This window comes from Natator depressus, chromosome 22 (assembly GCF_965152275.1).
Source record: "Natator depressus isolate rNatDep1 chromosome 22, rNatDep2.hap1, whole genome shotgun sequence".
NCBI lineage: Eukaryota > Metazoa > Chordata > Testudines > Cheloniidae > Natator > Natator depressus.
Window position 1 is genome coordinate 2,265,655 of NC_134255.1, and position 142,755 is coordinate 2,408,409.

The 142,755-nt window shown below is 50.4% G+C and overlaps 3 protein-coding genes and 1 long non-coding RNA gene across 4 annotated transcripts in view; all 4 read left to right on the plus strand.

The window, feature by feature from the left end:
• LOC141976050 (uncharacterized) overlaps positions 1–1,393 on the plus strand; it is a 3,984-nt gene extending 2,591 nt beyond the window's left edge. Inside the window, exon 3 of the long non-coding RNA XR_012636052.1 lies at positions 710–1,393. This is a non-coding gene — a long non-coding RNA (uncharacterized LOC141976050). The remainder of the gene's footprint in view (positions 1–709) is intronic.
• A 19,416-nt stretch (positions 1,394–20,809) lies between these two features.
• Positions 20,810–108,090, plus strand: HEPACAM (hepatic and glial cell adhesion molecule). Its single transcript, XM_074936829.1, has 7 exons — positions 20,810–21,297; positions 57,876–58,217; positions 77,326–77,607; positions 100,967–101,060; positions 102,917–102,990; positions 105,035–105,105; positions 107,142–108,090. Exons 1-7 carry the CDS (start codon positions 21,213–21,215, stop codon positions 107,436–107,438), a joined length of 1,245 nt encoding a protein of 414 aa, XP_074792930.1. The 5' UTR covers positions 20,810–21,212; the 3' UTR covers positions 107,439–108,090.
• LOC141976049 (uncharacterized) lies at positions 58,238–63,436 on the plus strand. The gene is made up of 2 exons (XM_074936830.1): positions 58,238–62,291; positions 62,880–63,436. Exons 1-2 carry the CDS (start codon positions 61,709–61,711, stop codon positions 63,419–63,421), a joined length of 1,125 nt encoding a protein of 374 aa, XP_074792931.1. The 5' UTR covers positions 58,238–61,708; the 3' UTR covers positions 63,422–63,436.
• A 33,194-nt stretch (positions 108,091–141,284) lies between the features above and the next one.
• ROBO4 (roundabout guidance receptor 4) overlaps positions 141,285–142,755 on the plus strand; it is a 91,109-nt gene continuing 89,638 nt past the window's right edge. The window contains exon 1 of the mRNA XM_074936505.1: positions 141,285–141,556. Coding sequence (XP_074792606.1) covers positions 141,379–141,556 — 178 coding nt within the window. The 5' untranslated portion in view covers positions 141,285–141,378. The remainder of the gene's footprint in view (positions 141,557–142,755) is intronic.

Genomic DNA, 142,755 nt, shown 5'->3' on the forward strand with positions numbered 1-142,755 from the left:
TCCTCAAACCAAGACACAGGCCCTCTAATGGGAGGGCAGGGTACCACTGAAGGTTTGTACCCCACTTTAGCTCCTGTTACGAAGATTGGTAAATTGGGCAAGCCAGACAAGGTGGTCTGGACCGAGCAGTGCCAGGGGGCGCTCTGTGCACTGCAGGAGGCTCTAGCCCAGTGGCTGGGGCTGGTAAACCCAGACTTGGACAAACCCTTTAGGGTGTTCACCGACATGCCTCAAACGCAGGGCTGGGCACAGTGCTGATGCAGGCCAATCCGGAGGGGAAGAGACATCCCATTGTGTACCTGAACAAGAAGCTGCTCCTCTGGGAGCAGAACTATGTAGCCATAGAGAAAGGAATGTCTGACCCTGGGATGGGCTGTTAAAAAGCTGCAGCCGTGTCTATTGGGCGGAGCTTTATGGTGTACACTGACCACTCGCCCCTGATGTGGCTGCACCGGATGAAAGCGGCCAATGCCAAACTCCTAGGGTGGAGTCTGATCCGCAAGGATTATCATATGGGGTGGTCCATGTTAAGGGGAGCGTGAATGTTATAGATGATGCTGTGTCCCGGAGAGTGTCACCAGCTGGAGTGACCTTGCTCAGTTCAGACTCGAAGGGGGGAGAGATGTGATGAAGTTGGGGACTTTTGTAGTGTTTTACATGAACAGCATGTGCGCGCCTCAGTTTCCCTGTGTGCTGCATGTTTAACAAGGTGGTGAGAGATGGTTTGTTGCAGAGGACCAGGTATGACCTCACCTAGCAGCCAGGAGCCCCGGACACCGGCCTGGAGATGGGGAACCCTAACAACTGGTGACTAAGAGGCCCACTCCAGCTTGGCAGCCAGCTGGTTCTGGCCAGTGGGAGGACAAAGGGCTGAGGAGAGAGGACCGCACTGACCTGACCAACCAGTTCCAGCCAGAGGGGAACAAAGGATGGAAGAGAGAGGGCCCCAGTGACCTGTTTACCTGGGACGGAAGACAAAGCACAGGGGAGGAGCTGTTGGGGGAGATGATATTGGATGATCAGCTAGGAGTGGGCTGCTGCACTGGACAGAGAGAGAGCAGCCAGAGCCCACCCGGATGCGGGACAGACCTAGATGTACTGTGCTGAGGGATGCTAGGCCTGAAGGCCTTGAGAGTTTCCTGTGCTGGGTTCAGATGCTCAATAAACCCTTCTGTTTTACGCTGGTGGAGAGTCACTCCGGTCTAGAGATCAAGGCTGCATTATTTCCTCTGGGCATGGAGGCCCCGGGGGTCCAGAGCGAGTGGACTCTCTGAGGGGGCCCACAGTGAGAGACAGGCATGATGAGGGCTCAAAGAGGTGCATTTCCAGGAGGCAGAGGGGCCTATGGTTTAACCCCCGAGAGAGAGTGGACCCCCGAGAAGAGCTGTCACACTGAAGGGGGTTCTTCCCAGGGACCATATGGAGCCCGGGGAGAGCACGAGTCCTGTGAGTCCGTGACACCTTTATCAACCAAACTTGTAATCATATAAAAAAAAAAGATATCAAGTTAGTTTGAGCGGATTGATTTTCTATAAATCCATGCTATTGTCATAAATTATATTACTCTCCTTTAATTCTTTATTGATTGAGTTGGATATCTACCATTCCATTATTTTGCCTGAGATCAATGCCAGTCTGACAGGCCTACAATTATCCAGGGTGTCCTATTTACCCTTTCAAACTACTGACACGGCATTAGCTTTCTTCCAGTCCTCTGGAACTTCCCCAGTGTACTAAGACTTATGGAAAATCAGCATTAATGGGTGAGCAAGCTCCTCTGCCAGCTCTTTTAAAACTCCTAGATGCAAGTTATCTGGATCTGCTGATTTAAAAGTAGCTGCTGTTAACATCCTCCTTAGTCGTTGGAATAGACCGTATTTCTCCCCATCGTTTAACATGAATACATTACCTGGCATTTTCCAAAAAGGAAAACAGAAATATTTATTGAACACTTTTGGAGAGGACAGCTTGGAAAGGGAACAGTGAAGGGAAGGTGACAAGAGTGTGTGTGGGGGGGAGGGCTGCAGGGTGTCTCTCTCTCTTTGGATCCCTAAGAGCTGTTAGCCCAAAACAGTTTAACTATAGTCTACACAGATCAGAAGAGGGCTGTCTGCAGATCCCACCCCCTCCCGCATCTATCGTCGGGTGATTTATTAAGACAGAGGCAGAATAAGATGTAACACACAAATACTTATTATGAAAAGGAGTACTTGTGGCACCTTAGAGACTAACAAATCCAAGGTGCCACAAGTACTCCTTTTCTTTTTGCGAATACAGACTAACATGGCTGCTACTCTGAAATACTTATTCTGTCACTAGTCAGTAAACTTTACAAGGACCCCTTCAGACAATAAACAACATAAGCAAGACACACTCCATTGTTAAGAGTTACCAGAGCGTGAAGCTCAGAGCCCTTAAATCCCCTTAACCTATTGATGTAAAAGAGAGGAAAACCAAAATGGGTATTACTCTACCATACCCTGAAGACAGGGACACAGTGACAAAGACTCAGGATACTGACAGGGATAGTGGTGAAAATCAGGGGCGCTGGACAGCAAACAGAAACTCTGGAACTGGGTTTGCTTCTCCATCTGGACAAGTCCTCTGGGCAGGTCTTCTCCCTCAGATAGGTCTTCAGTGCTTGCCCACGCAGTCTCTGCTTGACCTCGTAGTCCAGTGCAAGTATGCGCTCACTAATGGTGTGTAGCAGCTGAGTGCACGTAGATTAATAGAGACCAAGATCCCAAAGTCCTGTGAGACCTGGTCCCTCTGGGGCTCCTGGCAGCTCGCTGAACTGTGTGGGACGCCCTGAGCGACAGGCATGTCGCTCACTCAATAACCTGCGGTCGCTAAGCAGATAGATTATGGCTGTCACATGACTCCAACTGCCCTGACCTTTTTCCACCTTAATTTGAAAAAGGCTGAAAGGGCATGAAATCATCTGAGGAGAAGGGTATCCAAGATGGAGGCTTAGCTGTCCTTTTATGTAATATCCACCTTGGATTTGTAAAACAGGTCAGAAACAGATTTTACTCAACAAGATCCTTTGTGGCTCAGTCACTAGCCACTGGGCTGGAGGCAGGATTCTCCAGAGGAGGTTCTCGGGCCTGGATGATTGAGGAGGCCAGACTGGATGGGCGTAATGGTCCCTTCTGGCCTCAGGATTCTGCATTTATGTTTTGTTTTACGGATCCAGAATGCTCTGGTACTCAGGGGGCGAATCCCCCCTGGCAGAAAGGGGCTGCTCAGAGCCATGGCAAACGCTGCCCATCTCCAGCCGAGACCTGCCTCTGCAGAGCTCACCAGAGGAGGTAGAGCTAGGGGCGCTCACGCTGCTTTCCCAGGGTCCCAACGTTTCATTTCATTCGTCCATGGGTTCGGAAGTGCTTTATCCCATCCCTCCCCTGTGTAGATGCCTCTCAGGATTTCTGGTTCCTCAAGGTCCTGGGCAGCTGGGACAAAGGGCTCCTCTTCTCGCTCTAGGCAGGAGATGATGTCAGGCTGTGAACGGGAATCCATGCTCATGGGAAAGTCCACAGGTAGGGTCCCAGCCTGGCAGATGTCTCAGCATTCATTGTTCCATTATTTTAACCCCAACCACCCTCCCCATGCTCACAAGGACGTGGGATCCGCACAGCTGGGAAAATACCATGGAAGCCTTCTGGGGAGGCAAAGTGTCTGTGAGGGGAGTTGATGTGTCCCTGTTAAGACACCAGCACCTGTTACATGCCAATGGACCCTTTATCTCCCACTCAGAGGGCTAAATCCAATCGCTGCACTGCCACTACTGTCCCCCACCCACCCTGGGATAAATTACGACTGGGTGGGCACAAGTTAGAGGGGAGGACGTGTGACCACCCCACGTGTCTCCCCTGCCGAGTGACACCCCCCGCCCAGCGCGGGCCACCACGTTACCTGCAGGGAGGGGTCCGGGGGGTTCTGTCCTTCTCTCCCTGTTCCTCCCCCTCTCCCCCAAGCAAGTTCGACCCGCTCTCCCTGGCAGCCGGGCAGGGAGCGGGACAGAGCCGCTCTGCCTGAGAGAGCCTGGCTGGGAGGCAGCCTGGGCTCGGCTGCCGGAGGGAGGGACTGGGGCTCCAACTCGCTGGGCCCCTATCCCTGCAGCGGGGCCCGGTGGGGGGGCGGCCCGCTACCGTCCCTGTTGCCAGGGACAGGGGTGAGCGAGCTAGAGTCCCCTCTCCCCTCCCCATCATGTTTCTGGCTCGCTCAGCCCCTGTCCCCGGGCCCCACTCCGCCCCCAGCGGCCAAGCCCAGGCAGGGAGAGGGCCACAGATGCGGCTCTGTCCTGCTCCCTGCCCAGCTGCCAGGGAGAGCCCCTCTCTCTCCCTGCCCCCGGCAGGCCAATCTGGAGGAGCATTTGACTCCCCATTCTCCCCCCGCACCAAATGGCTTCTGTGTGGGTCCTAGAGAAACAGCAGCTGAAAAAGCCCTGGCAGCACATGCCTCCCTGAACTGGGAAGAGCCTGATGGATCCAGAAGCAGTGCAGAGGTCTAGGTCCTCTTCGGAGGGGAGGTCCCAGCTGACAGGTGGTGCTTGGAGTGGAACTGTTGACAGTGCCATTGCAGGAGGACAAACCACCATCTCCCTCCTTGCCCAATAGACTGATTTGGGAAGAGCTCCCTGAGGCAATCGTCCCTGGGCCTTCCTCACCCCCGATCACCTTGGGCTGGCAATTCTGCAGCATGGAGCGGTGAAGGGTAAGGAAGAGGTCCCTAACCGTTTATGACAGGACATGTCCAGCTGCTTGTTACTGTATTATTTGCCGAAGCAGCTCCTTATGGAGGCGGCACTTAGTCCCCAGCCTCCTTCGGCGCGGCAGGACCCGGCACCGAGCTCTTCGGTGCACAGCGCCCCGGCGGCGGCAGGGGAGGCAGTCCCTGACCGAGATCCGTGGCACCACCGCTCCCCGGCACCGCCGTCGGTGACACGGGCTTGGCACCACTCCCGCTCCCCGGGACTGAAGTGGCACCAAAAGCCGGAGAAGAGGGGCAGAGACCCAATTCCCTGGAGCCAGCCACTGGGGTGCATCCTGGAGGGGAGCGCCCAGGAGCAAAGGTCATAGCTGCGGCACCATCAGTTCCAGGCCTGCGGGGGGAACCGTTGAGTCCGGTGCCGCCAGACTCCCTAACCCGCAGCGTGGTGGAAGTCCAGCAACTTTCTACCCCAGACACATTTGCGGTGGCGAGGGACCTCATCACCATGACAGCATCGGGGTCTCCTCCACTCCATGCCAAGCCCCCAGTGCCCCTGCGGATGGCACCGTCTCAGGGCAAGCCGGCGTTGATCCATCCATCAGCACCATTGGCACCATCGGCACCAGTGGTCAAGCCTTGGCACCGTTCCCGTTCCTGGCACCGTTCCCGGCACTACTCGAAGTCCAGGCACCGCTCTCCATTGCGCCGCCGGTTGTACTCATGGTGCTGGTTGCAATCGCGGCACCGCTCCGGTTCGCGCTGGCACTCCCAATCATGGTGCTGCTCTGCCTGCCGGTCGCCGTTGCAGAGCAGATCCTGGACCCAGCACCAATCCCAGCACTTTTGATCATCTTGGCACAGCTCCAGGCCACGGTACAGCTCCAGGTCCCAGCACCACGCCCCAGCTTTGCAGCACCGCTCCCCTTCTCCTCGTGGCTGCTCACCGGCACAGATTCATTTAGTGCTGCCCTGACCCTCACAATCCAGTTCTCGTTCCTCGGGTTCAGAAACAGGATCGAGGTTTTCGGACCGGGATCCCCGCTAGTTGGACTGTGGCCACTCTCTGATGCGGGGGCATGGCCATGGCAGGCGCCCAGGCAGGGACCCACCCAGTGGTCATTCTGGACCCCGTGGGCATACCACCAGGCCCAAGGTGCACAGTCTGGTGCTTCCCGGTTGGCCACCTCTGAACCATGGATGCCGGAAGCCTTCTACATTCTACACGGTCTTCCACAAGGATAAGGTACAGCTCAGGCTGCACCCAGCCTTTCTCCCCACGGTGGTGTCGGCTTTTCACACCAGCTAGGATGTTTTCCTGCCCGTTTTTTACCCTAAAAATCACGCTGGTCCTCGGGAGCAGCAGCTGCGTTCCCCCGATGTCCGCAGATCCCTAGCTTTCTACATTGAGTACACTAAGCCATTCAGGAAATCAACCCAGCTCTTCGTTGCGGTGTTGGACCAGATGAAGGGCCTCCCAGTCTCCTCTCAAAGGACTTCCTCCTGGATCATGGCCTGCATCTGCTCTTGCTATGAGCTGGCCAGCGTGCCGACCCCAGCTCTCACCGCGCACTCCACTAGGGCCCAGGCCTCAACAGCGGCGTTCCTGGGCCAGCAGGACAGCAACTTGGTCCTCAGTGCATACCTTCACTTCTCACTACGCCATCGTCCGGCACACCAGAGATGACGCAGCTTTCGGTAGAGCGGTGCTACAATCTGCACTCCTTCACTCCGACCCCACCGCCTAGGGAAGGCTTGGGAGTCACCTAATTGGAATCGATATGAGCAAGCTCTCGAAGAAGAAAAGACGGTTACTCACCTTTGTATCTGTTGTTCTTCGAGATGTGTTGCTGATATCCATTCCAAACCCGCCCTCTTCCCCTCCGTCGGAGTAGCCGGCAAGAAGGAACTGAGGGGCGCCGGGTCGGCAGGGGTGTATCTTGAGCCCCATGCAGGTGCCACTCCAGGGGCTCCACAGCCGACCTGACGGATGCTGCTAGGGGAAAAAATTTCTGACAGCCGTGCACGCAGCGCGCGCACACCTAATTGGGATGGATACGAGCAACACATCTCGAAGAACAACAGTTACAAAGGTGAGTAACCATTGTTTTCTTCCGGTGGGAAGTAAAGGCTTGAGGCCCAAACCCTGGAGGCGGGGAGCTCTGAGAGACGGACTGCTAGAGGGGCTGGAGGTGCAGCAAGCTCTGAAGCGGGATCAGATTCCTGGCAATAGTGCGTGTAGAGCAGTTCTCAGCCTGTTTACCATTGTGGGCTGCATCCAGTACTGTTAGTGTGGCCCTGAGGATGTCACGTGGGCCTCAGCTCTGTGCTGATCAAGGGCGGCTCTACCAATTTTGCCGCCCCAAGCAGTCGCCGCCGAATTGCCACCTCCACAACAGCAGCGGAGCTGCCGCCCGAAAGCCGCCGCGGTGGGAAGAACGGCGGAGCTGCCGCCGAATGGCCGCCGCGGGACACAGCCGGCCGCCCCGTTCTGACTGCCGCCCCAAGCACCTGCTTGGAAAGCGGGTGCCTGGAGCCGGCCCTGGTGCTGACTGGTCCACAAGCAGCCCACGGGCCGCAGGTTGAGAACCACTGAGTAGCCTTAGCATAGTTTCCTGTTACTGCCAATGTGTAAAATTAAAAAGAGTGTGTGAGAGCAAGAGCTGGCGCCCTATAGCCTGTGGCGGTCACACCAGACTGGTGTACATTTGTTAGCATTGCACGGTTCGCTTTCTCCAGGGGGAGGTGTAATGACAAGCAGAACACAAAGCTGCATCCTCTCAGAGGCAAGCGAAAGCTCCCCTAGGGGTGACACTGTTAATTTACTTGTGGATTCATATGCTGGCTATGAAAAGAGGACCCAATCTGGCAGCCTCACCAACACAACCAGGCCCTCCCCTCTGCACTAGGGTCAGTCAGGTGCATTGAGAGTTCACTGGACAGGATGCTCCAGTCCGAGTCCCACTGCATCCCCTCTTGGACGAAGTCTCCACAATGGCATCTGAGCCCTGAAGTTGCTTCCAACCCAGCATCTCTTTTATGGAGGATACACTGTAGTCCTGTGCAATAAGGGCACCAGCAAGAGAACATACTGCAACAGTCCTGGGAATTACTAACTGCCCAGAAATCAAGGAGGGTGCGAAAAAAGAAATGAAATGTTACATTCTTTGGTCGCTAGATGGTGCTGCTGCTGTGTGACACGGAGCTTCAGAAAGGTCCCAGTGTGGCTCCCTGGGAAGGGCACCATTTGTTTATGGTGTTTGCACTGACATTTTAATTGCAGGACTGGGAAGGCTTGTCTGTAAGAAAGCTCAGTGCTTTTCTGTTTTCTGTTTTGATTCATTCCTGTCCAGTGCCAGATCTTCAAAACGCCATGTATCTCTTTCTCACACACACACACACACAGCCTCATGGCAATAGTCTGCATTGTAAAACCTCCCTATAAATGTCTGATCATGATGGGGGGCTGCTAAGGAGCTGTGAGAGTCTTAATGCTCCAGATCTGAAAAGGCTTGAGGTGTGTATTTACTGATAAAGAGGAGACCTGCCTGCCTTTTGAGCCAAATTGCCCCCAGCTCACGTTCACATTTAACATGATTTTTATTATTATTTATACCAACTGAATACTCTGCATTGAGGCAGAAGGAAAAGATGCAAACATTAGGCATCAATCAGGCATATCTGAAATATTAGCCATATGTCCAAGAAAGAATTCCCGAATAGATCGGCCTTGCCAGCAATAACAAACCCTCTCTTGCTGGCTCTGACAGATGTAGTATGGCTCAGCAGCATGTTTTCAGGCTCAGATAATTCCTCTCACAGAACTAGCTCAGTGGGGTGGAGGGATAGGTTTGAGCATTGGCCCGTTGTGAGTTCAATCCTTGAGGGGGCCATTTAGGGATCTGGGGCAAAAATTGGGGATTGGTCCTGCTTTGAGCAGGGGGTTGGACTAGATGACCTCCTGAGGGTCCCTTCCAACCCTGATATTCTATGTTGCTGCTGGAAAATACAGCAATGAATTGTAATCATAAGTCGTACACTAAGTGATGATGATGACATGGGCCAGATTTCACTGGGGTTACAATGATGTAAACAAGAACAGAATTGGCCCAATGTCTCCTAATCAGCTCATAGCGCAGTGGTTGGAGCATTGGCCTGCTAAACCCAGGGTTGTGAGTTCAATCCTTGAGGGGGCCATTTAGGGATGTGGGGCAAAAATTGGATATTTGGTCCTGCTTTGAGCAGGGGGTTGGACTAGACCTCCTGAGTCCCTTCCAACCCTGAGATTCTATGATTCTATTCCAAGATCATGACCCAAGAACTCCTCAATGCCAACTGACAAGAGGTTTAAAAGGATGTCCTGATTCTGGTCTGTACAGCGTGACTCAGCAAAGAATGTTGTCTGAGGGGTTAACTGAAAGCCAGCATCACTCAGGCCATTGTTACTATTGTGCAAGGGATGTAGAGATACTGTGCAGGGCGCTGCGTGCACACTGGGAATGTGTCCTTGGAGTCTGTACCACAGCAGAAGTGAAGAAACAGGTTTCCTGTCACACAAAAGGTGTTTATTCACCTGTCTCTCTGCTGAGATGTAAATTAAGTGTCTCATTCACAGTGAGTCTCTCATCACCCATCTGAGGTGAATGCAGAGGAAGGATTGTAAGAATTCCAGCAAGGTGTTAACAGGTAGAGACAGGGGCAGAGCTGCCGCCGAATTGCCACCGCGGGACACGGACTGCTGCCCCATTCTGAATGCCGCCCCAAGCACCTGCTTGGAAAGCTGGTGCCTGGAGCCAGCCCTGGGTAGAGAGAGAGAGTGCAGGAAGAGAAGCTTATCTTGAGATGCATGTTAAAGGTTTGCTAGACTATATTTGGGGAACAAAGGAAACACCCTGCACCTAGGAAGTAAACAGGCAGTGTGTTTACATTAATGAAAACAGGATCACAACCAGCCTTGGCTGAAGACACTGCAAAAGGCTTTGCACAAGATAAACTTCATTAGACAGGCGGCTAACCTAATAGTTAAGCTTAGGGTATGTCTTCACTACCAACATTAAAGCGCTTGGCAGCTGTGTAGTCGCAGCACCAGCACTGGGAGAGAACTCTCCCAGCGCTGTAAAAAAACCCACCCCTCGAGGGGAGTAACTACCAGCGCTGTCTACACTGCCACTTTACAGCACTGAAACTTGCATCGCTCGGGGGGTGTTTTTTCACACCCCTGAGCGAGAAAGTTTCAGCACTGTAAAGTAGACAAGGTCGTAGTCTCTAAAAAGCGTGTTATGTAACCCTTATGTTTCCATGATCCTTACTCACTATCTCTTGAATTGTGACTCTTTGATAATAAACATATTGTTGTTTTCACTATAACTATATCTCAGTGCTGTGGCATTAAGCAAGGTGCTGATCCTGAGTTGAATCAGGCAAGCTGGTCGGGGTAGAATTTCAGATTTTGGTGGAGGGTGGCAACTTTAACCATGAAAACACCTTAGGTACCTGAAAACTCTATTTGGAACACTTCAGCAGTGTCCTTTTGATATGTGAGAACATCCACTGGTTTTTGCAAGTTTTCCATATTAAAAGGAAAACAAGACAGAAAATATGGTTGAAGACTTGACTGAATAGCTGTATGTCCAACTAGTCCTATTTATCCATGTATTCAGCCATATTGTTTGTTTTAAAATACATACCAGATAATCAGGAAACAAACCCAGTGATAAAGTATACAGATTTAAGCCCACTCGTCCAAACTGATGGGTGCAGGCAAGCCTCTGCACATGTGTGGCGCACCCCATCCACCTGTATTACCTTGTAACATTAGGGCCTCATAACCGTACTTGAATTAGCATCTGTTGTACCACTGGCACTGAGAAGAGTATGGCTGAGATGTTGGAACACTTGACTGGGAATTCTTGGTTCCATTTCTGGCTCCATAACTAATTCACTAAGTGAACCTGGGAGAATAATTTCGCCTTTCTATACTTTGATGTCCCCATCTGCTAAATGGGAATAAACAGTAAATCCCTATCTTGCAGATGAATAAAGACTAAATTAGAACAGTGAGACTTCATTAATTATTGTGCTTTGAGATCTTCTTATGATGCTATGGAAGGGCCTCATATCTAGAACTGGCTGGACATTTTTCAACGAAACACTATTGTCAGAACATGCTGATGGTTGAAGCCAAAGCTTTTCACAGGAATTTGCCAATTTCAACAAATGTTCATCAACAAGGGTTTCACAGGTCCAGGATGGAATTTCTGGGCAAGGAGAGAGACCCAGCCCATCAATAGCCAATCGGCTGGTGGCTAGAGTACTGATTCAGCCCAGAGCCTGAGCCGGAGTCTCCCACAAGTGCTCTAACCACTGGACTATGAGCTATTCGGGGTGCATACATGAAGCTTTACTTAAGCAGAGCAAGTTCACTGACTAATGTGCTAGCCCCAAAGCCCCCCTCACAGGGGGTTGTTGGCAGGGCTTAGGTCACACCAGGTGTAAGAAGAAACCAAGAAAACCAAACCCAGTCAGCATTTGAGCACAGCCCCTGCCATTCAAGCATGCAGCAAACCTCAGTGTCCTGTAGATGACAGACGCAGGATGGGAACACTCCAGACCTGGTTATTTCTGGAGCAGAGAAGGCACAGAGCTCTTCCAAGAAAGGCTTGTCTCTAGGAGCAGGATACCTGTGTAAGCAGTCAGGATGAGCTCCACCCTGACATCTGGTGGTGAGGTGTGGCAAGTTGTGGAAAAGAACTTTAGGGGCTGATCTCATTTGCATAGGCACACCCACCCCCCCTAGCATGAGCCCATAGCTGCCCAAATGGTCACTCTGGCTGCTGTGGGATCCCCAGTGTCTCTATTATTGGGGCAGGAAGAATAAATTGTTATTACCCTGATTATGGGAATCAAGGACAGTGGAACTGCACTTGGCCTTTTGTTATGATGGAGGGACTCGCCATCAACTAAGTAGCACTCGCTAGGCAAGGGACATGGGTTCCAAAAGTCTGTGAATGGAGAGAGGTTGTGGATAGGTATTAATACTTGGTGGTATGGGCTTCCTGGTGAGGGCCTTACATGCTAATTGCACTTCTTCCTCTCTCCACTGTGGAATATCAGAGCTAATTTTGATTCTATTAGGAGTCTAGTTACAGGCTGCTGAGCTCAATTCCCTTTGGGCTAATGGTGCACCAGCACTGAGGCTCCCCTACTATGAGCTACAATCATAAAAGAGCTAAACTTACTAAGAGCTGAAATCGCTGAGTGTTGTGTTAAGTAGTGGGGGAGCCTGAAGATATATGGTGGAGCAGTTTGCGGGACGGCGAGCAGAGCGGCTGGTGGAGCAGAGCAGAGCAGTTTGTCGGATGCCTAGAGCAGCTCATGGGGCGGCTGGCAGAGCGGCGCCCCATGGAGAGGTGGGGCCATCAGCTTTGGACCATGTAAGGTGCCCCTTAAACCCCCCCCCCCCATCTCTACCCAGGTTGGGAGGTAAAACTCTGCAGATAAACTTTTGAACTCTGGGGCTGCCCTGACCAGGGACTGAGACTTTTGGGTCGTTGGAAATCTGGGACTTCGGGTGATTTGGGGTTGCTGGACTCAAGAACCAAAGGGAAAGGACATGCCCCGATTTGCTTGGGGTGGGTTTTTTGCTCATGGGTTGTGTTATGAATCCTGTTGGTGGTGTTTCCCCAACATAATGCCACATTGTTTCTCTCTGTTATTAAAAGGCTTTTTGCTACACTCAGACTCTGTGCTTGCGAGAGGGGAAGTATTGCCTCTTGGAGGCACCCAGCGGGGGTGGTATATGTTTGTCCCAGGTCACTGGGTGGGGGCTCGAGCCGGTTTGGCATTGTGTTATTGGAATGGATCCCCTAGATACTGAACCCGGCCCTTGTTGCTGCCGACTCTGACGGGCAGAAGGGTTACACCTGCACTGGTGACTCACAGGAGAGCCCCACCCCCCTTCATCAGCCTCCTACCCACTGTCCTGGGCACAAGCGATGGAATCAGACCGACCCCCTTCTGCACGGGGGGAGGAAAGGGGCAGTTATTCGGAACTCCCCTCCCCAGGCAGCTACCCCAGGAAGTGGGACTGAGGCCACTAGCCTCCCTGAGCTGCCAGCATGGCGGGGGTGGGTGGGGGCCATCTGCTGGGAGGCAGCGCAGGACCAGCAGGTCACTCACCCAGCGAGCAGGGGCCGCGGGCAGAGAAGCAGCAGTAGCCGGCAGCCAGTTGCAGAGGCAGCAGCGGAGGTGTTGCGTGGTACCACCCCCCCCCCCCCGTGGTGAGAGGTGAACCCCGTGAACGCCCCTCTGTACGCTGACCAAGGACAGCCAATTGTGAGGGGGTGCAGCAGGGGGAGCAGGACTGATGCGTTAAAGGGACATTTGCTCATCGGACTTTCCCACTGCCAGGTGGGAAACTGAGGCAAGGGACACTGTGGGGTCTACTTTGCTTATGGTAACATGCTTTTGCATGTGGTTGTCGTGTTTTCCCAAACGAATGCTGGGTTCCCTCTCCCTTCTAAGAGAAGTTTTCTATTGCTATACACAGACTCTGTTTGTGAAAGGGGAAGTGTTGCCTCTGAGAGGCGCTCAGGGGTGGTGGTAAACTTTCCCAGGTTACTGGGTGGGGGCTCAAGCCAGTTCTGTGTTATATTGTTAAGAGGAACTTCTGCATATTGAACCTGGCCCTTGTTGCTGCCAACTCTACCCGCCAGAAGCGTTATACTTATAACCAACCCATAGCTTTCCCCTGTCGTATTATTACAAAAGCATGACGGGGTCAGAGGCAACACAGTGCACGGCCTGAGTAGCCATCTTTCTCCAGTAGCTGGGGCGTGAAGAGTGATGGTGCCTTAAAACAAGGGGCTTATTCTGGAGGCTAATGAGCATGCACAGGAGTAACTGAGGGCTTGTTTGGCCTGCAGAGTCTCGGTTCCTGGTGATAACGTGCCAGAAGGGAACAGCTCTGCTTGGCTGTCAGACTCAGGCCAACTGTTATAACAGCAAATGGATCCCATTCCAGGGAATGCACAATCCAGGGCTTGGTTTGACCCGTTCTCTAGCAACAAGAGCCCGGCCAGTCGACTCAGGCTGGGTCATAGCTCTGAATATGCACCAGGGCAGTAGACAGGAAGTCTGGGAAGTGGTGGAGAGGCTGGGGGAATTTGGAGGGGTTTGGTGGCAGGGGTGGAGACTGTGTGCAGCAAGAACGGGAATCCCAAACGATTCCAAGCTAGTTCTTCCCTGCATTCCCTGCCTTTCTGCTCGGAGCCCTGGAGCACCTCTCACAGGCCACTGGGGAAGGCCAAGCCAGGCCAAGCTGAAACTCAAGGCATTGATTCTCCAGTGCCGTTCCTGATCTTGGCTCTCAGCTCTATGGAGGATGAGGAGTCTGGTGGCAGTGACCAATTGTACTTGGTCCCTAATGGGTTTTGCTACTTAATCACCATCTACTTTCCCTAGGCCGTGGCTGGAACCAGTATTGTTATGCTGCCCACATGGTTTTCAACAACTTTTAATTTAGTTGAGTCAACATGACAGCTCTGTAAGCAGCGTGCGGCCAGGCCTTGTCTCTATTGTACTGTTTTCAAACAGATGTTTAGAAATAGCCAAACATCTGGCTTTGGTTTCAGTTCCAAATCAGCAGTGTTTGAGCCATACCTGTGCCCTTGGCCAAGTGTCCCACTGCCAGGGTGAGCAGTGGGACACTTGGTGCCCCCCCCCCCCCTCCGGTGCGATTATTATTCACTGGAACACATACATTATGAAATCATGTATCAGATATTCTCATCAAATGGGACCAAATCCATGCAATTCCCATGAAACTTCTCTCTATTTGAATATGTAATATCGTGCTGGGAGATTAACCTAAAAGCAGATTAATAGACAACTCACCTAATCTGGGATGAAATGAGTGCAAATAATACCCCTTCTCTGTGTTTGTGTAACTGGAATTTTTCATATGATCCTGCTTGTGTTTTCAATACCTTACTGCTTGGAATTCATGTGCCATGACCCTAGGCCAAGGCCAGGAACTGAACCTTTTCACTCCCAGACACTGACTAAGGATTACAATGTGTAGGGAGAGCAAGAGGCCTTGGGGCCATGTCATAAAGTGCAGCACTGTAGCATCTAAAGTGGAGCTTCCTGGAGAGGGAAGGGATGGGCAGGCGTAAAGACTCTGCACACGGGCTATCCCCTTCAGTTATGGGCCCTTCCATATATGAATGGTGCAAACTCAGGGGAACTCAAAGGTGGGAAACAAAAATGATTAACAATCCCAAGAGACTGACTGATGAGGAGGGATTAAACATCTACGGCAGCTCTGCTAATGCCTTTATATCCTGACCCCTGCTACTCCATCCAGCCCTCTCCACCCACTCCCTTTCTCTGACTGGAGCCTGGAGCTGGTTTATGGAACTTTGGGGGTAAGGGTCTATTTTGGCTGGAAAGTCTTTTATGGCAGCATTTAAAATATTATTTGATATAATTAATCTAGGAATGGCAATATCGAGGATGTTACAGGGCTGCCCGGGGCCCCAATCTCTGGACCCTCAGAGCCCAGGACCACGTGGGGAGCTGTTCCATGGACCCCCAGAGCCATGTAGGCTGCTGGTTTCTCGATCCTCAGAGCTCAGGGTTGTGTGGGGTGATTCCAGAGGGCCACAGAGTCTAGGGCTGTATGGGGTGCTTCTCAGCCCACCTGAGCCTAGGGCTGCGCAAGATGCTCCCCTGGCCCTCAGAATCTGATTTTGTGATATGCTGCGGAGTAGAGACGGGGAGTTGATAACAGGTGAGAAAACAAGACGTTGAGCTTCTCCTGAGGATCCAGGGCATTGCAACCCTGAGGAATAAAGTGTGTGATCTGGGGTTTCCATGCGAAAACACAAAGCCCAGCATCTCTCACTCACCCTCCCCACCCATTGTGACTCATTGCATACACACACACATTCACATGCCCAATGTCATTCATTTTACACACACACACACACATTCTCACATGCCAGACCGGGCAGCTGCACACACATCACAATTCTCTTTGGAAGCTACAAACAAGAGCCTGTGATTGTAGCTTAGTCATCACTATGCAGCATAGAAACCATCCCCCCGCCAGCCCCCCGCCCCCCCAGCGCTGCGTGCAGTGCTACAGTAGAACCTCAGAGTTACAAACAGCTCGAGAATGGAGGGCGTTCGTAAGGCTAAAATATTCATTACTCTGAACAAAACGGTCTGGTTGTTCTTTCCAGAGTTTACAACTGAACATTGACTTAATACAGCTTTGAGACTTTACTGTGCAGAAGAAAAAAAGCTGATTTTTAACCATCTTCATCTACATGAAACAACCACAGCAGCCATTCCCTTACCATGTCAGATCTTGTTTTTAAACTTTCCCTTTCTTTTTTTTAGCAGTTTACGTTACCATACTGTACGGTATTAGCTTTTGTTTGTCTCTGCTGCCCGGTTGCGCGCTTCCGGCTCCAAACGAGGGGTGGGGTTGACTGGTCAGTGCGCAACCCTGGGGTCTGTAACTCTGAGGTTCTCCTGCATGCCTCACTGTGCGTGGTTCCCAGCCATGGGGTCTGTAGCAGGGCCCATGGTTTTTCATGGGCAGTTGACAGTCCCTCCTGCACAGCCCTCTCTGTCGGCCTCATATTCACTCAGTAAACACTAGGGCTCCGTGAGCCCTTTGAAGTCAGGAGCAGTGTGTCTACATGGGAATCAAAGACCTGCAGCATGGCCATGGCTGGCCCGGGTCTGCTGACTCGGGTGCAGGGGGCTCGGCCTGCGGGGCTACAACAGCCTGAGCCTGCAGTCTACTGCCCCACAGCCCGAGGCCTGTGAGCCTGAATCAGCTGACCCAGGCCCGCCATGGGTATTTAATTGCGGTGTAGATGTCCCCTAAGAGACCCTAACGGGGCAACCTAACTGGGTCAACCCTGCAGTGACTCTGCCTCTACCCTTGTTCTCTGTCTGCTCCCTCTAGCAGCCCCTTTGGTCTCCTTAGGATTGCCCCTACCATTACTCCCTCTGGGTCTTCTTTCTCTGGAGCGTCTCATGAAGTAAAGCCTGTCATTACAGGTTCTTATCTCTGTAATGTATTTAATTTTGATGTATTTATTAAGTGTTAATTAATGCACTGTGGGAGTCCCCTTCAGCCCTCTGTATAAACTGATCCTCTTCTTTCCATATGTTTTGCCCATAGGGTTTTCTGCAGCCCTAGGGCAGCCAGCAATAACCCCTGTGCCTTTGCAATGGGGTGAGAGAAGGGGACCATGGGTTCCCTATTTATGTGATTTGAAAGAAGTGTTATCATTACTCAGGGTACCAAATGTGTTTAAATGATATAAGTGCCTTGTAAAATCCCAAAGCAAGCTCATTTTCATTTCTCATATAATCTCATATACAGTAGACACACATTTTTCATTAATTATATGAGTTGAATTTATTATTATTATTCTTATTCTTGTTATTATTTATTAGCTAGGTTACTGGGGGTTTTTCAGTGTGGCAAAATGTGTGCTATTTTATGGGTTGAATGATATAATACCCCGCCACCCCCAATGTCCGTCACTAAGTCTGGGAATTTTGTCAAGTGTTCGTCACACAACATGGTGGTGCCTACCCCTGCCTTGTACTTCAGGGGGTCATGGGGTCCAGGGCGCCCAGGGGAGTTAGCGGGGTGCCTGGCACTGGCAGCAGTGAGTGACCTGGCCCCAGCCCACTCCGCTCTGCTTCGCCGGCATTGCTCGGGGGCGGGGGCTTCAGGGAAGAGGTGGAGTGCGGGTGGGGTGGGAAGAGGCGGGGTGGAGCAGGGTTGCTCGCTGCCATCGGTGCCAGGCACCCCGCTAACCTCCCAGGCCACCCTGGACCCCATGTCCTATGGATGGGTTGGATCCACTTGGTCACCACCAAAAATTATACAAACCTGCCGCCCATGAACTCAGGGTAACCCCAAGGAGTCTTTGTCTGGTTTGGGTGTGTCCTTTTCTCTACTTTCTGCACCAAGCTATGGTACCTATTGACTCTCAGGCCAGGGCAGCAGTGAGAAGTACCAGGACTCTGGCCAGGCCTAGGTCTGGATTTATCTGCTCTCAGATGATGCTGTCTCCAAAGGGGAAACTTTACCCAAACAAATGGGACTGCCCCTCCAATCCAGCTGTTCCAACCTGACCCCAGATGGACCAGAAACCCTGCTTATTAGAGGAAAAAGCCAAGACTTCAGTTTGAAGCTGCCAGCAATCATTACTTACCTACCACCAGCACGGGAAGGAGTTCTGTTCCCTCCCTTGTCTCCTCTTCTGTCTGTGCTTGGAGACAAAACCCATTGTTTAAGTAGCCGAGAACGTTCAGGTTGTAATTTCCCATCGTTCAAGAAGAGGGTTCAGAAACCATGCTGGTATTGTAACTTGCAGTTTTTCTGCGCCCGTTAGTTGATGAAGCAGAGGGGGCCCCAGCTTGTGTGGTTATTCAGAATTTAAGAGTGAAACTGTTAAAAAGACCCCCTAGGACAGCAACCGTTGTGCATGCAACACCTAATGAGTCCATCCCTGGGCCAGCTCCTTGTCTGAGAGAACAGGCTTCAGCAGTCTGCTGAGCCGAAGGTACAAGAAGGCATTGCTCCTTACCAGCGCAGATGCAGTGCAGGGGCCAGCATAACCCCGCGGCTTCACTGTTTCTGCACAGTCTGTACCTCCGTCCTTCCGGTGTTTCTGGGTTGTATGCTCTGCTAGTGTCTGTCCTTCCTAACACCACTTCTGTCTTTCCTGCACTGACTGTGTGCCAACTGCGTTTCAGCCAGCTGCAGATCCTCCAGGCACTGGGACGTCTTGAGGACTGAGGTTATAAAGATGGTGGCCATGCCTCATTAGTAGAAGAGATCTACAGATGAGTGTCATCCACGTACCAGCAGCACACAGGTACACAGCTCCTTACAGTCTTCCCAGTTCTTTATTTATAGTGCTGTGGTAGCCAAGGGCACAGTCATGTTCGGGGTGTGTTATGCTGGGTGCTATATAGACACACGTACATGCTGCCTCTGCCACAAAAAAACATACTCTGTAAAAAGACAAACACAGGTGAGGTGAGGTGTGATGGAATGGGTGCAGTAATCAAAGGGATGATTGACACACACCGAGTTAGCTCCAGGCCCCTCACATTAACCACTGTGCATTGTAAATAACCTCCGTCTCTGACCCACCAATTGTCTATTGCTAATTCGAGCGTCTGGAGTGTCGGATCAATATGTGGATCCTTAGGTGCTTACCCAGGGCCCCCCCAAATCTGCAGGGATGGAATTCAGTGTTACTACGGATTGCAGGCTTCAGCAGGCAAGACCACATTCATGCCACCTCCCGGCAGAACAATCTGCAGTGTTAGCCAGGGTCTGAGTGAATTCTCTCCTGCCATCTATTGACGAACTGGTGGAAAAGGCGTCCATCGACACTCCGACTCTACCTAGGTGCTCAGCAGCCAGAACTGCGTCGCCAGAATGACCAGTTTTGGCTGTTTTAGGTTAAAATTCACTTTAGTCTTGACCACAGGGATAATGAAATATAATTATCCTTATTGTGTGCCTAAAAGTAAGGAGAGGGATAGCTCAGTGGTTTGAGCATTGGCCTGCTAAACCCAGGGTTGTGAGTTCAATCTTTGAGGGGGCCACTTAGGGATCTGGGCCAAAAATTGGGGATTGGTCCTGCTTTGAGCAGGGGGTGGGACTAGATGACCTCCTGAGGTCCCTTCCAACCCTGAGATTCTATGAAAAGGCAACTTAACGTGTCCGACAGGACTCACGTGCTAAGCAGGGGGTAATGTAAAGTCCAAAGGACATTTGAGGGGGTGGACAAGTGTTTCTACTTGGCGATATATGGCCTCTGTTTAAAGAGTCCTATTTAACCCTCCACCTCCAGTGCTTAAAGAGAGAGCTGATCAGAGTCCACTTAGGGCCCCTGGTTCTGCTCAGGGGTCACTGGAGCTGAAATCACTGATCAGCAGGTCGGGGGACTGAGCCTTCCATCGGATTTGGGGAGAGCCCTGTAGCGAAAGATCGCACCAAGATCTCTGCTGAGATCACTGAGAACTGGGCTCGGTGGGGGAATCTCGGAACATGTCACTGCAGCTGGAGGTGGAGGCCGTGGTGAGTGGCAAACAGCAGCAGAGACGTTAGCGGTGTGGGTGAGCAGAGACAGCAACAGATGGCACGGATGGGAGGGGAACCCGTGTGAAAGCACCCCTGAAATCTGGGGCTTTGTGGGTGCAAAAGAGGGGAAAGGAAGTGGCATGTTAAAAGGACGTTTGTCCATTGGACTTTCACACTGAAAGGGGAAAGCTGAGGCAAAGGACACTGCCCCCGTATTATGAGGCAGGCCTTTACTTACAGTTGCACACTTTTGAATCATGGTGTTTTCCCAAATTAATGCGGAGTTGCCACTCCCTTTTAATAACTGTTTTCTCTTGTTATCCCCAGACTCGGTGTTTACGAGTGAAGAAGCATTGCCCCTTAGAGGCACCCTGTGTGAGTGTTTAGTTTTCCCAGATTTTGGGGGTGGGGACAGAGAAGGCTTAAGCTGGTTTGGTTTTGTAACATTAAGAGGAACCTCTAGATAGTGAACCCAGCCCTTCTTACTCCTGGCACCACCTGGCAGAAGGGTACAGTATGGAACATCCACTCATGGCAATGTTGTAGGGCTGGATAAGCCAAGTGGACATGGTCTTGGAGGGAATCCCAACAAATGTCCTCTGCCTAAACTGCTCTAAGAATGGGCAGCAGATAGCATCCTGCATCAGGGAAGGAGACCCTTCCTCCATGGGGAAGGGAAAGTATCGGTTAAGATGTCAGGGAGCAGCGTTCCTCCAGGGGGCAGCAGTCCCCCCCTCCTCATGCCGCTTCCTATAAAGAATGTCCTGTTTAATGAACCTCAAGAGATTTGACCATCTGAGACGCCAGAGCAGAGTTATTTGTGATCCAATGAGCCAGGGAAGCTTGGCAAACTCCACTGCACAGTGACCACAAAGAACGCAACCCCTTTAAAACAATGCTAAGTGTCTGGCTTGAGCCTGAGAGGCTGGGAAATGCAAATGCCCTGCATAACTGCCCTGCTGGTGCGTTTCAGGGAGAATTGCACGTGCAGGGCAGGGTGCGCTGCACTCTCGGAGAGCGAGCGAAAGGCAGTGTCAGCTGGGATTCAGAAGCTCCTTGTTTTCAGAGGTTTAAGTCAGGCCTTTGCTGTTACTTTGTGTTTGAAGATTTGGGGATATTGTTCATTATTTCTCAGTCCTGGCAGCTAATCCCCTGACGCTGAGGATGTAGGGTTCATGAAACCAGAAAATGTCAGGTCTGACCAAAAGAAAAGACAAACTCAACAACACACAGAGCTCTGTCTATTCAAAGAGGAGTTGGCAGGGCTGAGCGGTGGCAGGACAACTCCAAGCGGTACTGAGGGACGTGCCCGGAGTGGACAAATCATGCCAATTGTCTGCGAGAAGGACCTAAAGCTAAACCCAAAATGAAGAGAGAAAGGGAAGCCTTGTCCAGAGTCCCTAGTGCTCCAGGTTTTGTGCACTTAGTGTGCCTTCTTCTAATCCACCCAGGTAGGAAAACAAATCTCTTAAGAATCTGGGAAGTGGGAGAGGGTGTGCAGATGTTGTTGTGTGGTGGGAAGAGGGGGGTGAGGTGAGGCTTTGGAGCTGAATGCTGGTGTTCATGAGCCTGCTTAGCCCCTACATGAGCAGGGGATGTTTATTCAAGCAACCGCCCTGAATACCTTTTCTTTCCCCTCACACAGCAGCTCTCTGGCTTCGGGAAAGGATTGTTCCAGCTGCATTTCAATGTAATGAGAGAGAATTAACGAGTGTTTTCTTATAGAACACATTGTTGATCTGTGCCTCTGAAATCAGACACACTGTGAATCGGGCCTGGGGAGGGTTTGTTCTGTTTGAATGAGTTGTAGAAGCAGGACAGTTTCATGTTGTGAGTTAATCTAACACCCTCTTCTGGAAAGACAATTGAAGGAGGTTGAGACCCATAATTCAGCTGTGTTGCTAAGCCAAGGTCTGGAGGTGCTGGAAAGTTCAAACAAAATGTTACGTAGTTACTGCCACGCATGCTGGCCATAAGTTTTGACTCAAGCCCTAGTCAAAGTGTAAAAGAGACCGTATCACATTTGGAAAGTAACTGGCTCCTGATATTACTGTAGAAATACCGTAAAAGTAGTTTATTTTAAAACCTTGCTTCTGCACAAACTCATCTATGTTCATACTGACTTCCCAGCTCCCAAGAGATGTGGAATTGAATGGGAGCTGCTTGTGAGCCTGGATACAGTCTGATCTAGCCAGCTGCTATAGGGAAGAACTGTCTCCCATGTCACGATTTCTTGTGGCAGCCCACACGTGCATAGTTCAGACACTCTCTGGAATGGGCTTTCCTGATAGAGACTCGGGCTGCTTTTTGGTTTCTGCTTTAATTTACCTTTGAAAAGTCCCCCTTGGTGCCATGCTGTGCTTGTGCTAATCCACTCCTGCCAGCTACAGACTCTGCCCAGGAGCTGGTTAGTTGTCAGTGTCCCACTCAGCTGTTCTGGTTTGCAGTGAACACACTGGGAACAGGTTTCAGAGTAGCAGCCGTGTTAGTCTGTATTCGCAAAAAGAAAAGGAGGACTCGTGGCACCTTAGAGACTAACACATTTATTTGAGCATAAGCTTTCGTGAGCTACAGCTCACTTCATCGGATGCTGTAGCTCACGAAAGCTTATGCTCAAATAAATGTGTTAGTCTCTAAGGTGCCACAAGTCCTCCTGTTCTTTTTACATTGGGAACAGTTTGTCCCAGTCCTTTTCAGCAGCTCTGAGCTGAATGAAAATGTTTCTCTCTAGAACAGTCTGTGCTATTTTTTGTGGCTTGTATGTTCAAATAGCTCTAAATCCAGCACTCCACAATGATGCGGACTGATCAGGAGCTACAGCTGAGAGACCTCCCAGAAGGAGACATGCACGTTCTCTCCCACAGGGAATGTGAGGTAAACACTAGGACTGTTAGACCAGCTCTTTCCATGGAGGAGCCAGACTCTCAGCCTGTCCCAACCCCGCAGAGCTGGCGTACATCTGACAGAGTGTAGGCAGAAAGGGCACAGAAAGGTGTCCAGTGTGCTGCAGCAGCTACAGGTCATATCGTATTGCTGGCAGCTCTTTGGCTAAACCACTGCCACTGGATTATCATCTTTATCCAGCAGGTGTGTTTCCAGTGAGGTCCCTCAGGGATCCGCTACTGGCCCCGCACTAGTTAACGTTTTTATCAGTGACGTGGAAGAAAACATAAAATCATCACTGACAAAGTGTGCAGTTGACACACAAAGTGCGGAGTGATAAATAATGAAGGGGAGAGGTCAGGGATACAGAGCCATCTGGATTGCTTGGTAAACTGCATGCAAGCAAACGATATGTGTTTTAATAAGTGTAAATGTATATATCTAGGAACAAAGAATGTAGGCCAGACTTGCAGGCTGGGGGACTCTCTCCTGGGAAGCAGTGGCTCTGACAAAGATTACCAGCAATCCGGATGGCTCGGTATCAGTGACCTGTCCTCGTCATTGTTTAACACTTCCCAATTTTTATGTCATCTGCAAACTTTATCAAGGATGATTTTATGTTTTCTTCCAAGTAATTGGTAAAAATGTTAAATTGAGTAGGGCCAAGAACCAAGCCCTGTGGGACCCCCCTGGAAACGCACCAGCTCGATGATGATTCCCCATTTACAGTTACATTTTCAGACCTATTAGTGAGCCAGATTTTAATCAATTTAATGTGTGCCACATTAATATTATATTGGTCTAGTTTTTTATTCAAAATGTCATGCGGGTACCAAGTCAAATGCCTTACAGAAGTAGAAGTGTATTATTTTAACACTATTACCTTTATCAGCCAAATTTGTAATCCTATCAAAAAAGATATCAAGTTAGTTTGACAGGATGTCTTTTCCATAAACCCATGTAGATTGGCATGAGTTACATTACCCTCTTGTAGTTCTTTATTAGTTGAGTCCCATATCAGCCACTCCATTATCTTGTCAGGGACTGATATCAGACTGACAGTCCTATAATTATCTAGTATCAGGGGGTAGCCATGTTAGTCTGTATCCACAAAAACAACAAGGAGTCCGGTGGCAACTTAAAGACTAACAGATTTATTTGGGCATAAGGTTTCATGGGTAAAAAACCCACTTCTTCAGATGCATGGAGTGAAAATTACAGATACAGGCATAGATATACTGGCACATGAAGAGAAGGGAGTTACCTCACAAGTGGAGAACCAGTGTTGACAGGGCCAATACAATCAGGGTGGATGTAGTTCACTCCCAATAATTGATGCGGAGGTGTCAATTCCAGGAGAGGTAAAGTTGCTTTTGTAGTGAGCCAGCCACTCCCAGTCCCTATTCAAGCCCAAATTAATGGTATTAAATTTGCAAATGAATTTTAGTTCTGCAGTTTCTCTTTAAAGTCTGTTTCTTTGAAGTTTTTTTGTTCAAGTATGGCTACTTTTAAATCTGTTATAGAATGTCCAGGAAGATTGAAATGTTCTCCTACTGGCTTTTGTATGTTACCATTCCCGATATCTGATTTGTGTCCATTTATTCTTTTACATAGAGACTGTCCGGTTTGGCCAATGTACATGGCAGAGGGGCATTGCTGGCACATGATGGCATATATCACATTAGTAGATGTGCAGGTGAATGAGCTCCTGATGGTGTGGCTGATGTCGTTGGGTCCTCTGATGGTGTCGCTAGAGTAGATATGGGGACAGAGTAGGCAATGAGATTTGTTACAGGGATTGGTTCCTGGATTAGTGTTTCTGTGGTGTGGTGTGTAGTTGCTGGTGAGTATTTGCTTCAGGTTGGGGGACTGTCTGTAAGCGAGGACTGGCCTCCCTCCCAAGGTCTGTGAGAGTGAGGAATTGTTTTCCAAGATAGGTTGTAGATCATTGATGATGTGCTGGAGAGGTTTTAGCTGGGGGCTGTATGCGATGGCCAGTGGTGTTCTGCTATTTTTCTCGTTGGGCCTGTCCTGTAGTAGGTGACTTCTGGGTACCCGTCTCCCTCTGTCAGTCTTTCTCCTCACTTCCCCAGGTGGGTATTGTAGTTTTAAGAATGCTTGATAAAGATCGTGTAGGTGTTTGTCTCTGTCTGAGGGACTGGAGCAAATTCAGTTATATCTTAGGGCTTGGCTGTAGACAATGGATCGTGTGATGATGATCACACCATCAGGGACTCATTCACCTGCACATCCACTAATGTGATAAATTTTCTAGGTCATCCATTTGCCCTTTTTAAATAGCGGTACAACATCAGCATTATTCCAATCTTCTGGAACTTCCCCCGGTGTTCCAAGACGTACTGAAAATCAACATTAATGGTCCAGCCAACTCCTCAGCCAGCTCTTTTAAAACTCTTAGATGCAAAGTTATCTAGACCTGCAGATTTTAAAATGTCTAACTTTTGTAGCTGCTATTTAATATGTCCCTGAGATACAAGTGGAATGGAAAGCTTATCATCATCATATAATATGACTACATCATCTGATTTCCCCAACTATAGAACAGAAATGTTTATTGAACACTTCTTCCTTTGCTCCGTGATTATTGATAATTCTACCAGTTCCATCTAGTAATGGACCGGTACCATTGTTAGGATTATTTTAAATACTAATATACATAATAAACTCATTATTATCCTTGTCTCTGCTGGCCATAGATTTCTCCTTGTGTCCCTTTGCTTCCCTTATCAATTTTGTATACTTTGGTGTTTCTGATTTTGTTAATTACTATCAACTTTCTCAAAAAGAAAAGAAGTACTCGTGGCACCTTAGAGACTAACCAATTTATTTGAGCATAAGCTTTCGTGAGCTACAGCTCACTCCATCGGATGCATACTGTGGAAAGTACAGAAGATCTTTTTATACACACAAACCATGAAAAAATGGGTGTTTATCACTGCAAAAGGTTTTCTCTCCCGCCACCCCACTCTCCTCAGCCGTGCAGAACACAATGCCATCCACAGCCTCAGAAACAACTCTGACATCATAATCAAAAAGGCTGACAAAGGAGGTGCTGTTGTCATCATGAATAGGTCGGAATATGAACAAGAGGCTGCTCGGCAGCTCTCCGACACCACTTTCTACAAGCCATTACCCTCTGATCCCACTGAGAGTTACCAAAAGAAACTACACCATCTGCTCAAGAAACTTCCTGAAAAAGCACAAGATCAAATCCGCACAGACACACCCCTGGAACCTCGACCTGGGATATTCTATCTACTGCCCAAGATCCATAAACCTGGAAATCCTGGGCGCCCCATCATCTCAGGCATTGGCACCCTGACAGCAGGATTGTCTGGCTATGTAGACTCCCTCCTCAGGCCCTACGCTACCAGCACTCCCAGCTACCTTTGAGACACCACTGACTTCCTGAGGAAACTACAATCCATCGGTGATCTTCCTGATAACACCATCCTGGCCACTATGGATGTAGAAGCCCTCTACACCAACATTCCACACAAAGATGGACTACAAGCCGTCAAGAACACTATCCCCGATAATGTCATGGCTAACCTGGTGGCTGAACTTTGTGATTTTGTCCTTACCCATAACTATTTTACATTTGGGGACAATGTATACCTTCAAATCAGCGGCACTGCTATGGGTACCCGCATGGCCCCACAGTATGCCAATATTTTTATGGCTGACTTAGAACAATGCTTCCTCAGCTCTCATCCCCTAACGCCCCTACTCTACTTGCGCTATATTGATGACATCTTCATCATCTGGACCCATGGAAAAGAAGCCCTTGAGGAATTCCACCATGATTTCAACAATTTCCATCCCACCATCAACCTCAGCCTGGTCCAGTCCACACAAGAGATCCACTTCCAGGACACTACGGTGCTAATAAGCGATGGTCACATAAGCACCTCCCTATACCGGAAACCTACTGACCGCTATTCCTACCTACATGCCTCCAGCTTTCACCCTGACCACACCACACGATCTATTGTCTACAGCCAAGCTCTACGATACAACCGCATTTGCTCCAACCCCTCAGACAGAGACAAACACCTACAAGATCTCTATCAAGCATTCTTACAACTACAATACCCACCTGCGGAAGTGAAGAAACAGATTGATAGAGCCAGAAGAGTTCCCAGAAGTCACCTACTACAGGACAGGCCTAACAAAGAAAATAACAGAACGCCACTAGCCGTCACCTTCAGCCCCCAACTAAAACCCCGCCAACGCATTATTAAGGATCTACAACCTACCCTGAAGGATGACCCAACACTCTCACAAATCTTGGGAGACAGGCCAGTCCTTGCCTACAGACAGCCCCCCAACCTGAAGCAAATACTCACCAGCAGCCACATACCACACAACAGAACCACTAACCCAGGAACCTATCCTTGCAACAAAGCCCGTTGCCAACTGTGCCCACATATCTATTCAGGGGACACCATCACAGGGCCTAATCACATCAGCCACGCTATCAGAGGCTCGTTCACCTGCATATCTCCCAATGTGATATATGCCATCATGTGCCAGCAATGCCCCTCTGCCATGTACATTGGTCAAACTGGACAGTCTCTACGTAAAAGAATAAATGGACACAAATCAGATGTCAAGAATTATAACATTCATAAACCAGTCGGAGAACACTTCAATCTCTCTGGTCACGCGATTACAGACATGAAAGTTGCGATATTACAACAGAAAAACTTCAAAACCAGACTCCAGTGAGAAACTGTTGAATTGGAATTCATTTGCAAATTGGATACTATTAACTTAGGTTACCTTGCATAATGACTTAGCCACTCCCAGTCTCTATTCAAGCCTATTTCCCCTTGTTTTTTCCTACCCCCTCCCGCCCCCCCCCCAGACGTTCTTGTTAAACCCTGGATTTGTGCTGGAAATGGCCCACCTTGATTATCATACACATTGTAAGGAGAGTGATCACTTTAGATAAGCTATTACCAGCAGGAAAATGGGGTGGGGGGACAGAAAACCTTTTGCAGTGGTAAACGCCCATTTTTTCATGGTTTGTGTGTATAAAAAGATCTTCTGTACTTTCCACAGTATGCATCCGATGAAGTGAGCTGTAGCTCACGAAAGCTTATGCTCAAATAAATTGGTTAGTCTCTAAGGTGCCACAAGTCCTCCTTTTCTTTTTGCGAATATAGACTAACACAGCTGTTACTCTGAAACCTATCAACTTTCTCTATTTTTCATTTGTTATATATTACATTATTAATTATTATTATTTTTATAGCTGCCTTCAATTCCCCTCTAAACCAGGTCATCTTTTTTAACCACCGTGACCTTCTTCCTCAGTTGTGGGATTGTGGCTTTTTGGGCTTCTGGGAAGGTGTTTTTAGACAATTTCTAATTGTCATTTATATTGTTCTGTTTACATTCTTCCTCCCAGCTGATCTGGCTCTTACTTGTTTTCAACATTCTAAAGCACCAAGTATATATACTACTCGTCTGGTCTGTATTGTTTGTACATTATAAATGTGATCAAGTCACGCTCACTTATACCGAAGATACGTTTAATTTTTAGTTCTGTGATAAGCTCCTCTTTATCTGTGAGGATTAGGTCTAATAAAGAATCCCCCCAGGAAATTGTCATCTATAATAATTAGAAAATCCAAGGATGTTTTAGCACTGGCTGCATGAGACCTCCCACCATAAGTCATTCAAATTGAAGTCCCTCATGATCACACAGCTTTTTTCCTTACACATTGGAAACAGGTATGTTAAGAAGCAGCCATCCTGTCTGCTGACATGATTTGGTGGTCTGTAGCAGACACCCACTTATGCTCCATCTGTTAGGACAAGATAATTTTCTTCCGAGTTATCAGTGACTCAGACACAGGTAATACTGTTTTTGACATAGAGTCCCACTTCCCCTCCCGTTTTGTCCCCTTGGCCCTTCCTCAGTAGATTATAACCATTGATTTTAACATTAAATTGTGCACATCATCCCACCTTGTTTCATTAAAACAAATAGATTGAATTATGCGTATCAATGAGCAATTCCAAATCCTCTTGTTTGTTACCCAGACTCCTAGCATTGGTGTCCGGGCAATTCAGTAATTTCTTCTCTTTGTGTCCTTTGGTTCCTTGATTAATTTTGTTCTGAGCATCTAGATTTTGTGCTTGTATCTTCTCCCATCCTTTTTACCGTCCCCCTTTGTTATTACTTTCGTGAGGCAGCCCCTGTCCTCCCAGCGTCCCCACCCTATGCCTTGCACCGCTCCGATCCTACCTCTCTCAGCTCTTGCTTTCTGCTAGTCCCATTCACAGTGACTGAGAGCAGGACAGAGCACCACATGCAGGGTAAGGTACTGCCTACCAACCGGCTGCTTTCACCTACTCAGTATACATGCCACCTCTGCCCACCTCACACAGATGTGTCCTCCTCCATCCAGTCTGACTGTCACCAAGGCAACCCTCGGTTCTTTATGCATAGACATGAATGGGTGTTGCTGTCAGTGATGGGGTGCCAATCAGCGTGAATTACCATAGATCCCAGCAGTAAGACATATGTGTCTTCCCCTTCAGTAGGGCCATTCAGGGAGGGGAAGGGGGCAGTGAACACATGCTTTTGTGACGGTCAGGTGTCTGCACCCTGTAAGGGCTCACGGAATATTTACTTTGGACTCTTAAAAATAAACACATTTTGAGAAGGAACCGATCTGCAAAATGTGGCTTTGAGCCGCAATTGATTATTTAAAAATACCATTTTTGATGTGGAACACTTTGTTCCTTCCACATTAATATGCAATGAAATCGGACATAAACATGTGCTTGGACTAGCGTAGCTCAGCCCATTCCTCCCTTTTAGCTGCTGCTGCTGCTTCTTTCATACAGCTGGTGTAGGGCAGCGACTATAAATTCACTGAAGTTGATCAAGCCAAATGGCTACATCAGGAGTAGCAGAATTTACTGCAGGGATGCCACCTTCATATTTATACATTGGGCAGTAGGTGGTGAGCTGTTTGATGGTCTGTTGTGGGGAACCACACGCGCACACCGGGGAGTCCTTGATTTTCCATTTGTGCATTAGATATCTGCATCTACCATGGTTGGTTTGGCTTCGGCTCAGTTGACCAAGATGACCGTGGAAGGTCAAACCCAGGAACCCTCAGCAGGGAGAACCCAGCTGTATGGACAACTTCCTGTCCCTGGGCTTGGGTTAAATAAGAGCTGGGAACCAGGCAGGGCCCCTAGGGTTCCACCAATCAGATCCCTGCACTGGAGTCCTCTGCCAGGGTTCGGGTCCTAGTCTGGCAAGCAATCAGCAGGTCAGTGGGTGTGAGGCTGGAGCTGAGTAACACCTGAGAGCCCTGTGGCCCAGCGTTCCAGGCCCGTGTTCCCTGACATGCAGCCAATAGCCCCATGGTTACATTTGTCACTAAAAGGGGAGCAGCTGGTCTGTCTCAGGACAGGCCCTGCAGTAACAGGCCGTTCACTGGCCCCTCCTTGTAGTGTAATTATGAATGGCTGGAGGCAGACATCTCCCCCAGCTTTCGGGTGACGGAGGGAGTGAGGGCACATCCCCCCAGTCTGGAGCCTGGCGGAGGGGAGACGAAGGAGGCCAGTTCCAGGCTAGGAGTGTTGCTGAGCCGGGCACTCCCTTCTCTTGCTGTGGGCCACTAGCCGCTGGTGAGTACAGAGCGGAGCTGGTGGGGCCGGGCCATAGGGAACTGCCCTGCTGCCTTCTCTCAACTCAGCCCGGGGCATGAGAATCCAGCTGAGCCAGTGGGCAGGCGTGATGGGGCTGCTGAACATGGGGGTGTCACGCGAGGTGCACAATGCTTGGCAGCCCTGTGACCAAAGCCCCGCTCAAAATGAATGGCTCCTCCCAGTCACTGCTCAGACAGAGTCAGTCTGCAGCCAACGTCTTCCAGCGTGCCCCTGTTGCTGGGAATGCCTGGCCTTGGGGCAGTCCATCTCCAGAGCTCCCCATAAACTTTCCAGTCTCTCACAGCTTCCCCCACTTCCTGCAGAGGGGAACCATTCTCAGCTTGGCCCCACATCCTTCCCCATGGCACAGTTTCTTTGTAATCTCTGCCTTGGCCAGGGCTGGATTAAGGTAATCCAGGTCACTAGGCACAACACAACACGGGCCCCCCTCTGGCTCTGGTCCCATGTTTTGAGTGGTGGTGGCAGGGTATCCACCTGTCCCCCAAAGCAGCAAGGGCAGTGGAATAGGGCCCTCTTCTGCCCCTGGAGAGGCAGCAGGGCTCACTCACCCGTAAGGAGCAGCAGGGATCCCATCTTCTGCCCAGACAGGAAGAGCGGGCAACAGCGAGGGCCCACAACACTTACCCCAGCAGCTGAATTGTGTCTGCTTGGCTGGGTTCGGGGCAGAGCCTGACACACAGGTGTCCCCTGCTGGTATGGGGGTGTTCCCCCCCCTTCCACGCAAGCCTTGGGTCTTGAAGATAGAATCCCATTGAGATGCACCCTAGTGCTTCAGGCTCTTTGCAGACTCAGGTCCCCTCCCCACCAAATGCAGGGTGCACATGTTCTACCCCAGATAGTGTTGCTGATGTAGGAAACTACCTAGGAGACTCTACCTGCAACTTGTTGCCGCCATGAGTGCTGGAAGTGCAGGTGTGGTGCTGCAGGGCTGAGTCCAGCCCTAGGCCAGTGTTTCTCAGCCTTTCCAGGCTGGTCGCCCTTATTAGTCAAAAATGTTCAGGACACCCCCCCCCGCCCATTTACTGTAAGAGTAAAAAACATATCCGCACTAGCAGTGCTAAACCACGGTAATGGATGGTGGGCTTCAAAAGGCTGACTCAGAACACTTCATCTTCTTGGGTCAGGCTGTGCCGGGAATGGGGGAGCCACATTCTCTTTGCTTCCGACTGTAATAACATTTTCAGCACTGCCTGACTACCCGTCACCCAGCTGAGAAGCACTGGCCTACAGCACACTAACCTTCATTGCAATTACACCTGCCGTTCCTTGCACCCGGTCTCTTTGTTTTTCTTTTAAAATTAGTGTCAGTTTAACTTCATCATGTTTCCCCTTGTTCTGGTGGAACGTGGTGAGCTGAGGCACAGATCAGTCCTCATTTTTTCACATTCTTTCCTCATACTATACCTGACTGAGCCACTTTCACATGAGAGCTCACTTGACATTTGAAAACCTGCTGCAGAAACGAGCCATGGTGCTTCTACGACACCCATTTTCCAGGGCATTATGCAGAGCTTGCTTCAAGGGAAGTCTCGAGTTTTATTCCCATCTCTGCTGCAGATTTGCCTTAACAATGGTCAATACCACTGGAAAAATGGAACAGTGACAATTCCTGTGACACACTGTCATCTAGTGGCTTAGACATTGGCCTAGGAGACAAGAGACTTGGATTCTAACCTAGGTTCTTGGTAACACTGACTTGGTCTATGATGTGGAGCATATCTAAGTGTCTGTTTGCTCGGCAGTGAACTGGGGATCATGCTATTGACTAGAGGTGGAAAAAACAGGTTTGTCCCATGAAAAATTTTCATTCACATTTTTTTTTATTTTTCACAGGAAAAGTTCTAAACAAAAATGGTTTTTTTGTTTATTTTCATTTGAATAGAAGGTTTTGTTCCAATCTGTCATTTGAAAACCCAAAAATATAAGGGTTTGATTTTTTTTTACGTTTCCTTTCCCACTCTTCCGTTTTGCAGTGAGTGCAACAAATGTCTGTTTTGTTGTGTTTTCTTTCCCCCTCACTTTTTTATTTTCCTTTTTCACTCTGTAACATTTCAAAACTTCTCCAACTTTGGGAGTTACAGGGTGTCAGAGTCACACCTTCATTTTTCCTTTTGCTGCTCTGTGACCTGTTTTCAATTAAACCCCCTTTTTGGGGGGAAAATAGTTGAACATTTTTGCCCAGCTCTATCACTGGCCTACAAATAATGCTTGTCGAGAGCTATGTTGGCACCGAACAAAGGGCGATCACTGGGGTGCGTGAGGCTAAATATGTTAGAGTGTTGGGCAGCCAGATGTGGCGGTGATGGAGCCACGGGAGTACCAGAGATGGAGAGAGCGACTGCCAGACATTAGAGTGGGGGTGGCAGGCAGGGGACATTGAGGCTGGGAGAGAGAGAGAAATGTCCTAGAGAAAATAAACATTTAAGCAGAAAAAAATCCGTGGCAGGGGAAAAGAGGCTGGGAGGAAGTGTGAAGGATACAGATTGCACTCCAACAGGGAGAGTGGAGGGAGGAACAAGAGCCCCGATGTCCCCTAGCAAGTGGCTATTTCCTGCATGGCAGCTTCTGCACTCACCGTTTGCATCCATGATGCAATGGCCATTCAGCTGCTTGTAGAATAGAATCTTCCTCCTCCTCCTCCTTCTTCTCTCTGCAGATGGCCATGGTGGCCAGTCTCCCCTCTCTGCTGTACGTCGACTTCACTCACTGTCCTCCCTCCCAGCTGACCTTCTCCGCTTCCCCATGCTCCAGCCTTCTTTCCTCTCTCTTTCCTCAGACGGCTTTCCAACCTCTAGCCTGCCTCCCCGTTCCCCTCTCCACTCGATCCTCTGCCCTCCTCTTCTTTCTCGGCCCTTAGCATGCTCCTTCCTCCTCCCTTTTTTCCGTCACAGCCTTGGCTTGGTTCTTACCCACTGCACTTCCAGCCCACGCACTCCTGGGGTTTGCCCCTTTTCTTCCCAAAGCTCTGGCTCTGGCCTCCCCGCAGGCTCAGGACCTCTGCTTGCCCAGGCCTTTATCCACCCTCCCTCCTTCCCCCGCAGTTCCTGGTCACTTCCCTCCCTCACCCCCCACCATCTGCCCATGGCCTTTCGTTCCCACAGCCCAGCTTGTGCCCTTGCTCAGCAGCACCAGTTGCTGACTTGCTGGTGTTTGCTGTTGACCATGGTTACGTTACGCAGTTACCTACCCCGGTGCTATGCAGCAAAGGCACGAGATAATGTAACATCCCAAAGCTGACTTGAAAAATACTATTTCTTTTATCATTTTTACAGTGCAAATATTTGTAATAAAAATAATATACACTTTGATTTCAATTACAACACAGAATACAATATACATGAAAATGTAGAAATACATCCAAAGTGTTTAATAAATGTCAATTGGTATTCTATTGTTTAACAGTGCGATTAAAACTGTGATTAATTGTGATTAATTTTTTGAGTTAATTGTTTGAGTTAACTGTGATTAATCGACAGCCCTAGAAATAATATATTTCAATTCATCTAATACAAGTACTGTAGTGCAATCTCATTATCATGAAAGTTGAACTTACAAATGTAGAATTATGTACAAAAAATAACCACTCAAAAATAAAACAATGTAAAACTTTAGAGCCTACAAGTCTACTCAGTCCTATTTCATGTTCAGCCAATCGCTGAGACAAACAAGTTTGTTTACATTTATGGGAGATAATGCTGCCCGCTTCTTGTTTACAATGTCACCTGAAAGTGAGAACAGGCATTCTCATGGCACGGTTGTAGCCGGCATCTCAAGATATTTATGTGCCAGATTCGCTAAAGAGTCATATATCTCTTCATGCTTCAACCACCATTCCAGAGGACATGCATTCATGCAGATGATGGGTTCTGCTCGATAACGATCCAAAGTTGTGTGGTCCAGCACATCTTCATTTTGATCATCTGAGTCTGATGCCACCAGCAGAAAGTTGATTTTTATTTATTTATTTATTTTTTTGGTGGTGGTTTGGGTTCTTTAGTTTCCACATCGCAGCGTTGCTCTTTTAAGACTTTTGAAAGCAAGCTCCGCACCTTGTCCCTCTCAGATTTTGGAAGGCACTTCAGCTTCTTAAACCTTGGGTCGAGCGCTGAAGCTATCTTTAGAAATCTCACATTGGTGCCGTCTTCGTGTTTTGTCAAATCTGCAGTGAAAGTGTTCTTAAAATGAACAACGTGTGCAGGGTCATCATCCGAGACGGTAGAACATGAAATATACGGCAGAATGAGGGTAAAACAGAGCAGGAGACCTACAATTCTCCCCCAAGGAATTCAGTCACAAATTTAATTAACGCATGATTTTTTTAATGAGAGTGGAAGCATGTCCTCCAGAATGGTGGCCGAAGCATGAAGGGGCATACGAATGTTTAGCATGTCTGGCACGTAAATATCTTGCAATGCCAGCTACAAAAGTGCCAGGTGAATGCCTGTTCTCACTTTCAGGTGACACTGTAAATAAGAAGAGGGCAGCATTATCTCCTATAAATGTAAAGAAACTTGTTTGTCTTAGTGATTGGCTGAATGAGAAGTAGAACTGAGTGGACTTGTAGGCTCTATAGTTTTATATTGTTTTGTTTTTAAGTGCAGTTATGTAACAAAAAAAATCTACATTTGTAAGTTGCACTTTCACAATAAAGAGATCTTACTATAGTACTTGGGTGAGGTGAAATGAAAAATACGGTTTCTTTTGTTTATAATTTTCACAGTGCAAATATTTGGAATAAAAATATAAAGTGAGCACTGTACACTTGTAGTCAGTGTTGTAATTGAAATTAATATATTTGAAAATGTAGAAAACATCCAAAAATATTTAATACATTTCAATTGGTATTCTGTTGTTGTTTAACAGTGCGATTAAAACTGTGATTAATTGTGATTAATTTTTTTGAGTTAATCATGTGAGTTAACTGCGATTAATTGACAGCCCTACAAACTACGCCTATGACTGAAACCACTACTCCCCAAACAGCATGGGAGCGCCCCATGCTGTCCCTCGTCCTTCCTAGCCTCCAGACACCTGTATGTAACCAACACAAGGGTTAATTATAATTCTGTGTTATGCAGTGTAATAATGGGGCCTCACAGAGCAACTCTGGGGAAATGCTGCCTGCAGAGCAAGCCCCTGCCATGTGGCAAGCTTTCCAGCTGCTGTCTCCGGGCTGGAGCATGGCAGCACGTCCCTTTTCAGGCCAGGCCTAGCCCCACTCTGCCCCTTCTCTGAGTCTCAATCACTGTGGAAGGCAATCTCTGCAGATTACCGGGCTACTTGAATCTGTGCGGGTTGAGAGACTCTTTATTCAGCTAAGACTGCTGTACAATAGAAAGGATTAGGTGCCTCAAATACATTTCCTTAGTGGCTGCTGAAATGCGGAGCAAAGTTGGGTACCGATTGGCTGAGAGAGGCCTTTCGCAATGGCCCCACTGGCTTTGCTCAGGCCGAAGCCCGGCCTGCCCTGTTGCCTTTGTGCAGCTGCTGATTAGTATGGTCACTGTGTCTGTACTGCTGCCTTCCTTGGGAACTGCCTCACTGCAGCCTTTAACCTCGAGCTGGGGGGAGAGAGGCCCAACACACAAAGACTTTGCCCTCTGCTTCTGGCAACCCCATTCTTCCCCACAACTGGAACTGGCTCCTGGAAGTGTAGCCCCCTGTTCCTGACATTTAGCACCAAGGCCAGCCGTTTATCCCCGTCAAGGTTCCTTCCCCACTCTGAACTCTAGGGTGCAGATGTGGGGACCTGCATGAAAGACCCCCTAAGCTTAGGTTAAAACTTACCAACGTAGGTTAAAACTTCCCCAAGGTACAAACAATTTAACTTTTGTACCAGGACTTTATTGCTTCCACCACCAAGCATCTAACAAATATAACAGGGAAAGAGCCCACTTGGAAATGTCTTTCCCCCCACAATCCCCCCAAGCCCTACACCCCCCTTTCCTGGGGAAGGCTTGATAAAAATTCTCACCAATTTGAATAGGTGAACACAGACCCAAACTCTTGGATCTTAAGAACAATGAAAAAGCAATCAGGTTCTTAAAAGAAGAATTTTAATTAAAGAAAAAGTAAAAGAATCACTTCTGTAAAATCAGGATGGTAAATACCTTACAGGGTAATCAGATTCAAACATAGAGAATCCCTCTAGGCAAAACCTTAAGTTACAAAAAGACACAAAAACAGGAATATCCATTCCATTCAGCACAACTTATTTTATCAGCCATTTAAACAAAACAGAATCTAACGCATATCTAACTAGATTGCTTACTAACCCTTTACAGGAGTTCTGACCTGCATTCCTGCTCTGGTCCTGGCAAAAGCAACACACAGACAGAGAGGACCCTTTGTTTCCCTCCCTCCAGATTTGAAAATATCTTGTCTCCTCATTGGTCATTTTGGTCAGGTGCCAGCGAGGTTATCTTAGCTTCGTAACCCTTTACAAGTGAAAGGGTTTTTCCTCTGGCCAGGAGGGATTTAAAGGTGTTTACCCTTCCCTTTATATTTATGACAATCCCCCCCCTTCCGATGTGATTTACAATGTGGATGTTTCGTAAGAGGGCAAGCGGCTGACAGGTCAGCTACCTTCCTGCTTATAAATGGAGTGACCCAGCCCTGTGGGCACTCGCCCTGCGTGAACTGCCCTGAACAAGGGCAGATGGTTTCCTCCTGCCCCCCACCCCCTTCTCTAGAGAAGAGAGGCGGGTGCTGAATAGGTTTGGCAGCTGGGGGCAGGGGAAGAGGAAAGCCCACTCCTCTGTGCCAGTGACTCCCTCTCCCCCCCGTCACGGCTCCATTTCTGTACAGGTTTGTGCTGAAACCCCAGAGCGCCCCGGGGTGTCTCCTGAGATCCCTCCCTCCAGCCCCGGCACTGGGGCCTGAGTTCCTAGAGAAGCTATAGGGTGGGGATGCACAGAGGCTGCCCCACTCCACCCTCCCCCATAGCTACCCATCCCTAACAGGACGCTTCACCTGTATTGACCACCTTGCCCTATTCTTATTTGTGGACGAGGGGGCTGGATCCTGGGGCAGGTGGTGGCCAAAGCAAAGTGGTGTGTGTGGCTTGTGGAGTTCCATGACTCCGCATGTTCACTGAGTTACTCCCCACCATCCAGAAGCAGGAGAAAGCAGCTCTTGGCAAGTGACTAAAGCCCACGGGTTACTTGGTAGGAAAAGCCTGGCACATGCTCCTAGAATCTCCCCATGCCCAGGGCCTTTGGTTAACATCTGCCTCTCCCGCTTCATCTCACACGGAGCCAGAGATCCTGCTGACGTCAGGACTGGCCCAAGGCTTGGCGAATAGGGGAAGGTCACTGCATCGCCGAGTCAGGCTTGGACGTTAGCTAGACGTTGTCAGAGCTGCAAATGGCGCAAACACAGAGGAAGCCAAGGGACCGGATTTACAAAGGTGCCTATGTGGGTTAGGTGCCTCACTGTCATTGACTTTCAATAGGAGTTAGGCACCAGACCTGTTAGGTGCTTTAGTCTATTCCACTAGGCACCTCTCTGTAGGTTTAACTGAAAATCTGGCCCACGTTCCCTGCCCCAGGGAGCATAGATCGTTAGCTGAGCAGATCCAGCACAAGTGATAAAGGACCAGGCAGAGCAGCCAGAGTAGAGAGGGCCAGCCAGGGGATCAGAGGTGCCTGGCTAAGCATACAGCGAGTTTAAGGGGAGATTTGAAAAGGAATGGGAGGGGGCTCGGGACACTGGATTTGCCAAGTGACAGTCAGCAGAGTGGACAGTCTAGTTAGGGAGTGGGTGCTCCTACTTCTTATCCCTTAGAATCATCGAATATCAGGGTTGGAAGGGACCTCAGGAGATCGTCTAGTCCAAACCCCTGCTCAAAGCAGGACCAATCCCCAATTTTTGCCCCAGATCCCTAAGTGGCCCCCTCAAGGATTGATCTCACAACCCTGGGTTTAGCAGGCCAATGCTCAAACCACTGAGCTATCAAACCACTGAGCTATCCCTCCCTTCCTTCTATCTAGGGTGACCATATGTCCCGTTTTGGCTGGGACAATCCCTTTTTTAAGCCCTGTCCCAGCCAGCCGGACTTTTCTGACACAAGTGGGCATTTGTCCTATTTGCTCTTGCCGACTTGATCAGTTGGCCAGAGCAAACGGGACAAATGTCCACTTTTGTTTAAAAAAAGCAAAAAAAAAAAAAGCAAAGTGGGGTACAGAGGAATGTGCGGGGGTGGGAGGGGAGGAGAGCTGTGATGCCAGCTCCACGCGGGTGGTGACAGTGGGGGTGGGGGAGGCAGGGCTCTGGAAGGGGGCAGGCAGGGCTCGGGCGAGCAGCAACACCAGCCCCAGCCTTTGGGAAATATGGTGACCCTATGTAGTGACCCTATGTAGTGTGTGCATCTGTGCTCGCCCAAGCCCTGCCTTCCCCCCATGCGGGGAGGAGGGTTTGGGCAAGTGGCTCAGGCCAGCCCCATGTGGCGGGGCTCAGGCAAGCCCCTCGCTATGTCCCATTTTCCCTTTGGGAAATATGGTCACCCTACTTCTGCCCCACACATCCTTCTCCCCAGGAAAGGGGATGTCTGAATCAGGAACTTGTTTTTCATCAGCCTTTGTCTTTAGATCACTTGTTAGCCGAAATAGCGTTTTCTGCTGGTTGCATGGAGCTGGAAGGAGGAGACGCTCTGCATACTAATGGGTCTCATGACTTTCGGATTTGTTTAAGCCTTTTCTTATGCTCCTGCACACAGCTCCTAATCTAACACTGAATTGTCGCCCAGATGAGTCATTTTCCCTCTGCTGCATTTCAATGCAGGTTTTGTTTGCCATTGGATTACGGCATCCAGGCTGCAGGCCGATGTCCTATCGGAGGCGGCCCATCAGATATGGAATATTTCCTCCCTCTCCACATCATGGCTGAAGAAATGTGCCCTGGGCTGTCCGTTAGCCAGGCAGTGTTTACTCAGCTCTCTCTTCCAGACTCCAAAGCTTGGAGTGCAAATAGCAGCCCTACCTCTGCATGGTCTAGCAGGGGGCAGGCGAGCAGAGCGGCAGCCCCTCTATCGCAGGGCTGTAGATCAAACAACGAACCCCACTGCCATGCACACACCGAGGACTGACAGCAGGAGTAACTTGGCCTTTTGTCTCTCTAGGATAGGAGACATTCCTATCAGACAGTTCAGAGCAATAGCCCACCCTCTGAGCAAAAAGGCCTTCAAAAAAGGAGACACTGTCTCTTCCTGCTGCATCTTCCTTTGCCTAGGATTTCTGCTCAGGCCCCAAGCCTTCTGGAGTGCCCCTGGTCCTCCTCGTCACACAAGTCTGCAGCATAGTCTGAATTCAGGTCCTGAGAAGAGGTTGTGTAATGCAGCCATAGCCAAGGAAGTGACCTCTAGTCACAGATCAGGCTCGGTGCTGGTGGCAGCAGAGTACATGTCCTCCACACCCTGTCGCTGTGTTGGCCTGAATGCTCACCTACAGGGTCACTGCTGGGGATGGCAGCTGGGCACAGCCCGAGGCATTTGTTATGGCCCAGGCAGCCTTTGGCCGTTTTGCTGCTGTTCTCTCCTCAGCTGCTAGCTGTTCTTTCTCAGTTTCAGTGGTTTTTTTCTTCTCCTGGGTCCAAAGTTCCACCGTCAATATCTGGTGCTCACATTCTTTCTGGGCTTCCATGAGCTTCAGCCAGAACAGTTCCATTGCAGTGGTCTTTGTGACATCTGAGGTATGGGGGTGCTCAGACCCTGCTCCTTGGTCAAAGTCTATGAGCAGAGCTCCCCGTTCCTGATCTGAGCTTGCTTTTTATGGGATATTCTTCTACTTCTGCATAATTTTCCAAGGTCTGTTGTGTCAAGACCCTCCTGTGACTGTCATTCGCTCATTGTGACTAACCTTTAACCCATAAAAACTCTCAGTATCAAATTTAAACTTCTCACAGCATTAGGTTATGAACTTTAAGCCCAATTGACCTGTGGCATGTGAATCCTGTCATGATTATGCCAATTGTCACATGGTCTGGAGTGGCTCACAACCGCAAGTGTCAGCCTCAGGGCAGATTGCCAAAAATGGAGCAGACAGCCCCAAACTGGTGGTGTGGTTTATAATTGATTACTAGCTTGGTGAAATCTAATGTCCTGTCCCTTTAAATGTTTGAGCACTACCCCCTCCCTAGTGCAAAACCTCACTTTCATATTAGCTTCAGCTTTGCAGCTAGAACGATAAAGCCACGGCAGCAGAGAGCTATGTGTCCATCAACTCCCTCTGCCTCTGTTTCTCTGCTCCTTCTCTGCTGACTCCAGAAATATAACACTGGTCCAGTGCAAGAGCAATGATCCTGCCTAGGTCCTGACATTAATCCTGGGCAAACGAATGGGACATATGATATGGAACTTGATTAATAAAGAATTAAAAGAGAGGAGTATAATTAATGCCAACATGAGTTTGTGGAAAAGAGATCCTGTCAAACTAACCTGATATCTTTTTTTGATGAGATTACAAGCTTGGTTGATAAAGTGGCACTATATATGCAAGAAAGCATAGAGTCAAATAGTGTAAAACATCTTAAATGAATCAAACACTACCATAGAATCTCTATGGATAGAAATTCCATGGTTGAATAATAAGAATAAAGCAGTAGGAATATACTGCTGACCACCTGGCCGGGATAGTGATTGTGAAATGCTCAGGGAGATGAGAGAGGCTACAAAGGCAGAAAACACAACAATAATGATGGATTTCAAATATCCTTATGTTGACTAGGCAAATCAGGATAGGATACAGAGATAAAAATTTTTAGACACCATAAATGACTGCTTGGGGCAGCTAGTCCTGGGACCCACAGGGGAGAGGCAATTCTTCATTTAGTCCTAAGTGGGGCACAGGATCAAGATGTGAATAGAGCAGTAGCACTTGGTAATAGCGACCATAATGTAATTAAATTTAACATCCTTGTAGGAGGGCAAATACCAAAGAAACCCACCACAGTAGCATTTAACTTCAAAAATGAGAACTACACAAAAATGAGGAGTCTATTTAAATAGAAATTAAAAGGAACAGTCATGAGCGTGAACTGCCTGCTAACTGCATGGAGACAATTTTAAAACACCATAATATAGGCTCAAATTAAATGTAAATCCCAAATAAAAAAACAGTAAGAGATGCAAAAAATGCCACCCTGGATAAACAACAGAGTAAAAGAGACAAAAGGCTAGAGACAAGAAGGCATCCTTTAAAAATTGGAAGTCAAATCCTAGTGATGAAAATAGAAAGGCGCATAAACTCTGGCAAGTCAAGTGTAAATGTATTATAAAGTAGGTCAGGAAAGAAATTGAAGAGCAACCAGCAAAAGACACAAAAACGAACAATAAAAAAAAAAAGTTAAGCACATCAGGAGAAGGAAGCCTGAAAAGGAAGCCTGGATGATAGAGGTGCTAACAGAGCACTCAAGGAAGACAAGGCCATTGTGGCAAAACAACATGAATTCTGCACATTAGTCTGCACTGCAGAGGATGCGAGGGAGATTCCCACACCTGAGACATTCCTTTTAGGTGTCAAATCTGAGGAGCTGTCCCAGATTGAGGTGTCAATAGAGGAGGTTTTGGAACAACTTGATAAATTAAATATGAATAACTCATCAGGACCAGATGGCATTTACCCAAGAGTTCTGCAGGAACTCAAATATGAAATTGCAGAACTACAAATAGTGGTATGTAATAGGGTTGCCAATTTTGATTGGACATATTCCTGGATATTTCATCACATGACATAATCTTTAATTCCTGGAGACTCCAGAACAATACTGGAGGCTTGGCAACCTTCTATGCAACCTATCGTTTAATCAGCTTCTGTACCAGATGACTGGAGGGTAGCTAATGTGACACCTATTTTAAAAAAAGGCTCCAGAGGTGATCCTGGCAATTACAGGCCTGTAAGCCTGACTACAGGACCAGGCAATTGGTTGAAACTACAGTAAAGAACAAAGTGATCAGACATGTAGATAAACACGATATTTTGGGGAAGAGTCAACACAGCTTTTGTAAAGGGAAATCACACCTCACCAATCTATTAGAATTCTTTGAGGGGGTCAAAAAGCATGTGGACAAGGGGGATCCAGTGGATATAGTGTCCTTGGAGTTTCAGAAAGCCTTTGACAAGGTTCTTCAGCAAAGGTTCTTAAGCAAAGTAAGGAGTAATGGGATAAAAGGGAAGATCTTTTCATGCATCAGTAACTGGTTAAAGGATAGCAAACAAAGGGTAGGAATAAATGGTCAGCTTTCACAAAGGAGAGAAGTGAATAGTGGAGTCCCCCAAGGATATGTACTGGGACGAGTGCTGTTCAACATGTTCATGAATGATGTGGAAAAGGGGGTGAACAGTGAGGTGGCAAAATCTGCAGATGATACAAAACTACTCAGGATAGTTAAGTACAAAACAGACTGGGAAGAGTTACAAAGAGATCTCACAAAACTGGGTGACTGGGCAACGAAATGGCAGATGAAATTCAGTGTTGATAAATGCAAAGTGATCCACATTGGAAAACATAATCTCAACTGTACATACAAAATGATGGGGCCTAAATTAGCTGTTACTCAAGAAAGAGATCTTGGGGTCATTGTGGAGAGTTCTCTGAAAACATCTGCTCAGTGTGCAGTGGCGGTCAAAAAAGTGAACAGGATGTTAGGAACCGTTAGGAAAGGGATAGAGAATAAAACAGAAAATATCATAATGCTGCTATATAAGTCCATGGTAAGTCCATACCTTGAATATTGCATGCAGTCCTGATTGTCACATATCAAAAAAGCAATATTAGAATTGGAAAAAGTGCAGAGAAGGGCAATGAAAATATTAAGGGGATGGAGCAGCTTCCATACTAGGAGAGAGTAATAAGATTGGGACTGTTCAGCCTAGAAAAGAGACGACTGAGAGGAGATATGACAGTGGTCTATAACAACATGACTGGTGTGGAGACAGTTAATAGGAAAGTGTAATTTACCCCCTCACATAACACAATGTATAGGGGTCACCGGATGAAATTACGAGGCATCAGGTTTAAAACAAACAAAAGGAAGTACTTCTTCACACAATGCCTAATCAGCCTCTGGAACTCATGCAGGATAGGTCCATCAATGGATATTAGTCAAGATGGTCAGGGATGCATGCTCTGGGTGTCCCTAAACCTCCAACAGTCAGAAGCATCTGCTTTGGCCACTGTCAGAGACAGGATACTGGACTAGATGGACCACTGGTCTGTCCCAGTATGGCCGTGCTTATGTTCTTAAAGGTAATAGTGTTGATGTAATATACTTAGACCTCTGTAAGGCATTTGATTTGGTACCACACAACATTTTATTTAAGAAACTAGAACAATACAAAAATATATATGGCACACGTTAAATGGATTAAAATATTGCTAACTTGATGGGTCTCAAAATATAATTGTAACTGGGGAATCAGCACTGAGCAGATGTGTCTTGAGTGGAGTCCTGTAGGGATGTGGTTTTGGCCCTACGCTATTTAACATTTTTATCAATGATGCGGAAGAAAACATAAAATCGTCACTAATAAAGTTGGCAGGTGACACAAAAAATTGGGGCAGCGGTAAATAACGAAGCGGACAGGTCACCAGTGCAGAGCTATTTGGATCGCTTGATAAATTGGGCACAAGCAAATAATCTGTGTTTTAATGTAGCCAAATGTAAATATTTACCTCTAGGAACAAAGAATATAGGCCATATTTACAAGATCAGGCACTCTATGCTAGGAAGCAGGGATTCAGAAAAAGTCTTGGAGGTCATGGTGAATAATCAGCTGACCACGTGCTCCCAGTATGAAGCTGTGGCAAAAAGGATGAATACAACCCTTGGATTTATAAACAGGGGACTCTGAAGTACGAATAGAGAGGTTATATTACCCCTGTAATTGTTACCTGTGCAATTGTTACTGGAATCCTGTGTCAGGTTCTGGTCTTCACAATTCAAGAAGGCTGTTGATAAATTGGAAGGTGTCAGAAAAGAGCCACAAGAATGAATAAAGGATTGGAAAACCTGCCTGAAAGTGACAGATTCAAGGAGCTGAGTTGATTTAGTTTACCATATAGAAGGTGAAGAGGTGACCTGATCATAGTCTGTAAGTACCTATATAGAGAACAAATCTAAATAATAAGAATCCAAGATTGTCATTCTGTGTGTCACTCTGAAGCCTAAAATGTCTGTTGAGTCAGTGTGAAGTGATGAAAAAACTAGAAGCATGGTTGAGACCTCTTTTTGTTCAGAATATCAAGAAGATGAATTATCACTGGGATTCACGGTCTGTTACCATCCAATTTTTAAGTTCTCAGTCATTTTGACTTTATGAATTACACCCATGCAACAGTAAGGCATATATCTATGCCATGCCAAGAGTCCTAGATGGTTGTGATATCAAAGATAACTCACCAATCACTACCCTTATTCTACAGTTAATTTGCATGCAACAATTTCATTGGTTGTACAAGGGAGACCACACAAATGGTGGGTTACGGGGCCCAACTGCCACAGTTGTTAAAAACCACCCACACGGCTACACAACCAGCACACACAATAACCCCAAACCATGGACGGTGGGTTTGATAGACTGGGGGAGGCTGTGCCTCCCCAAACAGCCAGGCATGGCCCCGCCCATTCTCCGCCTCCAGGCTCCCCCATCCTCCTTCCCAATCGGTGTGACTCCAATCCCCCTATGCGGTGGCCCCAGCTCAGGCTGAGGCCACGCCGCCTGCCCTCCCAGTGCTTCAGGGCTGGGGGGGCTAGCCTGGGGCAGGGGCCGGCAGCTGCTGTTGGGTGGGGGGGCTCTGGACTCCAGCTCCAGTGTGTGCAGAAGGGGCAGGGTTGGGGGCTAGTCTCCCCCAGCTGGCGATTCATGCACCACAGTCAGGGTTCCTTCCCCACTCTGAACTCTGGGGTACAGATGTGGGGACCTGCATGAAAGACCCCCTAAGCTTATTTTTAACAGCTTAGGTTAAAAACTTCCCCAAGGCACAAATTCCACCTTGTCCTTGAACAGTATGCTGCCACCACCAAGTGATTTAGACAAAGAATCAGGGAAAGGACCACTTGGAGTTCCTGTTCCCTAAAATATCCCCCCAAGCCCCTTCACCCCGTTTCCTGGGGAGGCTTGAGAATAATATACCAATCAAATAGGTAAACCAGACCCTTGGGTTTTTAGGACACTAAAAACCCCTATCAGATTCCTAAAAGAAGAATTTTCACAAACACAGAGGAACTCCCTCTAGGCTTAGTTCAAAGTTACAAAAAAACCAGGAATAAACCTCCCTCTAGCAAAGGGAAAATTCACAAGCTAAAACAAAAGATAATCTAACACGCCTTGCCTGGCTTTACTTACTATTTTTGTAATATTAGAGACTCGTTCAGGATTGGTTTATAGGAGAAGGAGTTTTCTGACCTGATGCTTCTCTGCTTCCCAAGAGAACACACAAACAAAGCCTCCCCCCACTCCGATTTGAAAGTATCTTCTTTCCCCTTTGGTCCTTTTGGTCAGGTGCCAACCAGGTTATTTGAATTTCTTAACCCCTTATAGGTAAGGAGGAATTCTAGGCTACCCTTAGCTGTACGGTTATGACAGCCACCCATGCCCAAACACAAATAGGCCCTCATGGCAGCACACACCTGTCATTCATCACTTTAACTAATATCCTAGCACAACCCCCCTAGATACAAATCAACACAAGAACACAACTGGCGCACACAATAATCCCAAAGATACATAGCCCCTCACCTCAGTGCTGGGGTGGATTCTCCATCACTGGACATTTTTAAATCACAATTTTTTTTCTAAAAGATCAGCTGTAGTTCAAACAGGATTTATCTGGGGGCAGGTCTGTGTTATGCCAGGGGGCAGACTGGATGATCTCAATGGTCCCTGCTGGCCTTGGAATCCATTCAGACCAGTTCCTGGCCCTGTAGAGTAAGTCTGCACAGCATTTGGGAGCGAGCCTCCCAGCCCCGGTCGACAGACTCAGGCTAGTGGGGCTCACCCCAGTGCTCTCGAAATAGCTGCACGGACTCAGGCTCTGAAGCCCCTCCCTCCCCTCGCCCCCCAGGCTTCAGACCCCAAGCTCCAGCCTGAGCCACAACTTCAATGCGCTGTCTACAGAGCTACTTTTAGAGCATGGGGGTGAGCCCCGCTAGCGAGTCTGCCAAAGGCTCATTCCAAAATGCTGTGTGGACGTACCTGTGCAGGTAAAGCTGGCAGTGGGTCTGCAGCAGGGAATGTCAGACAGGATGGATGGAGGGAGATGAGGCAGGAGCAGAGAGGTCACATTGACTCCTGAGTGGAGAGAAGGCAGCTGAAGCCGTACAAGCGGAGGAGATCACCCAAAGAAAAAGTGTGAAATGAGAAGGGGAGGGAGCCAAGGACAGAGTCCTTTGGTGCCCGCGCAGAAAGCAGAAGAGAGGAGGAACCACCATGAGGGAGACTGCGGAGGCACAGCCAGAGGAGAAGCAGTGATAAAAAATCGGGGAGGACAATTCAGGCCTTAGCTTGCTCCATAGCCCAGAAATATTGGAGTCACCACAGGCCACAAACATCCTTCCTTGTCTGTAAGTCACTAACCTGCCAGCACTGTCAGCCTTGCCATTACCAGAACCCCACCCCTGCCAAGATCCTTGGGCAGACCTTACCCACAGAAATCAGAGCTATTCAATGACCTCTTCCAGCATCACCCCCTGCCCCATAATGGGACTTCAATCCCCCATCACTTTATCCAGCCTGCAGGGTCATTCACTCACATTTTATAATCCTAGAGCAATGGGGTTAGAAGGGACCGCAAGAGTCATCTAGTCTAACTCCCTGCCAAGCTGCAGGGTTTGTTGTGTCTAACCCATCCAAGGCAAGTGATTCTCTAGCCTTCTTTTGACAACCGCCAGTGAAGGAGCTTCCATGACCTCCCTAGGCAGTCCATTCCATTGTCCTACTGTGCTTACAGTTAGGGAGTTTTTCCTGAGATTTAATCTAAATCTGTTCTGCTGTAGTTTGAACCCATTGCCTCTTGTCCTGCCCTCTGTGGCAAGAGAAAATAACTTGTCTCCATCTTTTTTATGGCAGCCTTTCAAGTATTTGAAGACGGCTATCATGTCCCCCCTTAATCTCCTCTTTTCCAACTAAACATACCCAGTTCCTTCAGCCTTTGCTCATATGGCTTGCATTCAATCCCTTTGATCATCCTTGTTGCTCAGCTCTGGATCCTTTCCAGTTTCTCCACATCCTTTCTATACAGCGGTGACCGAAACTGGACGCTATACGCCAGCTGAGGCCTCACCAGTGCCGACTAGAGCGGTACTATCACCTCCCATGACTTGCATGCCTCTGTCAGTGCAGCCTAAAATTGCATTTGCTTTTTTTGCAACGGCATCGCATTGCTGACTCATGTTGACTTCTCAGCAGTGCTGCTGTCAAGCCAGTTTCCCCTCATTCTGTATTTGTGCCTTTGGTTTCTCTTCCCTAAGTGTAGTACATTTGTCTGTGTTGAATTTCATTTTGTTGTCTATAGTCCAGTTCTCCAATTTATCAAATCCCTCTGAATTTGAGCTTTATCCTCCAAAGTGTTGGCAAACCCCGCCCCCCTCCAGCTTTGTGTCATCTGCAAATTTGATCAGTATGCTGTCTGTTCCTACACCAGGTCATTAATAACAATGTTAAACAACAACGGGCCCAGAACAGATTCCCTGTGGAACCCCCCTTGAGACCTCCCTCCAATCTGACATCATTCCATTGATAGTTACTCTTTGTTTGAAGTTGTTTAACCAATTATGTATCCACTTAATGGTAGTTCCACCGAGCCTGTATTTCTCCATAGAAATGTGGGCTCCATTCTCCACTTTCACCACTTTCTGTTTCTGCGCTTTATCCCTCTCGTCCACAGACGTCTCCTGATTTCTCTTTTCTCCTACTGCCCTCTCCCCAGCTCTCTCAATCATTTCTCTGTTCCATGAAACATTTTCACTCACTCTTTATTCTCTGGTTTCAGAGTAGCAGCCGTGTTAGTCTGTATTCGCAAAAAGAAAAGGAGGACTTGTGGCACCTTAGAGACGAACAAATTTATTTGAGCATAAGCTTTCATGAGCTACAGCTCACTTCATCGGATCTCTCTCTCTCTCAATCCAGCTTCCCTCGCTCACTCACTGGGTTCTCCTGTCTCTATAGCACTCTCTGTCCCTCTCTCCCCAGTTCCCAGTTCCAGTGCTTTGTTGCCATGACACTGGCACAAGGAAGAGCCCCTTTCTATAGCAGCAGGAGAAAGAGCCATAGCTGGGAACAAATTGTCCAGCATCGCTCTGGCGTGCTTCCCGCCAGCCACGGGAAAGGCATTTCTGCTGCTTCTCTCTGCCTTTCCTACACAGAATTTAATTTCTTTCTTTCTTTTCTTTCGATCCTGAGCTTCCTTCCCTGGCTGGTGAGCCCGTCAGTTATTGACACGGATTTTTACATGGAAGGCACTCAGGTGTGTCGTTCAAAGAGGAATTAATTCAGGGAAGTTCTCTGGCCTGTGCTAGAATGGAGGTCAGATTAGATGATCACAGCTGTCCCTTCTGGCCTTATCATATAAAAATACCACCTTAAGATACAGTGATCCTTCTGCCACACTCTCTGACAACGAGTGTCTGAATGCAGCTTTCCCACCCTGCTCCCCTCTGAATACTTAAGGGGCCAGAAACAGCTGTTCCCAGCAGCAGACTGTCTGCCTGAGCATTATATTAACTTAAGACCGTTCTGTGCTGTGGTTTCTGTACCCCACCCCTGCACAGGGACACCAGAACGGTGGGGCCAAGGGGCGATGGCCCTCCCACTTTTCACCATGGGCCCAGCTCCCTGCTCCTCCTCCCCCCCCAGGCCACGCCCTCTGGACAGGACAGAAGCTGGAGCCCAGCCAGGGTAAGAGTGGCCTGGGATGCCCAGGCAGCTGTGGGGAGATGTGGATCCTTCACCTGCCCTGGGCAGGCAGTCTGGGGAGGTGGGGACACAGGCTGGGGGCTGCTCTCAGGCTCCCCCACCCCAGGCAGGTGGAGGGACCCAGGTTCCCCTGCCCGGCTATGACTTCCGGCTTGACCGTGGGGCCAGGCCTCCGGGGGAAGAGGTGGGGCAGGGGTCAGCCCTGCCCATGCAGCAGCAAAACGGGAGTTACCTGCACTTGACCTGATAGAATTAGGCATTTAATACCCTGGAGTCAGAGGAAGGCTCCTTACTTCAGCCTCATCTAGAGGAGCAGTTAAAATGAGAGAAAGTTTGTGGTCGCTGGAGGAAATGGATGCCACAGTGGTCTTAGCTGGTTCCATCTCATTAAAATAATTGTAATTGGTTTCAATTATTTTTCTTTCTGGATGACATTGGGCCAACTGCTGCTCTCCATTAACCCCACATGGATTTTAGAGTGTTACTTTGGTGTGACCGGGAGCAGACTTTTGCCCCTTGCTTCACTATTTCTAGATTTCCTCTAGGACCGATTCATTGCAAAAAGACAAAGTTCTAGGTTCCCCTGCAGGTGCATACAGTAGAGGCCAGATATTCCAGAGCTCAGCTCCCGTTTAGGCACCAAAGCAAGTGTCTCCCTGTTGGGTGCTAAGCATTTTTGAAAATCTGGCCCCAACTGCAAATACAGAGAGCTTGGAAGTCTGGCCCCATGTCTCGGCCCTGGTGCCAGGATCTGCAGCACTCAGCGCTCTTCTAGAGCCGTGAGGCAGTCGGGGGCAGTCTGCCCACATTTCACTCCATGGCCCACATTCTTGCTCCACGTTGTCCAAGTCCATGTGGTTTACTCCACCACTGACTGTTACAACCATGGATTGAATTAATAACTAGTTTTCCCACTTGTTCTGGGAGCCAGTACTTTAACCTGAGTCCATGCTGCTGGATGGACCCCCGTGGGTTTTGAAAATCAGTGAAACAGGGCAATATTTCCCCCTGCCATTCCCAACACAGTGATTACTTGCTGGCTGTAGAGTAACAGCTCCGGGCCAGGTTCTGTGCCAGCTGCATGGCGCCCTCCAGCAGCCTGTCCCCTGGCAGAAAGTCCATCCAGAAGGAGACTTTGGCAGTAGAAAACAGCACTAGCTCGGCCAGGGACAGACAGAGCAGCTGGGGGATGGGCTGATTTCACGACTGACATTCTATTACTGAGAAACTCCTTTGTGGACAGTGCGTGTTAGCTTCTTGCGTAAACAGGAGGGAGCGTGTAAAGGTAACCCTCCCCTCTGCCCAGCTGGCAGGGCAGGACCCTGAGGGACCCACTCCCCGCTGTGGTGACCCTCTGGAAAGACAGCAGCAGCAGTGACATTGCCTGTCCTGTCCAGGGCAAGGCCACTTCAGGGACAAGTCAGTGCAGGGAGGTGTAACTTACACCATTGGTGCAGATGGGAGCAGAGGTGACATATGGGGGGCGAAATGTGGGGTCACATGCCCCCCTAGATTGCTTGGTCACATGGTATGGCCGGGCCCACTCCCTGCGGAGCAGTTGAGCCCACGAGCTGGAGCAGAGGAACAGCTGGGAGCTGCATGGAGGGGCCGCTGGTTTCTGGGAGGGTGGGGCTCGGGGGCGCATGACTCGAGCTGTTCAGGGGGCGTGCCCCCCCACTGTCAGCAGGCACAGGTTGTCTCTGGGTGGGAGTCGAGCCTGGGAGCCCACCGCCTGTGGAGGAAGCTGATCTGACTCACACAGACTGGTGGTGTGGCTCAGAGGCACAGCTGCCTGATATTACTGAGGCTCAGAGGAGATGCATGGGGGAGGGGGTCTGTGGGGTCACGTGCTCCCCCAGCTTTGCTGCTTGGCTTGTACTGAGCATGCGTACATGGACGGAGCATGCTCAGTAACGCTGCTGAAGCCGGCCGCCCTCATTCTGTCCTCCTCGCCCCCCCCTACTCCCCACTCTCAGCAGGCACAAGTAGGGTCTGGCAAGGCCTCGGGCAGGCTGCAGCCGACATAGGCTGGGGCGCCCTCGGACCCGCGTCTCCACTGGTGTAGGAGCTGTTTGTCTCTGGCCAGTGCCGGGATTACAGGGTTGAGTTCACGTGTGAGGAAAGCCCTTTTAAAGAAAGCCGGAGAGACATTCTGTTTTGCCTGATCCAAGTCCTGCCAAAAGAATCACTCGAGTGAGAGTGAGACAAGAGCGCCACAGAGCAAGGCCCTGACTGCCGAGCTGCTCCGACTAGCAGCAGGGAGCGCCCAGCTCCAGGCTGCATGGAGCACGAGGGAAAGTTGGCACTTGGCCCTGGGGAGTGAGGCTTCAACACACACACGTGCGTTTGGTGAAGCAGGTGCCAGAGCAGAGGTAGAAGGGGTGTGCTAAGGCGTGGTCACTGGAGAACACCTGGGGCAGAGGGATTGCACTGAGCACTGTGTTCAGAGACCAGCCAGATCCAAAGCAGCACTCGGAGGCTTCTCAGAGCCAGGTGCAGAGTGGCAGGGGGTTGAGAGGGGCTCAGTCAGGGGAATGGCTCTAGCTGGGGCTCAGCAGCCAGGCCTCTGTCAACATTTGTCCATTGGCTGCTCCATACCCCCCTCGAGGCCCCATGAGCTGTACACATTCAGGGGTGCTTTGGGTTTTCAGATCAGTGGCCTCCTGACTAATGGGTGTGACGGGCCCTGCAGATTTTCATGGGGACAGCAGTGTGTTTTCGTCTGACTGGCACCCTCTAACAATATGCACCTACATGCGTACGTTCCTGGTAATCCTGTACGTGCAAGGCCACCAAGGGAAATTTCTCTCTGCTTCTTTGTTTTGTTGCCTGGTTTCGGTGGAGATGGCTGGAGTTGGATTTTCTTGCAATCACTGCACTGAGCCGAGAACAAGAGCTCTTAAAGGAGGCTTAAGGAGCCACAATGAACCACACAATGGAACAGAGGAGGCTTGGTGCTGAAATCAGCTTGAAATGCAGAACACCCTCAGCTGGAGTCCACAGTTTTACTGATTATACCCCATCAAGCTTTTGTGTGTGAACAGGACTGGAGTTAGGGCCAATAACTAATACACATATCTCAGAGTAGCAGCCGTGTTAGTCTGTATTCGCAAAAAGAAAAGGAGGACTTGTGGCACCTTAGAGACTAACCAATTTATTTGAGCATAAGCTTTCGTGAGCTACAGCTTATGCTCAAATAAATTGGTTAGTCTCTAAGGTGCCACAAGTCCTCCTGTTCTTTTTGCTAATACACATATGTTCTGCTTCAGCTGGGCCCCTTGTGGAATTTCTCTTCAGCTGCACAGACTGTGACAAAGTGGGAATGTTCTTAATGTTTTCTCTGAATACTGTGTGGGTGCCCCATAGAATCATAGAATATCAGGGTTGGAAGGGACCTCAGGAGGTCATCCAGTCCAACCCCCTGCCCAAAGCAGGACCAATCCCCAGATCCCTAAATGGCTCCCTCAAGGATTGAACTCACAACCCTGGGTTTAGCAGGCCAATGCTCAAACCACTGAGTTATCCCTCAGTTTCCCCTAGGTATTTCTTAAGTATCTAGGTGGTGGGATAAGGGTGTGTGATTGTCGCAGAGCCCTTGGGGGTCAGTGTGATGGTGTCTGTGCAGAGAATGGCCGACACCCTGTCTCCTGGCAACTGATGGCCTGGGCCCCTCCTCTGCAAAGGTGCCAGCTGAAGGGGTTGGAGAACAAAGAGATCAGGGGGCCTCCTGGCCCAGGAAAGGGACAAAGGCCAGAAGAGGGGCTGGAGAGTTTCAGTTTGGAGCTGGCTGGGGAAATAGAGGGAGGCCCAGATGGGGCTCTGGCCTCCCTGGCCCCAAGACAGACCTGACTGGGAGGTCCTGTTCTCTGTACCTACAGGCTCTGTTTTAGACCATGTTCCTGTGGTCTAATAAACCTTCTGTTTTACTGGCTGGCTGAGGGTCACGTCTGACTGTGGAATTGGGGTGCAGGGCCCTCTGCCTCCCCCAGGAGCCCCGCCTTCTGCGGACTCGCTGTGGGAAGCGCACGGTGTGGACTGGGATGCTGAATGCTCCAAGGTCAGCCTCAGGAAGGTCGAAGCTGTGTAAGCTTCTTGCCCTGGAGACAGTCTGCTCACAGAGAGGAGGCTCCCCCAGAGTCCTGGCTGGCTTCGTAGGGAGCAGTTCCAGAGCATCGCCCGGGGACTCCGTGACACAGACCTTGATCCGGCATTAGATCTTCCTTCCCCCGGTGATGGAAGTACTGACTACAACTCCAGGTAGCTGCTAACACAACCACTCTGTGCAGCCCCAGAGTTATTTTGCCACGTGGCTGCTCTGACTGAAATGAGCTAACTCAAGAGCAGATCTCTCGAGGTAACATTTAAGTGAAAACACAGCCGTAGAGTGCATCTACACTGCAGACAGAGGTGCGACTGCGGTATGTGTTGCGTCCCAGTGCTTTGGTCTAGCTAGCATGAAGAACAGTGGCTGTGAGGCTGTGGCAGCAGGCCCAGGGCCCTGGGTATGTGCTTGGTGACTAGCCCATGCTGCTGCAGCTTCACGGCTATTGATGTTCCAGCTTACTAGCGAAAGCCAGCTCCACTGTGTCTGCAAGTGCTGCAGTCATGCCTGCCCTGAGCACCTGTGGGCGGAGGACTCTGAACTGGAGTTCAGTCCTTATTCGCCAGCCCTTGGCTGTCGCAGGGCAACCAGACAGGCCCTCCGCCAGTTTAGCACTGGCCCAGCATCCTTGCTGTACAATATGCACTGTAGAGCACTTTAAAATGGGCCCCTGGAATTGCAGGGCTCTCCTTGTGCCAGTTGCCCATTGCAGTCATTAACCTCCCCTTTCTTGCTCGGTCTTGGCTCCTGACCCCTTGCTTGGGGAGGCTTCTCCTGGCCTCTCTCCTGTCTCTGTGTTTGGCTGAATGGAGATGAGCTCATACATCACCCCACTCCAGACACATAGTTCTAGGTAATTAACTGGGTGTTGTAACAGCCCTTCACGTTGCTGACATTGTGCCGTGGGTGCTGAGGGACTGAAAGGTCAGGCAGGCTGTGCCTCCTGCCAAAGCCTGGGGCTGGTCTGCTTTGCCCAAGGTGGGGGAGATGATTTGGAGACTTTCCCATAACCGTGTCTGTGAGGCCAGGGCCAGCTCTACAGTTTTTGCCGCCCCAAGCAGTGAAAAAAACTGCCACCACAGCCGGCGGAACGGAGAAGCTGCCGCCGAATTGCCACCGCGGCGGAAACGCTGCCGCCCCTTGCGAACTGCCACCCCAAGCACCTGCTTGGAGCGCTGGTGCCTGGAGCTGGCCCTGGGTGAGGCTGACCCCACCCATCAGCCCTGCCTCAAACATGCCAAACGAGGGTACGATTCTCAGAGACAGTGTTTCTAAATGTGCATTTAAGAGCAGCAGTGCAAGAATTATACCCACCAAAATATCGGAAACTGTGTGTAACAGTGGATCAGCCAAGGCTGGGGCGTTTGTGTTTGAACTGTGTTCTTTAGGTCTGATCTCGCTTTTCTAATTTGACAAATTCATGTTTGGCTCATTTGTTCTCTTTCGGCAGTGGATTTTGTCCTAGCTGCTGTGGGGGTTTGGGGCTGGCTATTTAATCTGGTAACCCATTAGTAGAAATGAGCATTTTAAAACAATAAAGAAAATATTTTTTGAAGAAAGTGGACACCATTTAAAAGAATAAGCTGCATTTAATGCTTGGCTGCTGTAGTAACAAAACAATAATGCCTCGCTCTTATCTAGTGCTTTTCATCAGTAGATCTCAAAGTACTTCACAATCTTTAATCTTTAGTAGGTTTCAGAGTAACAGCCGTGTTAGTCTGTATTCGCAAAAAGAAAAGGAGTACTTGTGGCACTTTAGAGACTAACCAATTTATTTGCGCATAAGCTTTCGTGAGCTACAGCTCACTTCATCGGATGCATGCAGTGGAAAATACAGAAGCTGTTTGTTTTTATACACACAAATCATGAAAAAATGGGTGTTTACCACTACAAAAGGTTTTCTCTCCCCCCACCCCACTCTCCTGCTGGTAATAGCTTATCTAAAGTGATCACTCTCCTTACAATGTGTATGATAATCACGATGGGCCATTTCCAGCACCTTGATTATCATACACATTGTAAGGAGAGTGATCACTTTAGATAAGCTATTACCAGCAGGAGAGTGGGGTGGGGGGAGAGAAAACCTTTTGTAGTGGTAAACACCCATTTTTTCATGATTTGTGTGTATAAAAACATAAACAGCTTCTGTATTTTCCACAGTATGCATCCGATGAAGTGAGCTGTAGCTCACGAAAGCTTATGCTCAAATTAATTGGTTAATCTCTAAAGTGCCACAAGTACTCCTAATCTTTAGTAGATCAGTTTAAGGGGGTATTTCCTCCTAGTTGCAGTGTAGGGAATTCTGCAATAAAGTCAAATATTGCCACGTGGCAGTCGATGTTTTAGTGCCACACGCTGCATGTTCACGATGGACTCTGGCAGTGGACCAAGCACAGTGCTAGCTCGCACTCTGTAGGGAACGGGCCTGCACTGACAATGAGATAGATGGACTGGAGTACCTAGCAGAGCGCTGGGGGGAGGGATAGCTCAGTGGTTTGAGCATTGGCCTGCTAAACCCACAGTTGTGAGTTCAATCTTTGAGGGGGCCACTTAAGGATCTGGGCCAAAAATTGGGGATTGGTCCTGCTCTGAGCAGCGGGTTGGACTAGATGACCTCCTGAGGTCTCTTCCAACCCTGAGAATCTATGATTGTTTCCATCTGCAGGCCAGATTCCCTCTCGCTCTACACACACGCAGCGGTAAGTGCAGTTGGAAGGAGGTGTGTGCGTGCTTGGAGTGCAGTTTTTGGCCCAATGGCTGAAGTGCAGACATACCCTGAGCGAAGGCTAGGAGCATGCTCAGTACCACTGGCCTGTAGGAAACTCTATGGAACTTGAGCAAGCTGATAGCAGTTGATGCACAGGAAGCTCTGTGGGGCTGGAGCATGCTCAGTGCAGATGGACTGTTCAGAGAGTTTATCAGCAACCCTCTAACCAGGCTCTACTCAGCATGTTCATGCAGCATTTTCTAGATGCTTATAACTTAGACAGATCTAGGTGGGTTTTCATGAGGACAGCAATAGGCACCTCCCTGACCCCAGGACTTACGGTTACGTGTTCAGCCCTAACTTTCATTTACCTTGAGTTTAACTGTGATTAATCTTAACATTGGCTTCATTTTTTAATTTAATTTCCTTGGTTTGTGTAAGGTAAAAAAGCTTGGGCCCAGTTCTATCTTAGCTCCTACTTTATGGGTATGAAAGGCCTTGATATTGCTACACTCCTCACTGTGAGGTCTGTGCAAGTGTCTGCTCAGTGGCCTAGCCACGTCCACAGTGTTTGTCTTTTTTGTTAATGCACACTCTTTTGCAATCTTAACTATCGAGGATGCTCCCACCATGACAGCCACAACAAATCATTTCACTACCCACCATTGAAAGGCAGACGCCTCTGGCGTGGACTATGGCTGTGACTGCTCACCAGTGCACCAAGACATTGCACAGCACTGTGGGATCAGAAGAGAGGTCCAGTTATATGTGACAAAGCAGCTCTACAGCACGCACCTGCACCATGCTGTTAAAGGTGGTGGGCAAGATGAAGGCTTGATCGCCATCCGGCCTTTTATTAGCACACTGCCAGGTCTCTCTGACTCGCTGGGGCTGCTGTGTGTGTGTGCAGTGTCTGAAATGGTAGAGCACCGTGAATGGTGGGGATAATGGCTCAGCTAGTGTGTGTAGAATATTCCAGTTGCTCGCATACTCCTTGGGGTAGGCCCCCTACTGCCCTGTCTCCATGTAGCCCTGACTGAGAACACATTGATTTTAAAAATTAATTCAGACTTGCTCCTTGGGGAAGTCTGTCCCCCCTTGGTGTGGCTCAGTTTTCTGTCCACAGTCCGCTGGAGGCAGTGTGCACTAGTGGCTAGAGAAGGGAACTGGAGTCAGGAGTGCTGCACTGTTTTGTTGTGTCCTGAGGCAAGAACTTCACCTCTCTGCTTTTCAATATTCTCTCAAATGGAGACAATGAGATTTCCTCTTCCTTGTAAAATGTCTAAAAGTTGGTGGGGGAAGGTGCTGTGTAAATGTTCAGTCTTGCTGTCTCACCATTTAAAACCGCAGTAAGGAGATAAGGGCCACGCAGCCTGAGCTGCAAGGGTCAGCCGCAGCATGCTTGGAAATAGGTATCGCTCATTGTCTTGAGAAGGGCTCAGTTCTGTTCTCACTTGGCCAGCGCAGCCCCACTGACATCAGTGGGGTTGCCGTTGGCTCCTGCGTAATGTGGAATAAACTCTCAGGAGAGAAGGCCCAGTACTTTCATTAACTGCATAAGCAGCCAGCTAAGACTGAGCCTGACAAGGTTTCTGGAAACCTCTGGGCATCTTCAGAAGCTGAACACAGGTATTAGACTGTCACTCCCACAGCGATAACACGAGTCTTAGCCTTGCCTTAACCAGCCCTGCTGTCTTTTCCCTCTAGGTCTACTGGAAGGCGTCAATATCACCAGCCCAGTTCTTCTCATCCATGGCATAGTTGGCAAACCTGCCCTGCTCTCGGTGAGGTACACCAGCACCAGCAGCGATAAACCTGTGATCAAATGGCAGCTGAAGCGAGACAAGCCTACCACAGTGGTACAGTCCATCGGCACCGAGATCATTGGCAACCTGCGCCCCGATTACAAGGACCGGATTAAAATACTTGAGAATGGCTCCCTGTTGATCAGTCACCTGCAGCTGTCAGACGAGGGCACCTATGAGGTGGAGATCTCCATCACAGATGACACCTTTACCGGGGAGAAGAACATTAACCTTACCGTGGACAGTAAGTGTTCTGAACTTCCCAAGAAAATGAGCACAGCTCCTTTCTTCAGTAAAATCCTCCCTGGAGTCCCTTTGTTCTCCTCTTTATTACAGAGAATTTAAAGGACTGATCCAGGCCAGCTCTCTGTAGCCCAGCAAAGTGCTGCCAGGAGGATTTTGCTCCATGCTAAATGCAGAAGGAACCTCAGTAAAAGTTCTTAGAACCACAGCAGATCTTAGTCCTTAGACTTTCATAAACAGGGTAACTTTCCAAGTATCCATTTTTACAGCACAAGCCCATCTAGCCTGCATTTCTCTTATCAGATTGGTTAACTATTAAGGACATTTGTAAGGGCTCCAACCTTTTCAATGAAAAGATGTAGTTAGGGTTAGTGGAGGGGCCCAAACATTTCCTGCTTGGTTTTTGCATCAGTCTTGGGAATTCGGAGTTTGTCCTCAGGCGTGTGGTTTCCAAATAGAATATGGATGATTCACTTTCCCAATTGATCATGCAGACTCAATCCAAACCAAGGAGCGGGCTTTAGGCACCAGCAGATCTTCAGTCACAAAGAAGGAGGAGGGCAGGAAAATGCGAGACACAATTTCAGCAAACCGCCTAGCTCTCCTGCACTGCACATCATTCCAAATGTTTTTCACCCATCCCAGCACTGGGGGTAATTTCCCAAGCTTTCGCAAATGGAACTTTTTAGAAAGCCAGCTCTCTAATCCTATAGGCTGGGGAGGACCCTTCACTGGAACAGCATGGGGTTCTGCAGGCCAGGAGTGAGTGAGGTGTGCGGATACGTTGGTAAGAGCTATGCAGTGGGGGCCCCAGGAACTGGATAACAGGGTCATTGGCAGAGCTGTGTGTGGAGCACAGAATTGGATTAAAAAGGGTTGTTGCATGTCAAATTTGAGACACATTAAAAGAGCTGGTAGGGGAACCCTGGAAAGGTCCAGCCCTCACCATCCTGAACTGTTATTATCTATTATGTGCTTTGCATTAACACTTTGGGGCCCCATCAAGAGGTCGGGGCCCCATTACGCTTGGGTCTATACACACATAACAAAAAGACAGGCCCTTCCCTTACTGACTCACTAACCCTCCTTTGTCCTTCCACTTCACCTTGAACAGTTTCTTACAACATGTTAACTCCTTATGCGAAACAATCTGTTTCACCTTGCATTTAGCTGTGACCCTCTGAATACCTTTCCCAGAGCTGAAGAAGAGCTCTGTGTAAGCTCAGAAGTTTGTCTCTTTCACCAATAGAAGTTGGTCGAATAAAAGATATTCCCTCACTCTCCCTGTTTCTCTGATACAGTTTAGTATTTCATTGCATCTCCCCCTTTAAGTCCTACATTCCTACCATTTACAATATTTACGCTATCGTGCTATCTTTGAAGTTCAGCACAGTTCAGTCTGCTAAGTGTCGCTGAACCATACTGGTTTTCTAATTATATGTCCTGAATGCATAACAACTTGGTTATCTGGCAGTCTACTGGTTAATGACTGGCTGTGGTTGGTTTGGAATCCTTGAGTCTTTTCCTGGTTCTGCATCCACCAGCTGTAGAGTTTGCTCTGTGGATTGTTCTCTCTAAGGAACAAACTGTAGATGTGGATGGTTCCTGCTGAGCTCTCCACTGTCGGTCTTGCTCACATGTAATCTGGGAACTGAGTTATTTTTCTTCATGAGAGCAGAAGTTGTCCATCCTTTTTCTCCATCCAGTGTGACATGAACACAGTCACCAGGTCCTAGACCCAACAGTTCTCTGTTGCAAAAGTGTGTGTAAGCTCTTTTTGCTTTTCATCCAATTTGGCTACTTTTCTTCATGTCTGGACATTTTGGAGACAGATTCTTTTTCAGAGTTGAAATAGTATTTCTGAGTTGTCTCCCCACGTGCTGGATTATATCCAGTAGCCGCTGTTGGTGTTGATCTGTAACTCAGAAGAGCAAGGAATGGGTCTTCCCGCGGTAGGATTTTCTTGGCTCTCTGTACACCTCTGTCAGCCTCTCCATTTGCTTTTGGGTAATGTGGGCTGCTAGTAATACAATCAAAATCGTATTTCCTTCTGAATGACTTAAATTCTGCTGCAATGAATTATGGTCCATTGTCCGTCACTAGATGTTCTGGAATACTGAAATGACCAAAAGTGCACTTCAGCTTCTTGATAACACTGTGACATGTTATGTCTTTTGAGTACATTATTTCTATATACCTGGAAAAACAGATAATGATGGGCTCTGGATTTGTATAAATCTGCTGCTAGTCTCTGTCTGGTAGAGGTGTTTGTACATTTCCCACCTTTCTCACTAGACCCATCACAGCTGCCATGCTGCAGCTGAGAAGGTTGTTGGTCTTTGATCCTTTGATCACATGCACCCTGAATGCAAAGCTTTTGTCTTTTTAAATTGCTTCTGTGGTGAACTGGCCCATGTGAGTCAGAATAACTCCAGGGCTAGTCAGAGCTGTGTCAGGTGACTTCAGCTCTGGAGGTGTTGAAGGTTATGTTAAGTCTCTTCTGTGAGGTCTGCTTCTGGGTCTATTTTAAAGTCAATTGTCTTTCCATGAATATTCAGTTTCACTCTCCAGGCAGACTCTGTGTCATCACATGTGATAGATCCCAGAAACAATGGCTCTTGATTGTCTGTAATAGAAGCCAATTCCCCTATTGCTTTGGTTCAGCAAACAACTGCAAAATGTCCATACTTTGTGCATTTATTACACCTTGTGCTTTTGGGTGGATGTGCATCATCTCTTGGGATATGATTTTTTCCAGATATTGTGCATTTAGGCTGCAGGGCTTTGATGTCTGACTGGAATTCATCCCTCTCAGCCTGGGAATTATTTCTCCTTGCCCCAGGGGTCTTATGATAATGACTTGTAGCGCTCTTGTGGGCTCTGTTGACAAATTCTAAGCTAGTTTCTTGTTTTTCAAGTTTGGCAAGTTGCTCTTGGTTTTGCTATCTCACCAGCTCAGACTGCTTTGCTATTTGAGTAGCTGTGTGTAGGTTCTTGGGGGTCACAGATGCTACATCAAAGACCTGTGCGATGACCTCTACACTTACTGGCTGTACAGTACTATCACACAAAATTCAGAGTAACAGCCGTGTTAGTCTGTATTCACAAAAAGAAAAGGAGTACTTGTGGCACCTTAGCCCTGGTCTACACTAGGACTTTAGGTTGAATTTAGCAGCATTAAATCGATGTAAACCTGCACCCGTCCACACGATGAAGCCCTTTATTTCGACTTAAAGGGCTCTTAAAATCGATTTCCTTACTCCACCCCTGACAAATGGATTAGCGCTTAAATCAGCCTTGCCGGGTCGAATTTGGGGTACTGTGGACACAATTCAACGGTATTGGCCTCCGGGAGCTATCCCAGAGTGCTCCATTTTGACCGCTCTGGACAGCACTCTCAACTCAGATGCACTGGCCAGGTAGAGAGGAAAAGAACCGCGAACTTTTGAATCTCATTTCCTGTTTGGCCAGCGTGGCAAGCTGCAGGTGACCATGCAGAGCTCATCAGCAGAGGTGACCATGATGGAGTCTCAGAATCGCAAAAGAGCTCCAGCATGGACCGAACGGGAGGTACAGGATCTGATCGCTGTATGGGGAGAGGAATCCGTGCTATCAGAACTCCGTTCCAGTTTTCGAAATGCCAAAACCTTTGTCAAAATCTCCCAGGGCATGAAGGACAGAGGCCATAACAGGGACCCGAAGCAGTGCCGCGTGAAACTGAAGGAGCTGAGGCAAGCCTACCAGAAAACCAGAGAGGCGAACGGCCGCTCTGGGTCAGAGCCCCAAACATGCCGCTTCTATGATGAGCTGCGTGCCATTTTAGGGGGTTCAGCCACCACTACCCCAGCTGTGTTGTTTGACTCCTTCAATGGAGATGGAGGCAATACGGAAGCAGGTTTTGGGGACGAAGAAGATGATGATGATGACGAGGTTGTAGATAGCTCACAGCAAGCAAGCGGAGAAACCGGTTTTCCCGACAGCCAGGAACTGTTTCTCACCCTGGACCTGGAGCCAGTACCCCCTGAACCCACCCAAGGCTGCCTCCTGGACCCAGCAGGCGGAGAAGGGACCTCCGGTGAGTGTACCTTTTAAAATACTATACATGGTTTAAAAGCAAGCATGTGAAAGGATTACTTTGCCCTGGCATTCGCGGCTCTCCTGGATATACTCCCAAAGCCTTTGCAAAAGGTTTCTGGGGAGGGCAGACTTATTGCGTCCTTCATGGTAGGACACTTTACCACTCCAGGCCAGCAACACGTACTCGGGAATCATTGTACAACAAAGCATTGCAGTGTATGTTTGCTGGCGTTCAAGCAACATCCGTTCTTTATCTCTCTGTGTTATCCTCAGGAGAGTGAGATATAATCCATGGTCACCTGGTTGAAATAGGGTGCTTTTCTTCAGGGGACACTCAGAGGAGCCCATTCCTGCTGGGCTGTTTGCCTGCGGCTGAACAGAAATGTTCCCCGCTGTTAGCCACAGGGAGGGGGGAGGGTTGAGGGGGTAGCCACGCGGTGGGGGGAGGCAAAATGCGACCTTGTAACGAAAGCACATGTGCTATGTATGTAATGTTAACAGCAAGGTTTACCCTGAAAGAGTGTAGCCAGTGTTTTATAAAATGTGTCTTTTTAAATACCGCTGTCCCTTTTTTTTTCTCCACCAGCTGCATGTGTTTCAATGATCACAGGATCTTCTCCTTCCCAGAGGCTAGTGAAGATTAGAAAGAAAAAAAAACGCACTCGAGATGAAATGTTCTCCGAGCTCATGCTGTCCTCCCACACTGACAGAGCACAGACGAATGCGTGGAGGCAAATAATGTCAGACTGCAGGAAAGCACAAAATGACCAGGAGGAGAGGTGGCGGGCTGAAGAGAGTAAGTGGCGGGCTGAAGAGAGTAAGTGGCGGGCTGAAGAGAGGGCTGAAGCTCGAATGTGGCGGCAGCGTGATGAGAGGAGGCAGGATTCAATGCTGAGGCTGCTGGAGGACCAAACCAGTATGCTCCAGTGTCTGGTTGAGCTGCAGCAAAGGCAGCTGGAGCACAGACTGCCACTACAGCCCCTGTGTAACCAACCGCCCTCCTCCCCAAGTTCCACAGCCTCCACACCCAGACGCCCAAGAACGCGGTGGGGGGGCCTCCAGCCAACCAGCCACTCCACCACAGAGGATTCCCCAAAAAAAAGAAGGCTGGCATTCAATAAATTTTAAAGTTGTAAACTTTTAAAGTGCTGTGTGGCATTTTCCTTCCCTCCTCCACCACCCCTCCTGGGCTACCTTGGTAGTCATCCCCCTATTTGTGTGATGAATGAATAAAGAATGCATGAATGTGAAGCAACAATGACTTTATTGCCTCTGCAAGCGGTGATCGAAGGGAGGAGGAGAGGGTGGTTAGCTTACAGGGAAGTAGAGTGAACCAAGGGGCGGGGGGTTTCATCAAGGAGAAACAAACAGAACTTTCACACCGTAGCCTGGCCAGTCATGAAACTGGTTTTCAAAGCCTCTCTGATGCGTACCGCGCCCTCCTGTGCTCTTCTAACCGCCCTGGTGTCTGGCTGCGCGTAACCAGCAGCCAGGCGATTTGCCTCAACCTCCCACCCCGCCATAAACGTCTCCCCCTTACTCTCACAGATATTGTGGAGCACAGAGCAAGCAGTAATAACAGTGGGAATATTGGTTTCGCTGAGGTCTAAGTGAGTCAGTAAACTGCGCCAGCGCGCCTTTAAACGTCCAAATGCACATTCTACCACCATTCTGCACTTGCTCAGCCTGTAGTTGAACAGCTCCTGACTACTGTCCAGGCTGCCTGTGTACGGCTTCATGAGCCATGGCATTAAGGGGTAGGCTGGGTCCCCAAGGATACATATAGGCATTTCAACATCACCAACAGTTATTTTCTGGTCTGGGAATAAAGTCCCTTCTTGCAGCTTTTGAAACAGACCAGAGTTCCTGAAGATGCGAGCGTCATGTACCTTTCCCGGCCATCCCACGTTGATGTTGGTGAAACGTCCCTTGTGATCCACCAGAGCTTGCAGCACTATTGAAAAGTACCCCCTTGCAGTTTATGTACTCGCCGGCTTGGTGCTCCGGTGCCAAGATAGGGATATGGGTTCCGTCTATGGCCCCACCACAGTTAGGGAATCCCATTGCAGCAAAGCCATCCACTATGACCTGCACATTTCCCAGGGTCACTACCCTTGATATCAGCAGATCTTTGATTGCGTGGGCTACTTGCATCACAGCAGCCCCCACAGTAGATTTGCCCACTCCAAATTGATTCCCAACTGACCGGTAGCTGTCTGGCGTTGCAAGCTTCCACAGGGCTATCGCCACTCGCTTCTCAACTGTGAGGGCTGCTCTCATCTTGGTATTCATGCGCTTCAGGGCAGGGGAAAGCAAGTCACAAAGTTCCATGAAAGTGCCCTTACGCATGCGAAAGTTTCGCAGCCACTGGGAATCGTCCCAGACCTGCAACACTATGCGGTCCCACCAGTCTGTGCTTGTTTCCCGAGCCCAGAATCGGCGTTCCACAGCATGAACCTGCCCCATTAGCACCATGATGCATGCATTGGCAGGGCCCATGCTTTCAGAGAAATCTGTGTCCATGTCCTGATCGCTCACGTGACCGCGCTGACGTCGCCTCCTCGCCCGGTAGTGCTTTGCCAGGTTCTGGTGCTGCATATACTGCTGGATAATGCGTGTGGTGTTTAATGTGCTCCTAATTGCCAAAGTGAGCTGAGCGGACTCCATGCTTGCCTTGGTATGGCGTCCGCACAGAAAAAAGGCGCGGAATGATTGTCTGCCGTTGCTCTGACGGAGGGAGGGGCGACTGACGACACGGCTTACGGGGTTGGCTTCAGGGAGCTAAAATCAACAAAGGGGGTGGCTTTACATCAAGGAGTAGTTCAGGCAGGACTTCACGGAGGGTTCCAATAAGAAATGGTGCACCTAAGTTATTGTTCTTATTGGAACAAGGAGGTTAGCCTGGCCTCTGATTGATACATGGCTAGATTTACCTCACTGCACCTTCTCTGTGAGTGACTGCAGTGTGACCTAAAGGAATGAGTCCCCTAGACAGGGGAGAAGGCAAATGAGTACAAAACAAATCTGGTCTATTTCTTGTTTTGATCCACTCCATCTATCTTTTACATCTTTGGCTGGCAGCAGACGGTGCAGAAGGACTGCATGCCATCCACATCTCATGGCTGCTCGGCAGAAGACGGTACAATAGGACTGCTAGCAATCCATATCGCCTGCCTGCTCACCATAAGACGGTTCAATAGGACTGACTGCCGGACTTAAGAGAATGACCTGGTCAAGTCACTAAAAATTTAGTCCCTGCGCCCATGTCTGCCCAGGCGCTCCTGATCGACCTCACACAGGCGACCAGGAGCACCTCGGACATGACGAGGACGGCTACCAGTCATATTGTACCATCTGCTGCCACAAGGCAATGAGTTGCTGCTGCTGTGTAGCAATGCAGTACCGCGTCTGCCAGCACCCAGGAGACATACGGTGACGGTTACCTGAGCGGGCTCCATGCTTGCCGTGGTATGGCGTCCGCACAGGTAACTCAGGAAAAAAGGCGCGAAACGATTTTCTGCCCTTGCTTTCACGGAGGGAGGGAGGGAGGGAAGGGGGGACTGACGATATGTACCCAGAACCACCCGCGACAATGTTTCAGCCCCATCAGGCATTGGGATCTCAACCCAGAATTCCAATGGGCAGCGGAGACTGCGGGAACTGTGGGATAGCTACCCACAGTGCAACGCTCCGGAAGTCGACTCTAGCCTCGGTACTGTGGAAGCACTCCGCCGAGTTAATGCACTTAATGCACTTCTGTGGGGACACACACACTCGAATATATAAAACCGATTTCTAAAAAACCGACTTCTATAAATTCGACCTTATTCCGTAGTGTAGACATACCCTTAGAGACTAACCAATTTATTTGAGCATAAGCTTTCGTGAGCTACAGCTCACTTCATCGGATGGGAATGCATCCGATGAAGTGAGCTGTAGCTCACGAAAGCTTATGCTTAAATAAATTGGTTAGTCTCTAAGGTGTCACAAGTACTCCTTTTCTTATCACACAGAAGTAACGTGAAATGTTAAGTCTTCGTGGTTGGCCAGAACTAGGAGTAAGTGATCATGAGATTGAAGCTTTGATGAAGATGAAAGGTGTGAGCCGTATCAGCTCCTCGCTATGCCAGTCAGTTAGCAGTGGCGTAGCAGAGAGATTTACTCGAATCTATAAATCAAGCCTTGCCAGGAAGATCACCTGTGTGTTAATGGCTGGCTTGTCTAATTTTATCTTACAGAAGCACTGTGCGCACCGCTGCAGTGGTCTCTAACATGCCCAATATTTGGAGCCAGCTATAGAGCTGCAACAGCTACAAGTTCAGGTCGATTGATAGGAGACAGAGCAAGCAGTTTTATCGTAGCACTGGCAGCACCGAGACAGAGCCAGTCCAACATGCGCTACACACAGAGATGGTGTTGCATGGCCAAGATACCCTTTTAATAGGCGGACGAGACTTGTGCTGGGAGTCGGGTTGCTGACTTTGGTTGGGTGTATTCCTGGAGGTTTCATCACATGACATAATCTTTAATTCCTGGAGACTCAGGACAAACCTGGAGGGCTGGCAATCCTAGCTGGGAGCGATTCGCTGGCAGGCCTCGTGGTGGAGGAGACTGTAATGAAATACTAAACTGCATTATACTTTTCAGCCAGTAGGTAGTGATGTGTGGAGCTTATGTAAGCTCACAACAGTGATTGCTGGCAGAGCTTTAAAGGATCTTATCGAAGATAAGTCTCTGGTGTATCTACCAGAGAGGGAAGCTCTGTGGCCAGTCTATATCTGGTACAGAAGCTTGACCTACTAGTAGCGGTCTGCAACCTCCCATGTACCTGAAATACACGGCACAGTGCCAGGAGTAAAGTAGTACCAGAGAAGAACAGAAACAGAAGGAAAACAGCATCAAAGGTTGCTTACAGAAGGAACAAAACAACACGGTTTGCAGGATCTCATCAACATGCCACTCTTCAATGCCCCAGAGAACTTCAGCTTGACAAACCTTCTGTGACCGGGGTCCTAGTGGGGAGCCAGCTGTGGTCACTCAATTAGGGTGAACTGCAAAGAATGGGGCAGACAATCCGCATAAAGCTGGTGGCTATTCCAATACTTAGATTTACCAAGCCAGCATAAAACAGCTTCTTTATTACCTCACGGGGTTTGTTACAGGGATTGGTTCCTGGGTTAGTGTTTCTGTGGTGTGGTATGTAGGTCCTGGTGAGTATTTGCTTCAGGTTGGGGGGCTGTCTGTAAGCGAGGACTGGCCTGCCTCCCAAGGTCGGTGAGAGTGAGGGATCATTTTCCAGGATAGGTTGTAGATTGTTGATGATGTGCTGGGGAATGTATGTGATGGCCAGTGGTGTTCTGTTATTATTTTCATTGGGTCTGTCCTGTAGTAGGTAACTTCTAGGTACCTGTCTTGCTCTGTCAATCTGTTTCCTCACTTCCCCAGGTGGGTATTGTAGTTTTAAGAATGCCAGATAAAGATCTTGTAGGTGTTTGTCTGAGGGACTGGAGCAAATTTGGTTGTATCTTAGGGCTTGGCTGTAGACAATGGATCGTGTGATGTGTCCTGGATGGAAGCTGGAGGCATGTAGGTAAGTATAGCGGTCAATAGGTTTCTGGTATAGAGTGGTGTTTATGTGACCATCACTTATTTGCACTGTAGTGTCCAGGAAGTGTATCTCTTGTGTGGACTGGTCCAGGTTGAGGTTGATGGTGGGGTGGAACTTGTTGAAATCATGGTGGAATTCTTCAAGGGCCTCCTTCCCGTGGGTCCAGATGATGAAGATGTCATCAATGTAGCGCAAGTAGAGGAGGGGCGCTAGGGGATGAGAGCTGAGGAAGCGTTGTTCTAAGTCAGCCATAAAAATGTTGGCATACTGTGGGGCCATGCGGGTACCCATAGCAGTGCCGCTGATTTGAAGGTATAAGTTGTCCCCAAATCTGAAATGGTTGTGGATGAGGACAAAGTCACAAAGTTCAGCCACCAGGGGTGCCGTGGCCTCATCAGGGATACTGTTCCTGACGGCTTGTAGTCCATCCTCGTATGGAATATTGGTGTAAAGAGCTTCTACATCCATGGTGGCTAGGATGGTGTTTTCACGAAGATCACCGATGGATTGTAGTTTCCTCATGAAGTCGGTGGTGTCTCGAAGATAGCTAGGAGTGCTGGTAGCGTAGGGCTTGAAGAGAGGGTCCAAACAGCCAGATAATCCTGCTGTAAGAGTGCCAATGCCTGAGATGATGGGGCGTCCAGGATTTCCAGGTTTATGGATCTTGGGTAGCAGATAGAATACCCCTGGTTGGGGCTCTAGGGGTGTGTCTCTGTAGATTTATTCCTGTGCTATGGCAGGAAGTTTCTTGAGCCAATGGTGTAGTTTCTTTTGGTTCTCCTCAGTGGGATTGGAGGATAGTGGCCTGTAGAATGTGGCGTTGGAGAGTTGCCTAGCAGCCTCCTGTTCATAATCCGACCTGTTCATTATGATGACAGCACCTCCTTTGTCAGCCCCTTTGATTATGATGTCAGAGTTGTTTCTGAGGCTGTGGATGGCATTGTGTTCTGTACGGCTGAGGTTATGGGGCAAGTGATGCTGTTCACAATTTCAGCCTGTGTACGTCTGTGGAAGCACTCTCTGTAGAAGTCCAGTCTGTCATTTCAACCATCAGGAGGAGTCCACACAGAATTCTTCTTCTTGTAGTGTTGGCAGGAGGATTCCTGTGGGTCAGTACACTGTTCAGTGGTGTGTTGAAAATATTCCTTGAGTCGGAGATGGCGAAAGTAGGCTTCCAGGTCACTGCAGAACTGTATCATGTAACCAGTCTCTACGTAAAAGGATAAATGGACACAAATCAGACATCAGGAATGGTAACATACAAAAGCCAGTGGGAGAACACTTTAATCTCCCTGGACACTCTATAACAGATTTAAAAGTAGCCATCCTTCAACACAAAAACTTCAAAAACAGACTTCAAAGAGAAACTGCAGAGCTACAATTCATTTGCAAATGTAACACCATTAATTTGGGCTTTGAAAGGACCAGCAAAACCCACATGGATGTGTGGCCATGGATACATGTTGCTTAGTACATGTCCAGATTTCTTCTGGCCATAGAAGATATGAAGAAGATTCAGTACTGTAGCCAGACAAGGAGTAAGACATCAGCAGTAGTTCAGAGGTACTTGATGCATGAAATATAGCCCTTTTTTATTTCCCCACAGTCACATTCTTGTGCCTACAGTCATGGTCTGCAGGTCTCTTTGCACCACACAGATGTCACTCTTGGTGTTATCACCACCGCACTGTGCTGTAGGGACCTGGCTTGTCACAATGGGAACACTCCCAAGTACCTGGATTTTCTTGAAACTCCATTGTTATCTTGTGCAATTTTGCAGATGCAACTGGCACCTGGGATTTCCTGGCAGAAATTGCCACAGACATGGATTCTTGCAGCCTTCTGCTATTGGAGCCCAAGCGCAGACAATGGGCGTTGACTATACAAGGCTTTCATGTAGGGTGTCATTCACGCTAGTCAGCTATCGTCTTTGGGGGAGTGGTTCAATAGCATAAATAGGAGGTAGTCCCATATATCTTACAATGGGAGATGGCACCTGACTGCTCTCCATGCCTTTGGAATCTCCCTCTTTGAGGTCACTGCAGATTGTGAGGTGAAACCATCTTCCCCTGGTTAGGAAGTTCCATAACACTCTTACATAGTGACCACAGGAAGGCACCCAGGGGCCAGCAAAAGCCTCTGGCAGAGGGATGGGAGGGGTGAAACCTGGCCATTCTCTATTACCTCTTTGTGAATGGTCAGAACCAATATATAGAGCCAGCAATGCCCCTGGTTGGTTACAAGCCCAGTTAAATGTGTAGTGTAGACAGGGCCTAAGCTAAATAACGTTGTCATTGGTAAATTTTATCACCTCACTATTCTCCTTCCTACCCAGGTCATTTAAGTAGAGCCCTGCGCAGATACAAAATTTGTATCCGCGTCCGATCTGCAATCCACAAAAATGGTCCATGGCTATTTGCATCCGCGGATGTGGATATCTGCAAATATCTGCGGATATGCAGGGCTCTACATTTAAGGTCGCCATAGTTAGCAAGTGACGCACTTGCCTATGTAATTGAATGGCTGGGGCTGAGGGTGTCATAAGCAATGCAGGTATCGTGCCGGGCACCATGTCAGAGAGTCAGAGGAGTGATGGATAGAAAAATTCATTCAGTTATTATTAGTGTCCATCATGTTTATTACGGTAATGCCTAAGGGCCAGCCAACCGTGGGGCCCGTTGTGCTAGGTGCTGTACAAACCAATCCCCCTGAGTGTGCAGTGTTGTCTCCCAGAGTTTCTAGTCTTCTGTCCTGTCTAGGTTGAAGAGTCCCAAGCAGTGGAGCTTCTGCCTTTTCCCCAGGAGGCCCTCGCAGAGCTCCCGCCCAGGAATTGCTCTGTGCTACTCATGCCGTATTTTTTGCTCAGTGCCATTATTCCTGGTTTGCTCTCGCACATCGTCCTAAATACTTGCAACCCGTTATGTCCCCTTCTCCCTACTTTTAGTCATTGTTTAGGGAAGCTATGCACATCAAGCCAAATCTATCCCTGATTTCATTGGAGTTACACCAAGCGTGAGTTTGGCCCATTTGGATCTTTCACTCACACCTGCCAGGCTTCTGATCATGAGTATGGATCATCCCTGGATTCCCTCTAGCTTGTCACTGTCTTTCTGGTACCAAGGTGGCCAGAACTGAATGCTGTACTCCAAAGGCAGTCACGCCAGAAGAATCATTGCCCTGCGACTTGATGGCCATATGCTGCCAAGTCCCTTTGAAATGTCACTTCTAGTTTGCCAGGAGAGACCTGGCCCCAAAATTGCTGGAGCCCCACGGGCCACATTGGGGAGGTTCTCAGGCCACAGATGACCCACGGGCCAGCAGTTTGAGACCCCTGACATAGATAAACATAATCTGTTGGGGAAGAGTCAACATGGTTTTTGTAAAGGAAAATCATGCCACACCAATCTACTAGAATTCTTTGAGGGGGTCAACAAGCATGTGGATATAGTATACTTAGATTTTCAGAAAGCCTTTGACAACGTCCCTGACCAAAACTCTTAAGCAAAGTAAGCTGTCATGGGATAAGAGGGAAGGTCCTCTCATGGATTGGTAACTGGTTAAAAGATAGGAAACAAAGGGTAGGAATAAATGGTCAGTTTTTCAGAATGGAGAGAGGTAAATAGTGATGTCCCCCAGGGTTCTGTATTGCAGCCAGTCCTATTCAATATATTCATAAATGATTTGGAAAAAAGGGTAAACAGTGAGGTGGCAAAATTTGCAGATGATACAAAACTACTCAAGATAGTTAAATCCCAGGCAGACTATGAAGAGCTACAAAGGGATCTCACAAAACTGGGTTAGTGGGCAACAAAATGGCAGATGAAATTCAATGTTGATAAATGCAAAGTAATGCACATTGGAAAACATAATCCCAACTATACATGTAAAATGATGGGGTCTAAATTAGCTGTTACCGCTCAAGAAAGAGATCTTGGAGTCATTGTGGATAGCTCTCTGAAAACAGCCACTCAATGTGCAGCGTCAGGCAAAAAAGCGAACAGAATGTTGGGAATCATTAAGAAAGGGATAGATAATAAGACAGAAAATATCCTGTTGCCTCCATATAAATCCCCGGTATGCCCACATCTTGAATACTGCGTGCAGATGTGGTCTCCCCATCTAAAAAAAGATATGTTGGAATTGGAAAAGGTTCAGAAAAGGGTAACAAAAATGATTGGGGTATGGAACGGCTTCAATATGAGGAGAGATTAATAGGACTGGGACTTTTCAGCTTGGAAAAGAGTCCACTGTGTGGGGATATGATAGAGGTCTACAAAATCATGACTGGTGTGGAGAAAGTGAATAAGGAAGTGTTATTTACTCCTCATAACACAAGAACTAGGGGTCACCAAATGAAATGAATAGGCAGCAGGTTTAAAACAAACAAAAGGAAGTACACTTCTACCCCGATATAAAGCGACCTGATATAACATGGGTTCGCATACAATGCGGTAAAGCAGCGCTCTTGGGATCAGCGTGTCAGCGTGTCAGACATGCTGCTCTGAGAAGCATTTTAAGGGTGCTGGGCCGGAGCCGAGGGGTTCGATAAGGGGCAGAGGATCTCGGAGGGCGGTCAGGGGACAGGGAGCAGGGCGGGTTGGATGGTTCAGAGGTTCTGGGGGCGGGGCGGTCAGGGGATGGGGAATGGGGGCATTAGATAGGGTGTGGGAGTCCCGGGGTGCCTGTCAGGGGGCGGGGTGTGGATAGGGGTCGGGGCAGTCACGGGACAGGGAGCAGGGGAGTTGAGTAGGGGGTGGGATCCTGGGGGTGATTAGGGATGGGGAGATCTCTGGAGGGGGTAGTCAGGGGACAGGAGTGGGGGGGGTTGGATGGGTCGGGGGTTCTGAGAGGTAGGTCAGGGGGCGGGAAGTAGGTGGGGGTCGGATGGGGGTGGGGCCAGGCTGTTTGGGGAGGCACAGCCTTACCTACCTGGCCCCCCATACAATTTTGAACCCTGATGTGGCCCTCGGGCCAAAAAATTTGCCCACCCCTGTATTAGGCGTGGGCAAATTTTACAAAATAATTGTTGTAATTAAAGAAAGGAGATACAATTTAACCATTGTAGAACAGATTTATTTACTGCATACACCGTGTTAGTTCTGAAAAAAATGATTTGCTGACTATTAATAACGGAAATGCTCGAGGCCAAAGGAAGTTCGATATAACGCGGTTTCACCTATAACACGGGAAGATTTTTTGGCTCCCGAGGACAGCGTTATATCGGGGTAGAGGTGTGTTTCTTCACACAGCACACAGTCAACCTGTGGAACTCGTTGCCAGAGGATGTTGTGAAGGCCAAAACTATAACAGGGTTCAAAAAAGAACTAGATAAACTCATGGAGGGTAGGTCCATCAGTGACTATTAGTCAGGATGGGCAGGGATGGTGTCCCTAGCCTTTGTTTGCCAGAAGCTGGCAATGGGTGACAGATCATTTGATGATTCCCTGTTCTGTTCATTCCCTCTGGGGCACCAGGCATCGGCCACTGTCGGAAGACAGGATACTGGGCTAGATGGACCTTTGGCCTGGCCCAGTGTGGCCGTTCATATGTTCTTATGGAGTAGCTGTTTGGCTTTGCAGCAGGACAAGCTTCCTGCCCTTATCACGTGTTACACTAAAAACGCAAAGTGCTTTTCATTATTCATCATTCTCATTTGCTAAGCATCCTTAGCAACCCTTGTTAGAATTCATTGTTTGTTTGGTGATATTCCCGGCCCTCTACAAAACACAAATGCACAGACAGCTCTGTGCAACAGTGCTCGAATGTGCTGTTTGCCTTCAGGCTGTGGAGCTCTATTATTCAACATTTGATTCGATTTCTAGTTTATTTACTACTTCAGAAATGCCAGAGACAAAGGACCTAGCAACTCCAGAGCACCGAAAAGCATGACCTTATTTCTTGAAGATGGTGACAGCTAGGCATCTAGGAGTCAGAATAACATTACCTCACTGCAAACGCTACCAAGTGCAAGGTTTCCTGCTGAGTCCCATTGTCCTCCATCCGGTCATATGGGTGAAATCCTGGCCCCAATGACCTCAGAACTCCCACTGACTTCAGTGGGGCCAGGATCGCACCTGATCAGACTATGGAAAGCTGGTGGTTTCAAAAGGGTATACGGAGTGCTATCTCTAGTCTCAGTACTGATCATTCACAGGAGCCTCCAGGAAGGTTTAGTTTCCTATATCCAGTCCAAGAGAAGTCTTGTGATTAGCATGACAGCTATGGCAATGTCCTGCAATATCCTGGACAAACCTTACTGACTTAAGTTGAAGTATCTTAGGAGTTCATTGTATGGAAAATGCAAATGTCCACATATTATTCTGGGATTGTGTGTGACGTCTCCAGGGAGGAGACTTGACTAATGTAAACACTGAAAGGTGTTGGGAGCTTCAAAGGACTATTTGAAACAAGGTGAAGTTTTAAAATTCAGTGGGTTCCCCAAGAAATCTCTAGGGGGAGGCGTACGCAAATGTAACTCCTCCGGTTCTGCAAAACCCTGTCCTTTGGAAACTACACCCTGAGGAAAAACCCATTGTCTAGGACTTAGCTATTCCCATATCAAACCCCAAACTGTATAAAGGAGGGACTAAGCTTTGCATGAGTGTTCTTGTTCTCAGAAAAAGGAGTTATGAGCTTGTAGCCACACAAAAATTTTGTTTGAAGGACTGTTTACCTGTCTGAGCCCTTCTGGGGTGATCTCTGGTAAGTTTATTTGTAGGTTCTTGTACTGTTTGTAACATGTTTTCTCTATAATGCTTTCACTTTAAGAATAACTATGCTTAGAAAGAGCCCTGTGTTAACTTAACCGTGGCAGTTACACTGTTTGAGGAGAAGGCAAAGCGGGCCTGCTCAGAAAGTTTGTCTTGCTGGGGAACTCACAATATAGGCAGGGGACTGTGCAGCCTGGAAATATGCCTGTCAGGAGGAAGAGAAACACAAAGCTCTGCCCAAGAGATGTGATGTCTGGGGAGCTGGAAGCCCGAGGGTGGGTGCGCTTGGTGGGCCCTAGAGGTGGGAATGTAGGTGCAGTTGCTCTGACCTGTGACAATTAATAGGCATGTTGCTGGTCGTGCTGGTTTGCCAAATACTGTTTGTGTCAAATGTGTAAATTTCAACAAAACCCCGCAGAAAACATGTCGTCTGCCATATTCTTTCCCATTTTCAAACATTTTAATCTCAGGGACTTCCAAACTTTTGTTTTCAATTTTATTTTATAGGTTCTCCTCGTTTCCGTAGCAGCGGTGCATAATATGAATTCCTACTACTCCTCACAGGCCGTACTATGGCATAACAGTTGAAATATCCAGTTCTTTTTATTTTATGTACGTCTAAGATTCTTGCAGGCAGCTGCCACTTGGTACAGATTGAACCATCTTATCTTTTTTCTTGATTGTAGTGTCTCCTGTTTGTGCTGTAATGAATGGAATAGTCTGCCACTTGGACACGAATCGTTACACTCTCCGACCAGAGACGTTATGAAATAATGTAAAAATAATAATAAAAATATAAACATGAACAAACCATTAACAGTCTAAGCAACATTTCACAATTCTGAAATGCAATTTTTCTGAAACTGGAAATGTGCAGAAATTCTGTTTTGCCGGAAATTTGGAAAACATTTTTCAGTCCAATTTGGAATGAAAACAGATTTTGAAATGTCCAAGTTTCCTGCAGAATGGAAATTCATTTTGATCAGCTGTAGCTGCTAGCAAGATCCCCATATGAGCTGATCCACATTAAGAACAAGTGACGTACGCTTATTTGTGCAATTACTCAGTTTGTGGAGCTCTATTGTTATTTAACCTGTGGATTGTGGTAGTGCCCATAGGTCCCAATCAGGCCCCACTGTGCTAGGGGCTGTACAAACACAATGGAAGACACAGTCCTTGCCTGTATTACTGGCTGCACACAGGTTTGTAGTCATTTTTAAATGTAAAACCCTGTGCTACGGAGGGACGCTCTCAAACCTGATTTAGAGCTCAAACAGCCCCAGCTCTGGTCTGTTAGCCCCAAGCTAGGCACCTCCTGCTGCAGGGACTTGCAGTGTGAATCGCGGTCCCTGCTGCATTGCCAGGCATCTGGCCCCGTCATGGCTGTGCCGGGCAGGCCTCCATGGGGCCCCTCTCCCAGCCTGGCTGCGGCCATGTGCCCGGCTTGCTCCCTGAGTCAACCCCCTGCCCTGGCTTCAGGCTGTATTAGGGCCTGCTGTCTCCACCAGCAGCACCCAGATGTGCTCTCCCCTAAGCTGGTGCCTCCTCCTGCCAGCCCTGCCAGCCACTTGGGTAGGGCAGCGCTCTCGCTCTGGATTGGCAGCACCCTCCTCTAGTGAGAGCTTCCTTAGCTCCTGTCCCTGGCACCCATCGTGTCAGACAGGGTGATTGAGGGAGGGTGGGCCGTGGCATGGGGCCTCTGTGGCTGCCACAGACCAGTGTTTGGTTAATGTCACTGCCTCCCAGCACCAAGTGTGGGAGGGGAAACCTCTCCCTGAGTACGAGGAGCTGGGATTTCAGCCGGCTGATTAACATGTCAAGGGGCTTTTGCCATTACCAGCACACCGTGAATGGAATCCCGGCAGCAGCTGGGGACAGAGGGCCGTGGCCAAACAGCTTCAAGGCGGAATGAGATGGAGACGAGGGTTTATAAAACAAAAAATGGGAGAGACTCACAAACTTGCCTGCTAACCCCCACGGAGAGGAAGGACATCCTTGTGGTTTAGGTGCTGGGCTGGGACCCCGGAGCACTGTGCTCTGTCCCAGCTCTGTCATAGACTCCCGGTGTGACCTTGGGCAAGTCCCTTAATCTCTCTGGGTTCAGGTCCCATCTGTACAATGGGGAGAGAATGACCCTCCCTTTGTCTATTAGAGGGTAAACTCTTTGGGGCAGGAGCTGTCTCTTCCAGTATGTGTCTGTGCACCTCCCAGCACCATATGGCCCCACTCTCCTTTGTGGTCTCTGGGTGCAAACAAATACTGACATGGGAGGACTGCTAGAAAACTCAGCAGTGCTTTGCAGTCAGAGTTTGCTGAGTCCCAGTGATTTGAGCCTGGAGGACAAGGGGATTCACTCTTCTTCAGTGCTCCTCCATGGCCAGACCCCCTGACTCTTTCGTGGCTTTGTTGCAGTACGGTTGATTGTCGAGGGGGTTGGTTTTATCGTCAGGGCTGCCACATTCTGCCTCCTTAGCATCTGGCACTGCCTGCAGCAAAGTCAGAGCGTTCACTGAGTCTGAAAGAAAACCCCAAAGAACCCGAAAACGGCCAAGTGCAACCAATGAGCAGGACTCTGCTGCTGGCTACACCAGTTTCTCCTCAGGCTGGGAATGGGGAAAGATATTAGAGCAGGGGCAGAGGTTGAAACACTGCGGGGAGGTGCCGTCTCTTTCATAGTGCTCATTAGAAGTGTTTTTATTTTCTTTTTCTTCTAGTTCCAATTTCAAAGCCTCACGTTGTCCTTGCATCATCCACCGTGCTGGAGCTCAGTGAGTATTTCACCCTGAACTGCTCCCATGAGAATGGCACAAAGCCTACCTACACCTGGCTGAAGGACGGCAAGCCCCTCAGCAACGACTCACGGCTGCTTCTCTCCCACGATCAGAAGGTGCTCACCATCACAAGAGTCCTCATGTCTGATGATGACATTTACAGCTGTCTGGTAGAAAACCCCATTAGTAGCGGGCGCAGCGTCCCGATAAAGCTGACGGTGTATAGTAAGTATTCCGGCGGCGCGGACATGGGGGGGAAGGCATACAGTTCGTGTGGTGACATTGTCCATTCCACGTGCTGCAGAAACTCTCCAGCCTGGCACACACGGGGAACACAACATGGTGATTTCAGGCAGGGCACGTTTAAATCCAATGAAAAGCCCTTTACTGGTGATTGCTCTGTATTACTAAGATTAGTTAATTGTTACAGGAAGTGGCTGAGTAATTGGTAGTTGCTGATACCAAATGATATAACTACTTGTGTTTTCTCAGGGTTGCATAAAAGCAGTAATTATCTGCATGTGCAGAGCCCACGGTGTGTGGGGCCAGGTTCCCACTCTGGGGTGGCCGATCTTTTAGAAGGCTTTTGCCTTCTCATTGTATCTGAAATAGCCACTCTCCGATTCTGTGTGGGTGAAGTGTAGGTGAAATCCACCTGCCATCTGCAGCTAGAGCATGGCATGGCAGTGCAGCCTTCTGAGGCCACTGGGCCAGTCTCTGAACTGCAGCCCCTGCACACTGACTGCCTGGAGAGATCCTGTGGTCCATTCCTTAGTCCTAGCACAGACCACTCTCGCCACTGCCCTCCACACAGCACCTTCCTGTGGCAGAAAGAAGGTGCCAAGCGACCACTGTATGGCCACTTCACCCTTCCCTCTGTGCAGCCGCAGTGCAAGGCACAAGTGTTGTAGAGATCCTTACCCTCTCCCAGTGCATGAGAAGTGAATGATACTGTCTCAGTACTAACGCTTACAAATACTTTCTGTGATCTTCTCTTGGGATAATACATTCTGCAGCTGAAGTTAGCCTATAAACTCCCCAAGTAGTTAGCACTGGTTGTTCAGTCCATGTTAAAAAATTCCTACATGTGATTTCTTTGAGAAGCCCTAGTGTGACGGTGCTTTGGAGCAGGGACTTGAAATTTGGCAGGGCAGCAGCCTTTGGGTCAGGGAAATGGCATTTGCTGCCCCCATGTAATCTACCCAGATTTAGCATCTGAAAATCACCATTTGCACATGCTCACCAGGCATCTGTTAAGACAAGTAGTGAAATCTCAGAACAGTCCATCATGGAGCGAGCTCCAGCTCAGGGCTGCGAGGCTGAGCCGGGCTCTTCCTGCAATTGCTCCTCCTGATCCATGGGGCTCAGTGTGGCATCGGGCACAGGAATTGAGAGCAGGTAGACTCTCTGTCCTGTGCTTGCTGCTCCCCTGCGATGCCCAGCAGCATTGGGGGACAGGGGCCGCAGGGAAGGCTGAATGCATGGGACAAGGTCAGACTGGGGACAGGGGGTTGGAGATGCATGGAAAGGGACAGAGACATTCAGTGTGCGGCCCTGCCTCACCTGCTGCCACCATCCAAACCTGGCACTGATGAGGCAGTTCCGTGAGGCGGGTCTGTGGCACCCATCACTGTTGTATCTGAGCCTCACAGACATCCAGGGCTTTGTTTGCACTGTCTGTCAGGCGCCCTGCAGGCTCTATCTTCTGGGAAATGTTGTATCCCTGATGGGGCACGCTTCATAGAATCTCAGGGTTGGAAGGGACCTCAGGAGGTCATCTAATCCAGCCCCCTGCTCAAAGCAGGGCCAATCCCCGATTTTTGCCCCGCGATCTGTAAATGGCCCCCTCAAGGATTGAGCTCGCAACCTGGGTTTAGCAGGCCAATGCTCAAACCACTGAGCTATCCCTCCCCCTCACTTCCCACTGCGTTCAGACAAAGGGCTAGGCTGCATTGCTGGGCACCGCCCGCACTGTACTGCTACTGAACTCAAACTTCTCCCTAAGTAAATAGAGCACTAAAATGCGTGCAGTTCCCACCCCAGTCCGTGATGCAAAACCCAAACATCAGCCAGTCTGCTAAGGTCTCTCCTGTCACGTTAACAACCCAGCTGGTCCCAAAGAGTGAAATGTTGGTTCCATGCTGGAAATGAGTGAGGGTGAGAAGGCAGGAATCTGTGTCCTCTTTAGCCTTTAAACTCTCTGAAGTGGGGAAAAGTCACTGACGTGCTGAACTTGTCCTCAGAGCTGCAGGGCAAATAGAGTTAAATTAGATGCCTTTCTTCGCTTGTCACAACTCCTTTCTTTTCTGTTCCTGTAGCTAGGATACAAAGCCTGATTGTACCTGTGCCAGAGAAATGCAGTGTTCAAAGAGGGGGGCTCCTGCTTGGTCCTCTCTGTGGACGAAGGGCCTGCAGAGTTCCATGGCCCTGACACCCTTTCCTGTGTCATGCCCTCTGGATCCTGCGTAACAAAGTGCCACAGTTCTGTCCTGCCAGGCCAACAGTGCCTTGTGTCAGCCTGGTGGTGGGGCCAGAGCCTATCCCACATTTGTAATTACAGGCTCCAGTTATAAATGGGGTTTAATACTGGACCTATGCAGAATGTTTGCAGGTGGATGTGAGGGTGCCAGGGTTTTCTGGGTCTGATGCTCATGCAGAAGTATCCTAGCCAATGAAATGCTGCTCTTTATAGTCAGGGCTGGAGGAGCGAGGAGAGCTGGCTGTATTTTAAAGAATCCTTATTGAGGTTACAGGGACAAACCATCCCGATGTGTAGAAAGAATAAGTAAATATGGCAGGCGACCAGCTTGGCTTAACAGTGAAATCCTTGCTGATCTTAACCACAAAAAAGAAGCTTACAAGAAGTGGAAGATTGGACAAATGACCAGGGAGGAGTATAAAAATATTGCTCGGGGATGCAAGAGTGTAATCAGGAAGGCCAAATCCCACCTGGAGTTGCAGCTAGCAAGAGATGTTAAGAGTAACAAGAAGGGTTTCTTCAGGTATGTTGGCAACAAGAAGAAAGTCAAGGAAAGTGTGGGCCCCTTATTGAATGAGGGAGGCAACCTAGTGACAGAGGATGTGGAAAAAGCTAATGTACTCAATGCTTTTTTTGCCTCTGTCTTCACGAACAAGGTCAGCTCCCAGACCACTGCACTGGGCAGCACAGCATGGGGAGGAGGTGACCAGCCCTCTGTGGAGAAAGAAGTGGTTCGGGACTATTTAGAAAAGCTGGACGAGCACAAGTCCATGGGGCCGGATGCGCTGCATCCGAGAGTGCTAAAGGAGTTGGCGGATGTGATTGCAGAGCCATTGGCCATTATCTTTGAAAACTCATGGCGATTGGGGGAAGTCCCAGACGACTGGAAAAAGGCTAATGTAGTGCCCATCTTTAAAAAAGGGAAGAAAGAGGATCCTGGGAACTACAGGCCAGTCAGCCTCACCTCAGTCCCCAGAAAAATCATGGAGCAGGTCCTCAAGGAATCAATTCTGAAGCACTTGGAGGAGAGGAAAGTGATCAGGAACAGTCAGCATGGATTCAGCAAGGGCAAGTCATGCCTGACTAATCTAATTGCCTTCTATGACGAGATAACTGGTTCTGTGGATGAAGGGAAAGCGGTGGACGTGTTGTTCCTTGAATTTAGCAAAGCTTTTGACACGGTCTCCCACAGTATTCTTGCCAGCAAGTTAAAGAAGTATGGGCTGGATGAATGGACTATAAGGTGGATAGAAAGTTGGCTAGATTGTCGGGCTCAATGGGTAGTGATCAATGGCTCCATGTCTAGTTGGCAGCTGGTATCAAGTGGAGTGCCCCAAGGGTCGGTCCTGGGGCCGGTTTTGTTCAATATCTTCATAAATGATCTGGAGGATGGTGTGGCTTGCACCCTCAGCAAGTTTGCAGATGACACTAAACTGGGAGGAGAGGTAGATATGCTGGAGGGTAGGGATAGGATACAGAGGGCCCTAGACAAATTAGAGGATTTGGCCAAAAGAAATCTGATGAGGTTCAACAAGGACAAGTGCAGAGTCCTGCCGTTAGGACGGAAGAATCCCATGCACCGCTACAGACTAGGGACCGAATGGCTCGGCAGCAGTTCTGCAGAAAAGGACCTAGGGGTTACAGTGGACGAGAAGCTGGATATGAGTCAACAGTGTGCCCTTGTTGCCAAGAAGGCCAATGGCATTTTGGGATGTATAAGTAGGGGCATTGCTAGCAGATCGAGGGACGTGATCGTTCCCCTCTATTCAACATTGGTGAGGCCTCATCTGGAGTACTGTGTCCAGTTTTGGGCCCCACACTACAAGAAGGATGTGGAAAATTGGAAAGCGTCCAGTGGAGGGCAACAAAAATGATTAGGGGACTGGAACACATGACTTACAAGGAGAGGCTGAGGGAACTGGGATTGTTTAGTCTGCAGAAGGGAAGAATGAGGGGGATTTGATAGCTGCTTTCAACTACGTGAAAGGGGGTTCGAAAGAGGATGGCTCTAGACTGTTCTCAGTGGTAGCTGATGACAGAACAAGGAGTAATGGTCTCAAGTTACAGTGTGGGAGGTTTAGACTGGATATTAGGAAAAACTTTTTCACTAGATCAGATGAGCCTTTCAGGTGATGCTATGACCTTGCACCGACCTCTGTGCTGCTCATCTGGCATCTCACCCACCAGGAGAGGAATCTCCTCCACTCACGATGTTAAAAATGCAGTATTGCCAACCTCAAACATTCAGAAATCATGAGCTGGGCTCAAACAATCATGAGATTTAAAAAAAAAATACATATTGGGCTCTTTTCCGTGGCCTTAGAAAGTAACCTTGAGTGAGCTAGAAACTTACTCATTTAAACATGAAGGCTGAGATTCTCATGTCATCACTTGACTCCAGGAGCTAGGGCTTTAAGAAGAATATCAAAACAGTGGCAACCGTTCTCTTTGAGGCATGCTATGCTTTTCTCTTTGCTCTCTTTGCTTTCCCCTCTCTCAAACACCTCTCTTCAGCCTATTTGACTCCCTGGCATAGCGCAGTGCTGCAGGGCAGCCTGTTATTAGCTGTATCTTCCCAGCTTGTAGTGTAGATCTTGAACATTTCCAAGTCCCTCTTGCAAATGTCCTTGAACATCAAGCTAGGCCGGCCCAGTAGCCTTGCAGCGTCCACAAGTTCTCCATACAGGAGATGCTTTGGAATGGGTCCATCATCCGTCTGATGCAGAAGACCAAGGCAACAGAGATGTCTGTATTTGAGATTAGTGATTGGATTTGGCAATTTTGCTTTACTTTGGTGCCAGGAACTCTGCTTTCCCACTTAATATTTAGAGCACAGTATGGACAATGGCTGTGGACGGTGTTTAGTCTTCTTTATGCCTGTTGTTGGAGGTCCAGGTCTCGCCACCATAAAGCAGCATGCTTGAAACACACATCTGGCAAACCCATACCTGGGTGTTCATTGTTAGTTTCCTGTTATCCCCCACACACTTAGTCAGTTGGCCAAATATAGGTAGGACCTGCCTTCCTGATGTGAGATTTAAACTCTTCATCTAGAGATAAGTTATCTGATACAGTTGATTTTAGATAGCAGAACCTGTGCACCACTTTTAGCATGGTGTTAGCTGTTGAAACTTCTGGTGCAATCAACACACCTTGTGCCATATTCATTGTCTTCTTTAGACTGATGGTTAGTCCAAATGTATCACAAGCTAGCGAAAAGCTATTACAAAGTTGTAGAAGCACCTCTTCACTTTGTGTGATGAGTCCTGCATTGTTGGCAAAAATAAATTCTCTTATCAGCAGGTGTTGGACTTTGTTGTTTGCTCTTAGGTGTGCAATATTGAAGAGTTTTTTCCATTTGATCTTGTATGGAGAGGAGAAAGCATGACAAAGTAGCAGACAGAATAGACCAAAGAGTGTTGTGCCAAAACACATCCCTGTTTGAAACTACAGGACATTTCTGATCTCTCAGATTGATCACCTTAATACTAGAGTGTAGCCTTCATGCCATCATGGAAGAATTGAATCTGACTGAGGAGGACTGGGGGGGCAACCAGTTCTCTCTGGCAGTTGAAAAAGGCTTGTTCTTCTGACCAGGTCAACACCATTGTAAGATCTAGGAAGGCAACATAGAGAGGTTTTCCTTGTTCTTGACGTTATTCTTGCCTTAGTGTGAAGACCATGTTGATAGTAGATCTACCAGCATGGAAGCTGCACTGACTCTGTGGATATGTTTGTTCAGCCAGAACTTACGTGTTGAGAATGACCTATGCAAATGCCTTGCCAGCAACAGCGAGGAGACAAATTCCTCAGTAGTGGTGGCAATTACTGCGATCTCCTTTTGCTTTATACAATGTTATGATGTTGGCGTCCTTCATGTCTTGTGGTGCCCCTCCTTCCCTCCAGTAGCCAAGCAAGACATTGCGTGGATGTTTCAGCGCAACCGGCCCTTGTTTCAGTACTTCAGCTGGAATTCCATCTCTTTCTGCCGCCTTTCCTGCTGCTAGGAAGGTGAGTAGCTGCACTAGCTTATTTTTAAACTGTTCTGTATCAAGCTGTTGGATGGTCTGAAGCTTGGGGGTTCCATTTAGTGCTGCTTCAGAGACTGTGGTTTCACATGAATCGATTTCGTGATAGTGTTCAACCCATCACTGCATCTGTTTGCTCCCGTCAATGATGATGTCTCCATTAAGAGATTTGAATGAGGCAGTCTTTTTGGCTGACGGACCTATTGCTTTCTTGATTGCCTCATACGTACAAGCATCCATTGAGAATGGAGATCTAAGAGGTGTCTTCTCACACAGATCGAGCCAGTATGATTTCGCACATTGCCTTGCTGCTCGTTGCATTGTTCTTTGGCCACTCTGCGGTTAGCCCCCCTCTCAGGAGAGGAGTTCCCGCCATGGTGCAGATATGCTGTGCACTTTGATTCAATAACTGGAAGCATTTCTTCAGAATATGCGGCAAAGCAGCCTTTAGCTTCTACAGTCTTTTTACCAAAAGCTACCGTTGCAGCTATGTGTGTGTTCATTCTGAGTGTATTTATGCTGCATCAGCATTCAGGAGAAGTGCAACTGGTGACATAGCTTACAGGAGATTTGCGGTAAATTGGAGACATCTTTCTTGGTCTTTTGTGTTGTTGATGTTAATACATGGGCAACAGTTTTGCTGGGTATGATGGAATTTCCATAGTGAAAGCCATATTTTGCCACATACTGTGAAAACCGTGAGTCTGGAGAACATCCTGTAGATGTTTTCTGCAGGTGACAATTAAATTCAGTCAGTGCCAACATCTACATCTGGGGTGTCTCCACAAGACCGTCCAGCAAGAGACTGCCTTGGAAGTAGGTATCGGTCATGCACAGTCCTCGGGGGTGCAGAGCTCCAGCCTTTGCCCATTGTTGTTCATTTTCCCCACTCCATGGTGGCCAGTGCATAGCACCTACATCTTGTGACCTGAGCTGACTCAGGTGTTGAAGTCTCTCACTAGACAGAGTTGCTTGCCCAGTGGTAGCTTGCTGATGGCACTGTCAAGTTGCTGATAGAACAAGTGCTTCTCTTCAAAGCTGGAGAGTGATGGAGCAGATATACTAATGATGTTGGCAAAGCCTCCTGGGGCAGATATTCTTAGTGGTACAATTCATTCTGATGTTGCAATGGGACATTCAGCCAGGGATACTACTGCATTTTTGACTGCAAAACCCACCCCATGTTCACGGTGGTCTTGTTTGCTTTTTCTGTGCCAGAAGAAAGTGTAATGCCTCTGGTGCAGAGAGCCTGTAGTTAGTCTGGTTTCAGAGAGATGGCCTACATCGATGGCAGACTTCCTAGGGTCACTGGCCTCCTCCAGATCATTTAGCATATCAGAGCACATTGTCCTCACATTCCAACAAGCAAGTTTGAAGAAGGTGACCGTTCTACCTGAATGTTCAGTGCGGATGCCTCGGCAGACAGAGGTGTGCTTTAGAGTCAAAGTCCTCCTCTTGGCAGCACTGACTGCACCCAGAGGCTTGGAAGACCAAGATGTTTGGAAGCCAGCACAGCTGCAGGAAATGCCAGGGGGCAGAGCTGAATTGCCGTGCCAACCACCTGCCACTTTCTCTGCAGTGGATTTAGTTCAGGGTTTTCTCCCCTAGCTTTTGCTCAACTAAGAATTAGCTGCAAAGCAGCAGCACCAGATGGAATTACTCCTTCACGGATATTATTTTTCATTCCAATTGGTATCAGGCTTACCTGCTACAAGACTGTGGTTATTGCAAAGACGTGCACCAATTATCACAATAAATTATCATCAGTTATCAAGATAAAATTGAGAGAGTTGGCAACAGTGAAAGTCCCCCCTTGCAGGGGAGAGTGGCTAGGAGAGAAGTTCATGCTCTGTTACATTTGTGGTAACACCTGAAAATTTGTGCCTAAACTTGATGCCCAAATTTTATAATCGTAGGTTTCACACGTGCAGAGGAGCTGAGCAGCCCATCCTCAGCTGAGATCGATATTTGCCATAGGTACGAATGAAAATCAGGCCTTTGGTGCTTCCCAGCGGACACCCAGTTAGTGATCGCTGAGACAGGCAGATGAGCAGACCCATAACCTCTGTAGCAGAGCTGGGCAAAGCACTGATTTTTCAGTTCACTGGCAGGTCCAAAAAATATTTTTTTAAAAAAGTGGTTCGATCCGAACCAAATCCAAAAACTTCTGAAGTTTTTGGTGAATTGGCAAAGTCTGCTTTGGAGCCAAGGAAACTTTTCAGTTGACACAAACCATTTTGTTTCTGGCAATTTTTAAAGGACTAGAATCACAAACCAGCTGGAAAGCCCCCACTTCTATCTCCAGTCTTAGGGCATTTGGGATGTGGGAGACCAGCATTCAGGTTTCCCTTCTGCGGAGCAGGGATTTGAATGTGGGTTTCCAAGCACTGCGGGGAGCTTCCTGACCATTAGGCGAATGACTGCTCTAAGGTGGGGCTCCCTCAATCTCTCCTCTTGGTGCTGTTCAACCATGCAGGAACTAGTCACTGGGCCAGAGAGAGTGAGAGAATAAATGACTTTATGGTCTGGTGTTTAGGGCACTCATCTGGGAGGTGAGCTGCTCAACTGGCTCTTTAGTTATTTATCCAAAGTGGAACAGCTTCAACGGCCCGTGTGAGAGCCCCAGAACCCAGCCGTGAGAGTGCTCGCCTGGGGGCTGGACCCACGTTCAACTCCCTGCTCCACAGCAGGTAAAGAGGGGACTTGGACCTGGGTCTCCCACATGCTAGATGCGTGCCCTAACCACGGGGCTAAAAGTTGTCAAGTGGGCGTCTCCTCCACTACTGCGTTGTGAACAGTACCAAAGTCCCCTTGTGACTCTAGCCCCCCCAAAAAGATTTTTGTCCAGAAGGAGTCGGTGAATTCACATCAGATTTGTTGTGAAACTGCGTTTTTCAGTGAATAATCTATTTTCCTGAAAAAGTTTGCCCAGCTGAGCTCTGTAGTCTTGTCCTCTCAGCCTGTCTCCACATCACGGCTAGACTTACTGGCCTGCTCTTGGCACCCCTCTGGAACCCAGAACCTTACAAACACGGTAACTAGCTCTGGGAACATTTTTATGAGCCAGCTGTTTTCAGAACAGTTTATAACTCTGCAAAAGCTAACTCCCAGCGTGCATTGCTCAGAGCGAAGTCTGCATATCCCACACCTGTCAGTCCTTGCTGCACGGCCTGGAGGTGAGCTCAGGTGGGGCTGAGAGCAGCACGGGATGTTCCGTCACAGGCGCGGAACGAGAGGGAACCTATCAACTGGCTGGAGCGCTCAGAGCAGCCATGGCACAGGGGGGCCACCCTGCATCCACGCAGCCTGCAGGCTGGCCTGAATTCAGGTGGCTGGCTGCTGCTCCACTGATCTTTCCTCCCGCTCCTCGATGCGGAGTCTGAGCCAGTCGGTGATGCTCCTGCACAGTAAGCAGCTCAAACTCTCAGCCCCTGGTGTAACCCGGAGGGGGCGGGGGGCAGGCGGTTCTCAGCAAGAGGCCCTGGTCACACCTCAAGGCCAGTTGTTCTGCACTCCCCTCCTGAGAGTGAGGCACAAGCTGGTTGGTGGAGAGGCAGAGGCCTGGCTTGAGGTGCTGTGTGAACCCAGGGGCTTCAGTCCACTGGACACCAGCCCCAGACTGTAGCCATGTGTTACAGCGAGTGTCCATATGACCAGAGCATTGGCCAGAGGGCTTGTAATCAGTCGGCAACATGGCTTTTACAGAGCAAAACAAAATCACCATGTCCTGGGGCCACCATCTGGCCCAGAGCTCAGCTGGACACCCACCAAACCAGGAGCACCCAGCACCACTGGAAACAGCATGAACATGGGCCATAATTGGCCACCTGCAGCCTGGTGCCCAGAAGATTAGCCCTGCCAGGAGCAGGAGCGTCAGTGCAGCATGGGCATTTCTGCACAGAGCCCATTTCTGAGTCAAAGGCGTTGGGGCTAGAGCACATAGACCAGGGACACTCGGACTGTGGCTTGGGAGCCATGAGGGGCTCTTTAATGTGTCTCCTGCAGCTCTTTGCAGCACATATTATTGAAACACTGGGTGACTGAATTATTAAGCAGCCTAAACTATTAACCAATCAGGAGGCTTTTACTGTGTTATTAGCCAATTGTAGTTGATAAAATAATAATACTTGGTCAGTCATTTTGCTGTGAGAATAATCGATCTATATATTATTTATAGGGCTGTTGATTAATTGCAGTTAACTCACATGATTAACAAAAAAAATTAATTCATCGCAGTTTTAATCGCACTGTTGTATAATAAAATACCAATTGGCATTTATTAAATATTTTGGATGATTTTCTACATTTTCAAATATACTGATTTCAATTACAACACAGAATACACAGTGCACAGGGCTCACTTTATATAATTATTTTTTATTACAAATATTTGCACTGTAAAACAGTATTTTTCAATTCACCTCATACAAGTACCATAGTGCAATCTCTTTATTGTGAAAGTGCAGCTTACAAATGTAGATTTTTTTTGTTACATAACTGCACTCAAAAACAAAACAATGTAAAGCTTCAGAGCCTACAAGTCCACTCAGTCCTACTTCTTGTTCAGCCAGTCGCTAAGACAAACAAGTTTGTTTACATTTACAGGAGATAATGCTGCCCTCTTCTTATTTACAGTGTCACTTGAAAGTGAGAACAGGCATTCACCTGGCACTTTTGTAGCTGGCATTGCAAGATATTTACGTGCCAGACATGCTAAACATTCGTATACCCCTTCATGCTTCGGCCACCGTTCCAGAGGACATGCTTCCATGCTGATGATGCTCATTAAAAAATAATGTGATTGTAGGTCCTGTGCTCTGTTTTACCTGCACTCTGCAGTATATTTCATGTTCTAGCCGTGTCGGATGATGACCCAGAACACGTTGTTCGTTTTAAGAACACTTTCACTGCAGATTTGACAAAACGCAAAGACGGTACCAATGTGAGATTTCTAAAGATAGCTACAGCGCTCGACCCAAGGTTTAAGAATTTGAAGTGTCTTCCAAAAATCAGAGAGGGATGAGGTGTGGAGCATGCTTTCAGAAGTCTTAAAAGAGCAACACTCTGATGCGGAAACTACAGAACCTGAACCACCAAAAAATAAAATCAACCTTCTGCTGGTGGCCTCTGACTCAGATGATGAAAGTGAACATGCGTTGGTCTGCACTGCTATGGATCGTTATCGAGCAGAACCCGTCATCGGCATGGACGCATGACCTCTGGAATGGTGGTTGAAGCATGAAGGGACATATGATCCTTTAGTGCATCTGGCATGTAAATATCTTGAGATGCCGGCTACAATAGTACCATGTAAACACCTGTTCTCACTTTCAGGTGGCATTGTAAACAAGAAGTGGGCAGTACTATTAAGGTTGCCAACTCGCTAATCGCACAAAACCGAACACCTTTACCTCTCCCCCTGCCCCACCCCCACTCACTCCATCCCCCCTCCCTCCGTTGCTCGCTCTCTCCCACCCTCACTCACTTTCACCAGGCTGGAGCAGGGGGTTGGGGTGCGGGAGGGGGTGAGGGCTCCGGCTGAGGGTGTGGGTTCTAGGGTGGGGCCAGAGATGAGGGGTTCAGGGTGCAGGAGGGAGCTCTGGGCTGGGGCAGGGGATTGGGGTGCAGGAGGGGGGTGAGGGCTTCAGCTGGTGGTGCAGGTTCTGTGGTGGGACCAGAGATAAGGGGTTTGGGGTGCAGGAGGGGGCACAAGGTTCTGAAGATTCAGAGCAGGCTGCGCAGCGCGGACAGGAGGACGGTGAAGAAATCTGGCAACATGTGACCTCCAGAAGAAGAAGGGGGAACGTCCATGTACCAGCAACGCGGATACAGGTAAGTAACCGTTTTCATGTTCTCTCCACAGGTACCATTGCGGGGAGTGGCCCAGATGATACGTCTGGGGGAAGGGAGCAGAAGGAGACTCCACCAGTTGAAAGGCATGAGATGCACTGTCCTAGGGTTGGGGGTTCCACGACCACCACTCCCAAGAGAAGGAGGCGGGTGGTGGTGGTCGGGGATTCTCTCCTCAGGGGGACTGAGTCATCTATCTGCCGCCCTGACCGGGAAAACAGAGAAGTCTGCTGCTTGCCAGGGGCTAAGATTTGTGATGTGACGGAGAGTCTGCCGAGACTCATCAAGCCCTCGGATCGCTACCCCTTCCTGCTTTCATAGAATCATAGAATCATAGAATATCAGGGTTGGAAGGGACCTCAGGAGGTCATCTAGTCCAACCCCCTGCTCAAAGCAGGACCAATCCCCAATCAAATCATCCCAGCCAGGGCTTTGTCAAGCCTGACCTTAAAAACTTCTAAGGAAGGAGATTCTACCACCTCCCTAGGTAACGCATTCCAGTGTTTCACCACCCTCCTAGTGAAAAAGTTTTTCCTAATATCCAGCCTAAACCTCCCCCACTGCAACTTGAGACCATTACTCCTTGTCCTGTCCTCTTCTACCACTGAGAATAGTCTAGAACCATCCTCTCTGGAACCACCTCTCAGGTAGTTGAAAGCAGCTATCAAATCCCCCCTCATTCTTCTCTTCCGTAGACTAAACATCCCCAGTTCCCTCAGCCTCTCCTCATAAGTCATGTGTTCCAGACCCCTAATCATTTTTGTTGCCCTTCGCTGGACTCTCTCCAATTTATCCACATCCTTCTTGTAGTGTGGGGCCCAAAACTGGACACAGTACTCCAGATGAGGCCTCACCAATGTCGAATAGAGGGGAACGATCACGTCCCTCATTCTGCTCTCTATGCCCCTACTTATACATCCCAAAATGCCATTGGCCTTCTTGGCAACAAGGGCACACTGCTGACTCATATCCAGCTTCTCGTCCACTGTAACCCCTAGGTCCTTTTCCGCAGAACTGCTGCCTAGCCATTCGGTCCCTAGTCTGTAGCGGTGCATTGGGTTCTTCCGTCCTAAGTGCAGGACCCTGCACTTATCCTTATTGAACCTCATCAGGTTTCTTTTGGCCCAATCCTCCAATTTGTCTAGGTCCCTCTGTATCCTATCCCTGCCCTCCAGCGTATCTACCACTCCTCCCAGTTTAGTATCATCCGCAAATTTGCTGAGAGTGCAATCCACACCATCCTCCAGATCATTTATGAAGATATTGAACAAAACCGGCCCCAGGACCGACCCCTGGGGCACTCCACTTGACACCGGCTGCCAACTAGACATGGAGCCATTGATCACTACCCGTTGAGCCCGACAATCTAGCCAACTTTCTACCCACCTTATAGTGCATTCATCCAGCCCATACTTCTTTAACTTGCTGGCAAGAATACTGTGGGAGACCGTGTCAAAAGCTTTGCTAAAGTCAAGAAACAATACATCCACTGCTTTCCCTTCATCCACAGAATCAGTAATCTCATCATAGAAGGCGATTAGATTAGTCAGGCATGACCTACCCTTGGTGAATCCAGGCTGACTGTTCCTGATCACTTTCCTCTCGTGTAAGTGCTTCAGGATTGATTCCTTGAGGACCTGCTCCATGATTTTTCCGGGGACTGAGGTGAGGCTGACTGGCCTGTAGTTCCCAGGATCCTCCTTCTTCCCTTTTTTAAAGATTGGCACTACATTAGCCTTTTTCCAGTCATCCGGGACTTCCCCCGTTCGCCACGAGTTTTCAAAGATAATGGCCAATGGCTCTGCAATCACAGCCGCCAATTCCTTTAGCACTCTCGGATGCAACTCGTCCGGCCCCATGGACTTGTGCACGTCCAGCTTTTCTAAATAGTCCCTAACCATCTCTTTCTCCACTGAGGGCTGGCCATCTACTCCCCATGTTGTGATGCCCAGCGCAGCAGTCTGGGAGCTGACCTTGTTCGTGAAGACAGAGGCAAAAAAAGCATTGAGTACATTAGCTTTTTCCACATCCTCTGTCACTAGGTTGCCTCCCTCATTCAGTAAGGGGCCCACACTTTCCTTGGTTTTCTTCTTGTTGCCAACATACCTGAAGAAACCCTTCTTGTTACTCTTGACATCTCTTGCTAGCTGCAGCTCCAGGTGTGATTTGGCCCTCCTGATTTCATTCCTACATGCCCGAGCAATATTTTTATACTCATCCCTGGTCATATGTCCAACCTTCCACTTCTTGTAAGCTTCTTTTTTATGTTTAAGATCCGCTAGGATTTCACCGTTAAGCCAAGCTGGTCGCCTGCCATATTTACTATTCTTTCGACTCATCGGGATGGTTTGTCCCTGTAACCTCAACAGGGATTCCTTGAAATACAGCCAGCTCTCCTGGACTCCTTTCCCCTTCATGTTAGTCCCCCAGGGGATCCTACCCATCCGTTCCCTGAGGGAGTCGAAGTCTGCTTTCCTGAAGTCCAGGGTCCGTATCCTGGTGCGAACCTTTCTTCCCTGCGTCAGGATCCTGAACTCGACCAACTCATGGTCACTGCCTCCCAGATTCCCATCCACTTTTGCTTCCCCCACTAATTCTTCCCGGTTTGTGAGCAGCAGGTCAAGAAAAGCTCCCCCCCAGTTGGCTCCTCTAGCACTTGCACCAGGAAATTGTCCCCTACGCTTTCCAAAAACTTCCTGGATTGTCTATGCACCGCTGTATTGCTCTCCCAGCAGATACCAGGAAAATTAAAGTCACCCATGGGAACCAGGGCGTGCGATCTAGTAGCTTCTGCGAGTTGCCGGAAGAAAGCTTCATCCACCTCATCCCCCTGGTCCGGTGGTCTATAGCAGACTCCCACCACTACATCACTCTTGTTGCTCACACTTCTAAACCTAATCCATAGACACTCAGGTTTTTCTGCAGTTTCGTACCGGAGCTCTGAGCATTCATACTGTTCCCTTACATACAGTGCTACTCCCCCACCTTTTCTGCCCTGCCTGTCCTTCCTGAACAGTTTATAACCATCCATGACAGTACTCCAGTCATGTGAGTTATCCCACCAAGTCTCTGTTATTCCAATCACGTCATAATTCCTTGACATCACCAGGACCTCCAGTTCTCCCTGCTTGTTTCCAAGGCTTTGTGCATTCGTATATAAGCACTTGAGATAACCTGCTGATCGCCCCTCATTCTCAGTATGAGGCAAGAGCCCTCTCCTCACAGACGTTCCTGCCTGTGTTTCCTCCTGGTATTCCGCTTTCCCACTTACCTCAGGGCTTCGGTCTCCTTCCCCCGGTGAACCTAGTTTAAAGCCCTCCTCACTAGGTTAGCCAGCCTGCTCGCAAAGATGCTCTTCCCTCTCTTCGTAAGGTGGAGCCCGTCTCTGCCCAGCACTCCTCCTTCATGGAACACCATCCCATGGTCAAAAAATCCAAAGCCTTCTCTCCGACACCACCTGCGTAGCCATTCATTGACTTCCACGATTCGACGGTCCCTGCCCCGGCCTTTTCCTTCCACGGGGAGGATGGACAAGAACACCACTTGCGCCTCAAACTCCTTTATCCTTCTTCCCAGGGCCACGTAGTCCGCAGTGATCCGCTCAAAGTCATTCTTGGCAGTATCATTGATGCCCACGTGGAGAAGCAGGAAGGGGTAGCGATCCGAGGGCTTGATGAGTCTCGGCAGTCTCTCCGTCACATCGTGAATCTTAGCCCCTGGCAAGCAGCAGACTTCTCGGTTTTCCCGGTCAGGGCGGCAGATAGATGACTCAGTCTCCCGGAGGAGAGAGTCCCCGACCACCACCACCCGCCTCCTTCTCTTGGGAGTGGTGGTCGTGGAACCCCCAACCTCAGGACATCGCATCTCATGCCTTCCAGCCAGCGGGGTCTCCTTCTGCTTTCTCCCCCCAGACGTATCATCTGGTCCACTCTCCGCAATGGTACCTGTGGAGAGAACATGAAAGCGGTTAGTTACCTGTGTCTGCGTTGCTGGAACCCGGACATTCCCCCTTCTTCTTCTGGAGGTCACATGTTGCCAAGGTTCTTCACTGGCCTCTTGGCTCCGCTGTGCAACCTGCTCTAAATCTTTAGAGCTTTGCGCCTGTAGAAGCATATCCTGACTTTTGTCCAGAAAATCCTCAGATTCTCGTATGCAATGCAGGGTCGTTATCTGTTGCTCTAGACCTTCAATCTTCTCTTCCAATATGGAGACCAGCTTGCACTTTGTACAGACAAAGTCGCTTCTGTCCTGTGGAAGAAAGACAAACATGGCACATCCAGTGCAGGTCACAACAGCTGAACCCCCCCCTTCCATATCACTTTCCTACTATGAGCTTCCTCAGAGAAGTTGACAAGATGTAAGCCTCACTGGGCTCACTCCAGGCAAACTCCCAGGCAAACTCCTGCTGTGTGCTGCTCTGCTTTTCCCCGCCGCTCAGCTGGTTCGCGAAGCTCTGGCTATTTTTAAACAGCCAGGCTTCCCTGAAACAAGCAAACAGACAGCCCCAATGCCCGCCCCCTGCAGGCTACCAGCCAATCAGCACTCGCTCAGGCTCTCACACTGCCCTCCCAGCAAACACACACTCGGATACTTACTCAGCAAACACGCACTCGGATACTCACCAATCCCAGGCAAACTCCTGCTGTGTGCTGCTCTGCTGTCCCCCGCTGCTCTGCTGTCCCCCGCTGCTCAGCTGGTTCGCGAAGCTCTGGCTATTTTTAAACAGCCAGGCTTCCACATGGGCACCAATGATACTGCCAAGAATGACCTTGAGCGGATCACTGCAGACTACATGGCTCTGGGAAGGAGGATAAAGGAGTTTGAGGTGCAAGTGGTGTTCTCGTCCATCCTGCCCGTGGAAGAAAAGGCTTGGGTAGAGACCATCGAATCGTGGAAGTCAATGAATGGCTACGCAGGTGGTGTCGGAGAGAAGGCTTTGGATTCTTCGACCATGGGATGGTGTTCCAAGAAGGAGGAGTGCTAGGCAGAGACGGGCTCCACTTAACGAAGAGAGGGAAGAGCATCTTCGTGAGCAGGCTGGCTAACCTAGTGAGGAGGGCTTTAAACTAGGTTCACCGGGGGAAGGAGACCAAAGCCCTGAGGTAAGTGGGGAAGCGGGATACCGGGAGGAAGCACGAGCAGGAGCGTGTGAGAGGGGAGGGCTCCTGCCTCATACTGAGAACAAAGGGCGATCAGTGGGTTATCTCAAGTGCCTGTGTAACCCTTCTGCCCGTCAGAGTTGGCAGCAACAAGGGCCGGGTTCAATATCTAGGGGATCCATTCCAATAACACAATGCAAACCGGCTCGAGCCCCCACCCAGTGACCTGGGACAAATATATACCACCCCCGCTGGGCGCCTCCAAGGGGCAATACTTCCCCTCTCGCAAGCACAGAGTCTGAGTGTAGCAAAAAGCCTTTTAATAACAGAGAGAAACAATGTGGCATTATATTGGGGAAACACCACCAACAGGATTCATAACACAACCCATGAGCAAAAACCCCACCCCAAGCAAATCGGGGCATGTCCTTTCCCTTTGGTTCTTCAGTCCAGCAACCCCAAATCACCCAAAGTCCCAAAAGTCCAGTGGCCCAAAAGTCTCTGTTCCTGGTCAGGGTAGCCCCAGAGTTCAAAAGTTTATCTGCAGAACTTTACCTCCCAACCTGGGTGGAGATTGGGGGGGGGGGGAGAGAGAGAGAGAGAGAGAGAGATAAGGGGGCACCTTACATGATCTGAAGCTGAGCGCCCCATAGCTCCATAAGCTCCGCCCTGCTCCGCTCCACCAGCCGCCCCACAAACTGCTTCGCTTGGCTCAGCTCAGCTCTGCGACCCACAAGCAGTTGGGCCACAAACAGCCGTCCCACAAACTGCTCCGCGTCCCACAAGGAACTCCCGCCGTCCTATGAACTGCTCTACCAGCCTGTCCACAAGGCAATCCAGCACTCCTTGGAAACTGCTCCACAATATATCATCAGGCTCCCCCACTACTTAACACAACGCTCAGTGATTTCAGCTCTTAGGTGAATTCAGCTTGTAGCAGGGGAGCCTCAGTGCTGGTACACCTTTAGCTCAAAGTGAGCTCAGCAGCCTATATGACTCCTAATAGCCTTTTGACTCCTAATAGAATCAAAATTAGCTCTGATATTCTACAGTGAAGAGAGGAGGAAGTGCAATTAGCATGTAAGGCCCTCACCAAGAGGCCCATGCCACCAAGTATTAATACTTGTCCCCACCTCTCTTTATTTACAGAGTTTTGGAACCCATGTCCCTTGCCTAGCAAGTGCTGATTAGTTGATGGTGAGTCCCTCCATCATAACAAAAGGCCCAGTACAGTTCCAAGCACAGTTCCCATAGTCAGGGTAATAACAATTTATTCTTCCTGCCCCAATAACAGAGACACTGGGGATCCCACAGCAGCCAAAGTGACCATTTGGGCAGCTATGGGCTCATGCTAGGCGGGGTGGGTGTGCCTATGCAAATGAGATCAGCCCCTGAAGTTCTTTTCCACAACTTGCCACACTTCACCACCAGATGTCAGGGTGGAGCTCATCCTGACTCTGCTTACACCTATAATACAAATGCACAAAGCCTGGGAAGCAAGCAGGGAGAACTGGAGGTCCTGGCAAAGTCAGGGAATTATGATATGATTGGAATAACGGAGACTTGGTGGGATAACTCGCATGACTGGAGTACTGTCATGGAGGGGTATAAATTGTTCAGGAAGGACAGGGAGGCCAGAAAAGGTGGGGGAGTTGCACTGTATGTAAGGGAGCAGTATGACTGCTCAGAGCTCAAGTATGAAACTGCAGAAAAACCTAAGAGTCTCTGGATTAAGTTTAGAAGCCTGAGCAACAAGGGTGATGTCGTGGTGGGAGTCTGCTATAGACCACCGGACCAGGGGGATGAGGTGGACGAGGCTTTCTTCCGGCAAGTCGCAGAAGCTAGTAGATCGCATGCCCTGGTTCTCAAGGGAGACTTCAATCACCCTGATATCTGCTGGGAGAGCAATACAGCGGTGCACAGACAATCCAGGAAGTTTTTGGAAACTATAGGGGACAATTTCCTGGTGCAAGTGCTGGAGGAACCAACTAGGGGTGGAGCTCTTCTTGACCTGCTGCTCACAAACGGGAAGAATTAGTAGGGGAAGCAAAAGTGGATGGTAACCTGGGAGGCAGTGACCATAAGATGGTCGAGTTCAGGATCCTGACACAAGGAAGAAAGGAAAGCAGCATAATACGGACCCTGGACTTCAGAAAAGCAGACTTTGACTCTCTCCGGGAACTGATGGGCAAGATCCCCTGGGAGAATAACATGAGGGGGAAAGGAGTCCAGGAGAGCTGGCTGTATTTTAAAGAATCCTTATTGAGGTTACAGGGACAAACCATCCCGATGTGTAGAAACAATAGTAAATATGGCAGGCGACCAGCTTGGCTTAACAGTGAAATCCTTGCTGATCTTAAACACAAAAAAGAGGCTTACAAGAAGTGGAAGATTGGACAAATGACCAGGGATGAGTATATAAATATTGCTCGGGCATGTAGGAATGAAATCAGGAAGGCTAAATCACACCTGGAGTTGGAGCTAGCGAGGGATGTTAAGAGTAACAAGAAGGGTTTCTTCAGGTATGTTGGCAATAAGAAGAAAGCCAAGGAAAGTGTGGGCCCCTTACTGAATGAGGGAGGCAACCTAGTGACAGAGGATGTGGAAAAAGCTAATGTACTCAATGCTTTTTTTGCCTCTGTCTTCACGAACAAGGTCAGCTCCCAGACTACTGCACTGGGCAGCACAGCATGGGGAGGAGGTGGCCAGCCCTCTGTGGAGAAAGAAGTGGTTCGGGACTATTTAGAAAAGCTGGACGAGCACAAGTCCATGGGGCCGGATACGCTGCATCCGAGAGTGCTAAAGGAATTGGCGGCTGTGATTGCAGAGCCATTGGCCGTTATCTTTGAAAACTCATGGCGATCGGGGGAAGTCCCGGACGACTGGAAAAAGGCTAATGTAGTGCCCATCTTTAAAAAAGGGAAGAAGGACGATCCTGGGAACTACAGGCCAGTCAGCCTCACCTCAATCCCTGGAAAAATCATGGAGCATGTCCTCAAGGAATCAATTCTGAAGTACTTAGACGAGAGGAAAGTGATCAGGAACAGTCAGCATGGATTCACCAAGGGAAAGTCATGCCTGACTAATCTAATTGCCTTCTATGATGAGATAACTGGTTCTGTGGATGAAGGAAAAGCAGTGGACGTGTTATTCCTCGACTTTAGCAAAGCTTTTGACACGGTCTCCCACAGTATTCTTGCCAGCAAGTTAAAGAAGTATGGGCTGGATGGATGCACTACAAGGTGGGTAGAAAGTTGGCTAGATTGTCGGGCTCAACGGGTAGTGATCAATGGCTCCATGTCTAGTTGGCAGCCGGTATCTAGCAGAGTGCCCCAAGGGTCGGTCCCGGGGCCGGTTTTGTTCAATATCTTCATTAATGATCTGGAGGATGGTGTGGATTGCACCCTCAGCAAGTTTGCGGATGGCACTAAACTGGGAGGAGTGGTAGATACACTGGAGGGTAGGGATAAGATACAGAGGGACCTAAACAAATTGGAGGATTTGGCCAAAAGAAATCTAATGAGGTTCAACAAGGACAAGTGCAGAGTCCTGCACTTAGGACGGAAGAATCCAATGAACCAATACAGACTAGGGACCGAATGGCTAGGCAGCAGTTCTGCAGAGAAGGACCTAGGGGTGACAGTGGACGAGAAGCTGGATATGAGTCAACAGTGTGCCCTTGTTGCCAAGAAGGCCAACGGCATTTTGGGGTGTATAAGTAGGGGCATTGCCAGCAGATCGAGGGACGTGATCATTCCCCTCTATTGGACATTGGTGAGGCCTCATCTGGAGTACTGTGTCCAGTTTTGGGCCCCACACTACAAGAAGGATGTGGAGAAATTGGAGAGTCCAGCGAAGGGCAACAAAAATGATTAGGGGTCTGGAACACATGAGTTATGAGGAGAGGCTGAGGGAACTGGGATTGTTTAGTCTACAGAAGAGAAGAATGAGGGGGGATTTGATAGCTGCTTTTAACTACCTGAAAGGTGGATCCAAAGAGGATGGATCTAGACTATTCTCAGTGATAGCAGATGACAGGACAAGGAGTAATGGTCTCAAGTTGCAGTGGGGGAGGTTTAGGTTGGATATTAGGAAAAACTTTTTCACTAGGAGGGTGGTGAAACACTGGAATGCGTTACCAAGGGAGGTGGTGGAATCCCCTTCCTTAGAAGTTTTTAAGGTCAGGCTTGACAAAGCCCTGGCTGGGATGATTTAGTTGGGATTGGTCCTGCTCTGGGCAGGGGGTTGGACTAGATGGCCTCCAGAGGTCCCTTCCAACTCTGTTATTCTATGATTCTATAGGGGGCTCATGGCTGGGGCAGGGGGTTGGGGTGTGGGAGGGGGTGTAGGGTCTGCACTCTGGGAGGGAGTTTGGGTGCAGGAGGGGGCTCAGGGCTGAGGTTTAGATGCAGGAGGGGATGTGGAATGTGGGCTCTGAGAGGGAGTTTGGGTGTGGGAGGGGGCTCAGGGCTGGGGCAGGGGGGTGGAGTGCAGGACAGGGTGTGAGGTGAGGGCTCCAGGAGGGAGTTATGGTGCGGGAGGGGGTTCTGACCTGGGACAGGGGGTTGGGGTGCAGGAGGGGGATTCGGGTGCAGGCTCCAGTTGGGTGGCACTTACCTCAGGTGGCTCCTGGGCGACAGTGCAGTGGGGCTAAGGCAGGCTCCCTGCCTGCCCTGCCCTGCCTGCATGCATCTCCTGGAATCGGCTGGCATGCCCAGCTCCTAGGCGGAGGGACCGGGGAGTTCTGTGTGCTGCCTGCTTTTTCAGGCACCGGCCCCGCAGCTTGGGCAGGGACAGCATGGGGAGCCCCTGTGGCTGCCCCTGCACCTAGGAGCCGGACATGCCGGCTGCTTATTTGAGCCACACAGAGCCAGGGCAGGTAGGGAGCCTGCCTTAGCCCCACTGCTCCACCAACCGGACCTTTAGCGGCCCGGTCAGCAGTGCTGACCAGAGTCACCAGGGCCCCTTTTTGACTGGGCATTCCAGTTCAAAACCAGATGCCTGGCAACCCTAAGCATTATGTCCTGCAAATGTAAACAAATTTGTTTGTCTGAGCGATTGGATGAGCAAGAAGTAGGACTGAGTGGACTTGTAAGTTCTAATGCTTTACATTGTTTTATTTTTGAGTGCAGTTATTTTTTGTTCATAATTCTACATTTGTAAGTTCAACTGTCATGATAAAGAAATTGCTCTGCAGTACTTGTATTAGGCAAATTGAAAAATACTATTTCTTTTGTTTTTTACAGTGCAAATATTTGTAATAAAAATAAATATAAAGTCAGCACTGAAGACTGTATTCTGTGAAATCAATATATGTGAAAATATAGAAAACATCCAAAAATATTAAAATAAATGGTATTCTATTATTGTTTAACAGTGTGATTAATCGCACGATTAATTGCGATGACTTTTTTTAATCACTTGACAGCCCTAATATTTATATATATATATAAAAACTAAATTTTCCCATCATACTGTTTAAATGTGAATAGTACTATAGTAAATGACACAATGAATTCACACTACGATGGCTCTTTTGGGTACTGTTGATTGCTAATTTGGCTCCTGAATCCCTGAGGTCTGAGTCTCACTGACACAGACAATCCCCCAGCCTGGGCGCTGAGGGTCCAGTGTGTCCAAGATCCAGGGCCAGCAAATGTTGTCTGCTAGTCGCTGGCATTCAGTGCCGCTGCAGCATCCCTGCCGGGTACAGTGTTTGACAGACACCTGGGAAGTGATGCAGCAGGGCACTTACCTGGGTCCTGGGGGCTCAGGCTGGAAGAGGGGCAAATTGTCTCTTTCTGCTCCATTTGCCTTATGCTGGGGGCCCAGAGAGGCTGCTCCAGCTCTTCTCCAGCCCTCCCCAGCTGTGTGTGTTGGAACTGAAAGAAACAGAGGATTGTGCTCATCTCCAGGGCTGTTTGGGTTCTCCTCCGTCAGTGGGAGCTGGGGCATCCCTGGCAGGGTGTCAGCGTGACCCCGAGCTGAGCACTGCTGAGGGTGGACTGACGCTGGGGTTGTTCCTTGTACTGCCTGCAGAGAGCAGAATGGGCATTGTAAAGGCTGAGACAGTGACAGGGCAGCCGCTGTGGGTGTGAGCGGTAATTCCTCTGCCTTCTCTCTCCTAGGAAGGAGCTCCCTCTACATAATCCTCTCCACTGGGGGCATTTTCCTTCTCGTCACCTTGGTGACGGTCTGTGCCTGCTGGAAACCCTCCAAAAAGTGAGCATTTTCACCTAACTTGAATAAAATACCTGTCACTCTGCTTCCCCAGTGCCAGCCTCCCAGCTCCCAGCCCCATCTTGGGGATTGCACAGGGACACAGCTTCCTCTGGCTGCTCCCCCGTGCCAGCCTCCCAGCCCCATCCCGGGGATCACACAGGGACACAGCTCCCCCTGGCTGCTCCTCTCCCAGCTCCCAGCCCCATCCCGGGGATCACACAAGGACACAGCTCCCCCTAGCTGCCCCCCTGTGCCAGCCTCCCGGCTCCCAGCCCCATCCCAGGTATTGCACAGGGACACAGCTCCCCGGATGGATCCCCTGCACCAGGCTCCCGGCTCCCAGCCCGATCCCGGGTATTGCACGGGGACACAGCTCCCCCTGGCTGCTCCCCTCCCGGCTTCCAGCCCTATCCCAGGGATCGCATGGGGACACAGCTTCCCCGGCTGCTCCCCCTGCTCTGTCAGGCCTGTCTCTCTTGGACACACCAGTATTTATCTGTATTTGTTTCCTTGTGGCCTATTCTCTCTTTTTCCAATCTGTCCTCTCACGCTGCATGTTCTCACCCATGCCAGCCGTGACGGGGGGAGTGGGGTGGGGCTGGCTGAGGAGCTGGGAGCGCTCTGGGGACCATCTCCCAGCAAATGGCTCCATGTGGTTTGCTGGGCTGTCTGTGGACCCGGGGGGCTTCTGTCTGCCACAGGGAACACAACCCCAGTAACATGTCCTTGGTGTCTTTATTCTCTCCGAGAAGGGGCTCCCCAGAGCCCTGGGCACTTAAACTCGACAAACTCCACAATCAATCAAACCTACCATGAACTGACCCCCCCAGGAATTAATGAATAACCCCAATAACCCCACGCGTCCAGCTGGGCAGAGTCCCCGCTGCGTGCAGACAGGAGGGGCTGTCGCAGCGCTGGGCATGGCTCATGATTATCTGCCCTGATCGCAGGACAGAACAGCCTGGGACGGCTCTACCAAAGGGACCGCAAGTCCGTCGTTCCCCCCCCCCCCCGCTGTAGTTCACTTTCAAATAGTGTCTTACAAAGTCTTGGGTTGGCTTTTTAAAAACCAGAAATGTTTAAAATTGGGGAAGGCTAAATACCAGCTTATCTCCACCTCAACAATAGGGCAGACTGGGCTAACTAATCATGCACCCTGAGCTATTCCCAGACATAAACCCCTGATAAAAGTCAAGCCATTCCCAGTGGAGGAGCCCTACCCCAGCCCCTCCATGACTAGTGCTGCCATAGAACCTGGGCTACAAGTCAGTTCCTTGTTTCACAGAATCTCAGGGTTGGAAGGGACCTCAGGAGGTCATCTAGTCCCACCCCCTGCTTAAAGCAGGACCAACCCCCAATTTTTGCCCCAGATCCCTAAATGGCCCCCTCAAGGATTGAACTCTCAACCCTGGGTTTAGCACGCCTATGCTCAAACCACTGAGCTGTCCCTCCCCCCAATACTCCAGGTAGGATGCAGTGGATTCTGACCTTAGTCGCACGGTGCCATTATTGCAGTAGCTGAGGTGACAGGTCCTGGAGCAGGCAGCGTCCAGCTGCAGCATCTCCAAGACTCAGCTGCCATCCTCCTTTCATTTTGCAGTCCTGGGATTTTTGTTCCCTTCGGCCACTGAACACATTCCCCATCAGCGGCCTCGGCTGTGTATAAAGCTGGGGAAACCTCCCCAGCAGCAGTGCCTCAGTGCCATTGTGCTGCCTTGGAGCAGAAGAGCCGTGAGCATTGCAGGACAAGTAGCACACAAAGGGCCTTCCCCTGGGACGAGAACATTGTTAGTAAAGGGCATCTGAGCACACGTCTCCCGGCTTGTTCTTTACAAAACACCTTGTACATTTAACAGAGACAAACAGAAGCTGGACAAGCAAAGCTCCTCCGAATACATGGATCAGAACGAAGAGCATTTAAAGCACGAAGGTAAATAATTGTCCTGAGATTCTGTCTACTCTGAACTCTCCGCAGGGCACAGATGGCTGGAGCCTCCCAGGGCTTGTTGGCCAATCCTGCCAATGTGGCTTTTGTTGCTATTTGTAGCCACTTATCACAGCACCTCTGCGGGCAAAGAAAACAGTCAAAGGGGAGTTTTCCTGTTGATACACACTGGGGAGCTCGGAAAACAGCTGGTAACGGCTTGTTGTCAGGGCTCCTTAGTGACCCTCTTCTTATGCGATGACCCTCACGACCTGCAGACCCTTGCCGTTAGGCGCAGTCGTCACTGCGGGACTCCTCACGCTGAGTAGCTCCAGAGCCACGAGTAAACGCTAGCTGGGTCAACATCATATACAATAAATAATAACAGGCTAGATTTTGTTCTGGCTTCCTGTATAAGAAAGGGCACCAGGCTCTGTCCTAAGCAATTATTTCCCAGGGATCCATTAGCCAGAAAATTAGTCTGAAGATGTTTAATCATGTTGTTATCCTGAATAATCAATGTGTGGGTGAAATGTCCCTGCCTGTGCACCATCCCAGAGCCAGGGTTAACTAGGGTGACCAGATGTCCTGATTTTATAGGGACGGTCCCGATTTTTGGGTCTTTTTCTTATATAGGCTCCTATTTTTCACATTTGCTGTCTGGTCACCCTAGGGTTAATGGACTGCAGGCCTAAGCAAACCCACACTTTTAACATTGAGACAAACCAGCAGGAAGAGACAAGCGTTAATAAATACAGCGCCGGTGGCTCCGGCCCACATGTGCATACACAATTTCCCTTGTGATTTTTTGCACGCTCTTTCAGTTGTGCATTCTTTCAGCTATTAATCCTGAGCTCCCAGCATGGGGAGGTTCAGGCATGTAACCACTCCTCTGTGGCATCGGTTCAATGGAAACCCTGCTTCACATGGAGGTGGGATATCTCCACTGAAGGCTTTGGAGCACCATGCTCTTGCAAAAAACTGTTTTCAGGTTTCTCTGCTTTCTAGCTCCTGAGTCCCATCATTTATTCTGGCTTCTGCTTAAGACCCTGTTCCTTCAGTGGGGCTCTGTATGCATGCATGAAACCAGAGGCCAGATGGGATCCTAAAGCAAGTGTTGTGTCACTCGGCCTGTTTGCAGGGCTGGGGGGTGCAAAGGGACTTGTATAAGAACAAAAGAACAGCCATACTGGATCAGACCAAAGGTCCGTCTAGCCCAGTATCCTGTCTGCCGACAGCGGCCGGTGCCAGGTGCCCCAGAGGGAATGAACAGCACAGGTAATGATCAAGTGATCCATCCCCTGTCGCCATTGCCAGCTTCTGGCAAACAGAGGCTTGGGACACCATCCCTGCCCATCCTGTCTAATAGCCATTGATGGTCCTATCCTCCATAACCCCCTGGCTCCTGTTTGATTTTGCACAGACCACAAATCTGAGCAAAAAAGTCCTGTTTCCCTTTCCTGTATCTGAGACAATTTCTCATGTGGGGCCCAGCAGAGGAGGGGTTCTATATGCCATAGGCCACCCCTAGAGCTGCTGGCTCTTGCTCCCTAAACTTTAGTAGCTGATTGCTGTGATCTCAGGTTCCTGCTATGATGCAGCCTTTGGGGGCTGCCCACAGAATTTGTCTAAATATTACACTCGGGAGGGAGCCAATATTGCCAGCTCTGCCCACTCCTGATCAAGCACACATGGGCATGTTTTTACCCCACTCGTGTGTGACTCTCTGCTTGGCAGCCCATGCCTGCACTGCAGTGTAATTCAGTCACACAAACAACTGGCAGGATTTCCAAAATCTAGCTCAGTAAGTCTGACTTAATGGAGACTGGAAGATTGTGTAAACTTGCACTTTGAGTCTTTGTCCTGTTCCTGGAATCTAAGCAAAGCCAGGAGGATTCTAACACCCACACACCAGGTCAGGCCTGGGCAGCAGCTGGGATGGACGGACAGACACACAAACACACACACAGACACACACACGCTGTGCGTAGGGTCCTTCTCCAGTTATTAATCAGAAATGTCACTGGGGTTTGTTGCTGTTTCTGTGCAGTTGAGATTGTTCCCCGCAGCGGAGAACATGAACGCAGGAATCCGGTTGCTCTCTACATCTTAAAGGACAAAGTAAGTGTTGTGCTTTGTAAGCCGTAGGGTCTGTAGGCCAGTAATTTCACAGCTTTCCCCTGGGATGGCACAGGGCAATTTCTTTCCATATAAGAGGGTGAAACAGCGTTGTTCCAGGCAAGGCCAAAGGGGACATGTTCACATGGAGGCTCGGGCATGGATCCTGTAAATGGGCTTGCAATCCTGGAACTGTGTGAAACACTTTCAGTTAAGCCCTAGCAACTTTTGTTACCAGCACTAGTCATAGACTCGCTTGGCTGAGTCTTCTGCATTGTTTGGGGGAAGCTGTTTGTCTTGGACAAATTTGGAGCAGTTTAGAGCTGTCCATGGAAATTGGGCAGGACTTCTGGTTTCAGGTGAAATAGGGGGAGATCCAGACATTCTGACTGAATTTCTCTGAGGTTTGAAGTTTGTTTGAACCAGAAACTCAAAGCAAAACTTGTGGGCCGTGAACCCCAGGGGGACCCACCCTGGAAATGGCCAGTCAAGCTCCTCCAAAGCAAACTGCTGAGATTCACCTGGCTGTAACAAACCTGCCATGCATGAAAAGAAGCTGGATCAGCACATGCCAGGGCGCATTTGCAGGTAGCAATGGGATTTGTGGCACCTGTGAGTTTGGCAGGTCCCAAGTAGCTGGCTCCAATGGCACATTCAGCCCAGGATATCAGACGGCATTTGTCTGGGTATGGAGGAGCCCGGCCCACCAAGTGTACAAAAATAGCTGGCCCCCGGCTTTCACTCCCACACAGCTCCAGTAGACCCCCTCCCTGTTACCAGGCCTCTACACAGCTGACGATTGCAAGAAACAGGGTGAGCTTTTACCATGGGCCCAGAACGTGGGCTCCTTTGACAGTGGCTGCTGGGCTCTTCTGTTCCAGTAGTCCCAGGGCTGGGAACACTTCCAGCACCCTGGGAGTGTATGAAGTATGTCCAGCAGCCCAGCACTGGTGTGGCAGGATGGGCATCTCGCAGGCCTTCCTGCTTCGCTCAGTGCGACAGTGATCCCACACGAAAGCATCTCATAGAACCAATTATCGAACACATAAGGGGTAGCCAGCCCCAGGCCTAACAGAGACAGAACAGAAAAATGACAAGATTCTTCAAAAATTGAAATCCCCCCCTCCCCAATTTGCTAAGTCCCAAACCTGTCTTGGTAAGCCCAGACTTTTCCAGATCATTGTCCCCTGCCTGAACTGTACACACAAGGAATTTCAAACGGCAAGGGGCTTTTTTCAGAATGCAACCTGGGAGGGATATAAAAACTAGCCGTTTAATGGCAGCAGAGTCACATCCTTAACCATGGACTGTGGCTTCTTCATTTCTCACCTGCTCTGTTATTAAAAAGAACAAGCAAGGAAGACAAGTTCAGGTTAAACAATGCCCCGCCCCCCCATCCTTCTCTGAGGGCTTGTCTCATTCAAGCTTATTGTGACTCAAGGGCAACACCTGCTGGTAGACGTGCAGAGAGCAGGGTGCTGTGCAGAAGCACTGTGGGCGTGGGCAGCAAAACGTGCCATTCTGATCCCCTGCAGGCTGAACCTTCTCCAGGGAAGGGAGCCGGTGTGTGCGATAATCCACAGCTCAGGAGATCAGAAAGCACTATCTGAGCAGCGCTTTAGGGCAGGCAGCTCCTGGGAAACCCCCTCAAACGTCCAGGGGTCCGGCACTGGCAGCAAACACGATTGATGCTGTTTACAAATGCCCTCTGGCATGATCTGTCCCTGCTCCGCAGCGGCCTGAGACCTGTCTGCGCTCAGAGGAGGATGGAGCAGATTGAACGATAGTAAGTCATGCTATCAAAGGCTGCCCGTGACGCCTAGTGCTGTGACTTGGGGGTCACACGAGCATTAATCCCTGTGTGGCTTTGGGAATGGAAAAGCGCTGGCTGGAGAACGCAGCTCCTGAACCCAGCTACGGCACTCCTGCAGGATCTGCCTCTTGCTGGCTTTTAAGGCCTGCCTCAACTGCAGTGTCCCTACTGTCTTTGCCCAGCTCATCCTGAATGCCACCTGTTGCTTCTTCTTGTATTCCTGAAGGATTCTCCGGAGGCGGAAGAGGAGTCCCCTCCGGATGCCAGAACCACAGCTGAGCAAGGACCGCCCAGCTACTCCAGCTCTCCTCCTGGCAGATCCCCAGGTCCTCCTGTTCGATCGGCTCGCAGATATCACCGCTCCCCAGCCCGATCTCCAGCCTCCTCCAGAGTACACAAATCCCCACCAAGGTCCCCAGGCTCTCCTGTGTGCTCCCAGAGCGCTACTCGCATGCTGCGGACTGCTGGCGTTCACATCATCCGGGAGCAGGAGGAGGGCAACTCTGTCGAAATCAATGCCTGAGGGCATCTAGCTCATGTGAACAGGAAGCTCCCACTGCCTAGGAATGTGTCTCTAGCAGGTGGCAGTGCGTTTGTTTCAGGCGTGTGTATGTCCGCGTGTGGGCCCAGGTACTGCCTGTAGATAAAGGTGAATCGCGTTTCTCCGCTGGCTGGCTGAGCCCAGTTTAAAATTTACTGTAGCCTCAGTGTTCAAACTTCAGCGGGTTTAAAGACACTAATTTGCTATTTAACACTCTAGAGCAATCCCAGGCAGCTCACTGAGCTTTGGCTTTCTGGGGTGTCAGACTAATTCCCTCACATTTGAGATCTGTCCCTATGCAGCTCTGCATGTGTGTGTGAGTGTGAGAATGTGTGTGTGTGTGTGTGCAGCTTAGCATGAGTAGGCATGTATGAGCAGACATGCTTCCGAGTGTGACTAGGTGTGCATGTCTGCGTGAATGTGCATCTCAGTGTGACATTACGTGAGCCTGTGGGCAAGTACATCTGCATGTGAGCTCGCACACACACCCCCCCCGTGGGCCGATGTCGGCGTGGAGCGTGTCTGTGGGCACACACACGTGTGGCCGTGTCCCTGTAGCGGGGGCCTGTCTGCATGTGCTGATCATTGGACGGACCTCACAGACATTCACAAAGCATTGCGGTGCTGCTTTCGAGGGAGCAGAGGCCTAGGACTGTCAGGACACTGCTTGGTGAGTCGTTGCTCATTTACAGGGCTTGGTGCGAGGCTGGAAGGCCCGTCAGAGGCAGCATGCTGCTGAAGCTAGTCCATGCTTGTGCCGGAGTTAGGCTTGATGGCTGCGCTCAATGGAGTCACGCGGGCGCTGAATGCAGGGGGTTGGGCTGTGCCACTTTCCCCTCAAGCCAAACACAGGGTAGATCACATTCCAGACCTGGACGTTAGGGTAGATCACATTCCAGACCTGATTCACCAGGCCTTTGCACAGGGCTTAATCCAGAAAAGGACACGACCCCCTCCAAGAAGCCGACACTTTGGCCGGTCAGTGATGTCTGCGCTCCCCCTTACCTGCTTTTCTGCATCTGAGTCTCAGCAAGCTGGATTTAAACATGCCCCAAATGAGCAGGACTGCAGAGACTCCTCTGGTGCGTGAGCGTGCCCCCCAGCCGGCGGTGTTATCGTTGCGTGTGAACACGCACCGGCCGCTGACAAGAGCCGTCCCAGAGTTAAGCATGCTCTGTCCTTCCATGTGACAAAAGCAAAGTAGATGGCCACTGGGTGGAGCTGACAGCCACAAAGAAGCTCACTGCGGGTCCCTGATCATGGGACCAGTTACAGGGGGCCCCAGCCACAGCCTACTTTAAAGCAGCCTCAGATCAAAATTTTCTGGCTGGCTGTGGTCCCAAGAGGGCAGCACACTCGCTGAGAAGAGCCAGAGCAGTAACCTTCCGGCCGTGCGTACGCCCAGGGCTGCCCAAGGGGCCAGCTTAGGAGCTGGCTATTCCAGTTGGGACCCCTCTCCGCACCACACCTATGCCACGGGGACTCCTCAGCTGAGGGGAACCTGCAGTTTCCAGCCCTTTGCCCCGCCAGAGCAGCGCAGAGGGTCCAAAACAGCTGCACGAAGTCACTGCTTCAGCGAGCGCAGATGTGAGTCCTGGCCCCACCAGGCCCCCAGCCTCAGCCTCATCTCATCTCTGCGCGGGGCAGCAGAGTGGGGCAGCTTTGCCAGCCCAGCAGGAGCCGCCCTGTTCCCTCCACGGCGCCGCCCCGTGGCGAAGCTACAGGTGCAGGCTGGCGTGTGACACCCTGCTGCCTGCAGGGTCAGCTCCACGGACTGTCACTGACTTCCTGTAGGCAGCCCCCCAGGCGGGGGGGACGGGGGACTTTCGAGGGCCCGGACTTGAACTCCAGGTCACTAGCACAGCTTGGGGTACGTTCTTTTGCTGTGAAATAGCTCTACGTCCCCTCACATACAGCTGCACGGACCACGCTTCCTCGCAGTCTGCTTGCTTCTAGCACGCTGGGCCCTGGGATTTGCCTGACAAGTGTTTAGTTAGCCCGACTGCTGTCTTCCCTTCCCCCGCCAGCTCTGCCATGTCTTTATTTTCTGTGAAAATTGCCTGTTCTTTGCACGGACGTTCAGACGTGACACTGGTGCATATTCATGTTGGACTTCTCTGGGGACGGTGGCTTGGAGACGTGCATCCCAACCCCCAACAATGTGTGGTGAGAGAAGCTGCCATCTAGCCAGGAGGGGTCAGGGTCCCACGTCCTCCTCACACCCACGAGCTTGTACTGCATCCCTGTAAGAGCAGACACTGTTGACTAATAAACTAAACCTACTACCCTCCAGCCTGGCTGCTTTGCTCCATTCATCTGCCACCACTGCCAAACAAAACCTGGTGCCCAAGCTGCGCGCATCGCAGACAGGCGGGTCTGGCCGGCCGGGACCTGGGGCCTCACCTACAACACGTAGAAACAGTTGAGGGAAAGCTTTAGGGTGATTTTAAGACTCCTTAGCACCTTTAGCCCACTGTGGAAAAGCTTTCGAGGCCAAACATGACCAACGCGCCTCTCAGGTCAGGCACTTTCTGCTCCTTGAGGAGGAGACGTGCTGAGCTGAAGGCCCAGAAAAACATCTCACTCTCTGAAGGAGGGAGCTTTGCAGGCTCACAGCCTGACCCAGCTCTCAGCCAGGCCAGAGTAAATCGGGGTGACTCCCGCACCGGCAGTTATGTAAGACCTGTGAAGGAACTCGGATTGGGGGGCACTCCATCCCTGGGGGGGCAGTCTTCACTGCAGAGGTAATCCAGGTGATCAGCACCCAGGTCTGAGCACTGAGTTAGTGCAGCCCAACTGCACTGCAAAGCCCTGCCCAAGTTACTGCATCCTCTTTGCGGCTGCACGCCCTGATGTGTGTCGCTCGGTCTGCTGGGGGCACATCCCAGGGTACCCGGAGCAACCCGCTCTACGACTCTTCCCCGGTGAACAGTCAGAGAACTCGTCTGACCTCCTGGGGGGATTGTGGGAAAGCACTGGAGGACTATCGGCACTGGAGTGATTTAACCTGCATCCTCTCTGCAAACAGGGCAGGTCACCAGCCCTAGGGAGAGCAGTGCCCAGACTCCAGCCCACCTCCCAGCCAGGCCAGCTGGCCGGGGCTCAAAGCACCACCCCGCTCGGGGTGGGGGTGGGGTGGAGCCTGGGGAGAGCCAGGCGAACTGCAGTGAAGACAGACCCTGCGGGAGGAGCTGTCATCTCTGAGCCCGGCACATCCGGGAGGATCCTGAGCCCACAGAACTGGACAACTAGCCAGGAGTGCTCAGCCCCGGGCAGATTTCCTGGGACATGTCCCTCGAAAGAGGGGTGATCCTGGGAAAACCTTGTCAGGTGGCAACCCCTGGGGGGGGGACATTGAGCCCCCCCCCGCAATTAAAGAGTGTGAGGGGAAGGAGGGGGCAAAGTCCATCCTGCGTGCCATGCCCCAGCCCAAAGCACGGGGCAGGCAGAGCCTGAGCACAGCTGGGTTGACTCCACCCCTCAGGGCAGATCCAAGGGGCCCGGGGTCAGTGTCTGAGCCCCTGGGGCCCCATCACCTTGGCAGGCTGCTGCCAAGGGAGCAACTGGTGCCCAGGGCGGAGAGGAGTGTGGGCATCTGTGGGAGCTGGGACAAGACCAAGTAACAGCAGAACCCCCTCCCTCCCCCCCCAAAAAAAACCCATTTAGTCCCAACCCCTGGGCTGGGGTCATGTGAATGGCTCTGCCACCCCCCAAGGCTCCCAGTGGCTCTGCCCCCTCTCCTTTGAGCCCCACAAACCCAGCTCTGCAGCCAGCAGCTGCCTTGTATGTGCTGCCGGGGGCCACCAGGCCTTGTGCCCTCCGCACAGAAGAGGGGGTCCCAGAGACCCTTCAATTTCACTTGATTTTTTACGCTAGAAACCCAGGTCCGGTCTAGACTGGAAAACTGTGTGGGGAGCAAAGACCGGACACTGGTGATGCTGCAGGAGGGAAGCGAGCACAAGCGGCAGCACTGGTGGGGGACTGTCACCAGGCCGTGAACCCCCTGGGGCCCGTTCGCTGGTACCAGGCATTTAATGCCAACGACTCATTAACGCTTCGGTTAAAGGAAACCTGTGCCGGAGCCCCAGCACCCCTCTCCTCCCAGTAGCAGCCTCTGAGACGCCAGGGAGCCAGGCCAGGCTTGACGTGCCTGGAGCTGTACACAAAGCTGGGCTTCCAGTTCGCTGGGCAGAGTGAAAAATTTGGGGCGAGGGAGGAATTTGTTTCAGGTTGGCTCTAAACGAAATTTTTTTCAGTGAACTGAAATAGTTGAAAAAAATTGAATTGCCCAGATGAATGAAACGTTTTGTTCAGCCTGAAACAAAGCCCTTCGGGTCGAAGGTTTTTAATCTTTTTCAAACATACAACTGAAGTCAAATAGCCCAACAGAAAGGTGTGATTTTTTCCAGAATTTTTATTTTGGGTTTTGGGGTGGTTTTTTGTTTATTAGGCAAATTCAACCAGATTTGTGAAATGTTTCCACCAATCCAAATCTGTGGTTTTGGTGGAAAAAAAAAAAGCTGGCCCGGAAGATTTCGCCCAGCTCTGATGGTTAATTCTAAGGTTGGCTCCAGGCAGAACAATCATAGAATCATAGAATCATAGAATATCAGGGTTGGAAGGGACCCCAGAAGGTCATCTAGTCCAACCCCCTGCTCGAAGCAGGACCAATTCCCAGTTAAATCATCCCAGCCAGGGCTTTGTCAAGCCTGACCTTAAAAACCTCTAAGGAAGGAGATTCTACCACCTCCCTAGGTAACGCATTCCAGTGTTTCACCACCCTCTTAGTGAAAAAGTTTTTCCTAATATCCAATCTAAACCTCCCCCATTGCAACTTGAGACCATTACTCCTCGTTCTGTCATCTGCTACCATTGAGAACAGTCTAGAGCCATCCTCTTTGGAACCCCCTTTCAGGTAGTTGAAAGCAGCTATCAAATCCCCCCTCATTCTTCTCTTCTGCAGACTAAACAATCCCAGCTCCCTCAGCCTCTCCTCATAAGTCATGTGCTCTAGACCCCTAATCATTTTTGTTGCCCTTCGCTGGACTCTCTCCAATTTATCCACATCCTTCTTGTAGTGTGGGGCCCAAAACTGGACACAGTACTCCAGATGAGGCCTCACCAGTGTCGAATAGAGGGGAACGATCACATCCCTCGATCTGCTCTCTATGCCCCTACTTATACATCCCAAAATGCCATTGGCCTTCTTGGCAACAAGGGCACACTGTTGACTCATATCCAGCTTCTCGTCCACTGTCACCCCTAGGTCCTTTTCCGCAGAACTGCTGCCTAGCCATTCGGTCCCTAGTCTGTAGCGGTGCATTGGATTCTTCCATCCTAAGTGCAGGACCCTGCACTTATCCTTATTGAACCTCATCAGATTTCTTTTGGCCCAATCCTCCAATTTGTCTAGGTCCTTCTGGAAACAATCCTCAGCCAACTGCGTCATGCCGAAGCCAAGCAATAGCCCCAGTGCCTCGTGAGCAAGCAATGGGGAATCGCTCATCTGCGAGCCTCTGCCGCTGTAGAGTGCCCCTCGGGACAGAATGCACCTTACAGTGCACCGAGAAGGAGGGCCCTGCTGTAACTGGGTGTGGCATGAACCAAGTCCCTGCCTTGCCTGCCCCACAGGACTGGCCAGCTCATGACCCCAGGGCTAGTGCTTGAAGGATGAGCTGATCCAGAATCTGGGGAAGCTGTTCATAGAGATGTTTGTTCAACACGCTGAAGAGAAAGAGGCACAAACCCCGCCAGGAGGAGAGGAACGGCCCTTCTTGAGGAGCAACGTCTGGCATCGCTAATAGCCAGGGACTGGTGCTCACCCCGCCACTCCCGCCACTGGTGTTGAGCATGCAGGGGGTGGTTGGATCCAGTCGTAGGTGAGCTGTGGTGCAAACGCTTATTTGCTGGTTGGTGGGCCCTTTCTGGCCCTTTCCCAGTCATAGGGATGGCTGCAAAGTAGAATCACTTTGGGCTCAGCATGTGGTTAGAATCGTTGGGGCAATTGGACTGTTTGAGGCTCCACTCCGCTGGACGGGTGCAGCTCCTGGAGGGCTCCTCTCCCGATCCTAATCAGCACTCAGATACTGAGTGGACAGTCACTGCGGAAATGCTGAAGGCAGAGGCCGATTCTTCGGGTAAATCAGACAGAAAAATCTGGGTTTGCAGTAAAAGCCTGAGGCCGACTTCTCCCATCATAGAGGAGAAGTAAAAGTCACACTAGTCCTCCTTTGGGCCATGGGAGGAGCAGAGGGGATTTCTGCTGGAAAGGGTGCTTGGGTAGCTTCCTTCTTTTAAAATGAATGCATTACAAAGTGTGGGGTAGGGACCCTGTCCAGTCACATGTCTCTTTCAGCTGGATTGTGGCCTGCCGCACTGGCCTGAGAGATGGACCCGCCTGCCTCTCCCCATGTCACCAGCTCCGCTCTCCATGGCAACGTACGTGTCACTCCTCCTTGCACTTTCCTCATTATGAGACTAACTTTGCTATAGCGGGAAAACAGGCCCCTTTCTGTGTGTCCCAGTTTCTGTTCCCAGCTGTACTGATGTAGAAAGGGTACAGTATATTGTAAAGGGAGACACAGCAATTAAAACCCTTAAAGGAAATGCACAGGATGCACGTCTGCCAGCTTTTGCTTTTGTCTAGTTGGTCTCAGATGAGTGGTTTTGCTACCATGCTGTCGTTTTCTTTAGATGGGGTTTAGAGGCGGGTGAGGACCAAGATTAAGGCCCTGGAAAAGCTCTCCTGGAGAGAGAGATGGAAACGACTGGGATCAGCACCTTAGAGTGGATGTGGACAAGAGGGAATTGGGGCTGCGGTGCCAGACGGTGGGTGCTGGTGCAGGCAGGAGGGGTGGCGCCCCCTCGGTGGGCAAGGAGGTGGTGGCAGAAGAGAAGTATGCTGGCCTATGAGTTTGGGCCTCCTCCCACCCCGCCCCACCATGAATTCAGGCCTTGGGCGGGTTGGGACATTTGGGAAGCACTGGGTTATTAGACCCCGCTGGAGGTTCTTATCGGAACCCCTCTGAGACGCCCATCGATAGCCCCTTGGACCCGAGCAAGTCGGCAGGGCCTCCTTAGACAGGGCTAGCTGTGATAGCCGAGGGGGCGGGTCAGGAGAGCACGGCGTGCGGGGCAGGGCCGCGTGGGTCTGGAAGCAGTGTGTGCACTCTGGTAAGCCGCCGGATGGAGCTGAAAGGCCATGGGCTGGCCCCAGCCCGTCGATCCCGTCAGCGCAGGTCCAGGCCCAGCATCGGGCTGGTTCGTGTTTCCCACAGAATGGCCGACCCAGCTGTTTCTTAAGTGGGCATTTCTGAGAATGCCGGTGTTGGTTGGAACAAGCCCCGAGTGTGGCCAAGTGGTCCCAGCCAGCGCCCCCAGCCCACGCCTCCCCGAATGCCAGGGGAAGGGGGAGGAGTCAGAAAAAACAGGGCAATTTCACATAAATGGTCATCTGGAACAGCGGCCATTTTCCCCCGGTGTCAGAGTCAGCCCCCAGCACCCCCCTGCCCCGCCCCAAATGCCAGTGGGACAGGGCATGTCCGTACCCTCCAATGGCACTCACAGGCACGGCTGGACCCCACTCTGGCATGGCAGCTCTCAACCGCCCCAGGGAGACGCACTGACACAGGCCTGCCAGACACAGAATCAAAGCAGGGCCTGCGTCCCCTGCCTGGCACCTCGGCCGTCTCCGACCACCGGGTGTGGTGGGGTGAGCGCTGGCTTGCTCGCTTTAGACCAGCGCAGGGCTGCACAGAATCGGGCCCAATGGATTCCTAAGGGCAACAATGTTAAAAGGAGGAAAAATCAATCCAGGTGACAAGCCCCATGGTGCAGCGACAGGGCAGTATTCGCCCCTAGCTCGCGCAGAGAGAGCAGAGAGCGTGTCCCAGCCCTGCAGCCGTGCGGCATGCACCCAGCACAGCGCCACGCTGACGTAGCAGCAGCAAAGTGTGTAGGGGACGTTTGTTACTGAATAAAATGTTTTAACTCTCCAGTGTTAACAGGAGGGGGCGCTGTCGCACACCCCAACAACAGGAAGGGCTGCAAGGGGGTGGGGGTCACGCCGAGGGCACAAGTGGCAGGGGCATTCCGGCAGGCCCCCATCAGACCCCCCCGGCACTGTCGCCCCAGGACCAGCACGCTGCCGTGTAGGGCGTGTAGAGAAACGGCCTCCTCGGGCTGGTTGTGCAGAAGAACTTTTTCACACGTCAGACTTTGGGGATTCAAAAGCAGCAGGCCTGGGCTTGTGTTTCAGAGCCGAGGTTGAGACACCAGCTCTTGCCCTGGGGCTAGCCCATCTCACAGAGCAAGAAGAGCCCCAAGGGGGCTGAACTAGGCCCCACACATTACGACTGGCTGGGAAGCGTTTGTTGGTATCAGGGGGCTGGGAGCTGGCGGGGGAGGTTCTGTTTGCTCAGCTCGGCCTGTCCAGGGATGCAGCAGCAGAGAAGCGGGTGACCAACGGCAGAGCAGGTCTGAGAGCAGCACCCTGACATGCCCTGCACTGGCTGGCAGCAGCTGTAACCTGGGAACCTCTTCTCCCTGCACCGGAGAGTCACAAGGAGAACGGGACGCAGCAAAAGCCGCTGCAGGCTCCAGGAAGGGGAGATCTGCTGGTCTGGGGAGCAACAGGAAGCTCGTATCCTGACTCGCTGAAAGCTACGCAGGGCAAAGCACTGGGAAAGTTTCTTTGTGGCTGGGAATGGAGCTATGGCAGAGAGGTCTGCTCCTCAGCATCTGGGATTAACCAAGGGTCATGGGGGGTTCTCCTTCACTGGCAATGCTAAAATCCAGGTGGGATGTCCTTCAAAATGACCTGCTCTAAGCGTTAATTGGGGCAGGGGTTGAGCCGCCCTGGGGTAAGTTGGAAGCCGGCACCTGTGCTCTGGCCTGTGCTGTGCAGGGGGTCAGACTAGATTATCACAGTTGTCCCTTCTGGCCTTGGAATCGAGGGATCTGTGAGCTGAGGCTCTTGCTCCAGCCCTGCAGGCCACGTGTGCACTTACAGGAAATCCCCAGAGAAGTCAGCGCCCCTCTGAGAGAGGGCTCTGCTATACCAGTGCAAGGTGCTTTACAGACGGGAGGGGACGCGGTCCCTGCCCCAGAGAGAGGTGGGCTGGATCCATGGGGAGCCAGAGGGGACGGGAGCAATGTGAGGGGCTGGCGAGGTTTGGTGCAGGGCTGCTCCTTCCATGGGCCTCACAGGGTGTACTTGCTATTGTCGAAGCCGGTTGTCAGCTCTGTGCAGGGGTTCCCAGTAGGAAAGTCCTGTGGGATTTAACAGTGAATAATTCACCAATTAGCCACGGTAACCCTGGGATTGCAGCTAGCAGAGTCTGCCCTGCCAACAGGCAGAGATTCGCATCCTTGCAGACAATAGACAAATGGCTCCCAGACTTCCCCTGTGGAGCTCTCCTCCGATGCCTGGCCTGCAGCTCTGCCTTGGCTGGCGCCAGGGCGTTACCTCCTGCGGATCTGGCTGCACTGGAGCAGGAGCTGTCATTGCCAGCTCACGCCCACACCTGTGCTAGAGCTGATCGAGTTAGCGCAGGGATGTCTGCCCAAACGGGAAACAGTAGTGGTGCCATGGGGGTGGGAATGCTGGGCGGGTCCAGCTGCCCCCGTACGTAACTACAGCCTTAGATGGGATTGTACTGAGGCAACGAGTCCCCCCCGCCTCCACAACTACACTTCTACTCTTAGCGTGTGAGCTCGGTCAGGGGCTGGAGCTGGTGCCGACCCCTTGGGAGGAAACAGGGTTTCTGTGACACCCCCGGCCTGCAGAGGTTCACATGCAGTTACTAACTGCCCCTGGGTGGCCCGTCCCTCCCAAGCCCAGCTGCCCAGTACTGGTATAGGGGGCCTGTGTAAGGGAGAAATAAGACGGAAACCTCTGACTATCTCCAAGGCACCGCAGCCTGGGAGAGCAGAAGAGGAAGGAATTCCAAAATGGAGAAAAAAGCAATGCTTTATCGTTGCTGGCCTGGAGCCTGGGACTGGGACAATAACAATCTGTGTGCCTCTGTCCTCTAGCACCTGCCACCCACCCGACAACGAGTGGCTCCGACTCGGGGCAGGCCTGCCCAGTTCCATCGGCTTTTGCTGTGCCCTGCATTCTCAGGTCGATCAGCAGAGGGTTTGTATTGGCCCTGAGCAATGGCCATTCCTAATAGCATCGCCGTACAAAGCAAATCTATTCTGTTCATTTCCTTGGTTTTCTGCACTCCACCCTGGCCTGAGAGTACAGCAAAACGCTTCCCTGACCAGCCACGAGGCAGCCTCTCTGCAAGCCCAGCCCAGCTCTCTGACTCCCAGCCCTCAGGGAGACGGGTTTTCTTGGTCTCACAGCTGTTGTGCAAAGCACAGCACACAACTATCCAGGGAGACAGAGACTGCTCAGAGCCCTCCAGCCTTGTCATGAGAAACCTCCACCTTCCCTTCTGTCTGCAGCCACATGGGGGACAGTCAGACAGCTCTTTTCTCCTGTCCAAGTGACAAGTGAATGGTTTGATAAGGCAGAGAAGCAGAGGGGAAACTGAGGCCCCCCCTCTGACAGGAGGAATCACTCCACCATTAATGTCCATAGTGGCCTGGGAAGTAAAAGTTCCACTTTTCCTTGCCTAAAACAGGGCTGAGTTTCTAAAGATCATGGTAGCATGGAGCCTAACCCACATCAGTGCTGGTGAACCTGCAGCACCGATCAGCCAGGCCTTGCAGCACAAGGGGGCAACTCCCCTTCCTGTTGATGAACGCCAAGGCCTGTTTTGAGGGGCAAAGGTCAGGTACATGGAGCCCATCAATGGCCCCTATACAATTCAGGAACCCCAATGTACAAATCCGTCAGTAACCTCCTGGGTACTACCCAGCTTTATGGCCTGGCACAGCAGCACCCTCTCCACAGCAGAACACCTCCATGATACGTGGTCTACCCCCACCAAACCGTTTAGCTACTCATGGGCAGTTGAGGGGGACAAGCATCCAGGCGGCCACATGCGTCTCCATGCGGAAGTAGGGTTCCCACACGTCCGGGTTTCCCAGACAGGACCTCTATGGTCCTCCAGTCTCCGCCTGGCGGATTTTTGAAATCTGAACACATGTCCGTGATTTTGAGCTGGGCGGCTGGAGAGCAGCAGCTCCTGGCCGGGCGCCCAGCTCTGAAGGCAGTGCCACCGCCTCCAGCAGCGCAGAAGTAAAGGTGGCATGGTATGGCATTGCCACCTTGTGATGGGGTGTAAGACCCCCTTACTAGCAGGAGCCCCCTGAAACACCCCCCCAATCACAGGGTTAAGGAACGCTTATGGGCTAACGAGGCCCCACCCCCACGCGGGGCATGCTCAGACCGGAGGACAGGTTTAAAAGCCAGCCAGCAGCTCAGGCTAGGACTGGTGAGCCAGGGATCAGGATGTGCCCTGGGAGCTCCCCAGAAGGACTGGAATGGAGCCAGTATTGAGCTGGTGAGTGAAGGGAGCTGCAGCACCCAGCGGAGGAGCCAGAAGGCAACGTTCCCCAGAGTCGTGCAGCGGCCAGATGGGAGCCGTCCTGGAGCAGGAAGGAACCCAGGGAAGCTGAAAACCAGATGAATCCAGGTGAGCAGCCGAGTCAGCTTCACAGGACACTGGGTCAGAACCCAGTGAAGTAGGGAGGGCCCAAGTTCCCCTGCTCCTGCCCAGGTGACAGCCATTAGGCAGGACTGTCACCACCTTGAATTATTGCCACTAGGCAGGACGGCCGCTCTAGGGAACTATTGCCACTAGACAGGACTGCCGCCTCCTTGGATTATCACTGCTAGGCATGACAGCCACCCTAGTGAACCATGACCACAAGGCGGGAGCCCCTTGCAATATCCCCTGCTCCCACACCCTTACTTCTGTGTTGCCTTCCGAGCTGGGTGGCCTGAGAGTCTGCTGTTCCTGTGCCCAGGGTACAGGCTAGCGCCGGGCTTTGGGCTCACTCTCTGCCCGTGTCATTCAAACCAAGGGGAGTGCTGGGGACCTGGCGGCCATGTATGGGAACATGCCTGGGGGGTAAGCAGCTGTCTGGGGCGGGACTGGGGGATCTTTGCCATTCACCGAACCGGCCAGCCACTGGGAGACATTTCCAAAAAGCACATGTGGCGATTTATGCTGCGTCGGCCAGGCAGGAAACATGGAGTGGAACAAGTGCCTAGTGTGTAGCCCAGCTGTGGTGTGAGGTCCTTGAGTGGCTCCTCAGAAAACACTGCCCAGCCTGTCCCTCTGCCATCCCACTGGAGGCGAGAAGGAGCCTGGGCCTCGAACTCCCCATTCCCCAGCAGTGTCCTCGATTTGGGAACTTGAAATATGGTATCCCGATGCTGAGGGGGGCTCTCATGTCGGTGCTCTGCTGCTCTGGCATGAGCTTGGCTCAGATCTCCAGGAAAGTAGCCTTCTGCATCTTGCAGCACTGGCCTGTCTGACTGGGTGGCCAAGCCTGGACGTGACACTCCACTGAGTGCAGCTGCTCCAGGAGAATGCCCTGCAGAAGTACCTGCTCAATGTCATTCTCTTTCTCCTCGAGCAGGAGCCACCCAGCACCACAGTGGCTATGCCGGTGAATGCACTCAATTCATTCAAAGCATCCTGGCCGCCAGTACATCAACTGGAGCAGTCTGTTCACGTCAATGCCTGTATGGATCATGGCACTCAGCCGTGTTTTCTCCCTGCTATCTCACAACAGTTTGAAAATGTTGCTGGATCGCTGAAGCCAGATGAATCATGGGATACCATGAAAGATATCCGGAGAGTTTGTTAATTAGACCTAGAGTTCCAGCAGGCTCCAGTAGGTATCCCACAATGCACCACAAGGAAAATCCCAGAATTCACTGAGCCTAACAATGAAACACTGCACCGTGGGATACCTGCACAGAATGAAAAGGCACAGAGCTGTGTGAATACAACACACAGGAAGGACCTTAAGTTGCATAAACAAAGCGGTGGGGATGCACAGTATAGTTAGACCAGTAGCGTTCGAGCAGAAAAGCACACCAAACAAACAGTCCCCTGTACACAGGTCATCTGACGCTGCAATGTCTGCCTGAGTCTGCAAACAGCCTGAAACAATTGCTGTGAGAGGTGCGACCATCTCTTCTGCCCATTGATCTCTCTGGGGTGTTAACGCCTAAGACCACTGATGACACTTGAATGTAAGCAATAACTATTTAACTGCTCGGTGTCAGAGTAGCAGCTGTGTTAGTCTGTAGTTGCAAAAAGAACAGGAGGACTTGTGGCGCCTTAGAGACTAACAAACTTATTTGAGCATAAGCTTTCGTGAAAGAAGCTCATGAAAGCTTATGCTCAAATAAATTTGTTAGTCTCTAACAAGTAGATGCCACAAGTCCTCCTTTTCTATTTAACTGCTGATCATGTTAGCAGCAGGAGTGGGGAAAGGGGTAAGAGTGAAACCCATGTAGGCGGGTATGTGACAGTCAGAGTCCAGACATACCCAAGGTCTAAATCCAGAAAAATAAGTAGTTAAACCAGCTGATTTCATGCTATGTTATTTTACTGTAATAATGTATAAGGTAAGATCTTTTATGCAAGCTTGTAATGCACAGAACTCAGTCATGATGAGATATGTACACAGGTTATGGGGCGTGTGTGTGACCGTAGCATCACCTCACAACAGGGAATGAAGCAATCAGGCAGGGAGGGGCTACTTCCCCAGCCAGGCTTCAAGCACCTACCCATTGTCCAGCCCAGGAAAAAAAAAAAAAAAACAATGAGGAACCATGAAAGCAAATGGGAACAGCTTGAAAGCGCAAAGACAAGCCCAGTCTTTGGAAGCTAGGAAAGGAGGGTGTTTTCCCCACACTGGTGAAGAAAAAGAACCACAAACCCTTTTAACATGCTGCAGAGACCCTCCTGTCACTGACTCGCCAGCTTCCTCGGAGATGCCCAGATCCTCATTCTCGTGATTTCTTTCTCCGCTTGCGGAAGTGCTTGCCAGGGCGCCTTCTGGTGCTCAGCAATGCTGGTGGGAACAAGTTGCAGTTTCCATTAGCTCCCATTTACTGTGCAACGGCCAGTATCCCCATGGGCATCTAGATGCACTTCCTCGGCGCCAGGTGCAAGGCCCATGTCACAGGCTGCCCTCCTCTCAGCAGGTCTGCACAATCACTCTCTGGATTGTCTTCCCCAGTGTTTTGGTCTGTGTAACTGAACATGGAGGAACGGTGCTTGGCCCTGCTCTCTGCCTCTGGCGACCCCTCACCGTTTTGGGATGGCAGGGCACCTCAATGGGGCCCAGCTAGTTGCCCTCTCTTCATCGTAGCCTTGTCCTGGGCCCCTTCCCCCTGGGCATGCCTGTAGTCGCAGTGAGGGCACTGCCTCCATCTTGCTGGCCTTTCTACACCATATTTCATTTCTTCCCCTGACTGGCTTTAACTGTATTGCTGAGGCCAGTGGGGGGACGCCCCCAGGGCTGCATCTCGTGCAGCGAGCTCAGAGCAATGAGCTGTTTGGATAAATCTCTGCCGTGATGGTAACGGCAGGTCCCTATCAGCAAGAGCTCCCAGGGGGCTGGAGTCAGTCTCACTGCAGAGCTGGGCTTTGCTGGTTCCGGCACCTTTCAGACAGACGTCCCAGGGCTCAGATGTCTGACCCTGTGTCCTGCCCCAGGAACTGGGCCACTCCTCAGGGGCCTTCCTTGGTTAGCAGGCCACAGAACAGGCTCTTGGCTTCTGCAGCAAAGCAACACAACAGGCAGGGAGCTTTCCAGCCCTGTCGTCTCTGGCGATGCGGCTGCTGCTGCAGGTCAGCTGTCCTCCAGCCTTGCTTCTTTCCCGCTATCTCCGGTCTCTTCCTTTTGTTTAACACATGCCCCTTCTGGCTGCTCCTTGCACTGGGGCGGTGTTTGCCTTCGGAGGGAAGTCCACAGTGGAGGCCAGCCAGGTTATACAAGGAGAGGCCGGGTGAGTTCAAGAGTTCTGGGTCTGAGGGTGGTCGGGCCACAGACGAGGTGGCTGGAGACCCAGGTACCTAACACGGTTTGTCAGAGGATCCTCTCCTAGGTGTCTGTCCCCTAGTGTATTTATTGCCCTCTTAGTCACTCTTACTTCCAGGCAGTTACTGGGCTGGAATTAACAAAGATGTGCCGCAGCCCAGCTCTGTGTCAGAGCCAAAGCCTGGCATGGCAGTCACCTGCCACCATCCCCTCCCAGAAACGCAAGGCACCAAAAGCCAGAAGAGCGTTGGTGCCACTATTCCTGGGCTCCACTCCAGCAAACTCCTGTGCTGTCCAGACACAGGGTGCCATGAAACGCCCAGTTCTAGCGGTGATGCCTCACCTGTTTTCCAGCTCATTAGAATGTCCCACCTGCCTCACAAAACACTTCCCTGCCAGGAGCCAGGCCAACAAGAGTATTCTGAAAGTCCAGCTCACAAGGCGGCTGCATGTGTGAAGGGACAGCAGCAATACACAGCACTCAGTCGTCTCCTGTAAGGATCTCTTTGCAAACATGAGTCACCTCGACTTGCAGACCAATTGCTATTGCTAGGCACATTGGCTCCCTGCATTCCTTAAGCCTTGATAAATGTTGGGAAAGATGGGGCTACGTGTGGTGGAAATCCAACCAGGCAACAGAAAAGGGAATGAATGAAACAGAGTCAATCCTATTAGTTCCGGCCTAGATGGCTTGGAGGTAGAGGACAGGGCGGGAGGGGGGAGAAAGGAAGGCACTCACCATGGCTATAAGCTGAAGAGTGGGAAAAACTGAATTGTAATGAAATGAACCACTTCCTGGTTTAGGTCCAAACTTGAACAACGAGGAGACCATCTGCTCAGGAGGATTTTTAAAGGGGTTTAGCTGCGTTTTGGTCAAGAGCTTCAAATGCAAAATGAAGGCGATGGCCCCCTTCACAGGGTGGTGATAGATTCTTTTCCCCGTTGCTTGTCAGTAAACTTGGGTCAGTGCTTGAGGGCTAATGGTGACATCTCCTCCCCTACCCCAGCTAGTGCACCCGCCACGTACCCCGGTGTAGCGACACGATGACTCACCGGTGTGGCACCTCCTGCTGGTCATCCTGGGAATTAGCTGTCCAGCATATGGAGCGCCCTCTGCAGGCCCCAGCGTCTTGCCTGCTACTGGCCCCGTGTCCCTCCCGGACCCCAGTGCCCCTTTCCCTCAGGGTTCTGCCCCAGCAGTACCCCCTCGCTCTGGGTCTCCCCTCCCAGGGGAACCCCCAACTCTCTAAACCCACCTTGCCTCAGTGGCTACTGCCAGTCATCATCTAGCCCCCGCTCACTGGGGCAGACTGCCGTCTGTAAACCACTCATCATTGGCAAGGAGGTTAGGACCTGCTGCCTTTGCCTATCCTCGGGCTGCCCCTCTGCAGCCCCAGTATCTTTTTGAGCCTTTAACAAGGCCTGCAGCCTGGGGGTTTACCAGGCTGGGGCTCCCCATGCACTTCCCCAGCACTGCTGTGCTTCTGATATCTTGCTCCCAGGCAGCTAGCCCTTCCCACTGCAGGGCTAGAGTGAGACTCCTCCAGCTTCTGGCCCACAGCCCTCTTGTAAGGGTCAGCTGTGGCCCCAGCTGTGGCTGCTTCCCCCAATCAGCCTAGCTGTTCCTAGCCATAGCCCTCTCCAGGGCTGCTTTAACCCCTTCAGGGCCGGCGTGGGGTAACCACCCTGCTAGACCCTGCTAGTGCACCTGCCACATATTGGAAAAAAGTTTGGAAAGCGTCCAGCGGAGGGCAACAAAAATGATTAGGGGGCTGGAGCACATGACTTATGCGGAGAGGCTGAGGGAACTGGGATTGTTTAGTCTGCAGAAGAGAAGAATGAGGGGATTTGATAGCTGCTTTCAACTACCTGAAAGGGGGTTCCAAAGAGGATGGATCTAGACTGTTCTCAGTGGTGGCAGATGACAGAACAAGGAGTAATGGTCTCAATTTGCAGTGGAGGAGGTTTAGGTTGCATATTAGGAAAAACTTTTTCACTAGGAGGGTAGTGAAGCACTGGAATGGGTTACCTAGGGAGGTGGTGGAATCTCCTTCCTTAGCGGTTTTTAAGATCAGGCTTGACAAAGCCCTGGCTGGGATGATTTAGTTGGGGATTGGTCCTGCTTTGAGCAGGGGGTTGGACTAGATGACCTCCTGAGGTCTCTTCCAACCCTGATATTCTATGATCAGAATCTACCATATCCCTTGCTAAATTGTTCCAGTGGTTCGTTACCCTCATTGTTAAAATTTGCATCTTATTTCCCCTGTGAATTTGGCTAGCTTCAGTTTCCAGCTGTTGGCTCGCGTTCTGCCTGTCTGCTAGAGTGGAGAGCACAGAAATCATGTCTCCCCCTGTAGATACTGACAGATCGTGATCAAGTCACCTCTTAACCTTCTGTTTGCAGTCTTACTGATTTTTGCATCACCATTTTGTCAGTTGATGGGTCACGATCTTTGCTCCAGTTGGATTAGCCCTGCTGCTCCGAAGGGCTCCGTCAGGTTCTGTTTCTCTTCGGTGGCTGTGTTACGTTAGGCTTTCCGTTGTGCACTGCAACCGGGGTCCCAAAGTCTGAGACCAATGTATGGTTCTCTGCAGCTGCATAAATCTTCTCTTCTATGCATGAGCAAATGCCAGGCACATGCGGTCTTGTGAAGAAGACCTGAAATGTAGGTGGACTAAGCAGATGTATGGTAAATCTGTGACATAGTTAGACGATGCTTCTTGGGTGTCCCTTTTTGTACTGCAGGGGTTTTAAACCTTGCTTACCAACTGAGGAGCTGTACTGAGTGCCATGCCATGGAAGGTGGATGATCTCCTGAGGGAGACAATTGATGTAGATTTTTAAGGCTCGAAGGAACTATTATGATTATCTAAGTTTTAAGGAAGTTGGAACCTCCATCACCATCCCAGGAATATGAGCACTTCCTCTCTGCCCATGTCTTCAGTGGGTGCTCCCCAGCCCATCCTGGCTGTCCCGTGTGTAACTCCCTGGAAAGCTGCCCATGATTAGCCCTGCCCCCAGGGGCAGCTGAGGGTATATTAGGATGCACTGACCTGGAGCTGCTTTGTTGGCCATGCCAAGAATGACTGCATTGTTTCTGAGCATGGAGACACTGAAGTGAATGTCATGGGATTGGGAGGCTCTTGCGCTGGGGCTGAATTTCTGACACATCTCTGTCCTTCCAGTAAACAGCCCTGGGTACAGAGCCCAGGCCAGGATTCTTAGGGCATGAAATGCTTTGTTTTACTGCAGGGCGGAAGCCACACTGAACTGGATGGCTGGCAGGTGCGAATGCGATGCCTGCTCCCCTCCGCCCCACAGACGGCTGGGAAGTTGTTGACCAGCCTTTATTTGCAGAATGAAGTAAATTTGAAGCCAGTCTGGGTGGTTTAATAAAAAGCCAGCAGGGGCATTCACAGACACTCAGTCAAAGGGCAGTGGGGACAGGTAATGTGAAGCTCGGTTAAGTTCATCCCCAGTCCCGCCTGGGGACAGTCTCTGGTTTGGACAGAATGCAACAACCATCTGTTTCGCGTCAGAAATAGGGGTTCTCATGGGTGACTTTAATTTTCCTGATATTTGCTGGGAGAGCAATACAGCGGTGCATAGACAATCCAGGAAGTTTTTGGAAAGCGTAGGGGACAATTTCCTGGTGCAAGTGCTAGACGAGCCAACCGGGGGGGAGCTTTTCTTGACCTGCTGCTCACAAACAGGGAAGAGTTAGTGGGGGAATCAAAAGTGGACGGAAATCTGGGAGGCAGTGACCATGAGTTGGTTGAGTTCAGGATCCTGACACAGGGAAGAAAGGTAAGCAGCAGGATACGGACCCTGGACTTCAGGAAAGCAGACTTCGACTCCCTCAGGGAACTGATGGGTAGGATCCCCTGGGGGAATAACATGAGGGGGAAAGGAGTCCAGGAGAGCTGGCTGTATTTCAAGGAATCCCTGTTGAGGTTACAGGGACAAACCATCCCGATGAGTCGAAAGAATAGTAAATATGGCAGGCGACCAGCTTGGCTTAATGGTGAAATCCTAGCGGATCTTAAATATAAAAAAGAAGCTTACAAGAAGTGGAAGGTTGGACATATGACCAGGGAAGAGTATAAAAATATTGCTCGGGCATGTAGGAATGAAATCAGGAGGGCCAAATCGCACCTGGAGCTGCAGCTAGCAAGAGATGTCAAGAGTAACAAGAAGGGTTTCTTCAGGTATGTTGGCAACAAGAAGAAAGCCAAGGAAAGTGTGGGCCCCTTACTGAATGAGGGAGGCAACCTAGTGACAGAGGATGTGGAAAAAGCTAATGTGCTCAATGCTTTTTTTGTCTCTGTCTTCACTAACAAGGACAGCTCCCAGACTGCTGCACTGGGCATCGCAACATGGGGAGTAGATGGCCAGCCCTCTGTGGAGAAAGAGGTGGTTAGGGACTATTTAGAAAAGCTGGACGTGCACAAGTCCATGGGGCCAGACGAGTTGCATCCGAGAGTGCTAAAGGAATTGGCGGCTGTGATTGCAGAGCCATTGGCCATTATCTTTCATAACTCGTGGCGAACGGGGAAAGTCGCAGATGACTGGAAAAAGGCTAATGTAGTGCCAATCTTTAAAAAAGGGAAGAAGGAGGATCCTGGGAACTACAGGCCAGTCAGCCTCACCTCAGTCCCCGGAAAAATCATGGAGCAGGTCCTCAAGGAATCAATCCTGAAGCACTTACACGAGAGGAAAGTGATCAGGAACAGTCAGCCTGGATTCACCAAGGGTAGGTCATGCCTGACTAATCTAATCGCCTTCTATGATGAGATTACTGGTTCTGTGGATGAAGGGAAAGCAGTGGATGTATTGTTTCTTGACTTTAGCAAAGCTTTTGACACGGTCTCCCACAGTATTCTTGTCAGCAAGTTAAAGAAGTATGGGCTGGATGAATGCACTATAAGGTGGGTAGGAAGTTGGCTAGATTGTCGGGCTCAACGGGTAGTGATCAATGGCTCCATGTCTAGTTGGCAGCCGGTGTCAAGTGGAGTGCCCCAGGGGTCGGTCCTGGGGCCGGTTTTGTTCAATATCTTCATAAATGATCTGGAGGATGGTGTGGATTGCACTCAGCAAATTTGCGGATGATACTAAACTAGGAGGAGTGGTAGATACGCTGGAGGGCAGGGATAGGATACAGAGGGACCTAGACAAATTGGAGGATTGGGCCAAAAGAAATCTGATGAGGTTCAATAAGGATAAGTGCAGGGTCCTGCACTTAGGACAGAAGAACCCAATGCACAGCTACAGACTAGGGACCGCATGGCTAGGCAGCAGTTCTGCGGAAAAGGACCTAGGGGTGACAGTGGACGAGAAGCTGGATATGAGTCAGCAGTGTGCCCTTGTTGCCAAGAAGGCCAATGGCATTTTGGGATGTATAAGTAGGGGCATAGAGAGCAGATCGAGGGACGTGATCGTTCCCCTCTATTCGACATTGGTGTGGCCTCATCTGGAGTACTGTGTCCAGTTTTGGGCCCCACACTACAAGAAGGATGTGGATAAATTGGAGAGAGTCCAGCGAAGGGCAACAAAAATGATTAGGGGTCTGGAACACATGTCTTATGAGGAGAGGCTGAGGGAACTGGGATTGTTTAGTCTGTGGAAGAGAAGAATGAGGGGGGATTTGATAGCTGCTTTCAACTACCTGAGAGGTGGTTCCAGAGAGGATGGTTCTAGACTATTCTCAGTGGTAGAAGAGGACAGGACAAGGAGTAATGGTCTCAAGTTGCAGTGGGGGAGGTTTAGGTTGGATATTAGGAAAAACTTTTTCACTAGGAGGGTGGTGAAACACTGGAATGCGTTACCTAGGGAGGTGGTAGAATCTCCTTCCTTAGAAGTTTTTAAGGTCAGGCTTGACAAAGCCCTGGCTGGGATGATTTGATTGGGGATTGGTCCTGCTTTGAGCAGGGGGTTGGACTAGATGACCTCCTGAGGTCCCTTCCAACCCTGATATTCTATGATTCTATGATTCTATGATTGATTCTATGAATCTCAGCAGCTTAAACATGGCTCCCAGCGTCTCTGCCAGCCAGAGAATGCCAAGACACTTAGCCTTTCTCTAGGGGGCTGCAGCCTATGCCATGACTGTGAGACAGATGGATCCCTAATGTGGCTCCACAGTGATGTGGCACATGGCTGGGCACCACCTTACCCAGTGGAGACTTAAGCGGTCACACCAGGCTGTAGCTATGGAGGAGGAAGTACTGTCGTTCAAATCCCACATTTACTCTGGGGGCTGAAATTGCTCGTTCTGGTCTCATGCGAAAGGAGATGGTTTTCGAGTCAACGTTGGTTGGGGAGTGAAGGAAAATGAGCCCTGTTGGTGCTTGTTCGGTGTGTGCATCCACACACTGCTTTGGGTGACACTTTTGAGTCTGGCCTGTGCTCAAGGGGACACAGGAACTGGGATCATTTCAAAATGATAAACAAAGGGAAGGAATCATGTGCATTTACAGAGCATTTACAGAGCAGCCATCGTCGGAGAATTTCCCAGTGCTCTACATGGGTGGGTATCATTATCCCCCTGTCACCGGTGGAGAAACTGAGGCATGGAGCACATCAGGAGTTAATGGCAGACAGGGATCGAATTTTAATGGGACTTACTCCCAGTCCCTACTTGGTCTGCTAGCACGTGGTATCACAGTACTCCGGGTCCGTACCAGACATCATTTTCCTACCCATCTCTCTCCCTCTCTCCTTAGAGGCGTTACCTGCTGCCCTCTTCCCTGCAGTGAAATGGGTTGTGCAGAGGACAGCTGTCCTGCAGGGTTAATTACACACATACTGTGTACAACATATTTGGAGCAGGGTCATCGCATGTCTGCCCCTGAAGGTTAATGGCTGATCCCTTCATCTGCCCGTTTCTCCTGCTGCTCTGTCTCAGGAAGCTTTTACCTTTAAATCAAACACTTTAAGGTTGGCTGGGCCCATATAACTAAATGTTTTATGGCTCCCCAGGCAATTCAGAATGGAAAATGGATTCCCACTGGAAGAAGCAGAGCTCCCACATAAGAGGAGTGGCGGATTCTGAGAGGTTCATTTTATAGTCCCAACACTTGTCTCGCTGTTGAAGCCATTTGGGTGTTGGTTGTATTGGGAATGGAGACTAGAAGGTCACCAACGTCAAGTGACCCCTATTCCGGGCTCTATCAACCCCAATACTGTCCCTTCCCTCTCCTTACCATTTTGCAGCTGCCAGAGGTGCTACCACCATAACCAATAGCAATGGAGTAAGGGGTGGTGCTTCCTCTTCCCAGCTAAACCTAGAGGCCCCAAGCCCATGTGGTGTGAGGCAGGGAGTTTGGGTCACATGGAGGTTTGTGATCTGCTGAAAAAAATTGCCCCAGAATCAGGCTCCTCTGTGATCAGCAGTAAAGAATGCCACAATATGCAGTGAAACACTTTTTCTGCAGCTGTAAAGAGTGTATTAGGTAGCCAATGAGAGGTGTGCGGGCTGGTGGCTAGGATACCTGGCTCTGCTGCAGGAGCTTGATTTATTGTAGCAGGTTAAAGCCCTTCATGTCTGCTAGCCCAAAGGTTAGCAAGTGCTGCTGAAGAATAGAGACAAAGCACAGCTGTGGGTTTGCCTCTGGCTTGGGGCTACTCCTAATTCTAGCCTCACGTGGGGGTAGGGAGAGTGGAGGCTATGTTGATCAAAAACCTCATCTAACCTAATAATAAATGGGGTGTTAATCTCTTGTAGCACCCTGTGAATTCTACCCTCAGCCCTTTATAGCTTTCCCATGTCCCTTGGTGCCTCCATTGACTCTCACATTTCTCTTGCACCTGTAGGTGTTTGGAATGACTGTGAGGAGCAGCTGGAAGGCTCTGTGTGGGGAGACCAGGGTACCTTTACCTCCTTGTGCCTGTCCTGGGCTAACGGGCTGGCCTCCCTGCTGCAGAGATCACTCCTCTAGTCCAGGGAGCCCTCTCATGGTTTTCCTCAGCTCCTGTAGGCTCTTCAGAACGGGCAGATGCCTCAAAACACCATGGATGGACTAGAGACCTGGGCCGGACAATCAGGGAGGTGCGGATGGGAATGTGTACGGCATTCACAGCCCCTGTGCTCCCATGGATTCTAAACTGCCCCTCGATCTTCTCTACTCCCTGGGCTCCATGGGAGCGGAGAGGAGAGAGGAGCAAAGGTGACGGGGCAGGACAGCAGGAAAAGTGAGTTGGACTGATTCATTCTAAGCCCAGCGCAGCCACTGGGCCACAAGCGTCCAGAGCAAGTTTCCGCCAGGAAGAAACGCTCCCTAGTGTCTGCCCCCATGGCCAGAACCAGGATGCTCCTGCCCTCCCCTGCAGGGCCCTGTGGAAAGAACGCACCCCTGACAGCACTGCTTTGCTCCACTGCTCACCTGGCTCAGTCCCCTGAGCTCCCAGCTCTTGTTGCCTCTCTGAAGGGCCCTAGGGCAGAGTGCATGTGGCACCATCTCCAGCTGGGAGGGGTCATTTTCAGCAGATGAGAGGGGCGCCTTTCCTGGCCCTCCATTGCTCAGGGCTCAGCGCAGGAGCCAGCCACTCACAGCCAGTGCTGTTTCCTAGCTTCACCTGATTACCAAGCTCTGTGTGAGGTAACAGGGTATGGAGGCCTCCACCCCAACGTCACGGGTTCAGATCTGGCTTCAGATGGCAGTGACTAGGGGCTGGCTGTTGGGGCTGTGTGATCTGAGTTTGTGCCTCTCAGTCCAGCTCCTAGCAGACAGGTGTCCGTATCCCCAGCTCTACCTCCCCAAGTGGCCCCTGGCGACAGGCCCAGCAGAGAGGCCAAGCACTGGTGAAGGGGGCCTGGCCCCTCCTCCATGCAGTCAGGGCCGAGGGGGCGCGGGAGCAGGTATTGCCACTGGGCTTGTGCTGCAGTGCACTCTCTGCGCCCAGCCCTAGACAGGGGCCTCTGCTCACCAGCCACCCCTTCCCCCCAGCCTGGGCTGGGGCTCTGCAGGGGCTGTGGCAGGAACCAGTGCAGCATGGCTGCAGCGCTGCTGGGTTCCAGCTAGTCCCAGTTGCTGGAAGGGCTCTTTGGGGACACAGGCATCGGGGCTGCAGTTGCTCTAATTTGTGCCAGGGTCAAGCTCCAGAATACGGGCAGCCCCAAGCTGACTTAAAACCGATTCCGCTCTGTTCCTGCCACAGGTGCAGAGACTCAGGCCCTGAGCACTACCATGGCTATGTGGCCTGGGTTAGTGTCCCCATGGCCACACCAGGGCCCTTTGCTTAAACCATTATTGGACCGGGATCCTTGGGCACCAGGAGGTGGAAAAGCTCCAAGGAATGTGGCTCAACTGAGGCATCTAAACCGATTTCTAGTCTAGGGCATCTACCCCTGCAGGATTAGCACCCACATCAGCCCCAGCTCTGCCCCAGGGAGGAAGTGAGATGAACCCCAGAATCCAGAGAGCTGGTCTGGAGCCAGTCCCTGCCGTGTGCCCCAGGAGAGCAGGCCTCAGCTGTACAGCGAGCCTGCAGCCCACGGGGCTTTGCCTAGACCCTGGCATTGGGAATGGGCCCTGGTGGGGAAAGCTAGGAGGGTTAAATGCCCCGGGGGCAGCCTGGGTCACTGCAGAGGCAGACTGGGGGGGCCCTGGAGCGATCTCAGAGGCTACGCAGCAATTGGCGGCTGCAGGCCCACACAGCCATTCTCCTGGCTCCACCTTCACCAGCCCATCTCCAGCGTGGCAGCTCCCCCGGCTCCGCAGCACCCTGCCTCGTTCACACACCTCCCCTCCCCCCCCGCCACTCCCCCAGACGAGTGGGAAAATCAGTGGAACAAAGAGGGGCTGGAGCAGTATTTCACTGGGGGCTCAGAGCAGCCCCCTTTGTCAGGTGCCAGCTGGGAACGAGGCACAAAGAGAAGCCCCTTCCCTGCAGCCCGGGCCACCTCCATTGAGCTGCAGTCAAGCAGAAGTCGGTCGTAGCCTCACCGCATGGCTTTGCTCTTTGTTGAAGCACAAGCCCCCCACCCCACCGGGTGGCTCGCCCCCTCCCCGACGTGCCCCCCTGGACGGGGCAGCCTGCGCATGAGGTGGCCGTTCTCTGTTAACCAACTCCAGGAAACATCCCCGCACTCCACCCTGCCTTTCAGGGCGCCGGCGTGGCAGCGGGGAGGTGACTGGGCCAGCGGCCGGGGATGGCCCACCGGTCGCCATGGGAACAGTAAGCTCCCTGGGGAAGAAAGGCCCCCCCAACGCGCTCACCTGCAGGGAGGGGGCGGGGGAGGCTTTCCCTTCCCTCGCGAGCTGTCGGCGCGCACACCAGGCCAACAAAGGCCGGCGGCTCTGGGCAAACGGCCTCTCCTCGGGAGGCATCCGAAAGCCCCCCGTCCTCCCGGGGGGATGATTAGGGACCAATTTAAAGGTTGACCCCGGATTAAAAAGGGCCCCTGCTGCTCGGCGCTGTGCGGGGCAGGCAGGAGTGTGTCTGCACAGCCCCCACCGCGCCGGTTCACAGGTGAAAGCCGGGGGCGGGGGGGCGGACGTGCTCCTGGGCAGGCGGCAGCTGGGCTGAGAACGATCAGACGGGGAGGGAGCCCCTTCCGCTGCCAGCCCCAGTCGGGGCGGGGCACAAAGGCCTGTACAGCCTCCAGCCCTCACTGCGGGTTATGGGTAACGGATCCATGCACCGTCCTTTGTGTCAGTCGCGGGGGGGGGGGGGGGAGTGAGGGTGTGCCTAGTGGGCAGAGCTGGCAGTCAGGCCGCAGGTTCAATTCCTGGCTCAGCTGTTTACTCCCTGTGAGAACTTGGGCACGTCACTCGGCCTCTCCGGGGCTCAACTTCCCCACTGCAGCATGAGAATGACAAGGGCCTGTGAGTGTTTGCAGATCCTCTGCTGGAAGGGGCTATAGCACAGTGATGAGCCCCGGACAGAAAGACAGACAGCAGTTCGCAGTAATGAGCCCGGACAGACAGACAGACAGCAATACACAGAGATGAGCCAGGACAGACAGACAGACAGCATACCTGCACCTGCTGGATGTGTGTGGCACATACTGGGTTGTGTGCATACCTGCACGTGCTGTCTATCTGCAATTGTGTGCATCACACTGACGGAAGACAGCAGGGCCCCCGACTTACAGAATGTTCTGTGGAAGTAGGAAATGAGAGAAAGAGATTTTTGTGTAGCCACCTTGGTTCTGTAGAAACAGAGCAAAAGTTAGGCTAACCATAACCCTAATAATGCGAGACTTGCAAAGGCAGGACTGGGGAAAGCATACAGAAAATTGCTAAGCTATCTGACCTTGTTTTTAGACAAAATAGAATGTAGTGGTAGCAGAATATCATTAATAATAATAAGATATCAGGAAGGAAAATGTATGAACAAAGTGCAATTGCTATTTGTCAATGCATGTAACGAAAACTATGAATATTTGTGATAAACCGCTTGTTGTTTGGAGACTTGTCTAAGGCCAGGGTAACTCCTGCCTTGCAGTCTCCCCCTGCAATTGCTTGAAATAAAACTTGTCTCTGACTTACTGCGTCCAAACAGAGAGAGAGGATTTGATTTCTTCCAGAGTTCCATTACTGCCGTGTTCTCCTTCACAGCTGTCTAACCTAGAAACTTAAAGGTGCACAAAGCCCTTTGCACAGCAACTTCCCTGTACAAGCTGCTGACACAAAAGGCATGATTCTCCATTGCCCTGCACCTTGTGAATTTACACCAGTGCAAATTGAGTGGAAAATGTTCCCAGCTCAGAATGGTTTTTCACTGAGTTTAGCGCACTCACTTGGGACCCTACGGTGTTGCCTTCCTGCCCTGTACTGGCCACCTGCATCATCAGGCTGTGTGCAGAAGGAACAGTGAGGGGAGGGGGGAGCAGGCTAAGGCCCCTCTGCCTTGTCCCTGCACTGGCCAGTGCAGTGGAGCAGGTGTGGAGGTGGAAGGGAGCTTGGCAAGGAGAAGGGCTAGTGCAGTGTATTTGCCCCACAGAGCAGAGGGGAAGTTGGGCCCAATGTCAGATGCTCCAGGGCCCTATGATGCCCCAGCTGTGCTCCTGGGCCAGTGCGGAGCTGCATGGCTCCTCACTCAGGCTGAGTCACATGGTGTCAGTTAGGGCTGGTCAAAATGTTTTCATTGGCGCTTCTCAGTGGCAAATGGGTTTCTGGTGAAGCAAAGATTTGCAGGGGAAGTGTCTGCTCGCAGCCAGAGACTTTCGGTGGGCAGCTTCAGAGGGAAATGAACATTTACACAAAAATGAACAAGAAATGGGTTTTGTTGAAATTTGCCACCCAGCGTTAGTGTCACTCCATCCCATGGTGATTTATGGGGGGAAGAGGCGCTCTCAGCTCCTGGGAGCTGCCCAATGTACCGACCGTCCCCTTGGGGAACCCAGCCCAGCCCTAGATGTCCAGGCAATGGGACATGCTGACTATGGGAAACTGAAGCAACACAAGAGGGGGCTGCTGGAAAGTTGGCTCCTTCCTGGGAATCAGCAACCAAGGCAGCCTCCCATGTGTGTAACTCCAAGAGACTCCATATTAATCAAGACTTTGCTGACTGACACCTTCCTTTAACCCCTTAGTGACCAGCCATACCAGCTCTGCCAGGCCCCTACATCTGTATTACTCCCTCCCTCACCCTTACAGCTGATAACAGGTGGAAGGGCATAGCCCTCCCATTTTTAAAAGTGATGGGGCCCTGGCCCCCTTGTTCCGGCACCCCTGGTGCTGACCCCCGTCAGCCCTGCTGGAGAAGCCTGGTGGATACCAAGGGTGCAGTAGCCCAGGGCCTGTGCTAAGGGTGAGAGAGCTGTAGCATTCTGTCCTGGGACAGGTGAGAGCAGGAGGCCCGACACTGTGAGGCTGCACTCAGTGAAGCCAGAGGTCCAGTGAGTCCAGTAACGGGGACATCTCGGTGGCAGTACATGTGGAACGGGGAAGTGGTGAAGTTCCAGCAGTGACGACAGCAGTAGAAACAAGTATTGTAGAAAGAATCATAGAATGATAGAATATCAGGGTTGGAAGGGACCTCAGGAGGTCATCTAGTCCAACCCCCTGCTCAAAGCAGGACCAATCCCCAATTTTTGTCCCAGATCCCTAAATGGCCCCCTCAAGGATTGAACTCACAACCCTGGGTTGTGAAATACAAGAGAAATACAAGAGAAAAATGTTCTCTTTGGGAGAAGAGAACAGGACCGACAGAGACGGTGAGTTGTGAACACCTCAGGGAAGAGGAGCTAGGGGAGCTGTCCAGGGAATCATAGAATCACAGACTATCAGGGTTGGAAGGGACCTCAGGAGGTCATTTAGTCTAAATCCCTGCTCAAAGCAGGACCAACCCCAACCAAATCATCCCAGCCAGGGCTTTGTCAAGCCTGACCTTGAAAACCTCAAAGGAAGGAGATTCCACCACCTCCCTAGGTAACCCATTCCAGTGCTTCAACACCCTCCTAGTGAAAAAAGTTTTTCCTAACATCCAACCTAAACCTCCCCCACTGCAACTTGAGATCATTACTCCTTGATCTGTCATCTGATACCACTGAGAACAGACTAGATCCATCCTCTTTGGAACCCCATTTCAGGTAGTTGAAAGCAGCTATCAAATCCCCCCTCATTCTTCTCTTCCGCAGACTAAACAATCCCAGTTCCCTCAGCCTCTCCTCATAAGTCATGTGCTCCAGCCCCCTAATCATTTTTGTTGCCCTCCGCTGGACGCTTTCCAATTTTTCCACATCCTGCTTGTAGTTTGGGGCCCAAAACTGGACACAGCACTCCAGATGAGGCCTCACCAAAGTCGAATAGAGGGGAATGATCAAGTCCCTCGATCTGCTGGCAATGCCCCTACTTATACAGCCCAAAATGCCATTACCCTTCTTGGCAACAAGGGCACACTGTTGACTCATATCCAGCTTCTCGTTCACTGTCACCCCTAGGTCCTTTTCTGCAGAACTGCTGCCTAGCCAGTTGGTCCCTAGTCTGTAGCGGTGCATGGGGTTCTTCCGTCCCAAGTGCAGGACTCTGCACTTGTCCTTGTTGAACCTCATCAGATTTCTTTTGGCCCAATCCTCCAATTTGTCTAGATTCGTCTGTATCCTATCCCTACCCTCCAGCATATCTACCTCTCCTCCCAGTTTAGTGTCATCTGCAAACTTGCTGAGGGCGCAGTCCACACCATCCTCCAGATCATTAATGAAGATATTGAACAAAACCGGCCCGAGGACCGACCCTTGGGGCACTCCACTTGATATCAGCTGCCAACTAGACATGGAGCCATTGATCACTACCCATTGAGCCCGACAATCTAGCCAACTTTCTACCCACCTTGTAGTGCATCCATCCAGCCCATACTTCTTTAACTTGCTGGCAAGAATACTGTGGGAGACTGTGTCAAAAGCTTTGCTAAAGTCATCCACTGCTTTTTCCCCTCTAAACTAAACTCTGCAGAGCTTAAAAGGACAGAGCTTTGCTGCACGAAGGTGTCCAAAGGCAGAGCGGGCCAAGAGCTGGGAGAGGGTCCCGGCTCTCTTGCAGGGCATGCTGGTGCCCCAGGGGACACAGGCCATAATGGACCAGCAGGGATGGCAAGGCTGCAATGAGGTGCCAGAGGGAGGTGTGCAGGAGGACGTCAGGAGCATATGCAGTGACCAGAGCAGTGACCAAGCCCCATCCAGTCACAGCGCCCCACGTCTGCAGTGGGAAAAACTGCAGCTAAGGAAAGCGAAGTCGGAGTGGCAGAGGCTGACTGACTATGAGTGGGAGAGCGCAGAGCAGGACTGGCCCCAACAGCATGAGGAGAAGCCGCTTTGCTGGGTGTGCTAGAGAACACCAGCCCAAGGTGGCACAGCACCAAAGCAAGACTGACAGACAAAGCAGGAGCTGGCCCTTGAGCATATGAGGAGCCAGAGATCTGGGGAACCAATAAGCAGGGGCAGGGCATGTCATGCTAACTTCGCAGTCAGCAGAGATGCTCAGCTGTTGCCCAGTTTAAGGAGGGGGACATATTGCTGCCTATCTCCCCGCCTTTGAAAAGCCTTGTGACTTGAATCGGGTTCCCTCCATTTTCTCCCCCCTTACTGGGGCAAAGCTGTAGACGCCTACAGCCAAATGGATGGCTCAGACTGCAGGGATTATGAGCAACTTCAAGTGGCGTTGCTGCTTAAATCTGAACTGACTCCAGAGGCTGATAGGACAAGGCTTCAGGTCATTCAAAAGAATAAGGGGATGACTTCTATGGAGGTGGTGAGTCAGCTGGGGGATTACCTCCACAAATGGGGCAAAGGGAGGGGAGTCTCTCCCCTAGCCGAGCCGTCACACCCTTAGCGCTGAAAGCTCCAGCATTACTACAACCGGCCGGGGTGGAAGATGCAACAGACAAAAAGGAAGAGCCATGCAAAGGCCAAGGCCTGCTACAATTGACATGGAGTTCTCTACAGCTTGGCTGGTGACCTGCTCTGGCATGACCAGACTGGACTATGCTGGCTACTAAACCCGACTGTGTCTGGAAAACGCTGCGCGGGTGTCACTGCAAATACTGGCTGAGGTGCACTAGTCCCTGAAGTGTGAAGTGTATACGAGTCTCCACCAGGAGCCTGTCTCCATTGGATGTGCTGGGTGAAGCTCACAGTGTGAAGCCGGAGTGCTGGAGCCTAGGAGTGTGGCACCGATCCTGTGACATCGGTACAGTGTATCCATTTGGGTTCAAGGTATAAGCTATACCAGCACAAGTGGTCTTGCCAGTGTAAGCTCTGTCTGCATGAGGAGAGTTTGCCCGTCATCTTCTTTCATATGTGATAGTGGAACAGTGAAAGCAATGGAGTGGCTCCAGTTGGATCTTAAGGTCTCTTATCCAGTCCAGAGCAGAGGGGGTAGCCATGTGAATGGCTCCGACACCTCCAGGGTGAACATGGATTGGCCAGTTGTCTGTGATGTGTCCTACAGTTTGCACCATGCCACAGTCGCCATTTGGCAATTCCCTCACTTTCCCTCTATGGAGTAAGCATGCACAGGTTAGAGCTGTCTGTACCTGCCAGGGGAGGAAAGCCCGGCACTTGCACAGTTGGGTCATTGATTAGATTTTTGTTTGGTGCATTGGCAGCTGTTCAGACTTCAGACCATCTTCTGTGAACATCCTTCTCTTCCACAAGGAGGGTTGGGCCACAAGACCAGATGGGTTTTCTTGATTTGGGTCGGTGGCAAGGAGGCCATTCTCGGTCAGGGTGGGCCGGTCGTGTGGGATTTGCCAGGATCTTTATGTACTCCCTAGCTGTCGCAGCATCTTGTCAGATATTTGCCGGCGCAATGTTAGCCAGCACTGATAGCCATGGAAGTGGCGTGGATGTGAGGGTTTGCCACTTCCATGGCTATCAGTGGATGGACCAATGTAGCTAAACTGGCAAAGCCCTTCTAGTTAGACTGAGCCTCCGAAAGAACAGAGTTTGACTTTCAGCTCCAGGGCAAGTTTGCAGGGCAGGCAGTTGGAAAAGCAGCCCTGTGATGGATGTGGAGACACTGAGAGACAAGGCCCACACAGAGCCCATGATGCCATTTTTATAGCATCCCTTTTCAGACCGTAAGTCTGCTGTAAGGTCAGGTGGTGATGCTCCAGCAGCAACCACAGCTCAGCCCTCCCCCACACGTCACAGGAAGGCTTTGCATTGCTCAGTCTCACACACACACTCCACGGTCGTTGCTGTAATTAGATCCGGTAGAATGATTCCATTTGTATAAATCATTTTTGTCTGTTCATGTCCTGATCCTGGTCTCTAGGAGCCTCTTCGTTACTCATAAGTATTCACCAAGTCTTTCCTGTGGACAACTGTAGCCCCCATTCACTCCAGCAAGTTCCTCTTCATTATTTGTAGCATGTGTCCAGCCACTTAGTCCTGTGTCTGCTCTCTGACTGGACTACAGACACTTCTTAAGCAGGAGAGTAATTAGCAACACCGTCCCACTCACACTGGGGCTAAAGTTCATGAGACTCTGACTTTTGGTGAGTACCAAAGACAATTGAGGTCATTGCTGATAATCGGCCAAGCACAAGCTCCCAGTGCAGCATTGTGACAAAAGGTACTGACGTGACCCTGGGATGTATAAAAGGGAAATCAAGCAGCACCAGGGAGTTGGGGGTTAGCTCTGTATTGGGCGCTAGTGAGACCATTACTGAAATGGCATCCACACAGCCAAAGGATATTGATAAATTGGAGCAGGTTCACAGAAGAACCACAAGAATGAATGCCCGATAGTGAGAGAGATTGAAGGGGCTCAATCTATTTAGCTTAACAACGGGAAGACTAAGATGCTCTTTGGTCGGGATCTACAAGTGCCTACACGGGGAGATTTCTGACAGTAGACAACTCTCTAATCTCCCAGCAAAGGCAGAATTGAGCCAATAGCTGGACGCTGATTCTGGACAAATGCAAACTGGAAATAAGTGTTTCACAGCGAGGGGAATTAGTCACTGGAACAGCTTACCCAGCAATGCAGCTAAGGCTCCGTCTCCGGAAACCTTTACCTCGAGATCAGGTGTCCCTGTGTGAAAGCTCCGCTCTAGCTCACCCACAAGTGCTGGGCTGGAGGCAGGAATCAGCGTGGGGGGAGGGGAGATGTCTCTGGCCTGGGCTATGCAGAGGGTCAGACTGGATGGACAGGATGGGCCCTTCGGGCCTTGTCAGCTCTGAATCAACAGGAGTGCACTGAACTCACCGCAGACATCTATCAGCCAGGCTGTGACTCCTTCTGTGCATTGTTTGGCTGTGTCACGATGGGCCCAAACCAAACCCACAACTGGGCAGCCCTGGGCGATGGGGAAGGAAGCTTCTGACAGGCCCTTGTCTGTTCATGGGCCACGCTGGAGTTGTGCGGTCCAGCAGCCCCACGCTTTGGGCACTTTCAAGTTTGGGGTCAGCCCTCAAGGTGCTAAGCCACAGAGATGAGGTGAGGCGGCTCTGCCTCTGGAGCTGAGGCGGGGTGCTGATGGCTCTGCTCGCTGGGGGCAGGCAGGCGCCCGGAGGAGAGGGCTTTGCTTGTTGGGAGTCTGCATTCTGGGTGGGCGGATGGCTGGGCGGGGAGGAGCTCGGAGGAGCTGGGAAGATAGATGGCTTTGCACAGGAGCTAACTGGGTACAAATCTCTTTCATTTAATTATCTTTGTTAAATCTTTCTGAGTGAATAAAAAGTCCCAGAAAACAAGGGAAAAGGGAAAATGGGCTGGAGAGAAACTGGGTTGAGCCATAAGAACAAAAGGAGCCCCCATGATTTTCAGCAGTGGAATGATGAAATAATTGGAGCCAGTGCAATAACTGTAATTGTAACCATTTAAAGTGCCTGTCTCCTTGTGACAAATGAACATGTCGCAGGCCCCCTCCAAGCTGCCCCGTCTCACACCAGTTTGACAAAGGAGCAGCCGACAAGCGGTTAAATCTATCAGGGGACGGTCAATTTTGTTTGAAAACAGCCTTTTCTAAAGCAGGAGGCATTCCTTTATGGAGCCAGTCTCGCTGGGCCGGCTGAGAGCGCAGGCACGGCAGAGAAAGGGTTTAAAGGCAGAGATGGCTGGTGCTGAGAAGGAACCACAAAGACGCTGTTTGCCTTTTCTCCACTGATCAGTTAATTTAGTTCTTCACAATATTGCGCCCAACTCCTGGTGGTGCTGCCCCCCCTCGCTGTTCTGATGTCACAGATGGTGCGGAGAAAGCAGCCCCTGTGGCGCCACGCAGCCCCCGCACAGCATGGGGCCTACATGCCTTCCTCCCCCATTGTCCACGACTTCAAAAAGAAGAAGGGGGGAAAAAAAGGAGGAAAAAAAGTACAAAAGCAGCTGAAAAACATGCTTCATAACAAATTCCCAATACCTTCCCCAGCGGCGGGGCTGGAGCCAGGCAGAGGGGAGAGCTGCGCAGGCAGGGCGGGGGCAGGAGCCTTGCCTTTGGATCCTTTGACTGGAAAGAATTTCTTGTGGGAAGTTGCTTCTCGGAGCCAGGATCTGGCTGGGAGCGTTTCTCCTCGAGATGCTCTCGGCACTCCTCCTGCTGGGCTTGGCTTCCCTCCCCTGGGGCTGGGGCTCCCAGGTGTGCCCGTGTTCCTGCACCTGGCCAGAGGGACAGGGCAGGAGGGGCCTGCAGGGGCCCAACAGGCAGACGAGGCAGCTCCAGCACCACCAGCCCAGGCACCGGCACCGGCTGCGAGGTAAGCGCCTTTCACCAGACTCCTGAGTCCCACAGCCGGCTTGGCTCGAGGCAGGCAACCCGCGGAGCAGCACGCCCCACCAACACCTGGCTGCCCCAAGTGGCTGTTGTCATTGCAGCGCTTGTGGGGAGAGCCGCCAGGCTGAGGGATGGTTCTTTTACTTCCTCTCACCTCTGGGGAATCATTCGGCTGAGAGGATGCTGCACCCCAGGGATTTAGAGGCTGGTGAAAGAGATTCCAAATATTTACCTCCTTGTAAAAGCTTGTCTCCGCCGGTATGTGCAAGCAATGGCTGAAGGGACAGAAAGGGAGGTCTGGGTGATCGGCGTGGGTCAGAGCAATGATTGGGGTTGATATAGTAATGGGGGTGAGGACTGGTGATGGGGGTAGGAGTAGTGACTGCACTGGGAGATCTGTTGTGGCGGCGCTGGATTCTCCAAGCGCAGGGAGGAAAGCTGCTCGTTTGTTATTATTATTTATTCTTTGTTAGATACCAGTGCTCAGAGCCATTCATGGCAAATAGACAGTCCCTGCCCCAAAGAACTTACAAGCTAGGAGACAGGATGTACTGGGAAATCCAGGGGAAGAAATAACTCGGAGAGGGAGGAACTCAAAACTGGTGGGCACCACAGAGGTGTTTTGAGGGGGATTTGATCATATTTGTCCTTGAGTCTATGTTGACCCCGTCAGTGTTCCCACTGCCGCCACCTCCAATCCTCATAGATACTGCATCTCTTTCCCTTGTTTCCTAGTAGCTCTTCAGTTAAAAGCCAGGTAGGTGAATCAATGCACTGTTTCTCAGCAAAGTTTCAAGAGCCTGACACTTCCCAGTAAAATGGTGATCAAACTAATGACCGGGGTCTGGGGGACAGCTGGAGAAGAGAGGTGTAATTACCATGCCACGTTAGAAGAGACCAAAGCGGTCAGACAGGAGGAAGTTTTTCCATTTGTACTGACCAATCATTAACCAGTTGCCTAGGTCAGTCTCTGTCCTGAAAGTCAGTGACCAGCCAGGACCTTCTCTTTATTCTTCATGGCTTTCAAAGCTGATCCCCCAAAGCTTAGATCACCTGATTTCAGAGCTGTACTTGTGACCCAAGCCCCAAGAACTTCCAGGGGGCTCACACAGATCCTTTATATCAGGGGTTCTCAAGCTGGGGGTTGTGACCCCTCAGGGGTCACAAGGTTATTACATGGGG

Coding starts and splice junctions, on each gene's coding strand:
- HEPACAM (XM_074936829.1), top strand. CDS start 21,213: ATGAAGAGAGAAAGGGAAGCCTTGTCCAGAGTCCCTAGTGCTCCAGGT. Junction 58,218..77,325: donor CATTAACCTTACCGTGGACA/GTAAGTGTTCTG, acceptor TTTTTCTTCTAG/TTCCAATTTCAAAGCCTCAC. Junction 77,608..100,966: donor GATAAAGCTGACGGTGTATA/GTAAGTATTCCG, acceptor TCTCTCTCCTAG/GAAGGAGCTCCCTCTACATA.
- LOC141976049 (XM_074936830.1), top strand. CDS start 61,709: ATGCAGAGCTCATCAGCAGAGGTGACCATGATGGAGTCTCAGAATCGC. Junction 62,292..62,879: donor AGGCGGAGAAGGGACCTCCG/GTGAGTGTACCT, acceptor TTTCTCCACCAG/CTGCATGTGTTTCAATGATC.